Source organism: Schistocerca nitens, chromosome 7, assembly GCF_023898315.1.
Source record: "Schistocerca nitens isolate TAMUIC-IGC-003100 chromosome 7, iqSchNite1.1, whole genome shotgun sequence".
NCBI classification, from domain to species: Eukaryota; Metazoa; Arthropoda; class Insecta; order Orthoptera; family Acrididae; genus Schistocerca; species Schistocerca nitens.
This window is the reverse complement of record NC_064620.1, coordinates 359,216,095-359,360,273: the sequence shown is the minus strand read 5'-3', so window position 1 is coordinate 359,360,273 and position 144,179 is coordinate 359,216,095. Positions and strand designations below refer to the sequence as shown.

Below are 144,179 nucleotides of genomic sequence, written 5' to 3'. Positions count from 1 at the left end.
TTTTACCAGCCACTGCATTCCACAGTGACACATATAGAGTCAATCAAAAAAGTCTTCGATCAGTAGCGAGGAAGTACCCACATAATCCGATATTAGTTCGAGGCGATTTTAAACTACCAATTATAGTCTGCGACGCTTTTGAATTCAATGCTGGGAGTACGGACAGGGGGTCGCTAAGCGGGTCTAAGACTTCCATCCAGTCACTCGTTGAGCAGTCTGGTGTCGTAGTTGAAACAGCAAAACGAAAGCCGAGGTTATGAATTCGCATTTAAAAACTCGATCACGCAGGGGAATCATACACACATACAATCGTTTGACTATCGTAGACAGCCCCGTAGGATGGACACAGTAATAGGCATGCCTGGCGCAGAGAAACAAGTGAAAAATGTTGAAAACAATTACGTCGTCAGGTAGGGATAGAATCCCAAATCGGTTTTGGAAAGAGTACTCTACTGCATTGTCCCCTATTGTATTGTATTGTATTGTGTGTTAACCGGGGGCCTAGAAACGACGGAGAGTCTCCGCCACAAACCCCACGACGACTACCGCAGTCCACTTCACCCCTCCGCTGCCCGACACCGAACCCAGGGTTATTGTGCGGTTACACAGACGAGTGTAACCCCTATGTTTGCGTGGTAGAGTAATGGTGGTGTACGCGTACGTGGAGAACTTGTCTGCGCAGCAATCGTCGACATAGTGTAGCTCAGGCGGTATAAGGGGAACCAGCCCTCATTCGCCGAGGCAGATGGAAAACCGCCTAAAGACCATCCACAGACTGGCTGGCTCACCAGACCTCGACACACGTCCACCGGGCGGATTCGTGCCGGGGACCCGGCGCTCCTTCCCGCCCGGAAAGCCATGCGTTAGACGCACGGCTAACCGGGCGGGCTTTGTACCCTAACTTAGCATGCATTTATCGCCAATCTCTCGCCCAGAGAAAAGTCCCAAGCAAATGGAAAAGAGTGCGGGTGAATAATGTATCTAAGAATGGTGAAATAAAGTAGCCCTAAAATTACAGACTATTGTCCTTAACATCGGTTTCCTGCAGAAATATCTGAACATATTCTCAGATGGAGTGTAACAAACTTCACCGCGCCGTCTACGGCACCTTGCCAGGTTTCGCGCGGCTCCCTGTGTCGGAGGTTCGAGTCCTCCCCCGGTCATGGGTGTGTGTGTGTTGTCCTTAGCGTAAGTTGGATTAAGTAGTGTGTAAGCCTAAAGACCGATGGCCTCAGCAGTTTGGTCCCACAAGAACTTACCACAAATTTATAACAACTTCCTTGAGACGGAAAACCTTCGGACTATGAATCAGCACTTTAGGAAGCCTCGTCCCTGCAAGACCAGCTTGCCTTTTTTTCACACGATATACTGCGGTTTGAGGATGAAGAGCAACAGGCAGATTTCATATTCCTGGGTTTCCTCGAAGCGTTTCGTACCGCCACCGCCCGATCCGGACATCGTTTCAAGTATACTTACGGTGTACACAACGAATATGACGAAAAGAATGTAGGAGGATCATATCGCCTAGCTTTACTGATATTTACGCCCGGTAAGAGCGTGAATAGAGCACTTATTTGGCGGAGTGGACACAAGAAAAAATCATGATAATATGTGAGACCGGAGGCTACACTTCGTAAACTAGTTCTCTGAGCGCGCGGCTCACCACCTTGTTAATATAGGAGTGCGTGAGGCGCTTTTGTTAAAATTAATGTCTACGTGGAGCGTTTATAGTAGTAACAAAAAAAAAGTAAATATAATCTCGAGTATTAAATTTCTTGCTATCACATTAAAATATTGCTGTAGCATATATTTACTGTTGCAAAATTTAATTAATAGAAACCTTTGAATTAATGAAATTATTTCCTTTTTTAAACGGAATAATCTTTGTTTTGCTGAGAAGCGGCCAATGTCTGTACTGAATTGAAAATTGAATGTTCTTAGTTTTTACATTAATATGAAATAAATTAAAGTGTTCATATATTTTCTTTAATACTTAGATGCGAGTCTTTTAAAGCGTCCGTTGATGACGGAGCGCAATGAGATTCTAATGAAATTATTCCTAGGCAAGACGTCTGCCTAGAATAGTCGATTGTTCGACCGTTCTTGTTGTTTATCCCGCATGCTGGAAACCTTACAAATAATATTTTTACTTCTGCATGAAAGTCACTATGCACATGAAAGAAAAATGTACAGTCAGCATAAATTACCATATATTATTCAAAATTTACATCTTACAATGCGAAATGACCGGCGTAGCGAGCGTTGGCTTCGACACTAGAACACAGAGTAAGTACCAACTGTGGTCTTTTTAGTTTTTTGCGCCAGCGAGTAAAAGAACAATTAATTACCACATAGATTCTATACGTATACCTTATAGAGTCTGTTTGTACCATTATTTCTTTATAAATTATCGTTATGACAGCAAATTGCACTCTCAATTTCAGAGTTCTACAATTTTCATTTTACTTCGTTTTGTGTCCGACTTGTCGTCGCACGATTTAATGCTTTGCACCGCGTATCGGCACAAGGGCCTCCTAGTATGGTTGGGACAAAAACACTTGTGGTTTGCGAACAGTCATACCACCTTTATAATAACACATGTTACATCTCACACGTGTATTTTTAGACACAAGTCACTTTATGTCTCTTTTGTTTTTTTACACATATGCGTATAGATATACAGTATATCACTTTACAGTCGTTGGTAATTTACATTCATTTTCTTGCAAAGAACATTTACCTTTTTACGAGGTTCATCTATTTCGACTATGGGCATTGTTCTATCTTTCGCCCTTACACTACGTGACGAGTGAGAACACTCTGGTATGCTTCAACAATCCCGGTAAACAATAGCTTTACTGCCCTATTTAGGTTACGGACGACAGGATGAAACCGGGGTTAAAAAAAAAAAAACCGCCCGACGTCTTCAAACTGTTCACAGTCCCGTTTCTATCATGTATTGGTTGTGGAAATTTTTGGAAATTTGTGGAAAGTTCCTATGGGACCAAACTGCTAAGATCATCGGTCCCTAGACTTACACACTACTTAATCTAACTTAAACTAACTTACGCTAAGAACAACACACACACTAATGTCTGAGGGAGGACTTTAACCTGCGACAGGGGCAGCGGCGCGAACCGTGCCAAGGCGCCCAAGACCGCACGACTACCCCGCGAGGCTATTGGTTGTGGATTATGTTATCATTTGAATACCTTGATCTGAAGATGATCATTTTTAACGGAAACAGTGTTACACAATAATTACAAGTTACATATTTGATTCATTTTATTGGGCATACAATATGAAAATATGCAGTTGATGGTTAATTTTACAAAGTTCGTTCACTCAATATACGTCCACTTTACGAATATAACATAGTTTTTAGGAGATACATACAACAAAAAAACCTTTTCATTCGTGTCTGTCGCAGTCAGTACTGCAGAATGTATCAATAATTTTGGGTTACAGTATTTTACGTAGTTTTTACAAGAAATTATGACGATGCTCTCGTCGGTTAACTTTGTTGTTCGGTTCGCTGGAATGCTGGACAAACAGCCAGGAACTCGCCTCCTGCCGCCGATAATTGAACGCCGGACAGCTGCTCATCGTTGTCGTAGAGCGAGTCCCGCCCACCGCGTGCTTATCAGATGTTGGACTGCAGGCCGGCTCTGTCATCGCGCCACCCAAAAGCAAGCATTAAACGAGTCCACACGGGTCACTGACTTGTTGTTTGTGTATGTATTTTGTTTTGAACGTCACTAGTCCAGCATTTCACAACATTTAGGATTAGGCTTCTACTGTCTCACTGGTTAATAAAATGCACAGCTCATAGATTGTCAACACCTCCCGTGACACACGCACTGCATTCCCACTTCCTTGAGCGTTCATACAGTCGTCGTGTTCCGTTAGGATTTTCTGTTGTATGGTGGTCCACCTGTCACTTTAAGCATTCAGATGTTCCTTGTTTTCACGTTACTCACTGCAGTATGCGGATTCCGCAGTTTGACAGTACATCTAACACTTTTATGCATGCGATATTTCAACAGTTTTGTACACTTCATATAACTATTTTGTACGTGAAACTTCACATTAACGTTTAGACATTTCCACACGCTACAGACTTTGGCCATTAATTTACATTCTTTTTTTTTTTTGTTAAAAAATTTTGACCTTTCACTGTCGCTACTTTAGCAACCAGATTGTTCGACACTTAAAATGCACTTTTCACACACAGTTTGCACATTGTAAGTGTGAAGAGTCCATTATAAGCACTATAACTTTTACTTTATTTAGCACACATTGTACATATGCGTGAGACAGAGATGCAGTTTTTCTTTCCAACTGTTCAATCTGTACATCGATAAAGTATTGACCGATGTAAAAGATAGGTTAAGGAGTGCGATTAAAATTCACGGTGAAAGAATATCAATGACATGATTAGCTGATAAAATTCCTACCCTCCGTAAACGTGGGATTTCTGCTGTGGGTTGAATCTTGATCTGTAGAAAAACCAGAAAAGAAGAGAATCGAAATGTTTTCGATATGGTGCTACAGAAGGCTTTTGAAAATTACGTGGACTTATGAGGAATGAAGAAGTACTCTTCAAAATCGGAGAGGAGAGAAATATGTGGAAAACAATGACAAGAAGTGACAGGATCGCAGGACATGTTTCAAGATATCAGAGAAGAATGGTATTTTCACTCTGCAGCAGAGTGTGCGCTGATATGAAACTCCCTAGCAGATTAAAACTGTGTGCCGAACCGAGACTCGAACTCTGGACCTTTGCCTTTCGCGGGCAAGTGCTCTACAAGCTTAGCTACCCAAGCACGACTCACGCCCCTCAGTCACAGCTTTACTTCTGCCAGCATCTCGTCTCCTATCTTCCAAACTTTACAGAAGCTCTCCTGCGAACCATGCAGGACTATCACTCCTGAAAGAAAGGATATTGAGGAGACGTGGCTTAGGTACAGCCTTGGTGATGTTTCCAGAATGGCATTTTCACTCTGCAGTTGAGTTCTGCATGGTTCGCAAGAGAGCTTCTGTAAAGTTTGGAAGGTAGGAGACGAGATACTGGCAGAAGTAAAGCTGTGAGGAGGGGCTGTGAGTCGTGCTTGGGTAGCTCAGTTGGTAGAGCACTTGCCCGGGAAAGGCAAAGGTCCAGAGTTCGAGTCTCGGTCCAGCCCACAGTTTTAATCTGCCAGGAAGTTTCAACAGAGAAGAACTTTTATGGTACGAGACGTAGCTGAATACGCTGAAAACCAGAGTGAAAGTAGAAATTGGAAATAATTGAAGGCGTTGGGTATGAGTGCTACTCTGAGTTTAATAAGTTGACATAGCAGAGAAAGTGAAAGGACCGACGCTAAATAAATGTCGGGAAAAATAGCTTCACCGAAATATTAACATGTTTCAGATACTTTAAAAATTACTTCCTTATTTGGAAAGTATGAAGTGAAAAGATCAAATGTCGATGCAGTCCAAGCAAATTTCGAAAAATGTGAATAAATAAAATGAGATTAAGTACACTCTGTTAATTTTCATCGTCAAATACGAATAAAATACCAACTTTCTGCGATAGTGTCCATCACCTTTCTCAAGGGTATCATCTGATTGTCGTGAACTAGTGACGGTGAGAGTTCGGAGCAGTTAGTCTTTGCGCTTGAAGACGATGATGGTGTTAACCGTTGGAAGCTTGGGATTGTATTTCAATTTCTCAGGGCAACGCAACGCAGCACTTGGGATCCAGGGAGTTCCAAACCAGTATGGAGCAACTGCAGGTTGAACCTTGGAGCACATTTACACAGTCTTCACGCCTGACAGAGCTGTTAGCAGAGGTCAGGCTGGTCGCAGCCCCAGCTGGCCATCCAGGCCACCTGATCTGCCAGTGTGCGATTGCTTCACGTGGGGAGCCCTCAAGTCTAAGGTGTATCGCAACAACCCTCATGGTCTTTGAGAACTGCAGAAGGATATTTCGGATGAGACTGCAGTAATTCCAGCAGTCTAGCTTCGATCCGCTTTCAGCAAGTTGCTGACCAGGGCCCAAAAGTGCCAAGAGGTGAATGGTGGTCACTTTTAACATTTGCCATAGTGAGGTTAGTACTGCACTTTCTTTCCTCTGTTGTGCTCCTATGTAGCCTGGAACTCTGTTCTCCGAGCCACTTTTATTTGCCACCCCCTTTACTTCCGTATATCATGTCTCTAGCTAGTTGCATCTAGGCTGTACCTTGTGCGTCTCCCACTTGCTTTCGAAAAACTTGGTGCAGGCAGCTGCATAGTTAACCAAATGAATAGGCCAAAGAATTATTAGAATCTTTGGAACCACGGGTTGAAGCTAAACAGTAATTATGAATAGTTTTCAAATTCACCGACTGCAGCCGATATATCATACATTAAGATTAGGAAGACTTGTTTGGGTGGCCCAATTCTTCAGTAATCGTAGCAACTTTCTTTTTCTTTACGTGTACTGAAAACTGAAAAGCTCAATTGCTGGATAGCAGCTGCCTATGCGTCATTATAACTCTTACTTAATCTTTGATAGAGTTAAAGCTACTACACTCTATGTTGATTGCATCGACACACCGTGACCCAACAAACTACACAGGCACCTCATCATGGTTGATAAGCAAATTATCTACACTGTCTATTGTTCGTTTATCTGAATGTAAATTCCTGATGGAACTAAATCTCTTTGTCAAGAATTATTGCTGAAAGGCTTAATACTAAATGTAGCTTTAGTGATAGATAAACGAAGTCCTTGGATAACAGATGAGATACTGAATTGCTTTGACAGGGCTCTGAATCACATAAGTCGAAACAAGGCATTTGGAGTAGAAGACATTCTCTCAAAATTATTGAAATCCTATGGAGGAAATACCATGACAAAACTATTCCATTTGATATGCAACGTACATGCCATAGGAAAAATACGCTCTGACCTAAAGAAAAACACAATAATACCAATGACAAACGTGGCAGTTGCTGACAGATGAGACTGTTATCGAGCTATCGACCTAATAAGTCATGGTTGCAAAATATTAACTTAAATAATTCATAGACGCATCAAAGAAAATAACTAGAGAAAGCCAGGCTCAGGAAAGATCAAATTGGATTCCGGAGAAATGTAGGAACTCATGAGGCAATAATGACCTATCTTAGAAAGTAGCCTGAAGAAATGTAAATTTACGTTTGTAACATTGATCGATTTTATGAAAACATATGACAATGTCGACTGGAGGACACACTGATATTCTGAAGGCGGCATGGACAATACACAGGTAGTCTACGGTTATTTACAACTTGTATGAAAACTGGGCCTTGGTTGAAGAACATGGAGGCTAGCAGTCGTTGAGAAGGCTGTGAGAGAGTGCTGCAGTCTGATCGCAATGTTATTCAGTCTGTGTTTCGAGCAAACAGTCATGGATGCCGAGGGTAAATTTTAATGGAAATTATGTTCGAAGAAAAAAATAAAACTTTGATTTTTGATGGTGACATTGTAATTCTTTCCCTAATGGAAAAAGCCTTTAAGAAACAGCTGAATGGTAGTATAGCGTCGTGAAAAGACATGATATGATCAATATCAACAGAAGTAGATAAAGCATAATTAAATGTAGTCGATTTGAACCATGCGATGCTGAGGAAATTAGTTTAGGATATGAGGCAATAGAAGTAGCAGATAAGTTTTGTTATTTAGGCAGCAAAATAACTGTAGATGCTGAAAGATGGAGGATAGAAAATGCATGTTGCAATAGCAAGAAAAGCATTTCTGAAAATGAGGAAATAGTTTACATCCAATATAAATTTAAATGTTGGGACATATTTTCGGAAGGTATATGTCTGAAGTGCTATCTTGAATGGAACTGAAACATGATTCGGGTAAGAAGGGAAAGAAACTTTTCAAATGTGGTGCTTCAGAAGAATACTGAAATTTAGAGGGGTACATTAGACAGTGAGGACGTACTGAATCGATTTGGGAAGGAAATATATTAACTTCGCAACTTGACTAAAAGTAGGAATCATTTTGCAGGACACGTCCTGCGGCATCAAGGAATCGCGATTTGGCAGTTGATGGAGGCGTGTGCACGGAGCGGGACGAGGAGGCGGAAAAACGAATGAGTGAGACCACGGTTTAAATACGGTAAGAAGGTCCAAGTGACAGCAGGTGGGAGCAGCTATGTAGAGGTAATGGACTTGTATTAACGTAGAGAACTACATCAAACCAGTCTTCGGAATAAAGACCACAACTGCGTCAATAGCAGGGTGAGTCACCTAACGTTACCGCTGGATATATTTCGTAAACCACATCAAATACTGACGAATCGATTCCACAGACCGAACGTGAGTAGAGGGGCTAGTGTAATTGGTTAATACAAACCATAAAAAAATGCACGGAAGTCTGTTTTTTAACACAAACCTACGTTTTTTTAAATGGAACCCCGTTAGTTTTGTTAGCACATCTGAACATATAAACAAATACGTAATCAGTGCCGTTTGTTGCATTGTAAAATGTTAATTACATCCGGAGATATTGTAACCTAAAGTTGACGCTTGAGTACCACTCCTCCGCTGTTCGATCGTGTGTATCGGAGAGCACCGAATTACGTAGGGATCCAAAGGGAACGGTGATGGACCTTAGGTACAGAAGAGACTGGAACAGCACATTACGTCCACATGCTAACACCTTTTTATTGGTCTTTTTCACTGACGCACATGTACATTATCATGAGGGGTGAGGTACACGTTCGACGGGCGTTTCATAGGACGTGGAGGACGCATAAATTGGCCAGCCCGTTCTCCTGATCTTACACCTCTGGACTTCTTTCTGTGGGGTATGTTAAAGGCGAATGTGTACCGTGATGTGCCTACAACCCCAGAGGATATGAAACAACGTATTGTGGCAGCCTGCGGCGACATTACACCAAATGCACTGCGGCGTGTACGACATTCATTACGCCAGAGATTGCAATTGTGTGCAGCAAATGATGGCCACCACATTGAACATCTATTGGCCTGACATGTCGGGACACACTCTATTCCACTCCGTAATTAAAAACGGAAACCACATGTGTACGTGTACCTCACCCCTCATGGTAATGTACATGTGCGTCAGTGAAAAAGACCAATAAAAAGGTGTTAGCATGTGGACGTAATGTGCTGTTCCAGTCTCTTCTGTACTTAAGGTCCATCACCGTTCCCTTTGGATCCCTAAGTAATTCGGTGCTCTCCGATACACACGATCGAACAGCGGAGGAGTGGTACTCAAACGTCAACTTTAGGTTACAATATCTCCGGATGTAATTAACATTTTACAATGCAACAAACGGCACTGATTACGTATTTGTTTATATGTTCAGATGTGCTAACAAAAGTAACGGGGTTCCATTTAAAAAAACGTTGGTTTGTGTCAAAAAAACAGACTTCCGTGCATTTTTTATGGTTTGTATTAACCAATTACACTAGCCCCTCTGCTCACGTTCGGTCTGTGGAATCGATTCGTCAGTATTTGATGTGGTTTACGAAATACATCCAGCGGTAACGTTAGGTGACTCACCATGTATATATAAATATATATAAATGACCTAGTAGATAGTGTCGGAAGTTCCATGTGGCTTTTCGCGGATGATGCTGTAGTATACAGAGAAGTTGCAGCATTAGAAAATTGTAGCGAAATGCAGGAAGATCTCCAGCGGATATGCACTTGGTGCAATGAGTGGCAACTGACCCTTAACATAGACAAATGTAATGTATTGCGAATACATAGTAAGAAGGATCCTTTATTGTATGATTACATGATAGCGGAACAAACACTGGTACAATTTACTTCTGTAAAATATCTGGGAGTATGCGTGCGGAACGATTTGAAGTGGAATGATCATATAAAATTAATTGTTGGTAAGGCGGGTACCAGGTTGAGATTCATTGGGAGAGTCCTTAGAAAATGTAGTCCATCAACAAAGGAGGTGGCTTACAAAACACTCGTTCGACCTATACTTGAGTATTGCTCATTAGTATGGGATCCGTACCAGATCGGGTTGACGGAAGAGATAGAGAAGATCCAAAGAGGAGCGGCGCGTTTCGTCACAGGGTTATTTGGTAACCGTGATAGCGTTACGGAGATGTTTAGCAAACTCAAGTGGCAGACTCTGCAAGAGAGGCGCTCTGCATCGCGGTGTAGCTTACTGTCCAGGTTTCGAGACGGTGCGTTTCTGGATGAGGTATCGAATATATTGCTTCCCCGTACTTATACGTCCCGAGGAGATCACGAATGTAAAATAAGAGAGATTCGAGCGCGCACAGAGGCCTTCTGACAGTCGTTCTTCCCGCGAACCATACGCGACTGGAACAGAAAAGGGAGGTAATGACAGTGGCACGTAAAGTGCCCTCCGACACACACCATCGGGTGGCTTGCGGAGTATAAATGTAGATGTAGATGTAGAACATGTACAGTCATGCTCAAAGGTATCCGAACGACCTGAATTGCATTTCGCCTGATTCGCATGCAACCCACATAATGCAGCTGTCTAGCAGGTCCTCTAACCGTTCCTTGGTACAGTCGTTATGACTATTGAAAATTGTTCCAACAGGTCACCACTAGAAAACACTCCCCTGTATCGCTAAAACTCAAGATGTAAAGTAATACCACAACACTATCAATATCAGAGAACACCTTATCACAGATAAGACTGTCATTAAGGCTTGTAAGCTCACATTTATTGTAATAAATGACATACCTGAAATGTTACCACTCTTATTATTACGTCGGATAGGTAATGCACGTAATACGTTCGTTGCATTCATGATTTCCTCTTCAAAGTAACATACCGTACTTGTTATTTAACACAAAATGACATTAAAAATTTAAGTTATCCACGAGCAGCTAGTTGAGAATATGTATGAACTTCAAATGACACACGCCGGCCGAAGTGGCCGTGCGGTTAAAGGCGCTGCAGTCTGGAACCGCGAGACCGCTACGGTCGCAGGTTCGAATCCTGCCTCGGGCATGGATGTTTGTGATGTCCTTAGGTTAGTTAGGTTTAACTAGTTCTAAGTTCTAGGGGACTAATGACCTCAGCAGTTGAGTCCCATAGTGCTCAGAGCCATTTTTCAAATGACACGACGAACCGTCTCGTTCTGCATATGGCTTCAAACCCAGGTCATGCAGACTAAGCTAAGATTTCGTGACTGACGGAAACTAACAGTCATTCCTAACTAGGCATACAGAGAGTGACATACCTCGATTTTAGGCAGTATCAGTTAGCGAAAATCAACTTTAAATTACATAACGTAAACATTTTTATTGAACGGAAATTCCTACGCAGCACCTATTGACCCTGTTAACGAACTACGAGAGATGTTAAATATTGCTTCTTTGCTTACTTACTTGAAATGTCGTGAGGTAAAGCTTTGTGTTGGACAGGGATTCGAACCCAGAACCTAATCGGATTGTTATCGAAGCACAATCAACTGTGACATACCGGATTTTCTAGACAGTAGCTAGATGTTTTAACTGAAATGACGAGAAGAAACATAAATTTTTTCTTTCTCAGGACTCCAACCCGGCATCTATCGCTGTTATATTCTAGAGAAAACTAACGTTAAATGTGGGTTTGTTACACCAGCAGCGACATGTGAGCATGTTTGAACTAGAGATAATATGACGAAGAGTTCAATGCTGAATGGGAATCAAACCCCACACATATCGTTTCTACACACAAACAGACGTCAGCTACCGAATTTTTCTCCACAAGCAGATCGGAATAACATCCTTGAACTTACAGTGATCTCGCAAATAGTTATATGACTCACTGGGAGTCAAAAACGTCAGATATCGTTATTGTTGACAACGAATGAAGATGCATTAAAAATCAAAAATATTATCCACCAGCAGATATGTGTTCTCATGCTAGAGCGTGAGAATTCATAATGAAAACCATAGTGCTGGGCCAGGATTCGAACCCATTCACGCCCAATATGTGGAGATGTTGAGGAATCTGCAGTTTTGAACAAACAGCCAATTGTAGTCGAGCTGTATTGTCACGAAGGGATCAAATTCCGCGTTAAGGGCGGTCTGCATTCCCAGTTCAGAACCAATTTTATCGGCATACAGAAGCTGAAATGAAAGATGTAATAAGTGTCCTGTGACTCTACATAGCATTTGTTTCGTCACTAGAAATAAATAACTAGTATAAGAAAGTTTCCACATGTCGCCACTCCTGACTTTATTGTGGTTCTACCCATCGTCTACCTGGTAGAGAAGGAATGTCATGCTTAATGTGAATTTCAGACCACAATGCCATTATACCTTCTTCATTTGGCGTAGCCAGAAGCTAATAGAATCTGTTTTCCCTATCAAAAACCATCAGCAGAAGTTGCAATCGACCCTAGATCGTCAGCATATCAACCCAGCATCAATCCAACAGACCACCAAATCATCTCTGAATTTTTTTTTTTCTATCGCAACACAGATGCGGCACACTCGATGAGCATTCTGACACACAGGCTCCCTGTAGTGATTTGCTGCATGTTCACTACATTCATTTACTTGGTTAACCGAATCGCCATGAACTAACTGCCTCGGCTAACCACCCAATGCATACATTCAACTCTATTTTGTAAACACCAAAATAACTCACATAACTGCCACCTATACAGAACTGCTAACTGTGTAGGATGCATATATTTAAATAGAAAGTGTTCCTTTCCACTTGAGCTACTCTATTGCACTACCTGTTTGTTGATACCGTCGTGCAGTGGAAAGAAAGCTGTAACTGTCTGTCTCTCAGAAGTCTAGATCCGGCCGTATGTATTATCTCACAGCACTGTGGAATGCGGAAGTTCTGGAGCAACTGTTGACTTCTGGAGCAGCTGTAGCTACGTGACAGCTAGTAGCATAACAGTAAGCATTGCGCACTCTAGATAAGATGTCGCGAGTTCTATTACAGTTGCTGCTGCAGTTTTTAAAACACAATTCTGCTGTCTGCTGTAGTTATCAATTTAATGGAACTTTAAACATAATTCCTTTCACTTCTCAACCCAAAATAGTCGCATGTGGAAAAAGCGCCAACTTCTGCGATGTTTTGTTCTTTTCAGGTTTAATAGAGGGCCAGGCAGCAGATGCATCTCGAAGCTTTCGTGTTATGTATGGGACGAGCCCGTCGTGCCAAAATAGTCAGAAAAGTATTTTCTGCATTGGCTCTAGTCTAGTAGTGGCATTTTATTCATCTTCAAACCTTATTTGACAGCTTTAAGTCAGAACAAGTTTTCTACATGCATGTAATCAATAAAGTGCATGTGCATTGTCAGACTGTTGTAGATAACATCAGAGAATTCGAATATATCATTGATGATTAATTTCTCTCTCATGTTTAGTATTGTTTAAAGAACACTAAAAGAAACCTTCGAAATATTGTGCACTGTATTATAAGAAATGAAATAAAACTACCCACTATAACCTTAAGACGAAAGTCTGTTTTAATAAAACTGAGTATCTGTACACAAGCGTGCCTCTATCGGCACGAATTTGTAAAAAACTACTCACTTAGATTTAGATTGGGTCTGTCTTTAATTGATATGCTGTATCATACTCAACAGGTATGCAAATGTGGCATTTCATAAATAAAGTTATGTGTTCCTAGAAACCCAAAATTAGCTTGTCAGCAGCGGAAAGTGGCGTTACGTGTTGTGCAGCATTCTAAGTTTTTCACCATTGTACTATGAGCTGAAAGTATTTTCCTACGATTTGCTTATCGATGTTGTATCTGACTGCTTGCAGCTCTTTCACGGAAGGGATAAAAACATTACACTCAGCGAGACTGGAACCGCGAACCATAACAGACGTTTTCCACAGGTCAGCACATCACCACAGAGCTAGCAAAGAGGTGTGTGTGGGGTCTTCGTCTTACAACGGTAATAGTGGCTAGAACTCGTAAACCGCTATTTAGAGGACGAGATTAGTTGCGATTTCCACGTGCAACTCATTTCCTGGGCTGAAAATCGTAAGTTTACAATCTTCTGTTACACCTCAAGTGATAATAACTTTGATTATTCTATAGAAATGTCAGGTAAAATCAGGTGAATTTTGAGGCTTAATTCCGTTCACACCAGGAAGTAACTCGCCGATCACAGTTTTGCCAGACATACGTTGCCTTTTTGCCAAATCTCAGTTACAGTACCAGCAGGAAGAAGACGAACCGATGTGATCCTACAGCTGGCTGGGAAGTGACCATAGCTGGCGTCTCAAAGACGTGGCTGCTACGGCCTGGAATACATAGTGCGTCTGATTCGCATTTCTGTAACTAGGTTTAGGGACTGGAGAGTAGTTACTAATAATACTCAAACCTGACTGCTAATTAAGCATCATAAATCAGTAACTCTCATAATTTTTATTTTTTCATATTTCTTTCGTAACTGTAATCAAAACTAAGAAACTCGTTCACGGACGTTTTCGTGCCTCGCCGATAGTCGAGCACCACAAACAAACAAAAATAAAAAGAGTATGTGTGTGAGACAGAGAGAGAGAGAGAGAGAGAGAGAGAGAGAGAGAGAGCGAGAAAGAGCGAGAGGGAGAGAGATAAAAACAAAAAAGAATGAGAGAGAGGGTTAAAAATTGGAAAAATTGTTGTAAAGAAATTGAATACTGATATGTAAAGAAATCTTTCATTAAAATGACTCGTTCCACATAATTACGAAATGTCGTATTCATGACCTATGGAACAAGTGTTAATCTAATCTAATCTAATCATATCATATTGACTAGTCATGAAGAGTCATGAATTACCGAAATTTTTTGTAATAAACTGGGACTCCTATCAAGACCCATTCATCCCTGTTAACTTAACACGAAAGATGTCTGATGTACCTCAATTCAGAAGTAACAAAGTGTGCATCCATTTAAAGACGAAGCGCATGATGTGAAGTTCTGTGACGGAGATACGAACCCAACACGTAATCGGATTGTTAACTAAGTAAAATCAAATGTTACGTATCGGTTTTTCTTACCAGCTGCTAGGTGTTTCAATCTAAAATATGGATACAAATTTTTGTGCCTGAGTGACAATTGAATCGCACACCTATCGTTCTTCTTTATCGTCCACGAATATAGCTTAAGTATCAACTGCTTACTCACTAACAGTAAGATGTGAGCGTGTTTGACCAGAAATTGTTGGCAACACATGAACAGACATTAAAAATGCACGTTAATTTTCACCAGCAGGCCGGTGTGCACGTGATAGGGCTTGAAATGAAATTATGAATATTTTTGTACTGGATCAGGATTCAGACCCACATACTTACCTTTGGAGGAGACCTACAGAAGATTGCAGTCTTGGGAAAAGGAACGAAATGATTGAACTATACTGTTCCGAGAGATTCAGATCCCCGAAAGAGGAGATACGAATTCGAATCACAGTCCAGCACCAAATTTTGCAACGTCTCTGGTTCAATAAAGTACAAGTAAAATAAGAGCCCTTTTCCTTTAAATGGCTATCGGTTCGTCAAATAAAATAAAATTTTCTAATGTAAGTAAATTACTGGCGACAGTATTTCTGTTTACTAATACCTCCCCCTATGTCATTTCCCAACGTAAACCGGCTCTGCCCAGTTGGGAATGAAGGAACGTGATGTTTAGAGCTGATTCTGGATTATAACATATTTCTCTTGAGGTTACCTGAGGTAAAGTAAACCTGTTTGTGCCACTTAAAAGTAAATGCCTGAACCCACGCATTGAACTTGTGATAGTTCGTTTCACCCGACCATTGTGGCCACATTCCCCAGCCCCAGGAGTGTGCTGTAACGCATGATGTGCTTAGCTTACAAAATTAGTTACTGTGGAAAAAATGCGAGTCTATTAAATGGTTAAGTAGAAGAAGCTTCTGAAGTGGAGATTATGCTACTCTCATGTCAGCAGAATGTAAAGACTCTTCTGGGCATCATAGCCTCGATGTGAAGCCATTTTGAAATTTTTTACTAATTCAGGAAATTTCTTAGTTCGAGAAAATCCACTGTGAAGTGTGAAGTTTCCGAAGAATTAGATTATTACCGTCATTATTACTATAATTTTCATCATACCGGCCGGCCGGTGTGGCCGTGCGGTTCTGGCGCTTCAGTCTGGAACCTCGTGACCGCTCCGGTCGCAGGTTCGAATCCTGCCTTGGGCATGGATGTGTGTGATGTCCTTAGGTTAGTTAGGTTTAAGTAGTTCTAAGTTCTAGGGAACTGATGACCACAGATGTTAAGTCCCATAGTGCTCAGAGCCATTTGAACCATTTTTTGCAAAACCCGCATCCGACTCATTGTCCTTACACTTATCCGCTGATCATAAATTCTAGCTCAGACTGACACTAGTTTAAGTAACCTAAGGTAGCGAAGACTGTTTTCCAGTGCTCTTTCTCACCGGAAAATATCCAATTCACTCATTGGGCTCCATAAGTCCACTGTAACAGTAATTTCTGTTTGTATGCAATGCATACGGATTGTAGAATTTAGTGGCGCTCTCTCTTCCACTTCTGTATACAAAATGCCTGACCTAAACGGGCCCTTTATCATTACAGGCCCTTGGCGGTGCAACATCATATTGACAACAGTAATGTGCTTATATTGACAACCTCACTGTTCGTTCTGCCTGATTTTGTAATCATTTAAATAAAACAACATGACCTTCCAGTGGGAGACATTTCGTCGCCCTTTTCCTTCTGTGAAATTTGTCAGTAAGCTTTTTGCCTTCCAACCTGCGAGACGCGGCAGAGTACGTCCTATAAACGATTAACAAACCACGATTTATTGCCGTTAAGACGATTTCTTTAAACATTGGCGTAGCTGCAGGAATTTAGTTTCTTCTTAAATCGTCTTACGCAGCAACGTTCACAGATATCTCAAATAGGAAAAGCTGCTTCACAATACAAGCGTCTCTGAAGAAATTCGAATCGACCGTCAACGATACGAAATTCAATATTGTTCTTCACTTAAGACTCATGTGCCAGGGTGATACGTATGAAGGAAATGAACTGATAAGCAAATCGCAAGAAAATACTTTCAGTTCACAGTGCAATGGTGAACAAGTTACAATGCTGCACAACAGGTAACGCCACTTTCCGCTGCTGACAAGCTAATTCTGGGTTTCTAGGAGTACATAACATTATTTATGAAATGCCACATTTGCATACCTGTTGAGCATGACACAGCACACCAATTAAACACAGACCCAATCTAAATCAAAGTGAGTAGTTTTTTTACAAATTCGTGCCGATAGAGGCACGCTTATGTACAGATACTCAGTTTTATTGATACAGACTTTAGTCGTATGGTTATCATGGGTACTTTTATTTCATTTCTTATAATACAGTGCACAATTTTCGAAGGATTCTTTTAGTGTCTTTAAAACGATACTAAACATGAGAGAGAAATTAATCATCAATGATACATGCAAATTCTCTGATGTTATCTATAACAGTCTGACAATGCACATGCACTTTATTGATTACATGCATGTAGAATACTTGTTCTGTGCGCAATGCTTACTGTTATGCTACTAGCTGTCACTTAGCTACAGCTGCTCCAGAAGTCAACAGTTGCTCCAGAACTTCCACATTCCACAGTGCTGTGAGATAATACATACGGCCGGATCTAGACTTCTGAGAGACAGACAGTTACAGCTTTCTTTGCACTCCACGGCGGTATCAACAAACAGGTAGTGCAATAGAGTAGCTCAAGTGGAAAGGAACACTTTCTATTTAAATATATGCATCCTACACTGTTAGCAGTTCTGTGTAAGTGGCAGTTATGTGACTTCATTTTGGTAATTACAAAATAGAGTTGAATGTATGCATTGGGTGGTTAGCCGAGGCAGTTAGTTCATGGCGATTCGGTCAACCAAGTAAATGAATGTGCTGAACATGCAGCAAACCACTACAGGGAGCCTGTGTGTCAGAATGCTCATCCAGTGTGGCGCAACGGCGTTATGATAGGAAAATGAGTCACAGAGAAAAGGATTTGGTGGTCTGTTGGTTTGATGATAGGTTGATATTCTTATGGTGTGGGTCGATTCCATCTTCTACCCAAGATTTTTGATAGGGGGACACAGATTCTATTCTTTTCTGGCTACGCCAAGTGAAGAACGTATAGTGGCATTATGGTCTGAAATTCACATTAAACATGACATTCCTTCTCTACCAGGTAGACGATAGATTGAACCACAATAAAGTCAGGAGTGGCGACGTGTAGAAACTTTCTTATACTAGTTATGTATTTCTAGTGACGAAACAAATGTCATGTAGAGTCACAGGACACTTATTACATCTTTCATTTCAGCTTCTGTATGCCGATAAAATTGGTTCTGAACTGGGAATGCAGACCGCCCTTAACGCGGAATTTGATCCCTTCGTGACAATACAGCTCGACTACAATTGGCTGTTTGTTCAAAACTGCAGATTCCTCAACATCTCCACATATTGGGCGTGAATGGGTTCGAATCCTGGCCCAGCACTAAGGTTTTCATTATGAATTCTCACGCTCTAGCATGAGAACACATATCTGCTGGTGGATAATATTTTTGATTTTTAATGCATCTTCATTCGTTGTCAACAATAACGATATCTGACGTTTTTGACTCCCAGTGAGTCATATAACTATTTGCGAGATCACTGTAAGTTTAAGGATGTTATTCCGATCTGCTTGTGGAGAAAAATTCGGTAGCTGACGTCTGTTTGTGTGTAGAAACGATATGTGTGGGGTTTTATTCCCATTCAGCATTGAACTCTTCGTCATATTATCTCTAGTTCAAACATGCTCACATGTCGCTGCTGGTGTAACAAACCCACATTTAACGTTAGTTTTCTCTAGAATATAACAGCGATAGATGCCGGGTTGGAGTCCTGAGAAAGAAAAAATTTATGTTTCTTCTCGTCATTTCAGTTAAAACATCTAGCTACTGTCTAGAAAATCCGGTATGTCACAGTTGATTGTGCTTCGATAACAATCCGATTAGGTTCTGGGTTCGAATCCCTGTCCAACACAAAGCTTTACCTCACGACATTTCAAGTAAGTAAGCAAAGAAGCAATATTTAACATCTCTCGTAGTTCGTTAACAGGGTCAATAGGTGCTGCGTAGGAATTTCCGTTCAATAAAAATGTTTACGTTATGTAATTTAAAGTTGATTTTCGCTAACTGATACTGCCTAAAATCGAGGTATGTCACTCTCTGTATGCCTAGTTAGGAATGACTGTTAGTTTCCGTCAGTCACGAAATCTTAGCTTAGTCTGCATGACCTGGGTTTGAAGCCATATGCAGAACGAGACGGTTCGTCGTGTCATTTGAAGTTCATACATATTCTCAACTAGCTGCTCGTGGATAACTTAAATTTTTAATGTCATTTTGTGTTAAATAACAAGTACGGTATGTTACTTTGAAGAGGAAATCATGAATGCGACGAACTTATTCCGTGCATTAGCTATCTGACGAAATAATGAGAGTCATAACATTTCAGGTATGTCATTTATTACAATAAATGTGAGCTTACAAGCCTTAATGACAGTCTTATCTGTGATAAGGTGTTCCCCGATATTTCTAGTATCGTGGTATTACTTTACATCTTGAGTTTTTGCGATACAGAGGAGTGTTTTCTAGTGGTGACTTGTTGGAACAATTTTCAATAGTCATACGACTGTACCAAGGAGCGATTAGAGGACCTGCTAGACAGCTGCGTTATGTGGGTTGCATGCGATTCAGGTGAAATCAATTCAGGTCGTTCGGATACTTTTGAGCACGACTGTACATGATTCGCTTTTTGTGATTTGTTTCCTCCAGTCTCCTGAATGATTTGCTGCTTCTCGTCATGACTTCCTCTTGTGTGGTAACCTCCTTATTTTCACTAACCTTTTTCAGTTATGTGATGCATGTATTTCAATATTTGTCTTCCCCTACAGCTTTTGCCCTCTACGGCTCTCTCTAATATCATGAATGTTTTCTCCTACTGTCTTAACACTTGTTCTGTCTCCATCTTCTAGTTAATATTTTTCATGTACGCCTTTCGTCGTCGTTTCTGCAGCTTAACTCCACATTTCTTACCTTATCAATTTTCATCATTCTTGTATAAAACCACACTTCAACCAAATCGACTCTTCTTTTCCGGTTTCCAAATTAAAACATAATTGTGTCACGAAAACTGTCAGAGGTGAAAATTCCTGGATAAGAGTTTCAGAATAATCCATTCCAATATTTAGAATACATTAGGCGTTGTCTAGTATGATAAACAGTTGAGGAGCAGACAGCATCTCGGATTTCGGCAATTGTTTCGAGCTTTTGTAAAGAGGCGCTAAATTGTGAAGTCGATGTAGTGAATCGAAATTGAGGTGTTGACGGAAATGAGTCTACAAAACTGTATTACACTCTTGGGAACTTTCATTCAGAACGTACCAACTTCCTGTAGAACTCTATACACTGAAAAATAGGTAGCAGTGAACTCCTTCTTTATCAAATTGTAACACACAGAACATGTGTTGTGTCCATTAATTCACTTGTGTGCCAGACGATAAGATTTGTTATGCAAATTGGCTACGGAATTAACACGGGTGGTTTCAGGCTCAAGAGACCCAAGCCAAGGTGAGAGGGGAGCCAGACGCACCACAACAGTGAGAATTATATACAGGACTAAACAATCAGTAGCGACCACTTGCGCCGTCCCTGGCTACCAATGCAGGATTTCTGTACTGTGGATGTAGCAATGCGTAGCGAAAATTGACACGGATCAGAATGCACGAGGGAAAAAGCTGGAGAAGGAGGCGCTTGTGTAGAAGATTTTCACGAACCGGCCACGGAATTAACACAGTAACCGTAGTAAACAACGAATTACGTTAGTAAGCAATAAGTTGCTAAGAAGAGATGGTCCCGTACAACAGTGAATAATTTGGCGCCTGACTGCAATCAGTTCTTATTGTCAGCTCATACAACACGGTCTCTGAGCTTTAATAAAGCAGGGAACACCACTTTCAGAGCAGCTCGGACTCATTCTGTATGTCACCAGAAGATGAAACGAAATTAAAATTAGGGTCACCGACTGAGGCACATTCAGCCACAAGTGAAGTACTACTTGACGTAGAAGTCCGTTTTAACACTTACACTATTTTATTTCTGATACGGAGTTTCTGATACCCTAGAGGCTTCGCTAGTATGAAAAGTGAGGAAGTAATGGCAAAGCAAGCATCGTCAGTTACGAAGCGCTGTGAGGAAACTTCACCCAAAACTCAGACTGTTGGACCTCTTACCGATACGAGTTTTGGTTTCCGTCCGCCTGAAGTGCACTGCATGTTGACACGGCCATTTATCAGACGCATTTCGCACTCACTGATAAAGCAGTATTAGTGATTGTACATTTATTAATAAAAGTACATGATATTATTCGTTATTTTCATTATTGCGAGAGAACGGCAATTTCGCTTAATGAAGATGTATTTCAGGCAAAAAGGACAATGCTGTGAGAGTTTTATGTTTCTTTTTAACTGTGTTTATGGCAGCTGCTTCTTCCTTCGTGTTACCAGAAGTACTCTTACAGTAAGCGACACTAGTTTTACTTTCTTAGGTCGCTTTCATATGTAGCGACTGCAGGGCGCCTCTGTTGTTGAAACAGATGCCAGCTGCGATGGACACATCTCTGGCGTGCAGGTATTTACACAAAACATCTTGTTTGTGCTTCTAGATCTATAAGGTTATATTTGAGGACTCACACTAGTGTATTCTTCCGTTTTTTTTTAATGATGAAGTTAATGCGCAATGGTTCAAATCCCCATCTGACTATCCTGATTCCTTATGAGTGTGCAGGTTTTCCGTTTTTATCAACAAAAAAAAAGACTTTTTGTTCATTTTTTGGTCGTTTGTCCATCTGTTCGTCTGTTAAGACCTCTTTTTCTCAGTAACAGGTAGAGATATCGAGCTGAAATTTATTTCAAATACTGATGCCTACGGTCCCTTGGCGATGTAAAAAAATTACGATTCTAGTTTGATGCAGTCAAAAGATATGGCCATTTGCAAAGATCCCTCTTTCTCAAGAAATGGATACAAGTATCAAGTTGAAATTAATGTCAAATACTAAGGTCTGCGTTACGTTGGGGTGTAAATTTCAGCACCTGAGTCAATGCAATCAAAAGATATAGCGATATACGTCAAAAAATTTGACACTCGCAACTCACGCATCAATTATTGTAAATGAGCAACCTATACCCCTGTTGATTTTGGTGATATAGGACTAGAGGCAAGGCGCGTGGATAGTAAACCGAGAGGTCGTAGGGTGGATTCTCTTTCGAATTACCGATTTTTGAGACTGCGTTTTAGCCTAGCCTTCACCTCTCAACGTCAATTTACAACTGGGATTTGGAACATACATTGTATTCCAACATATGAATTACTTCGCAGAGAACGGTCTCTTGACACAAAGTCAACACGGATTTAGAAAACATCATTCTTGTGAAACACAGCTACCTTTACTTACACGACGTGTTGAGTGTTATCGACAAGGGACTTCAAATTCATTCCGTGTTTCTAGATTTCCAGAAGGCTATTGACACTATACCTCACAAGAGGATTGTAATCAGATTACGTGCTTATGGAATATTGACTCAGATTATGCGCTTGGATTTGTGATTTCCTGTCAGAGAGGTTGCTGTTCGCAGTAACTGCTGGGAAGCCATCGAGTAAACAAGGAGTGATTTCTGGCGCTCCCCATGGCAGTGTCATAGGCCCTCTGCTGTTCCTTATCTATATAAACGATTTAGGAGACAATCTGGGCAGCCATCTTAGGTTGTTTTCAGATTATGCTGCCGTGTATCAGAACATCAGAAAAATTTGCAAAACGGTTTAGAAAATACGTCTGTATTGTGCAGAAATTGGCTGTTGACCATAAATAATGAAAAGTATGATCTCATTAACGTGAGTGCTAAGAGGAATCAGTCAAATCTAAAGCCTGTAAATTCAGCTAAATACCTAGGAATCACAATTGCGAACAATTTTTATTGGAAATCACGCGTAGAAAACGTTGCGGGGAAGGCGAACAAAAGACTGAATTTTATTGGCAGAACAGTTAGAAAATGCAACAGATCTACTAAAGAGACTGCCTACACAACGGCTGCCCGTCCTCTTTTGGAGCACTGCTGCGCGGTGCTGGACCCTTACCCGATAGGATTGACGGAGTACATCGATAAAGTTAAAATAAGAGCAGGGCTTTTTGTATTACCGAGAAATAGGTGACACAATGTCATGGACATGATACAGGATGTGAGATTGACATCTTTAAAACAGAGACATTTCTCGTTGCAGCGAGATCTTTTCACGAAATTTTACCGGCCGGGGTGGCCGAGCGGTTCTAGGCGCTATAGTCTGGAACCGCGCGACCGCTACAGTAGCAGGTTCGAATCCGTAGCTCTAAGTTGTAGGGGACTAATGACCTCAGAAGTTAAGTCCCATAGTGCTCAGAGCCATTTGAACAACGAAATTTCAATTACCAACTTTCTCTTCCGAATGCGAAAATATTCTGCTGACGCCGATCTACATAGGGAGAAACGATCACCATAGTACAATATGGGAAATCAGAACTTGCACGGAAAAATATAGGAGTTCATTTTTTCCCCGTTCTGTCCAAGAGTGAAATAACAGAGAAATATTGCGAAGATGTTTCTAAGAACGCTCTGCCAGCTACTTAAGTGCGATTTGCAGAATATACATGTAGATGTACTTGTAGATATATAGATGTGAGGGGTTCACGTTAAACTGAAGGTCCGCTGTGTCCATCTGGATAATATAAAGACTTGCGCTAGGCCATTGGTCCTCACGAAAAAATAATAATAACAACATTTATTATTATTCTCTATGAACATAACTAAGTCCTGACGCGCTTCTCTGCTTTTTTAGATAAACTCTGTTCTTGAGGGTCACATACATCATTACTCTCAACACAATTTGCTGCATGAGGAAAGGTCGCTGCTCCCTTACCTACGTAACTGTGCCAGACGAAATGTGGTTTAAAAGCGTAAAGATGAGAATGTGCTCGATAACTAACCTTAGCGTTTACACTGCGCTATATTTACGAGTGGGGTATACAGGGTTGTCCATTGATCGAGACCGGGCCAAATATCTCACGAAATAAGCGTCAAACGAAAAAACTACAAAGAACGAAACTTGTCTAACTTGAAGGGGGAAACCAGATGGCGCTATGGTTGGCCCGCTAGATAGCGCTGCCATACATCAAACGGATATCAACTGCGTTTCTTTAAATTTTTTATTACACATTCGTGTAGAACCTAAAGAAATGTGAATGTTTTAGTTGGACCACTTTTTTCGCTTTGTGATAGATGGCGCTTAAATAGTCAAAAACGTATGCCTCACAATTTTAGACGAGTAGTTGGTAACAGGAAGGTTTTTTTAAATTAAAATACAGAACGTAGGTACGTTTGAACATTTTATTTCGGTTGTTCCAGTGTGATACATGTATCTTTGTGAACTTATCATTTCTGAGAACGCATGCTGCTACAGCGTGATTACCTGTAAATACCACATTAATGCAATAAATGCTGAAAATGATGTCCGTCAACCCCAATGCATTTGGCAATACGTGTAACAACATTCCTCTCAACAGCGAGTAGTTCGCCTTGCGCAATGTTCGCACATGCATTGACAATGCGCTGACGCATGTTGTCAGGAGTTGTCGGTGGATCACGATAGCAAATATCCTTCAACTTTCACCACAGAAAGAAATCCGGCAACGTCAGATCCGGTGAACGTGCGGGCTTCGACGACCAATCCACCTGTCATGAAATATGCTATTCAATAGCGCTTCAACCGCACGCGAGCTATGTGCCGGACACCCATCATGTTGGAAGTACATCGCCATTCTGTCATGCAATGAAACATCTTGTAGTAACATCGGTAGAACATTACGTAGGAAATCAGCATACATTGCACCATTGAGATTGCCTTCGGTAAAATGCCGGTTTACGTTAACGCTGTTGGTGAATAACACTTCATCGCTAAATAGAACGCGTGCCAAAAATCTGTAATCGTCCCGTAATTTCTCTTGTGCCCAGTGGAAGAACTGTACACGACGTTCGAAGTCGTCGCCATGCAAATCCTGGTGCAAAGAAATATGGTACTGGTGCAATCGATGTTGATGTGGCATTCTCAACCCCGACGTTTTTGAGATTGCCGATACTGGCGCAATTTGTCTGCTACTGATGTGCGGATTAGCCGCAACAGCAGCTAAGACACCTCTTAGGCATCATCATTTGTTGCAGGTCGTGGTTGACATTTCACATGTGGCTGAACACTTCCTTTTTCCTTAAATAACGTAACTATCCGGCGAACGGCCGGACACTTGGATGATGTCGTCCACGATACCGAGCTGCATACATAGCACACTCCCGTTGGGCATTTTTGCCACAATAGCCATACATCAACATGATATCGACCATTTCCGCAATAGGTAAACGGTCCATTTTAACACGGGTAATGTGTCACGAAGCAAATACCGTCCTCACTGGCGGAATGTTACGTGATACCATGTACTTATACGTTTGTGACTATTACAGCGCCATATACTACAAAGCGAAAAAAGTGGTCCTACTAAAACATTCATATTTCTTTACGTACTACACGAATATGGAATAAAAAATGGGGGTTCTTATTTTTAAAAAAATGCAGTTGATATCCGTTTGACCTATGGCAGCGCCATCTAGCGGGCCAACCATAGCGCCATCTGGTTTCCCCCTTCAAGCTAGACGAGTTTCGTTCTTTGTAGTTTTTTCGTTTGATGCTTGTTTCGTGAGATATTCGGTCCGGTCACTATGAATGGACCACCCTGTAAGTGGAAAGCAAAACTTTCAACAGAAATTTCGGCATGTTTTTGTGCTGCCAATTTGTGAAGCAGGCTGTTGCGTGATTTATTTTAGTGATTAAGAAATGAAGTCAAAAACGCGCATTGCGTAGACAGCTAATGTATATCTATGTGAACGAACGCGAAAATGAGTGCCTCGAGCAGCTTGTAGTCAACCTCCAGAGAATGTGGAGCATCCTTCTTTGCGACACGGTCATGACACTCGTTGGTGTAGGTTTGTGGTGTATTGCAATGATCTTAATTTCGTAAACCTAAGGTCTGGGTTCGATTAACATATCAGGTAACCAATTTTAACAAAAGGTTGCGAATACCACTACAGTTGTAAAGTACTTTTATTATCACACGACCGGTTTCGGGCTCTTATACGCCCATCTTCAGCTGTCGTAACTTGGTGCTGTGACCCCCGAGCGCCGCAGTGCACGTGTACAAGGCGCGATGTGCTACCTACGAGCGCAGAACAGGGGGTCCCGAAACCGGTCGTGTGATAATAAAAGAACTTTACAACTGTAGCGTTATTTTCAATCTCTGGTATAATGCTCAGTTGCGAATGTTCCTCTAACAGCATTATTTGCATTTTTAACAAGCACATAACGACCCTTTTTTCGTCTGCAAACCCAAGTTTAACAATGCAGGGCTGACCCATGGTTCTAAAGCCGCATTATACTTGCTGTCCCTTCGGTACCTACTTTTGGAGAGTCGGTGAATGACACACGTGGTAATTACGGCTACAAACTATATCACGAGTTTGCTTTCTAACACGCTTTTTCTTTTCTAATATGAGCGAATCGCCATGTAAGGTCAACGTCCTCTTATTTCTTATTGTATCTGAATTTGAGATATTGAAAATATTGATGCTGGACTGGGATCGAACTCAGATCTCTCCTTTCGCTGTGTTTGACGGCTTTGAGACGACGCAGTTCCATCATTTCACTGTTTCCTCAATATTCCCAACCCTTCAAGGTTTCCATGAAGCGTGTGTCTCAGTTGAATCCAGATTAGGAACAAAAGTTTGCATCGTGTCATTTCAACTTGCAGCATGCGCACGCCATATTAAAAGTGCGAGCTTTCAAATAACTACGCACCCTCTGACTCAGAGTTGCAATATTAAAAGTTTTGGCTGGTTTCGTTGTCTAGGGGCTGGGATACGTAGTTGCCGCGTTACAGGCAAAATACTGCTGAGTCTACAGTATACTATAAGAATACACACATGAATCGAATGGTCGAAGGTTTCTATCACTCGGCAATTCCGAATTATGAAAGTAACATCTAAATTTATAAATGAAAGATTGCAATTACACTACTGGCCATTAAAATTGCGAAATTTAACCGACAGGAAGAAGATGCTGTGATATGCAAATTATTAGCTTTTCAGAGCATTCACACAAGGTTGGCGCCGGTGGCGACACCTACAACGTGCTGACATGAGGACAGTTTCCAACCGATTTCTCATGCACAAACAGCAGTTGACCGGCGTTGCCTGATGAAACGTTGTTATGATGCAGCGTGTAAGGAGGAGAAACGCGTACCATCACGTTTCCGACTTTGATAAAGGTCGGATTGTAGCCTATCGAGATTGACCTCCAATAACTCATGTACTATTTAAGTTACAGGCATCTAATTGATACCAAGTTAGGTTTACACTAATACCTTTCTAAAGACACTTAGATCGACAAAATCAGATGAACTGTTTAGATTTTGGAAATTCGTTGCTGGGTGTTACTTGCAGAATTTATCGTCAGATACTGAACCTTAAACTAATAAACATATTGAAAGTCTGATTACACCATCAGAATCGTCGTGCAAATAGTGGTAATATACATCTTTCTTTTTTAGGTATCATGATTCATCTGGCTACTATTAATTTCTATACGAACTGTGAAATGTCTGCCATTAAGGTTTCACGAAGTCCGCCATCTTTGGCGCTCTCGGCGTACAAGTCTCTTTCATTGACACAAAGCACCGTCCTCGTCACAGCGGAATTCTCAGCCACGCGGCTGGACCATGCATGGGGCTACCCCTCTCGTCCGGCTAACGTTTGCCATCACGTGTTTGCTGCCGGGCCCCGGCTGATCGAGCGGCCGCCCCAATTCCGAACATATAATATTTCCAGGGCGCCACAACTCGCCCGTTACCTCACACACGTGACAAATGGTTATGATTTTTAATACCTCTCGGTTCGTTTTCAACAGTATCGGTTGGTACTGGTTTCGACGCCCAGTCAGATACAGAACTTTCCGTCGTATCATTTCATGTTCAAACACGTCACTCTTAGATAGTGGTGAGAAAGAATACGATATCAACTTCTGTTCGTGGGTAGTCAACGACGATGATAAGTCCACAGTCAGACACCAGTCAGCACAGTACTATAAGCCATGTTCAGACAAGTGCACCGATTTTTAATGTCTATTCGTGATTAGAAGTCAATGACGATAACTACTGGGTTCGAATCCCAGTCGGTGAAAACTAATTCGTAAGGTGATTTCAGTTTCAGTCAGCTCATATTGGTAAAAAATTACGATTTCCAACATTTGATTGTGCTTAGTTAACGATCCGATTATGTGCTGAGTTCGAATCCCCTGCCCAACACAAAACTTTATGCCTTGTCATTTCAAGTTTAAGCCTGTGCACGCTTTGTTGCTTACGATCCAAACGAGATTGAAGATCTTTAGTTGTCAATTAATAGGAACAACAGTTATTAGACTAGACTGGCGGGTCCCTGTCCAGGGTGAAAATGTTCCTAACGTTACTTCAAGTCAAAACTTACTTTTTGAAATGTCTTTTACGGTGATAATTTGATTTTACAAGCGTGATGTTGTGTCATTTCTAATATAATGTGTTCGATAATATTTGCATTTCCGTGATATTAATTTACATCCGGATTGAAGGCATACAGAGCAGTTATATCGGGTAGTCTCTCGAAGTATCTATTTTGCGTCGTCTGTACCGAAAAGAGAGCAGAGGACCTGCAAGACAGTTACGTAATGTTAGTTGCATACAACTAAGGCGAAACGCAATACTTTTGAGCATGACAGTGCATCTACATCCAGCTGTCAGTACCGACTGCAATATTAGAGGAAAAAGATACCAGAAAACAACTAAATTCCGAACAAAGTGACACACCTCAGAATATGTCGCGAAGTAAACTGAAAATTTCAGGATTTTGAAAGAATACCCCAATGGAAAAGCGTCTGAGGGAAGAAAGCAGCTGAATAAAAAAGAGAAAAATCAAAGAAAGTTCAAAAAGAGGAAAGCATAACCGACCTCACCGGGTGATATATTCCATAAATTCCGGGGTAGATGGCAACTCAGGAGGTATCACAGATGGTGGCGTACCAAGTCAGCGCCCCTTCAGATGGACTAATGAAGTGGCGATATAACATCATGAATGTCCACTGCATGAGGTAATAACTGTGTAGTTTCTTTAAAGACATGTTAAATAATAGTTCCGTAGCAGTACAGTCGTCATCACATGGGATACTATGAACCATGATAATCGAAAAATGTACTTAGAACCGTCTTTAATTCATCGCTATTACTGCTGTCTTACCATCAGACAATACCAACCGTTGCAGACAAACATACTGCATAACAACACTAAACATCTGCAGGACAAGAAGATAAAGCGAAATAAAATTTGTACAGGAATTTTTATAGTGGCGGCTGATATAGCGCTAGTGCAAGGTGCGAATCTAGGAGACTAGGTAACGTAAATGGATACAATACAAAATTGAAGGAACGGCTGCACCACTGCAACTGTTATAATGATAAAAAAGGATATCTTGAGAATCGACTAGATAAAATGCTTATAGTGGTCGCGGTATATATTCTATAATATCAGTGCCACCTTATGTGGAAGATATTTTGTGTAGAAGCAGGGACACACATCGTTAATGTATGCGGGTCATCCGGAAATCAAAATAGGAAAGTTTGGAAACATCTCTATAAAACTGAAATACTCAGCTCAGTGGCGTCTAGCCACGACTACCTTGTTATAGAAGAAGATTTTAACTTTGTTTCGTCGCCGAACTGTTACCGTAGCGAAGAACTTGGCTACCTCCTTAACAATCTAAGTGATATGAAGAATACCTGGGAGAGATATCAAGATGTCACAACGGTATCCACCCGTTCTCCCCCCCCCCCCCCCCCCCCCACTCGCTTTCCCTCAACGGCTGCAAGTTCTTGAAGGGCTCATAAGCGAGGAATGAAGGAATATTGGGTTTCACGTCTCGTCGACACCGAGGTAATTAGAGACGGGGCACTAGTTCGGATTGTGTCAAGGAAACACCCCAGTATTCGTCCGGAACGATTTAGTAAAATCACAGGAAACCTAAATCGGCATGGTCGGACGCGGGTTTGTACCTTCGTCCTCCAGAGTGCGGTCATCAGCAGGCAGGTAAGACCTCATGCAGTTACATACCTTACAATACACTGTCTACTCTAACTGGAACAGATATTCGGCCTTTCTGTCTTACAGGCAGCAGTGCTTACCACAGCAAAACAAATCTACGTTGCCAGAATGTTTATAGAGGTCGAAGCGTGTGCAAACTGATCGCATCGATCTTTTCTTAAAAAAACTGTCGTAAATGGGAACAATACAGAAGAACGTTATTGCATTCGGCTGTAACTATTATAGAAGTCTAAAACAGCATAACAGAATTTCTGTTAGACGTCCTGACAGATTTGTACAACACTGACAGAGTGTTCATAAACAGTCTGAAGAGATTATAGAGTGTTTCAGAGGAGGTTGTAGTGATAAATAACTGTTAAGAAAAAAGATCAAAATGGTTCAAATGGCTCTGAGCACTATGGGACTTAACAGCTGTGGTCATCAGTCCCCTAGAACTTAGAACTACTTAAACCTAACTAACCTAAGGACATCACACACATCCATGCCCGAGGCAGGATTAGAACCTGCGACCGTAGCAGTCGCGCGGTTCCGGACTGCGCGCCTAGAACCGCGAGACCACCGCGGCCGGGCAGAAAAAAGATCGATACGTTGCGCTGTTTCCCAGTTAATTAGAATCGAAGTTAGCCAATCAGGCCGCTCCCTGCACAGAATCAAGCGGCCCGCCAGACATATTGAGTGTCAGTTGTTTTTACAGCGTAGGTGATAGTCCACGATCCACGAGACTGCTCAGCCCTTGACTCGGGTCCGATCTTTCCTACCATCCCAAGTCAATCGTTTGTATTGCTCTCTTATCTGATTTTAGGAAACAAACCGAAGAACACGTATCTGGCGGGCCGCTGGAATTTGAGCGCCGAACGCCCTGACTGACTAACTTCAATGCTAATTAACTCAGAATCAATGCAATTTATCGAATTTTTTTCTTAAATATTATTTCTCAGTACGTCCTAACCTGCAACAATCCTACAAGTTTTTCAGATTGCTTCTGACCACTCTTCACAACTATGTACTCTACACATATTATGAAAATAAACTTGGAAACAAAACCTATGTGGCATCTAATCCAAGAAATGCATGCATGACACGAAGAGAAACTTAGTATCCGAAAGTAACTGGTGGGAGAAGTATCAGCGTCCAGCGATAAATACTGGCGATAATGGAAGAACATCTGTCCCAGTATTACACAGAAGAACCGACACCCAAAAACGAAGCTGAAAATTCGATAAAATGTCTTCAAGTAGATGTCAGTGAAGAGAAAAGTGTATCATTGACGGAGCAAATCACAAAGCATGAACTGTTTGACATCAGTAAATAGCGGCCCAAGAACAAGGCAGGCTCCGATGACCAACCCCTACAGTTTTACGCGGAATATTGGTAACAGCTGTAAAATCCACTTACGAAAATGTGTAATGAGATGTTGAAAACGAGTCGTGTACTCTCTGAAATTCGACGACTGTCTGCCATAATCTCCAAAGAAACTGAAATGAAAAATATTACAAAACTTATCCCACTAACTGGAATTAATTGTGATTTCAAGATATTGGCAAATTTTTAGGCAAATATCGGACGCACGTAGAGAACGGAAGATCTCTCTGACAAGCGTCATAGATCAGGGAGCATTTTCATACGTTAAATCAGTAATTCTCTCGCTTGATTTTCGCAAAGCATTTGATTGTTTGCCTCATTATTATGCAAATAAGATTTTGCAACGTAAACGATGTGGTAATACATGAAGCTTTGTCAAGAATTTAGATAAACGGAATCACAAGGAAACGATCTCAGCCGTTCTGTCAGGCAGAGCTGTAAGGTGTCAGTGATATTGTTCGCTTGTGCATTAGAGGCATTACCTGCACCTAATCACCGAGGAAGTAATGTTTCTTAATGGACAGTTATTGCAAGGCCTCTAATGCAACAAAGACATAAATATCTAAACTTATGAACATATGTCAAAACGCAAATTCCATTACATCTGACTGGATGGAAGTGTCTGATACTATGAAAATATTAGACCTCCATTTCATAGCCGGCCGAAGTGGCCGTGCGGTTAAAGGCGCTGCAGTCTGGAACCGCAAGACCGCTACGGTCGCAGGTTCGAATCCTGCCTCGGGCATGGATGTTTGTGATGTCCTTAGGTTAGTTAGGTTTAACTAGTTCTAAGTTCTAGGGGACTAATGACCTCAGCAGTTGAGTCCCATAGTGCTCAGAGCCATTTTTCCATTTCATAAAACATCTACAGCTAGCTAGTGCAATCAACTGGAGAAAAGCACAAGAGGTGTACGATACTGCTTGCCTGTGTTGTTCAGAAGTACGATGAAAAGTCCCTTCGGACATGGATGCATGTCCGAAGGAATAGACACTGCGGTGACTACAGCCATTATGAAAAACGTGAGATATGTTTCCAGTTGCGAATATGCATACCCATGAGCTGTATAATAAAATGAGGACAACGAAAATTTGCGCCGGACCAGGGCCCACGGAGAGCATATCAAACATCTCATGTGGGAAAGAGTTGCATGTGGTATGCTGGTGCGTTCTGTTTGAGTGTGTTTTGAATGGTTATTAAGTGGCAGAAAATGAATTGTAACATGGAAACAAAGTTTTTACAGACCCATGTTCATGTAACATAATTTAATAGTCTACGTGTGAGGAATATGTCCTGAAATTTGTGCCGCACGTTTTTGCTAAACCATGTTCAATCGGCTGCGCGGTCTAGGGGGCCTTACCACGGTTCGCGCATCTACCCCCGTCGGAGGTTCGAGTCCTCCGTCGGGCATGAGTGTGTGTGTGTGTGTTGTCCTTCGCGTAAGTTACTTTAAGTTAGGTTCAGTAACGTGTAAGCCTAGGGACCGATCAGCTCAACAGTTTGGTCCCACAGGAACTTACCACAAATTTCCAATTTCCAGTAGAATCAGCGAGATGGAACCACCTGATGTTAGCCGCATCAGTCTCCATCTTAAAACACTAGGCACATTCTTCGTAGATTACCATTACATTGAAAAATCAACTGAACGAAATCCAACAAGTGGGAAAATAACAATGCAATACGTCAACAATTGAGAATAATCGCTACGGCTGGAGAAATACCTATGATAAAATATTCACAACACACTGATTATTTCAGATGCACCATCTCTGTAGCGCAGGCTATCTACCAAAATAATAGAACAAACAGCAAACTAAGTAAAACAGGGCTTAGGCCCCCGCTAATGTGTACTCGCTGTAACGTAAAGGATACCGTGCAATACCACCTACAATGTGTCAAGAAATCTGAAATTTGCAGCGAACGAGAAAGAAGCTTGCCATCATAACGAGATCTTCGCCATTCATATACAGACATTCTATTCCAAGATAAGCCCTTTTATCCAAAAATGTACAACAACGTATTTCTGTTGCTGTTAGCTACTTGCACTTACTAGTCATTTAGTAAGAAAAAAGAAGTCAGTCTCGAAGATTACTTGCATTAGCTGACAGTGAAGCACATCAAACTGGTACGATGTACGAAATACAAAAATAGTTTTACCCGATTTTTGATCGCTGTACTATCACACTGACTCGTACTGTGGAACAGAATGGTACTGATTGTACACGGACTTGATGAAAATCGGTAGTGCTACCCACTGAATGTACGTTTAATGAGCTTCTACGTTCAAGGACATAATTTAACTAATAATTTAAGAGAAGGGCCTGTCTGTTTTGAAGACGAGACTCACCTTTCTAAAATAGAATTTATAGTTCTATTTGTTCCAGGAGAGTAGTGTGTATGTTTTACAAGAAATGATTTGTGTGATTTAGAAGAATAGCTTCGTTAGTGTTAAAATAGCGGCATGTATTTTTTTAAAAGAGAAGCCTTAATTTGTTTGTAGAAGAGGAGTTTGTTTGTTTGTTCTCGAAGAGAAGATTGTTTTAAGAGACCCTCGTAGTCTTAAGAGAGAAGTCTTGCTTGTTCTAGAAGAGAAACCTTGATTCCCTTGGATGAGGTGCTTTGAGTGTGTAGAGGAGAAGCTCTAGTTTAAAAGAGAAGCCAGATATGTTTTATGGATGGAGCAGTATTTGTTCTAAAAGAAGGAAGTATCTGTTCCAGGAGACGAATCTTGCGTACTTTAGAGGACGAGATTTAATTGCTTTAGAAGAGGAACAGAGGAATCCCGTTTATTTTTGAATAAGTATCATGTTTGTGTTTTCAAAATGAGTTCCTTTTTTTGTTGATTCGAAGAGGAACAGAGGTTGTTATGTAACGTTGAACTGTGAGGAGTATTATTGCACGTTACGCTTTAACGAAAGTTGAGGAATGTAGCGCGAGAAACTATCAATAGAACGTATTTTTGGGGAGAGGCTGGATGGGCTATAAGGAGGGATTGTAAGTAAGCTGTTTATGTTTTCTTATTGCCAACGTTACGTAGCGCTCTGTATGAAAATCACTGGCTGTGCTGTGTGCAGTCTGTGGCTAGTTTGCATTGTTGTCTGCCATTGTAATGTTGGGCAGCGGCAGCTGGATGTGAACAGCGCGTAGCGTTGCGCAATTGGAGGTGAGCCGCCAGCAGTGGTGGATGTGGGAAGAGAAATGGCGGAGTTTGGAAATTTTTAAGACTGGATGTCATGAACTCCTATGTATATTATGATTTTTCAACACTATTAAGGTAAATACGTTGTTTGTTCTCTATTAAAATCTTCCATTTGCTAACTATGCCTATCAGTAGTTAGTGCCTTCCGTAGTTTGAATCTTTTATTTAGCTGGCAGTAGTGGCGCTCGCTGTATTGCAGTAGTTCCAGTAACCAAGATTTTTGTGAGGTAAGTGATTTGTGAAAGGTATAGGTTAATGTTAGTCAGGGCCATTCTTTCGTAGGGATGTTTTGAAAATCAGATTGCGTTGCGCTAAAAATATTGTGTGTCAGTTTAAGCACAGTCTTGTATAAATGTTCAAAGGGGACGTTTCATATGGCGACCCTGCCAGGATACATCACTGGAATCTTCTGATTTTTTCTTGTAGTTTGTGTAATTAGTGTAGATTTTGTTTATTGCTAGCATGTAACTGTAGAGAGAATCTCCTTTGTAGTAGCAGTCTCTCATTGTTGTTGTGGCATGCATCTAGATTTGCACCATGTATTTCGCAGCTGCGCTTGCAATTAACTAGATAGTATTTTCAGCGCTGTGTTAATGTGTTCTCTTATTTTCTGTGTTGTCGTGTGAAATATTGTGACAATAATGGCGTGTGAAAAACGTAACACTAGGCTCCAAAGTAAACTGAGAAATAATAGTGACGACGAGCGTAGCTTACCAGCACCGCTGTGTAATGAATTAACAGACATTCAAAGTAGTAATTTGGTAATAGTGCATAGGGAAATGGAGCGGGCGGCAAATAATGGTGTAGACAGAGAAACAAGTAGTGAACAGGGAAGCATTATCGATCGATCGGTCGGCAACAGCTCACCTCAGGAATCCGAAATGACAGAACACAATATTACAACTACTGTAGACTCAGGTTTTGGGTCCCCACCGGTTTCTCAAATAAGTCAAGACACATTTTCTGCTCGTCAAAATGTAAATGTTGCCGGTGCAAATGCACTGCCGAAAAGCATAGAGGAACAGATTCCAGACACTAATACATTACTGTTGCAATTAATGCAGCAAATGAAACAAAATCAGAGACAAACACAACAACAGTTAGACACAATGGAACAAAATCTTCAAAAGTTAGACACAGTGGAACAAAATCTTAAAAAGTTAGACATCACGCTTGAACAAACACGTGAAGATTTAACTACTGAGTTACATAACATCGAATCGAAATGTCAAAAAGTCTGTAATGACGTAAAAACACAAATTTGTGAGCATTTCCAACCTATTTTTTCGCGTCATGAAAATGCATTACAGAATCACGAAGCAGCCATAAGAGAACTGCAAACTATTTTTCATGAAAATCACGACACCTTGCAAGTTAAAATTGACTCAGTTGCATCTACCGATTCGGTTACGCAACTTGCAAAAACTCAGGAAAACTTAAAGGATACAGTAGATACGATTTCAACACAAATGGACACTCTGAAACTTGGTTCAGAAAAACACACTGAGGAAATAAGTACACTATCGGAGAAAGTAGCCGAACTTTCGGATCAGTTCACTAACTTATCTGCAAAGGTAGATGATGATCTGAATGACACATGACCTGTAGCCATCACTGACACAGAAGAGTATGAACAAATTAAGAAATTCAAACAAAATCAGAATCAAATTAATACGCAATACAAAAGAGAAATCCGGGAAGTACAAGATCAGTTGGCACAAGTAATACAAAAAAATTCATATTTCAGAGGACACTCGCGCTCCAACACGGGAAGAGGAACTTAGAAATACGGAAAAGCCACAAAATAATAACGCAGGGCATTTCGGAAATTATGAAAGAAATTGGCAAGGTGCACCGAATTTTGAGATGGAACCGCCGACACGACGTAACAATGACCGGTATGCTACTCGCCGACACGATGATTTTGACTATAAGCTGTTCATTACTACACGTAAATTCAAAACGTTTAAGAATTCTGCCAACGACATTCATCCACAAGCGTGGCTCCATCAATTCCCTCATTCTTTTCCTCCCAACTGGTCATTGGAGCATAGGTTAGAATTTATGTGTGGCTACTTGGAGAATGAACCAGCTGTAAGAATGTGATCGGTCATTCACGATTGTCACAGTGAAGGAGAATTTTATCATGCCTTCCTCTCAGCATATTGGTCTCAAGCTACACAAGACCGAGTAAAACATAGCATCATAATGATGAAACATTTCGAACAATCTGAATTTTCCAGTCTTGTGAAATATTTTGAAGACATGTTGCACAAGAATCAGTACCTGTCAAACCCATACAGCCCCTCAGAACTCATCCGCATTTGCTTAATCAAATTGCCTGAAAATTTACGACATATTATTTTGGCAGGACGTTGCAAAGACGACACTGAAGCTTTTCAGGGACTGTTACAAGAACTGGAAATTGACACTGACAATCGCGGAACGCGAAAACAGGAGCACAACAATTACAGGTCACATCTGTCACAATTCCGCGTTGACAGAAATAATACACGACAAGGCTATTCTTACAACGTAAATCGTGACCAAAACAGACACCACCCGTATGACAACCACTGGCAGAGTAATAGTTACAGAGAAAGATCGCATTTCCGTAGTAATGAATATGATAGAGATAACCATGGAAACAGACAATATGGGTACCAAAACAATTATCATCAAGGGAGACATAATAACTTCAGGCGCAACAGTTCGGCGCACAGTTACGATTCAGGGTGAAATTCTCCACCATGTGACGGACAAGGAAGAAACTATGGAATCTACCGACATTACGACAGACGATATATTCGTAACGACAGACCTGAATTCCATCAGAACTGGCGGGATTCAAACAGAGCAGGGCCCTCTCGTCAAAATGAATTTCTAGAAGTTAGGTCTCCTAATCCTAATAACGACGCGCGCCAACAAAGAGACAGACAATGACTCGCACAGCAGGCAGCCGCGTGCGCCAGCTGGCTCAGAGAAAAATAACATAGATGCTAACCTTGAGAAAAATTCCAGTATTCTTTACCGACATATACCACACGATGATTCCGTTGACGCCGGAGATCTGCATAGTAGTAAGAGTAAAGGCTTGCACAACATTTCACATGTAAAACCGTTTATTAAACGATAGTATGTTTTTTAACTTAGTCTTTGCCATAAAACTTTTCACTTCACACTACTAGTACAATTTGTCACACTGAGAAACTGTTAACATGCAACAATGTTTTGAAGTTAACTATCCTGTCTAGAACCTAGGGAACATTTTTAAACAGAAATTACGAATGCATTGTTATAGTGAACAGATGGCACAGTGTTATTGTATGTGTACATTCTTGCTTTTTAGTTGCACGATTATTTAACGACTATAAGGCTTACATACTTAGAACATATACTGTTTATGAGATTTTAATGCAACATTTTGGTTTACTTGAAAAGATACTCTTTATTTGAAGTAGTTTTTGTGAGATTAAATGTGACTTAGTATTTGGTTTCTTTGACAGCTACACGATTATATCACGACGCTACTAATGTGTGACAATTTACATTGCTGCTTTTGCGGTGTATCTCTTTTATTTCTGCACAGTTTTTATGTATTCTGGAAAGTAAAACATGTTGTAGTAGTAACTTTTGTGGTATAGCTACAATGAGACAGCCTTTTCCGTAGCACAACAATACATTACAGTACAGTACTTTCTTCATCACGGCAATAAGCGTAATAACTAAGATATCTGTACGCAAAGCATTTCACTTTTGTTTATCATGAGGTAAGTACATTGACTTCTGTAGAACTTAGCTTTCGGAGGAAGATAACTACGACACTTCCACAGAGATTATCTTACAACAAGACGCACAGTTTAGCGCTACAGTACACGTATTTGAGTGATTAATTTTGTACTTAAAACATTTATTTTTAAAGATTTTTGAATTATAATGATACAAAGGTTTTCTGTGAGACACTTCATTCCATTGCTGTAATCTGTAACACCTGAGGGTATAATTACATTAATCCTCAGGGGGGTACACGCTTACTTTGTGTACCATGTGTTTGGCAAGCACAAGGAGCCCTAGCTAATATGGTATTTGGTTACACAACTTTACACATCGGTACCATATTTCTCTAACACAGAATTACACAGCTATCTGATCATTTAACAGAGAAAGAATTTTTTTTTTTTACAACATCAGTGGCAGATATTTACGTAATTACACAGTTGGATAACTTCACACTTATGAAATTGTATTTTGTCTGTACTTTATGAAATGCTCATATTTTTCCGGGACCATTGTGATACTATGAGAGCTTTGAGTGATATATTTGATATGGGATCATGATTTTTATAGTACATTTGAGGTGGATGACACTATTTAAATGAGCAGAGAATTTTTTTAGATTTTGAAGTTATTGCAGAAAGCTACGACGTTTTTGAGATTTGACTGAGGTGTTATGATGTTATTTTTACGATGACGATGTGTATTATTCTGCTGAGGTATGTTTATGGTCAATAAGCTGATGCTATATGAGGAATTTGATTATGCTACGTATCTGTTATGATGAAGTATTGAAGTGTCGACGAATATTTATATGTGTAATAAGGTAAGGAGTAATGAGTAGTGGTTAGGGACTCTGGTTTGTGAAAAAGGTTGTTGGAAACCAAGAATCGTACTTTAAGAGTTATGAAATGTATGTAAATGCGTGAATGTATTACAATGCCGACGAAAATTTTTTGGACTCTGTTATATCAATAGGATTTTGTTTTTACACACTTGTAACGCAAATTCTTGACCTGTGAAATATTTTTATATGAGACTGTCACTGTAGCGTAAACTGCTGTTGTAAATATTTCCGTAAGAAAGTTAAGTGACCACCTGCACGTAATGCGTCGTGGGCACCCAGATGGGCGACAGTCGCCTGGAAAGAAGTCATTAGTGAGTGCCTTTCAGATGCACAGGTGAAAAAAAAAAGGAGGCCATTATCCTCGCTATTGACATTTCTTTGTCGAAAGCATCGCAAATACGACATGCTCAAACTTGAAAACATATGATAACACTGTGGCGCTCTTAATTTATTATATTTACTGAAAAGTCTAATGAAATGACCAGAAATATTTTATGTCTATACACCTGATTATGACTACTGTCTTTCTAGTTGAGAGATTTTCTGTACTACCTTATGAAATGCCATATGGCTAATGAATGATGTTTCATGCCATCCTTGGTACATATTTGCTCATTTTCTTTAATATCTAGTTTCTAGCTGCACAGCAGCATTGGTTAAAATAAAATTTAATAATGTGCTAATATAAATATTTTCTGTCTATAGATCGAGTAAATAATAATTTTTTCAAAAAAATGAGGGAGCACAAAAAGACATTTACCTTCACAGGAACTGCATTCATAATTTTCTTTTCAAGTACTTGGTAATTTATTTTGTAGAAAAAGTTGTGGTGCACCACTTTAATGACATAGATATTAAGGTGTGAATAAACATTTCCCTTATCTGCATTGTTGTCTTTACTGTAATATTTTTCTGCTTGAGCTTTGTCATGTTTAGATATAATTTATTGCATTTGCTTCTGCTGTTTGCCGGGGATAGTACTACTAAATTTCACTTTACATTACTCTGTTAAGCCAGTTTTACTACTGATTTATTTTTCTTGTTTGCTGCTCATTGCGTAATATTAGTTGTAATATTGCTACTTGCTTGGCCAATTTGAATATTTTGTCATTGCTGTTTGTGTTAATTGTTCTGTACTGCTGCATTGCCTCGTCCCTTAGTTTAGCATCTGAGCTCAGTAGATTTAAGTTAGCTTAAGAGGGGGTAGACTATATAAGAGAATGAGTTGCGATGAATTGGAAGAAATGCATTGAGAAGTTATACGAAAAAAGTACAGAAAGCAGGTACAGATAGGACTTTTTGGGAATAATGAAGAACGAAGGGAGATCTCCGAGAAGTAAAGAAAGTTTTGTTTGCAAAATACTGCAGTAAAAGAAACCCTGTCCTTTCCTTGTGTTATCCCACTATGTGTTTGTGTTCCCTTGTGTATTTCTGTTTTTCCTGTCTTTATGTGTTTAGCTGATGAGAGCTATGTTGCAGAATTTTTCTAATACTATGTTATTTACTTTGTAAAGATGTTTAGACATTATTTATTCTGTTTTAATGCTCACGTGTGAAGTTGATGTTTCGAAAGTTATTCTGATCTTTTATGTATGTACTCATGTCATAATTCCTGTAACACTGATTTATATGTTATTTCGATTCTTTTGTAAAGCCTGTACTACAAATGTTATCAGTATTGTTATGTTTTTTAATGATGTATTTTGTACCTCTGTAATTGTATTCTTATGTTCTAAAATTGTAATTGACACCAGTTCATCATATTATTAACTTGTAAGTTACATTTCACTGCACACGTTTCTGTTGGTCATAGTATATGGACAATATGTGACAAGTAGGGACTGTTAGTGTTTGCACGTGTGTTAATAATTCAGCAAGGGACTGGATAACAGCATTGCTGGTTCTAAAGACATTTCAAAAAAAATTTTTGTGAGTGCACAAGTGGTGGTTTATGGAGTTGTTATATTATCCGCAAGACTCTTCAATGGTGATTGTGCACCTGCATAGTCACAACAGATGGCTGCTGGCCATTTCTACAAGGCTACAGTGGGTCTACACCTTTGCTGACTCACCAATACCATTATTTCTACAAGGACTGCAGTGGGTCTGCACCTCTGGTGGCCCACCAATACCGTAATCTCTACCAGGACTACAGTGGGTCTGCTCTGTGATGACCTACCTACCAATACTCTTCAAAATTTCGACTGACTCTGCTGTGGGTTTGCTCTGTTGTGGACCAATACCTGTCTGCATGTCAAGAGTCAGCACTGTCTTTCCGTTGAAAGGACAACACTACTTCTTCAAGATTGCATGGAAATCCACTACTTCCGTATGCATTTTCTTTTACTGCTCAGACTTTGAGAAAAACACTGCAATGTTACTCTGATGAATGATCAGGACTGTCTTTATGGACTGTGAGAAAATTTTAGCTTTTGACTAACATTGTATCAATAAGTGTGTGCCTTTGATTTCTTTGTTATTGTAATCATGAAAAATTTTATCAAATCATTATTGGCCACTGCCCAAAACTATTTGTAAAATTATTTGTGGGGAGCATGGGGGCTATTTAAGTAGGCTGTTTATGTTTTCTTATTGCCAACGTTACGTAGCGCTCTGTATGAAAATCACTGGCTGTGCTGTGTGCAGTCTGTGGCTAGTTTGCATTGTTGTCTGCCATTGTAGTGTTGGGCAGCGGCAGCTGGATGTGAACAGCGCGTAGCGTTGCGCAGTTGGAGGTGAGCCGCCAGCAGTGGTGGATGTGGGGAGAGAAATGGCGGAGTTTGGAAATTTTTAAGACTGGATGTCATGAACTCCTATGTATATTATGATTTTTCAACACTATTAAGGTAAATACATTGTTTGTTCTCTATTAAAATCTTTCATTTGCTAACTATGCCTATCAGTAGTTAGTGCCTTCCGTAGTTTGAATCTTTTATTTAGCTGGCAGTAGTGGCGCTCGCTGAATTGCAGTAGTTCCAGTAACGAAGATTTTTGTGAGGTAAGTGATTTGTGAAAGGTATAGGTTAATGTTAGTCAGGGCCATTCTTTCGTAGGGATTTTTTGAAAGTCAGATTGCGTTGCGCTAAAAATATTGTGTGTCAGTTTAAGCACAGTCTTGTATAAATGTTCAAAGGGGACGTTTCAGGATGAGAGATAAAAAACACGAAAAAGGTCGAAAGAGCACTTGGCTGTGAAAGACAAAGCTACTAGCTTGGACTCCAAATGCGACAGACAGTTTTAGTCTGCCAGGAAGTTTCAAATCGGCGCACACTCTGCTGCAGGATGACAATTCGTTATGGAAATACGAAAGCACACCTGCAAAGTTTCCACTGTGGAGATATTAAGTTCAATAATTCACCAAGAGAAGACTCGTTTTCGTATCTAATGTGTGAGTAGTAGCAAGGATTCGGTTCTTGTTTTTTAGGTTCTGGGCACTTTATTTGTGATTTCTGAAATAGAATTTCTTCTTACTTGAATATTTTCCCATGATGTTGGATTTCTTGCAGTCGGGAAAGGCTGCGCATTTGCATTCGTTATTTTACTGAGTGCGCATTACAATTTCAATTTTACACATTCGTTTAGGACTCTGTTACACAATAGACAAACGTTAGACAAGATAGTAAAAATATTACACTAACATAATTCGTTGCCAACGGCATTGCCGCAATGGTAACACCGGTTCCAGTCAGATCACCTACGTTAAGAGCTCTCGGGCTTCGCCAGTGCTGTTGGCATGCGGGGTGCACTCAGCCCTTGTGAGGCGAGTAGAAGAGTTACTTGAGTGAGAAGTGGCGGCTCCGTTCACGAAAAGTGACAACGGCCGGAAGAGCGGTGTACTGACTAGGTGCCCTCTATATCCGCATCCAGTGATGTTTATCAGCTGAGGATGATACGACGGTCGGTCGTTGCCTTAGGGTCTTCCGATGCCTCTCCGGACGGAAATTTTTTAATGCAAGTCATTAAGTTTCGTTCAGAGTATCTCCAGTTAAATCTCAAATTCGCTGTCTTACCTAATTTATAACGAAGAAATATTTTTCTCCTTTAATGTGACAGCATCGTTTCATATTGCCGTGTTTACACTGACAGATCCCAGAAACTAGTATCATACTTAGGATGTGTATCTTAAAAACTGAAGTGAAGCTCTTCTCTGTTGTTACGAAGTGAATAATGTTACTATCAGTTGGCATGGTTGGTGATAATACATACGAGAGAGAGTAACTTGGCTGGCTGTTTTAAAGTATAGGGAACCCGTCCCATGGGTGATGCTAGTGTGAGAATTCAAGGGCAGAGTTTTGAGACTTACGCCGACTGATTTCCGATCTTCAGATTCCTTATAAAGGCAGTAATTAACCTTTGGAAGACAGAAACACCCGTTACGTCTAACAGAAGGAAATGGAAGAAGAAGTGAACAGAAGTGGAAAATATCTCCTCTGACGAATATTCCGGAGTCTAATTAAGTAACGGGTCTCCAGGCTGAGGAAACGTTTACGAAGTAAACCACCTCTCTGACACTGACTGCGCTTACCTCCAAAGACCGACGGACAAAGAATGGCGGTTATAACCTTAGAATATTAATAGAAGAGTTAATAACGGGGCAAATACTACGGCGAGGCTTCGTTACTTATGCAAAGGACCAGAGGCAAGGCTCTCAATTTTTCCGAGATTGCCACAGAATGCACCTCTCGTAATACGAAAATAACTGTTGGGCATTCAAAGTTTATGGACCACGATGATTAATACACGTTGAAATCACGCAAAGAAAGCAAACATCTGCACGCACCAGAGATCTTAAATTTGACGGAGGAGCACTCTTTGTAACAGTTGCATCTCCAGGTAAATCGTCGACAGTCGTAGTACTTCGTAGAAAGAGACTCGGTAAGATTCTCCAATATTTTTTTTAGATTAAATGTCAATTTAAAATTAGTTTGAGCATGGAAGATGGCATGGCAAGCAACGGTACTACAGCAAGAGGACTGCGTGAATTTTAACGTAGAAAACGTCTGCACCGATACACGTGTTGCGTTTGAAGTGTGATAGTCTAAGCAAACCTTTGCATTGATTCCTGTGACGCTAGCAACTTTACGTGCGCTCCATGTCTATATACTGGATAACATTTAAGGGAACAAATAGGAAATCATATCGTATAGGGTGAGTTTTATTTCCTGGGTCGAGTTGTGTTACATATTAACATTATGAAAGAATTATTTTCTGAAATACGAAAGCTTTTGGTGTTGCCAGTCGACAACTTAGTTTTTGGCTGCATATTGGCATATTTCATAGTTTCATTTTACAATATAACGAACAACGCAGTGAATTGTTACCTGATGTATTCTTACGCATACTTGATAGTTTAAAGGCCTCAGAAATGTGACACTCACTTCTAATTATTTGAATTATTGAATCTAGAAATCAGTTCTGATATTTATACACCAACAACATTACAGATTTTGTGATTTTTACTGATGTTAAAAAAGTTATTAAACTTCTTTCGTGATGACCACAACAGTAACTCCTTCCTTCTGTATTATACTACATTGTCTTAAGTAATTCAGATGTTGCTTACATTGATGGCAACTACATCATGGCAGGTAATTCTGGATAACCGGAAGAGTAAGGAGGGGAATTGTTTTCCCGTATGTAAGATAGACAATGTCCTTTGGCATTCTTCACTGACCAGTAAGAAATTGTATAGTTGTGTACAGAAAATTGTTATTGTTTTTAATCTCTCCCTCGTTGTAGGCAACGGCATCTGGGAGGCACCAAATCGTATTGTATTTTATAATATTTTATTTCACAGACTTCCTCAGGTCGCATTTATTGTTCTGGATTATTCATACCACATACGTGATTGATTTCGAAACGTGTCGACGTATCTGGGAAATCAATCACATCTATATAATTTAAATTGAAATACGTCCACTCATGGATAGCCACTAGCCACTAGCTATGCATCACCACATCGCGTTAAAGTTATGCGAAAATAGTTATTTTTATTTTACGACGTATACGATACGTAAACTGACAGTACAGCGCACCAGTCAAACGCTGGCAGTTTCGCTTTCGTGTGTGTCATAAAATGAAAATAAAAGTTTCACGTAACTTTACATTTTAAAGTCAGTCGCAGCATACTGGCTGTAAAAATCTATCCATGCATAAAGAATTTTATTTAATCGGTATGTACGTGGCTAGTTTCCCAGATATATCTGACGACGGAATGAGTGACCTGAAATGTGTGTTCTGTGATTAATCAAATATCGTTAACGGGAAAACTGGAGAAGTCTGTAATTTTTGCATAGAAAGACCTTTACAGTTGTTTACAATATCTAAAAAAAAAATTTGAAACCTCACTACTCCTAATTCCAGTGATCGGGGTCTAACTGAGGGAATACTGCTTCAGTCTCTGTGTTAAGGCATGAAGCAACATGTGGATGCCATATCAGCCAGCCAGTCGTTAATGTGTGCTTCCACGAACCGGAAGCGCTACATCGTGTGCCGCAATTTTTCTGACGAGGCTGTGAGGTCTGATTCCCGTCAGTGCTACAAAGAGAAAAATACAACATGTGTTACTGTGAGGTACTAAGCGAAGTGTGGTTCTAATGGAAGCGGTGGCGCTCTTCTTCCGAACTGTGAGTCGGATCACCCTGCCATTTAATACGGAGGGGTATGGAGTGTACAAATAATCATTTAAATGCTCAGTCTCCGCGAGACACACTTTCCCGTATTCTAGTCCCAGTCTTGTATGTTTTTTAACTTATTATATGTCGGGTGCGTCAAAATGGTGCGGTCATATTTTCCGGATTCATTCTGGACACACTCGTAAAACAAGAAAATAATTTCATAATCTACTAGCAGTCGTTCAAGTAAAATCGATCACTACCACAAGCAAGACTCTTTCACACTGACCTACATCGATATTGACTGGCTGCTGATTCCATTTATACCACAATATTCTTCTGAATTTTATTAAATTTTTGTAAGGTTTCAAGCGGGTAGCGCATATTTAGAATGTTGGAATCAAATTCATCACCCCATATTCTGTTACTATTAACTGAGAATCTATAATAAAGATGTGAATAGGATAATAGGTTCATGAAAGAACTATTCATTTGGCTTATCCCAAAACTGTGTCAGGTATCGAGTATTAATACAGTTGTGCCTAAACGCATCAGCTGAATTATTATTAATAGAATATTAGTGACAGTTTTAAATACTAAATATTATAGACTTTCAAAATCTAAGACCAGTTTTGGAATCAGCTCAAAAATTCCTTTAAGATGAGATATGTTACACATCATTTCATTGTGGTTTTAATTTTCATAAAAAGTATATGTAATTTATTTTGTTAAGATGGCAGAACGATTTGTGGAAGGAATAAATTACTCAAATATTGTTACTGCCACATTAATATACAGTACGATTAACTTAATGTACAAAATACAAACTCATTTCCGCACGAACCAATACAAATTAAAATACTGTTAGCCATGAAGTAACCTAGTTCTACCATGAAATACTTGTTTATACTTCGTTTTTCTGAGCTCAGATAGCTTAGGGTGGGGAGGCAAATGCTCATATATAGATTTTGATGAGGTGGCAGAGGCTGTACAGTTTAAGTTGGTATTGAGGTAGGTCACTGCAACGGGCAATACCTGTAGGTTTGGAAGCCTATCGAAATTAGGTTGGCACTCGTGTAAAACCATCGCCGACGCTGTTTGACAAATGTTATTATACAAAGGCCGGTTTTGGTTTATTGCCTGGCACATGGAACTCAGTGCCAACACAAGTGAACACTTGCACCAAACTCCTGAAATGGATTGCACCTACATTAATTAATTTACACCGTTGTGACAGCCAAAAGCTGGGTTTGAAGCGTAGTCTGTGGGGGCTGAGACTTTAAACTGTTTATTGAACTCGAGTTCAGAAGATGTCACAATAACGACCTGGAATCTTTTTATTTCCACGTAACAATTAATTTTCCACTACTGGAGACACTATATGCATCTCTTTCTTACATCAGAAAACTAAAATGCCGTCCTTTAATATTAATTCAGCAGTAACCCGCCGTCAGTGTGAATCCTAGATACGGTGAGGTACTCCTGGAAACTGTGTGTGGTTTCGCAGCCTCCAAAACTATGGGCACCAAGTCGCCTAGCATTTCATACATTGTTGAATGAACTATTGGCGGGAGTGTATCCTCATAACAAAAACAGCTGCTGGCAGTGCGCGCATACTAGTGTGACTCTATTTTTAAATTTGATTTTTCCTTTGTTTCGATGTTCAGTTTCAATGTGATGCAGGAAAATGTGAGAGTTATGAATAATTTCAGCTACACGAGACCAAAATTAATAAAGGTGCAATTCACTTCAACAGTACAATCTCTACACTATTATTATTAAGTTTATGAGGTACATATGCTGAAATTTCCCTTTTCTATAAAAATCACAATTTTTGACCAAATGTCTTTCGTATAGTCTGAAAATGTACGGTAATATGAAGAAACAACTTGAAATGTATTCGAATTTCGTTTCTCATTTTATTTATTTTTATTTTGTAACTAGCGTAATTGGCAGTGTTTCAGAATTGCTTAATATACTCATGCTCATATATTAAGGATAATGCTGATACATGGTGAAACAACGCTCTGGCGGGCGGTTTACGGGTTTAAATCACCTCGGGGTATGACCATGCGGTGCGTTTGACTTGCGGTCGTCGCACGGTGGCGCTGGCAGCAGTCCACATACGCAGAGGTGTGTTGGTGCATGTCAGAGTACAGTGCAGCGAGTAAGTGTGCAAATGTTTTCAGACGTGCTAATTGTGACTGTGTGTTGAAAATGGCTCAAAGAACACATATTAATGACTTTATGAGGGGTAGAATACTAGGGCGACTGGAGGCTGGTCAAACACAGCAGGTCGTAGCACGGGCGCCCCGTGTGCCACAAAGTGTGATCTCAAGATTATGGCAACGATTCCAGCAGACAGGAAACGTGTCCAGGCGCTACAGTACGGGACGTCCACAGTGTACAACACCACAAGAAGACCGTTATCTCACCATCAGTGCCCGCTGACGGCCACGGAGTACTGCAGGTAGCCTTGCTCGGGACCTTACCGCAGCCACTAGAAGAGTTGTCTCCAGACACACAGTCTACAGACGACTGAACAGACATGGTTTACTCGCCGGGAGACCTGCCAGGTACATTCCACTGATCGCTGGTCACAGCAGAGCCCGTAAAGCCTCGTGTCAAGAACACGGTACATGGTCATTGGAACAGTGGTCCCAGGTTGTGCTCATGGACGAGTCCAGGTATAGTCTGAACAGTGTTTCTCGCCGGGTTTTCATCTGGCGTGAACCAGGAACCAGATACCAATCCCTTAATGTCCTAGAAAGGGAACTGTATGGAGGTCGTGGTTTGATGGTGTGGGGTGGGATTATGATTGGTGCACGTACTCACCTGCATGTCTTTGACAAAGGAACTGTAACAGGTCAGGTGTATCGGGACGTCATTTTGCACCACTATGTCCGCCTTCTCAAGGGTGCAGTGGGTCCCACCTTCCTCCTGATGGATGACAACGCACGGCCCCACCGAGCTGCCATCGTAGAGGAGTATCTTGAAACAGAAGATATCAGGCGAGTGGAGTGGCCTCCCTGTTCTCCAGACCTAAACCCCATCGAGCACGTCTGGGATACTCTCGGTCGACGTATCGCTCCACGTCTTCAAACCCCTACGACACTTCAGGAGCTCCGATAGGCACTGGTGCAAGAATGGGAGGCTGTACCCCAGCAACTGCTCGATCACTTGATCCAGAGTATGCCAACCCGTTGTGCGGCCTGAGTACGTGTGCATGGTGATCATATCCCATATTGATGTCGCGGTACATGCGCAGGAAACAGTGGCGTTTTGTAGCGCATGTGTTTCGCGACTGTTTTCTCAATTTATCACCAATACCGCGGACTTCTGTGTCGTGTGTGTTCCCTATGTGCGTATGCTATTAGCGCCAGTTTTGTGTAGTGCCACGTTGTGTGGCACCACATTCTGCAGTTATCCTTAATTTATGAGCACGAGTGTATATATGGGCATTGGATGCTTGTACTAATCTCCTTCTCCCACCCCTCTCTCTCCCTCACCCCTCTCTCTAACTATCTCCTTCTCATCCCCCCTATCTCTGTCCACCATTTTCCTCTGCTCCTGTACGTCTTTCATGCCACTCTCTCTCTATCCATGTTCTCCTCCCTCATCTCTCTGCCCGTATCCTTCTTACCCTAATTTATATCCATTTCCTGCCCCCTTCTCTGGCCGTTTCCTTCTCCCCCTTTCTCGAATCTTGATTGGGAACAGAAGTCAAAATGAATGCGTAAATCGGTTGATATCATTAGCACACGGGATATTAGATAGATCTTTCCAGCTGCTGGACCTGTCAGAAAAGTAGCTACATTGAAAGTATTTCGCATGCTTTTAATTTACGAACAGGTAGGATTACAAAAGTTAGCTATAAACACAGTGCTTCGATCGAGGTTCTTCGCCATAAAGCAATGATGTCAGTGGCTCTGGCGCTTGTGTCAGTTGCGGTAATATGACCTTCCCGCTGGCAAAACATAATCCTAGCGGTTCGTGTCGAAATCTCAAAGCATTACATTGAAGACAAACATTGTTCATGGTACCGAGGCCGACCAACACATCCGTGGCGTAATGGACTGTTGGATCGTATGTGAATGCCACATGTCCAGTTAGAGTTGTCACATTTGGTCGTCTGTTTTGTCGACGTTCAAATTGTTTTTCGCATAAGCTTCAACTGAGCGAGTCGAACTCAACAGTATCCGTTGTTCCGGAGTCATAATGGATCGGTCTTCAGAAATTCTTCTTCGATTTGCCTACAAACACTGTCTTTGCTCTCCGTCAGTCTCGTTGTCTGGACAATCATGCGGTTGGTTTGCGTTGTGCGTACGTCGACCGGTATTTCAACGCTTCGCTGGCGGCATTTTCCCGAAGAAATAAACCACGAACTGAAATCAATTGACTATTTGCAACACACCAGAGATATGATCACCACCGATAACACACTGAAATATCTCTTTCTATTGCATTCTCTTTCTCAAAATATCAGTATTCACTGTTGTGAAAACATGCGACAGTTGAATTGTCAAACTGAACGTATTTTTTTTTTAAAGAAAAAAACATGAGACAACAGAAATTTTAAACCAACCGTCACATTTTCATCCAAAAATAGCATCCCAATCACCAACGTTTCCGGTGGATTTTCCACAAATATTCTTTCATACAAACATTGGCCTGACTGTTATGGACGCAAGAAGAAACACATCAACCAAATCGATCGAGCTGTTCTCAAGTGATGGTCTTACTTACATGTGGCGACTAATTTTTATTTATAATGCTTGCTAACTAACTTGCAGCAGTTCTTCAAAGCTTGACGCCACTCCCTGACAGATAATTTAAAACGTTTTTTATTAATTAGGTATATATATGTAATTAAATTCTCACTTTCAAGCACCTGCGATTTACTGCCACAAGGACCTCGTCACTCAACACATACCTGGCAGAAAAGCCTTGTTTTATTAGAAATAAATAGTTCCATCAGGTTACGTATATATTTTCTGAGATTTGATGAAACCAGTTGAACTCTTTTAGTGTCATCATCTGATGCTTCTGCCTGAGAATACTATACATTGTCCTTTTCCAGTTTCGATTCAAAAAACTAATTAGGAGTAAAGAATCCCAAGGTAATAGATTTTAGAAGGGAGGTACCATAAATCATTTTTCGTTTTTTGTAAAACCGTGTGTGAAATATAAGCGGCGTTCAAAGAGAAACGAGCCGGAGTCTGGTATGCGCAAACCGGTGACAGGAGGGTGATATCGTGGCGTGTGTAGCTACGTTTGGCTCCGACCAGAGCGTGGAAGTTCACAGCCCGTCGCTAGGGGGCAAACGTGCACGTCATGTGACTATATAGAGCTAGCAGCAGCACGCATCAGTCATCCAACGCTGCCAGTTGCATTGCAAACAGTGACATTGTGGCGTCAACAGAAGAGCAAAGAGGTGTTGTTGGTCTTCTGGCAGCGGAAGGAGTAGGAGGAACGGACGTTCACCGACGAACGCTTCTTGTTCCTTGCAAAGGTCTAGGTGTGGCACAAGCGCTTCAGGGAAGGAGGGGTGTCGTTAGCCGATGACGCACGGTCTGGAGCATCACACTGCACTACCGATGACATCGTCCAGTTGGTGGATGCACTTGTTACCCAGGACCGCCCAGTGACAGTGAAAGCCATTGCCACCGTGGTCGGATTGAGCATCGGAAATGTTCACACGATCATGAGGGAACGTCTGCACATGCGCAAAGTGTGTGCCCAATGGGTGCCCCACATTCATCAACCATACCAGGAAGCATGTCGAATGGCCCACTGTCTTGCTCATCTGCAGCACTGTACTCGGGAAGGGAATGCGTTCCTGGCACGAATGGTGGCTGGAGATGGGTCATGGTGTCATCGCTTCGAACCAGAATCAAAACGACGAAGTCTCCAGTGAAAACATCCAGGGTCACCACCACCAAAAAAGGCCAAGGAGTTATGTTGACGTTCTTCTTTGACAAGATGCCGCCCTTCTGATTCACTTCCTGCAGCACAGCACAACAGTGAATGCCCAGCGATACTCGCAAACTTTACCACCCTTCGCCAAGCGATCAAATCAAAACGACCAGGCAGTCTCGCCCGTGGGGTCATTCTGCTCCACGACAATACAAAGCCTCATACGGTCAACACAGTCGCGGCACTCTAGCAGAATTCCAATGGGAGGTTCTCGGCCACCCTCCATACAGTCCGGACCTCTCTCCATGTGATTACGCCATTTCTGGTCCCCTTAAAAAGGTTCTGAGGGGCAAACGATTCACCTCGGGCGACGACGTCCAACTGTACGAGCGGAACTGGTTAACATCGCAGCCCCGGGAATTTTATGAGACAGTTATTCACCGCCTTGTGTCACAGTGGGATAAGTGTCTCAACAGCCAGGGTCAATACTTCTAACATACAGGTACTGGTTTCTGTAATTATGCCTCCGGCTCATTTTTCTTTGAACGCCCCTTATATCACGACCGACAACTTAATATTTATGACATTTTAAAAGAATGGTAAAATTCTAATATGGCGCTTTGTGTGCAGAAGAGCACAGAAACGCTTATCACAATATTAGGAATAGAATTATTTGCTGGTGGCGATAATTTAATGTCAAAAAGCAACGTAAACGTTTTCTAGCAATAAACAGCTTTCGCCCTCCTCGTTGCATGACAAGCAGCCTATAAATGAAATGATCGTAGGGCATGGTTGACCGGGATGTCCCATTCGGGTTCGGCCGCCAAGTTTGCAAGTCTTATTTCAGTCGGCACCACATTGAGCGACTTGTGGCCGATGATAAGTACAGCACAACACCTAGTCCCCGAGCAGAGAAAATGTCTAACCCAGCCGGGAATCGAAACCGGGCCCAGTGCACGGGTGGCAAGTACGTACCACCCAGCTATGCAGGACACAACCAGCCTTTGTGACACGGAAACATACTCCAGGCGATGCTGCGTCACAAGAAACAGTTGATTGTAAGAATTCACCATGAAATTGCAGTTGCCTTTACTATTGGTACATAACTTCCAACTTGGTACGCAATTTTAGCTCATGTATTGGAATGAGTGCTTCTTCCCAATAAAATTTCATTTCTTGCACAACTACTGAGACACTTTGATGCACAGCTAATTTTGTACACCAGCAAATATCGAAACGGCTCACGTTTGTTTGACAGATGATACGAGGGTTGTCCAGAAAGTAGGTTCCGATCGATCGTGAAATGGACACCACAGTGAAAACCCGAATGCCTAGGACAACGATGGCTCCCGCCAAGTAGGAGGGCCCGCTGTGAGGCTTCGCCTTAATGAATGCAGCCCACCTAACACAACTGCCACACACTTCCTTCTTCGTGGCAATTCGCAGCCGCACTCTACAGGGGCAGTGAAGACGCTCCTGGAGCCTTTTCATTGGGAAGTGTTCGATCACCCACAACACAGTCCTAATTGGCTGGTCCTGAGTATCATCTCTGTTTACATGAAACGCTGGATACGAAGACAACACTTGGGCGCAGGCTACGCGCTATAGACCAGTGTAGAGAATTATCGGAAGGCACAGGCGGCTGCCTTCTATGTTGATGTTGTTGGAAATTTGGTATAACTCTCCAGCAAATGTCTGAGTCGTAGCGGCGACTATGTACAGAAATATCTGGGAAGTGTAGCTAACTCTTGCAAATAAAATGTTTCTGATTTTCGCTGTGGTTTCCATTTAGCGAACGATCGGAAATTAGTTTCTTGGCAACCCTTGCAGTTTTCTTTCAGTTATTTCATTTGAGTAATAACCAGGTATATATATTTTCTTACGTTGCCCTACTGAAGACTATGGCATTGTATTTGCCTCCATAGATGCCTTCCATCCAAAAAGAAGGGCGACTGGGATGTACGGTTCGTATAAAAACGAACGTCTCGGCTTCCCTTTCCCATCTTTATACCTTACTAAGGTTCACTCGTCCGTCATGTTACCTCACGATTGCCATCTGTGACATGAGATTGCACTCAGTTAAGGTTAGCAAACAACCAGCCGATGTTATGAAATTGTCGTGCAGAGATAAAATTATGTGAAGTTAATGATTTTCCTTTGTTTTCTGGATTTTGCGATTTTTAAATCACAGGAGCACGAGTTTCCCTGAGACAAAGTTTCACGAAGCTTATTTTTACGTGGAATGTATCGACACTGTGAGGCGTAGCCGCGGATGATGTACTAACAATTAAAAGGAGATATGAGATCAAAGCCGCTCTACTGCATGCATTGTACATTGTGTGTGATAAACATTGCTAGTACTTGTAGCAGCTGCTTGTCCTCCGCCAACACTAGGGAAGTCGTCAACTTCCGGAAGACCTAAGCACAATGCTCATCCGTACAGGCATTCCACACTCCCAGACACTGGGCTCATTTGATGTGTGGATTGCCACACGGTGATGACCGCTCTTCAGCGTTTCTCCCAGCTGACGTTTCCGGAACGAAGGTACCCGCAGGGCGTTGTATGTGACATGAGACGCTTAATGCTACTGCCTGAGACCGGGGACACTAGAAAATTTAAAAATTTTATATGCCATATTACAGTCAATTAAAAAACTAAAGATAGCACATGGTGGAACATTTAAAAAAATGTTAATTGTAACAAACATTATATTTCTTTCATTGTTCAACAACAATGTCCATTCCACTCACTGACGCGTCATATGGTAAATCTCGCAAGTGACAATCTATGCCGCCAGTGTTCCAACAACATCACTTTTAAATTAAGAGAGGTTGGTTTATATTCGTCAACACATATTTTTGATAGGAATGCCGGAAGTGAGGGAGTAACCTTGCTCTCAAATTATGCACGTCATATTCCGGTAATATATGTTTAATCCACCCCACTTCTTCCAGGCCCTTCACGAAGACACATGGCTCGCGTGGAATAACTGAGCATATAACCATTCGGTGCTGTCCCCAGTGACACAACAGTTGAGACAATGGTGTGATGTACATGATTTTCCGCTAACTATTTTGCAGAAGCTATATCCAACTCGTAGTAGGTGTTGTTCACCGCAGAATGAGACTATCAGAAGGAACTATGCTACTTTAAACACCACCTAACATTTGAAATGCAAGTTCCTTCGGAGCAAATCGATTGTCTGTCGTATGTAATCATTCGCAGTCAAAGAGGACATCGTACGAGGGCAGTTCAATAAGTAATGCAACACATTTTTTTTCTGAAACAGGGGTTGTTTTATTCAGCATTGAAATACACCTTTTAGCTACACAACACTATTTTTCAACGTAATCTCCATTCAATGCTACGGCCTTACGCCACCTTGAAATGAGGGCCTGTATGCCTGCACGGTACCATTCCACTGGTCGATGTCGGAGCCAACGTCGTACTGCATCAATAACTTCTTCATCATCCGCGTAGTGCGTCCCACGGATTGCGTCCTTCATTGGGCCAAACGTATGGAAATCCGACGGTGCGAGATCGGGGCTGTAGGGTGCATGAGGAAGAACAGTCCACTGAAGTTTTCTGAGCTCCTCTCGGGTGCGAAGACTTGTGTGAGGTCTTGCGTTGTCATGAAGAAGGAGAAGTTCGTTCAGATTTTTGTGCCTACGAACACGCTGAAGTCGTTTCTTCAATTTCTGAAGAGTAGCACAATACACTTCAGAGTTGATCGTTTGACCATGGGGAAGGACATCGAACAGAATAACCCCTTCAGCGTCCCAGAAGACTGTAACCATGACTTTACCGGCTTTAAACTTTTTCTTGGTAGGGGAGTGGGTGTGGCGCCACTCCATTGACTGCCGTTTTGTTTCAGGTTCGAAGTGATGAACCCATGTTTCATCGCCTGTAACAATCTTTGACAAGAAATTGTCACCCTCAGCCACATGACGAGCAAGCAGTTCCGCACAGATGGTTCTCCTTTGCTCTTTATGGTGTTCGGTTAGACGAGGGACCCAGCGGGAACAAACCTTTGAATATCCCAACTGGTGAACAATTGTGACAGCACTACCAACAGAGATGTCAAGTTGAGCATTGAGTTGTTTGATGGTGATCCGTCGATCATCTCGAACGAGTGTGTTCGCACGCTCCGCCATTGCAGGAGTCACAGCTGCGCACGGCCGGCCCGCACGCGGGAGATCAGACAGTCTTGCTTGACCTTGCGGCGATGATGACACACGCTTTGCCCAACGATTCACCGTGCTTTTGTCCACTGCCAGATCACCGTAGACATTCTGCAAGCGCCTATGAATATCTGAGATGCCCTGGTTTTCCGCCAAAAGAAACTCGATCACTGCCCGTTGTTTGCAACGCACACCCGTTACAGACGCCATTTTAACAGCTCCGTACAGCGCTGCCACCTGTCGGAAGTCAATGAAACTATACGAGACGAAGCGGGAATGTCTGAAAACATTCCACAAGAAATTTCCGGTTTTTTCAACCAAAATTGGCCGAGAAAAAAAATGTGTTGCATTACTTATTGAACTGCCCTCGTATATGGTCGTGGAGAAAAGAAAACATAGCAATGAGAGGGCTCGCACAACAAAACAAAACAAAACAAGACAAAAAAGCCGCTTGGTTTCTTGAATCATAACATGTAGTAGAGAAGTATAAGACAGCTTTTCTTAATATTAGTACTACACTCCTGGAAATGGAAAAAAGAACACATTGACACCGGTGTGTCAGACCCACCATACTTGCTCCGGACACTGCGAGAGGGCTGTACAAGCAATGATCACACGCACGGCACAGCGGACACACCAGGAACCGCGGTGTTGGCCGTCGAATGGCGCTAGCTGCGCAGCATTTGTGCACCGCCGCCGTCAGTGTCAGCCAGTTTGCCGTGGCATACGGAGCTCCATCGCAGTCTTTAACACTGGTAGCATGCCGCGACAGCGTGGACGTGAACCGTATGTGCAGTTGACGGACTTTGAGCGAGGGCGTATAGTGGGCATGCGGGAGGCCGGGTGGACGTACCGCCGAATTGCTCAACACGTGGGGCGTGAGGTCTCCACAGTACATCGATGTTGTCGCCAGTGGTCGGCGGAAGGTGCACGTGCCCGTCGACCTGGGACCGGACCGCAGCGACGCACGGATGCACGCCAAGACCGTAGGATCCTACGCAGTGCTGTAGGGGACCGCACCGCCACTTCCCAGCAAATTAGGGACACTGTTGCTCCTGGGGTATCGGCGAGGACCATTCGCAACCGTCTCCATGAAGCTGGGCTACGGTCCCGCACACCGTTAGGCCGTCTTCCGCTCACGCCCCAACATCGTGCAGCCCGCCTCCAGTGGTGTCGCGACAGGCGTGAATGGAGGGACGAATGGAGACGTGTCGTCTTCAGCGATGAGAGTCGCTTCTGCCTTGGTGCCAATGATGGTCGTATGCGTGTTTGGCGCCGTGCAGGTGAGCGCCACAATCAGGACTGCATACGACCGAGGCACACAGGGCCAACACCCGGCATCATGGTGTGGGGAGCGATCTCCTACACTGGCCGTACACCACTGGTGATCGTCGAAGGGACACTGAATAGTGCACGGTACATCCAAACCGTCATCGAACCCATCGTTCTACCATTCCTAGACCGGCAAGGTAACTTGCTGTTCCAACAGGACAATGCACGTCCGCATGTATCCCGTGCCACCCAACGTGCTCTAGAAGGTGTAAGTCAACTACCCTGGCCAGCAAGATCTCCGGATCTGTCCCCCATTGAGCATGTTTGGGGCTGGATGAAGCGTCGTCTCACGCGGTCTGCACGTCCAGCACGAACGCTGGTCCAACTGAGGCGCCAGGTGGAAATGGCATGGCAAGCCGTTCCACAGGGCTACATCCAGCATCTCTACGATCGTCTCCATGGGAGAATAGCAGCCTGCATTGCTGCGAAAGGTGGAGATACACTGTACTAGTGCCGACATTGTGCATGCTCTGTTGCCTGTGTCTATGTGCCTGTGGTTCTGTCAGTGTGATCATGTGATGTATCTGACCCCAGGAATGTGTCAATAAAGTTTCCCCTTCCTGGGACAATGAATTCACGGTGTTCTTATTTCAATTTCCAGGAGTGTATTAGTAGCTCATAATAGACTTTATTTTTTCTAATTATGTAATGCACACACAGAAGAAAGCAGTGGCAGCAAGACACGAATGACTGATCAGTGACTCCCTCCTACTAGGTAATTTCCTGCTGAGGCAGCCACTGCCAATTTGTTCTGATCTCCTACAGTGTCGTATTATTCCTATTAGACGTCACAGCAAGACAAGACTTGCTGCAGCAAGGAAAACGCTCTGTTGACGAGTTCAGTCTTCCCGCTGCCTAATCGACGTTTGAGCGACATTCGCTAACCATAAAGTAAAACGCCAGGAAACAAAATGAAATTATATGTAGACACATCAGTCATTATTTCATTAACTACATCCATAGTATGATTGTTGATTATAGTAACTAATGGAGTATTAATGAAACATCCAACAAACGGTTCGAAGAACTTCTGAACATGCTGTAAAATTCAGATACCTTTTTAACATGACAGCTTGTGTGCTGCAGCGCAACGATGGGACTCAGCATATCTCCCAGTGTGCCACCGTGTAAAACCTGAGATTTGCATCTGTGGTCTGTCATTTGAAACATGCTGCACGCTCGCCTTCAACAGTCTTTTGTGTAGAGCGCGACTGCTGAAAGTTTTTTCTCAAGAGCATCTTTGTATGTCTTCGAGTCCATAACGTACCATTTTGAAATACAAACAATATCTTCTGCATTTGTCCCTTAAATTGCGTGGTGCTCGGACTCACATCAGTCTTCTGCAGCAAATTTTTGTAGCTCGCACTTACTGGAGCTACAAATGGCAGACTTATAGATGAAAAAATACAACGCACACGCGAACTAATAACCTTAAAATCACTTCAAAACAACAAAATACACAATAAAATCCAGACCATTAGCTGCTTATAGGCGTTGATAAATATCAACGGTGACATTTGAAAATATGTGCTCAGACGAGGACTCAAATCCGGGACCTCCTACTTACATGGCGGACGCTCTGAGCCATAGAGGACACAGACAATAGTATGAATGAAGGAGTTATCTCTGGCACGCTTCCTGTGAGACCCACATTTCCAGCTTACTGTCGACACACTACACTTGTAGTGCCCCTGCCCACATTACACATGGCAGCCAATCTACCGGTTCCCGTAAGAGTTTGAGCAATGTGTGTGCATCTGCACTGGAGAAGATCATTTGCCGGTAAGCCTTTATCTATATGAAGAGGGTGTCTGTTCTTTTGGATATGTCCGATAGAACAGATACCATTGGTGACCTTGCAGCTGTCTAAGAATGAAATTATATTGAAATCCAGACAATTAGCTGCTTACGGCGGTGGCTCAGTCGGATAGAGCGTCTGCCATGTAAGCAGGAGATCCCATATTCGAGTTACGGTTGGGGCACACATTTTTAACTTTCTTTGGGCCTTGTCCCGCTCCAACGCAGGGTCGGCCTTGTTATTAGGGATTCGGCAGTATTAGCTGCGGAGGGTGGCCGGATGCCCTTCATGCCGCCACTCCGAACCCTCCAGGATGTAAGTAGTGTACCCCAGCTGTACGCATCTAGTGTAAGCCATGAAATAGTGCGAACGTGTTCAAATGTCTGTGAGTCGTGTAAATGAGGTGGGACGTGGGGACCAGCCCGGTATTCACCTAGCAGGATGTGGGAAACCGCCTTAAAACCACATCCAGGCTGGCTGGCATACTGGCCCTCGTCGTTAATCTGCCGGGCGGATTCGATCCGGGGCCGGCGCGCCTACCCGAGTCCAGGAAGCAGCGTACTAGCGCTCTCGGCTACCGTGGCGGGTTCATTTTCAACTGTGCCCGTTGACATTTATCTACGCCTGTAAGCAGCTAATGGTCTGGATTTTGTTGTAATTTCATTCTTAGAGAGCTGCAAAATCACTAATGACAGCTGTTCTTTCGGACATGTCCGTAAGAATAGATACCATCTTCATATATACAAAATACGCAGGTTATCGCATTGTCTCTGGAAAACTGCGCAAGAGAGTTTGTCAAATTCACAGCACCGTGTCAACAATGCGGCTTCTTGCAGCACCAAGACTGAACAATTTTTTCTCTCGATATTTTGTTTAGACTGTTCACACATACACAGAATGTTTCACTAATTCGATATTATCTTCGTTTCCATTCGTGGAATATCTTTAAACATTTGGATTTGATGACAAGGTGCAACATTTGCAACATAAATGATATACGAGAAAACAGCAAGGCGTGGTCTATTGTTAGCTGGATCGGACGACAGCTCTTACCTCACTTAATGAGCAAATTATGCAGTGTTATGTAAAAAACTAAATTGTTCACATATAAACGTTATGTATTGCATGCTGGAATGTACATTTTGCCAGATTCTGTCACCAAGTGACCATGGAATAATTTTCATCAGGGCACAAGGAGCTATTAGAGTCTGTGAATACGAGAGAGAGTTGTGCTGGGATACTCATTGGTTGTTGACCTGATAAATTTTGCGCATCATGCAGCCTATTTCGCACAGTTTAAGCCGTATCACGACGCCCTGTGGCTGCACGAAAAGTATTATTCAAAATGGTGGCGCTACTGTCAGAGTTCCTCTGAGCTATAATCCGAGGTAGCGGTCATCCACTGCAGTAGTATCCTTTGGGCGGCCTGAGCGAAGCATGTCATCGACAGTTCCTGTCTCTCTGTATCTCCTCCATGTCCGAACAACATCGCTTTGGTTCACTCCGAGACGCCTGGACACTTCCCTTGCTGAGAGCCCTTCCTCGCACAAAGTAACAATGCGGACGCGATCGAACCGCAGTATTGGCCGTCTAGGCATGACTGAACTACAGACAACACGAGCCATATACCTCCTTCCTGGTGGAATGACTGGAACTGATCGGCTGTCGGACCACCTCCGTCTAATAGGCGTTCTTCATGCATGGGCCGACCAAAGTGGCCGTGCGGTTAAAGGCGCTGCAGTCTGGAACCGCGTGGCCGCTACGGTCGCAGGTTCGAATCCTGCCTCGGGCATGGATGTTTGTGATGTCCTTAGGTTAGTTAGGTTTAACTAGTTCTAAGTTCTAGGGGACTAATGACCTCAGCAGTTGAGTCCCATAGTGCTCAGAGCCATTTTTTTTTTTTTCATGCATGGTTGTTTACATATTTGGACAGGTTTAGTGACATCTCTGAACAGTCAAAGGGACAGTGCCTGTGATACCAATATCCACAGTCAACGTCTACCTCCAGGAGCACTGGGAACCGTGGTGATGCAAACCTGTTTTCGATGTATATATAAAATTCTCGGTTATTCTCCTTTAGGAGAGCGTGTGAACTTCAGACAAACACGGCTTCACTTCCTTTACTTCTTTTCTTTTCTTTCTAAAATCATTTCATTAATACTCTGTGTTTTTCCTTTCTTCCTCTGCCAGTTTTTCCCTGTTGTTTCTTTCATTGATACTTGTTCAAGTTTCTTCTGAGTTATATTTTTCCTCAATTTCTTCTTCAGAAATTTTCAGTTGTTACAGTTCTCGTGTCTCTTTTATCAAATTGGTCTTTAATTTGTTTGCATTGAATATGTTAAAAATTTTCTTTGTGTGTCTGTTTACCTACATAGGTTTCTGTAGAACTGTAGGCGTCTTTTCCTACATTTATCTGTAATGTTGTGGGTGTTTCTTTGTAGGTCGTGTCGGTCATTATCTTTGTCATCCCTTTAATAACTGTGGTTTCTGCCGATTAGAAGGCTTCTGGTAAAGGACCGTGTCGTAGTGCTGTAGTTTTGCATTGCAAGATATTGCTCTTTTGTTGTTGTGATTCCATGTCCGTTTGCACGCATTTTGCAGTCTGAATATTCTTTCCGAGTGTTGAGTCCTCTGGGTTGGATGATTTCTCCTAAGTAGTTGAAGTGAATGACTCGTAAGATTTTTCCATGCTGTTTTATGCAGAAGTTTTCCGGTGTCCATATACTGATATTTTTCTTAGGAAATTTGGAGATTTCATGTATCTCATCTAGCGCTAGTTTGGATTCATTGTTGTTGTTTGTTAATACAGCCAGGTCATCAACAAATACCAGCATTTCACAGGGACTCTTTCTCCTTTCTCTTTTCCGTTTCGGATAACTTTGACATGCTTCCCCTATTGTCTGATTATTTTTTTCAGTACTTCGTTGAACAAGAGTGGTGATAAGATGTCTCCTTGTCGGACTCCTATGTGAATATCGAATTAGTTAGAGATTTTACCCATGAATTTACCTTTTAAGATGGTTTCTGATAAGATTTCCTGCATTACAGCTCTGGTCTATCTATCGACTCCTAATTTTTCTAGGCTATTAAGCAGCATTTGCCTGTGAACAGAATCCTAAACTTTTTTGAAATCCACAAATGTGACTTTAGGGCTCGCCATCGTCTGACGTGTAGTATGGTTCTGAGGTTCCATATCTGTTCAATACAGAACCTCTCTTTCCTGATTCCCGTTTGATACTCGCCAATCTGTGGATACGTTTGCGCCTCAAGTCGGTTCAGCAATGTGTGTGTGTGTGTGTGTGTGTGTGTGTGTGTGTGTGTGTGTGTGTGTTTATTTGCGATGGGTATAAAATACAAGTAAGACAGACAAAGCTAAGCTGACTAAGACTGGAAAAATGCCAAACGAGCTGTTACTGTAGGTTTACCAATTAAACAGATTAAGTAAGCTGCTGAAAATTTTGGAATACCTTTCAGTACACCACAAACCAGATTAAAGTCTGGAAGTGAATCAGGCCTGAACTTAGGAAGGAAGCATGCACAACATCTAAATCACTTATAGTTACATTATGTTTGAAGATGCGACTCAAGGGGAACGTGTTCCTATCAGAGGGTGTATTCCTGTCAGACACGTTTCGAAACAGAGTGATAGAATATATAAAATGCCAATATTTATACAGTTAAATGACCAAGATATTAAAAATTGAGACATTATTCTCAGTTTCAGACCCCAATCCAGCTCTGCCTAACGTTCGGGACCAAAAAATCACACCATGTTTTGTCCTCGACGAAATTTATACAAAAAACTGCTGTTGCTGAAGAAAATAGAAGCTGAAGCTGAAGCTGAGGCCTTAAGAACCATTTAAATCCGTTTCTCAGCCACTACAGAGACTGGGACAGTTGTTCCAAAAGGAGGAGACAGACCAAGATGAAGACCGCACGTAAATTGAAAGTTGAGGGAGGAGGGAGGGGATAATGGGAAGGGAAAGGATTGCTGATGTCATTGCATCGGTACATTACGTGGAATCAGTTGCTACGAGTGAAAATGCCTGCCTAGTGAGCAGGAGACACGAGTTCGAATCCCAGTCTGGTACACATTTTCATTCGTCGCCGCTGATCCCGCGTGATGTCCCGATTCAACTGACATCAGTGATCCCTTCTCTTTCCTTTCATTTCTCCTCCCCCCCCCCCCAACCTTCAATTGACATATAATGTGTTACAGTAGCGGATTCCACATAGTGACTGTTCTCTCTGACATGTCTAAAACAGCAGGCGCCACTCATTCATATAATACAGAATGTAGACGTTTAAGCCAAAGGAAACAATGTGTTCATGAAAGCAGAAGGCGGGAATATTGGAGGAGAAGAAGAAAAGGATGATTATAAGGAGGAATATGATAATGAGGAGGAGGAGGACGAGAAGGAAGATGAAGAAAAAGAAGAAGAAGATAAAGAAATAGAAGGAGATGATTACAATGAGGAAAATGACGTTCACAAGTGAAAGAGGCTGTCCATCGAATCAACAGCACATATTAACTACGGCACCTGGAAAGCAAGCAAATCATTCGGTAAAGGAGGTAGTTTTCTTGCTAGCTCCAAAAGCGGCAGGCAGAAATTCACATGATAGTGAAATAATATCTATAAAAGAGGAAGATTGGAAAGCATCGATCATTGCTTGAAGTTTGCGATGTCTGGCAGGAATAAAGAGAATGTTGTTATAAAAATTATGAAATAAAACATGTAACTTTTCCACGACAGTGGCGCACATAGGTGCCGAACCAATGTATTTGACTCTCAGAGTACAAGCATGCCATATAGGCATAGGCCAGTGTAAAGTCACTGTCTACTCATTTTCCAAGGCTCATGTTGTCTTAACTAATTGATTCAATGACATACATTTCAAACCATGTTCACTTGTTGAATAAGCACTTTGCTTGTCAGAACAATTCGGAAATTGCTGCCTCAGCAGTAAATTATGTACAAATATGAGACAATCGTAATGCAAGTACATCATTGACGCCGTTTCTACTGGCGCTGCTGCTACTGGTGCTGCTGCTGCTGCTGTCCTCTGTGTGTGCGTCATTCAGTTGAATGTTATATCCGCTACTAAAAATATTAATAAAATTTGTATTTTGCTTGTCAGTTAATTGTTGTAATTCAAAATTGCAGGCATTCGTCGGCAAGTTATAGAACTTGAAGCATTTGGATGATGGAGGAAAAGTAATATACGTCGAGAGATTTCCAGCATTGAAGAAGGGCAAAAGATACCCAATATTGAGAGTACAACATGACTACACCAAATACGGAGCGCCAGTGCTAGTTTACATGAAGGACTGCCAAATTTATTTACCGTCTAGATTCTCAATTACAGTGAACAAGAGTTTGACTTTCTCAGTAGCGGAGCGATCTGCATGATATATCGTGGAACACTGAACAACATGGACACAATTGATTTCGAAATCAGTAATAGAAACTAACATATTTTTTCACACGTACCTAGTTGAAAACTAGGTATATAAAAATATTAGTTCCTTTTCATAAGGTACACTATGTGATCAAAAGTATCCAGACACGCCCAAAAACATCCTTTTTCGTAATAGGTGCATTGTATTTCCACCGACTGCCAAGTATTCCATATCAGCGACCTCAGCAGTCATTACACATTGTGAGAGAGCAGAATGGGGCTCTCGTGGAACTTACGAACTTCAAACGTGGTCAAGTGACTGGGTGTCACTTGTGTCATACGTCTGTACGCAAGATTTCCATACTCCTAAACATCCCTAGGTCCACTCTTTCAGATGTGATAGTGAAGTGGAAACGTGAAGGGACACGTATAGCACAAAAGTATGCAGACCGACCTCGTCTGTTGACTGACAGACACAGCCGACAGTTGAAGAGGGTCGTAACGTGTAATACGCAGACATTTATCCATACAATGACACAGGAATTCCAAACTGCATCAGGATCCACTGCAAATACTATGACAGTTAGGCGGGAGGTGATAAAACTTGGATTTCATGGTCGAGCGGCTGCTCATAAGCCACACATCACGCCGGTAAATGCCAAACGACGCCTCACTTGGTGTAAGGAGCGTAAACATTGGACGATTGAACAGTGCAAAAACGTTGTGTGGAGTAACGAATCACGGTACACAACGTGGCGATCCGATAGAAGGGTGTGGGTATGGCGAATGCCCGGTGAACGTCATCTACCAGCATGTGTAGTGCCAACGGAAAAAATCGTAAGCGGTGATGTTGTGGTCTGGTCGTCGTGTTTTTCATGGAGGGGGCTTGCACCCCTTGTTGTTTTTCGTTGCGCTATCGCAGTACAGGCCTACAGTGATGTTTTAAGCACCTTCTTGCTTCCCATTGTTGAAGAGCAATTCGGGGATGGCGATTGCATCCTTCAACACGATCGAATGCACGGCCTTTGACGGAGTGATAACACGACAATAACATCCCTGTAATGGACTGGCCCGCTCAGAGTCCTGACCTCAATCCAATAGGACACCTTTGGGATGTTTTGGAATGCCGACTTCGTGCCAGGTGTCACCGACCGACATCGATACCTCTCCTCAGTGCAGCACTCCATGAAGAATGGGTTGTCATAGAGACCTACCAGCATCTGACTGACCGTATGCCTGCGAGAGTGGAAGATGTCATCAAGGCTAAGGGTGGGCCAACACCATACTGAATTCCAGAATTACCGATGGAGGGTGCCACGAACTTGTAAGTCATTTTCAGCCAAGTGTCCGGATACTTTTGATCACTTAGTGTATCAAATAAAGAGACTATAAGAGATGTGAATGTTTAGCCGGCCCTGGTGGCCAAGCGGTTAAAGGCGCTACAGTCTGGAACCGCGCGGCCGCTACGGTCGCAGGTTCGAATCCTGCGTCGGGCATGGATGTGTGTGATGTCCTTAGGTTAGTTAGGTTTAAGTAGTTCTAAGTTATAGGGGACTGATGACCTTAGAAGTTAAGTCCCATAGTGCTTAGAGCCATTTGTGAATGTTTACTCTCTAAAAGAATATTGTTGAAGCTCTGTGTTTAATTCTCAAGTATGTTTGGTTCTCAAACAAAATCATTGGTTTTGATTACAATCCAGAAAGTAATGCTAATAATAATAATAATAATAATAATAATAATAATACAGTCACTAAAAAGGGATGTTTTACAGATTCTAAACACTTCATTGTTTTTGAAGTGTATGATAGGTATGATTGCCTTTATTTAACTGTAGCGTTTATGTTTAAGTGTAACAAAATGGTTGGTTGTTATATTAAGGATATGTCATTCACATGGTATACATTTTGCTCGCAAAATACAATTGAATGTCATTTCGATGTTATAAAGGCAGATACAGCTATCAAGACTTGCATGGCTAGTGGAGACATCTCATATTCTACAAGGTGTTGAAGATAAAGTAAAATTTGTATTAAACTGGTATATTTTCACTGTGCACGATAGTATAAAAGGAGATTCTTCTTCAGTGTAACAAACCAGTTGAATATATGGCAAGGACTGTACGGTGTTTCTTTAGTCTGAAAAAATGTAAAAAGATGAAATGCGTGAAAAATGTAAAAAGTGTTAAATGTAAAAAAAATCGTGCAACTTAAACTCTAAATATGTTTTGTTGTATGTAAAAGGGCGCAGTTAACCAAGTACCTTTTTTTTGTTTCTCAGTACATTCGTAATATTTCGATTTTTTATAAGTTTACCACCACTTACCATCTTTAATTTTTAAGTTTATTGTCATCTTTTACTTATAAAGTTGCCAACATTTTCAGTTTTTATATTTGCAGCTATCTTTAATTTTCGAAACTTTGTTTCCATATTTAATTCTTAAATTTATCACCACCTTCACTTTTAAACTGTCGGAAATCCGCCATATTTAGCTTTTCAAATTCCCTAACGTGTGCGATCTTGATGACGTCAATGAAAAAGTTGTTGGGCTTTTGATGTCACAATGATGACATCATATATATAAGGAGATGTGACTTGTGGCATCATGTTAGGTCACTGACCTTCTGTCATGACTTCATGAATTTGAACAAAAGTGGGCTCAGGGTACCACGCCTATGCTACTAAGTCATACTTGAACTATTAGAAACAGCACATTTTTACAAATAAAGAAGAAATGGTACGCTGCTGTACTATCAGTTAGGACCTTCCTGTGGACTGTACAGAAACGAAAGGACGTAAAAAGGAGCACAAAATCGGACTGGACAATGACGAGGTAAGAGATTGAATGTGTGCTTTTGTTGCCTTAACAGAAATATGGATACCATAGAAAATCTTAAAACGGGTGGCTGCAAGGGGGTTTGAACACCGCTCCTCCATGTAGCGTCATATGACCTCGATGTGGTTGTTCAGTCGCGTAATTGGAAAGTGTGTTTTACAACTTTAGTGTAAATTAGTCAAGTGAATTCGTGTAGATAGTAGTGCCCGTACTGCAGATGGTAAAAGTAGAAACTGAAACACTGCAGAAGTACATGGCCTTCTCGTGGAGTAGCATCAAGGGGGCCACTGAACTTAATATCTGCATCCACTGAACAGTTTGCCATCAGCGGTGCCACATAACCTCATCCCGTAATACGCCAGCGGGAGGTTCGGAGTTCTATCTTGGACACTGATGTGTAGCCGGCTGACCAAGATGCACGCCTCCTCCTTTTTCTCCGAATGGAGCTGTACTGACAAAAGTTCCTTGGACCACCAGAATTAAGGATGATTAAATCTGGATGAAGTGGTGCCACAGAAATGTTCTTAACGACTTCGTCTGTACTAGCTTACGTAATAGTAGATTATGTAGTTTTCGCAGATAGTATTCGAGTCAACATCCCAGTAACGTCAACCGATTTGTTACCTTTTACAAATGTGATACAACACAGTACGAATAACAGTTTTCCTTGTTTACATCCTGTTCTTCCGCCCAAATATTGGAGATCTGCAACAATAGTACGGAGCTTTATCCGATGTGTGAGCTCTGGGATTGGCCGTTTAATATCTTATTTCCATAAACAATAGTACACTTTCATTAAATAAATACAGTCATTTAGGTAGGAAATGTGCACCAGTTATCTGCCAAACTATTAAGAACACTAAAATTCGTAAGCCAAAATGAACAACAGCACATAATGTGAAAACGCTGCCATTTTTATACAATGACACATTTTCGTAGCTAAAGACATGATAACGGCCTAAAAAGCTGCTACTTATTGCGGACCGACGAAAAATTTAAATAAAGACAGTGTAAGTAAAAAAAATGTTACATTCATTTAATGAATGTGTGGCTGCGGTAAACGCAATGAAGAAGTATAGTTTTAGCTAAGAATTATATCCCCTTTTTTAAACTATTATCAACAAGAAGCCATTTGTACCCTGTTATGTATAGTGGACCACATAAGGGAACTGGCCTAGGGCTCTATTTGTAGCAGAAACAACAATATTTGATAGACTCAGTCAAGGGAGTACTCAATACATAGATATTCTTACAATAACCGATACACATACTATTGTTTTTGAAAGAACATAAATTTATGTATTAAAATTATAATGTATTATTTTATTTATATTCAAATATAAAAATTTATATTCAGACAATGAATCCGATATAAATATTCTTAACTTAATTATTTTTCAAATTACATAATTATTTACATTTTTGACTTAATTCAAAACTGTAATTTCTTTAGAAATTATTTTCAGTATTGTTATTTACATAATTTATTCTAGGTATTGATTTGAAAAAAAAATTGTGAAGAAAACAATTAATCATATACAAATGTATCTAAATTTAAAGAAGTCGATGATCTGTAAGACCGCTGTGTTGCGAGTTTTGCATCTCTATTCTTCCTGACCTAGGAATAGAAATCGGTTCTGTTCTGTTGGAAGATGAAGCTGGAGTATGAACTTCGCGGGAGAGTGAGTGGTTGTTGTTAGCAAATATTGCCGTATTGAACAGTTGTAACTTCATGATACTGGACTAACGTCCGCCCCCGGTAGCTGAGTGGTCAGCGCGACAGAATATCAATCCTAAGGGGCCGGGTTCGGTTATCGTTTGGGTCGGAGATTTTCTCCGCCCAGGGACTGGGTGTTGTGTTGTCATAATCATCAACATTTCATCCCCATCGACGCGCAAGTCACCGAAGTAGCGTCAAATCGAAAGACTTGCACCCGACGGACGGTCTACCCGACGGGAGGCCCTAGTCATACGACATTCATTCATTCACTGGAGTAATAAAAATATTATGCGTGAAATAAAGGAAATAAACAGAAGGATCGATACAATTTATGTGAAAGACAAAAACCGGATCATACAACCTAGACATCATCATCACATTATTGTAAAAGCGCGCCTAATTTCCGATGAGGCATAAGAAGGAGAGGACGAAAAGTGATCATTATTGAATGATCTTCTTTCTCAGATATTTATCTACACTGTAATGGCGTTGCAGTTACTAGAAAACTGGAGTAGATTTGACATTTTTAGAATTCAAGCATTTGCAATGGTTCTTACCGTCGGGTGGGTCATCGCATCCTCCATCACTGTTAAATGCACCATAAATTGCCTTTTCAAGGCGCTGCTGTAGGTTCCGATCTGGTGTAAATTTTCTGTGTGGGCCAGAATTCACCCTAGACTAACCACTTTGTATCGTTAACCGTACACCTAAAATTGTGCGCCGACATTTCTGCTCCCTCAGAAATTTCACAGCATCGTGATTGGACCATGAATGGATGAAGGTATTCCAAAATGAGAATGGACCGTGAATGGATGAAGTAATGTCATCATAGTCATTTCGCATGAGTTTACAGATTGATTCTCATCGTACGTTGTCTGGAGAGAAAGTGATACTCGCTACTATCATTGGACCACTGTCCAAAGAAACCGGTTTGGTAGTATTCAGACACTGGTATAAGAACACGCTGAAATGATACATGGACCCTCACGTCATCTTTGCGGGTTTGAGGAATACAATTAACGTTCAGATGAACGTAAGTGAGGTGCTGCAGCTGCATGTCCGACTAGTCAGATGTGCAACTACTCAAACTTCCTGTTCATGGACGTTGGATAAGGTGGCAGCCAGTCAAGGAATATTTAAGGGAATTGGTTTAGAAAATTTTATTTTAATGGCCCCAGCCCAGTTTTTACAAGTTTTTGCCCAGAGCAATTTCGGCTGCGCCTACGTGACTCAAGTTGCCTGCCTTTCAGAACCGAGGCAGTTCTGACTGGTCTAAGCTTCTGACATGAGACGCGCTCGGCCCTCTGCTGATGTTTGGTAACAGATTCACACATTCGGTTGAGTCAATAAGAGCGTAGGAGGCAGGTCACTTGTGTGGACGGTTCTGCGGAGCAGAACACAGTTGCTTTCCTCGCTTGTGAACGAGCCCTAAGGTAGAAGAGACATCTTTCTGGAGAGTCAAATCCTTGGCTCCGCACCCCATGACCAACAAATCTTAACACGAGTTGACACCTGTTCCGTCATTCACTGTATTTATTTTAGTCGACCTTCTAGAGTGGCCTCCACTTGGTAACTTCCGACTCCAGGTGCGACACATCTATCTCGCAGACTGAAATATATTCTCTTTATTTACTTCTGTATCATGTAACGTCATCCCTGGACGCCCACCTGATAAGTCCTTGCCGCTCGACCTCCTATAAGTTGTCGCCAGAAGCGGGATGCAACGACCCACTCTTCCAGCACCTGTACAACGTTATTGCACTGCTACCTTTAGGTACTTAAGCAGGAAAATTTAGAAGGTGGGGAAAATAGAAGTGACCAAGAGAACAGAGTTCCAGGATACAAAGAAATACAGTAGAGGAAAATTACTATAGCAGATGTTGAAAGTGCGGGCTTTCAAATAACTACGCACCCTCCGACTCAGAGTTGTAATGTTAAAAGTTTTGGCTGGTTTCGTTGTCTAGGGGGCTGGGATAAGTGGATGCCGCATTATAGGCCAAATACTGCTAAGTCTACAGTATACGATAAGAGTACACACATGAATGGAATGGTCGAAGGTTTCTATTACTCGGCAATTGCGAATTATGAATGTAACACATAAATTTATAAATGAAAGATTGAAATTAAATAAAATTTGCAGGTACTATCGAAACGACTTTAAATGATGAGTACGATAGTAGAAGTACTTTTGAGAATGCGCTATATTTTTGCCAAACATTTATTGGCGTCGATGGTCCAGCAATTAAATAAAATATAAGTTTAATAACAGGGAAACAAAAGATTCGTACTTCACGTAATTTGTTATGAACGACAACATAGCTCGCGAGATATTCACTTCAAAACCTGTACTACGTCTTCACTGTAGAAACCACGGAAATCTCACAACTTCACAAGTCGGCATTCCAAAGTATTTCTATCTCTCGCGACCACGCGCAAACCGCTCCACTCTCCAAGTCCTTCCGCCGACTCCGCGTCCATCGCGCCGTCGCGTCCAGCGCTTCCCGTGTCCAAAAATGGTTCAAATGGCTCTGAGCACTATGGGACTTAACAGCTGAGGTCATCAGTCCCGTAGAACTTAGAACTGCTTAAACCTAACTAACCTAAGGACATCACACACATCCATGCCCGAGGCAGGATTCAAATCTGCGACCGTAGCAGTCGCGCGGTTCCGAACTGAAGCGCCTAGAACCGCTCGGTCACCGCGGCCGGCTTCCCGTGTCCTCTCCGGTACTCCCAAACGTGCGCCCTGCCAGAACTTCGGTAGTCGCCTCCCTTAGTAACGAGCGCTGTGACTGGCTACAGCACTCTCTCCGCATCTCCAAGCTAACGTACACTCACAAACATAAAACGCATTCGAAATACTGGATTTATATTTAAATAACTTGAAATTAAATAAATATTCCTACGGCTGGACCATAAAACGCTCTAACACACATTATTATTAGATACATAAACAAATTAAATAAACATATAACAAAGGAATAGAACAAAAGGTCGGCCAGTAGTCTAATGTCTGTGCTTTCTAAAACACAGTAATTATTTGACCAATTTCTTCATGAATGGTATATATCGGATATAAACAAAGACATAGATGAATGAATATATTTATAAGCATGCTGCTACCGTTTTTTCGACTAACTGTGGAGTACTTATGGCCTGACGCGATCGATAGTAATCGGCCACTTTCACCTCCAGTCATTCATGTACTATTCAAGTTACAAGCCTTTAATTTATGTCAATTTAGGTTTATACTATTAGCTTTCTAAAGACACGTCGATCGACGAAATCGGACGAAGCGTTTAAATTTTGGAAATTCGTTGCTGGGTGTTACTTGTATAATTTACCGTCAGATACTGAACTTTAAACTAATAAAGATATTGAAAATCTGATTACACCATCAGAATCGTCGTGCAAATAATGGTAATGTTCATGCTTCTTTTTGAGGTGTCATGATTCATCTGGCTACTATTAATTTCTCTACGAACTGTGAAATGTCTGCCATTAAGGTTCCACAAAGTCTGCCATCATTGGCGGTCCCGGCGCACAACGTCACCAAGGAATTCCCAGCCACGTGGTCGATGGACCACGTGCTCCTGCCGTTGTGAGGCACCACGCGGATGCTGACGAGCTCAGCCCTGTCGCGCGGCCCCAGCGGTGGCCGCCAACTCTGAACTTACAATATTTCCAGGGCGCCGCAACTCGCCCGTTACCTCACAAAAGTGACCACCATTCATATCTTGGCACTTTTGGGCCATGGTCAGCAAGTTACTGATGACGAGTCGAAGCTGGACCACTGGAATTCCTGCAGTCTCATCCAAACTGTTCTGCTGCAGTTGTCGAGGACTATTAGGGCTGTGGCGATACACCTTAAACTCACTGGTAGATGTGGCGACGTGGGTAGCCAGCAAGGGCAGCGACCAGACTGAGCCCTACTAACAATTCTGTCAGATGTGAAGATTGTGTAAATGTGCTCCAATGGTCAGCTGGCTGTATGCGCAGTTGATCCATCCTGATAGAAGTAACTGTAGGTCTTTCCCACCGCCGTTAATGCTGCCGCAAATTGTTTAAAAATGTAGGCACTATAACTGGCTGAAATTAGCATCTGATGAAAGAACGTGATACCAGTAATGCGCCATGCAGACACTACCTGCAAAACCCCAAACATATGCAGTGGCGTTTCGTGGAAGTTATGCAGATTCTCCACTGCCAAAACCTGTGATTCTGTGAGTTGGCATAACCACTCATGTAAAAACACTCTTCATCAAAAAAAAGAACAGATCCTTATCTAAGTCATTCATTGTTAACTCAGTGAACAGCAACTCAGAAAACTGGAGGCACTGAGAAACATTTGCTGGTTTTAATGCATGAACAACAGACACTCGGTAGGGATTAATGTGCAGGTCCATGTAACATCCACGAGATAAATTTTAGCTACAGTGCGACGAGAGAAAATTATGCCTCTAACAGTTATAAACATTATCTATTCGACATATGAAAACTAGTGAAAACGATGATAAATATTAATTATTTATATAATATTTTATGATGTAATTGGACATATCGATGTGTATCATACAAAGACAATGATAATTTTAAATTCCTTTTATGATCTGCGTTTGTCTTCCTTTGTTTTTACCTTTTGTTGGTTGGCTTTTGTAGGTTCAGGACGCAAGACGCATATCAAACTGAGGTCTGTTAAGAAATTGTAATTATTTGTTAATTATTACTTGAGAATAGAGTCCATTATTATTATAAATATGAGTGAATAATTATTTGTAACTTTAATTCCTCTCTCAGTAAGCATTATCTGTGTTAATTATTTCTTTCCGCTGCATGGAGCGCAGCCATTGATGATAGCGATTTGTATCGCGTTTTTTTGTATGTGTTTTCCTTAGAAAAAAATCAAATATTTGCTTGATGAAGTCTAAATAGTGCACAATACGAAAGTAAAGTTCAATAAGCATTTCAAATACTGATCCTATTTGCTCTAACAACAGAAAGTTTCTATCAATTGTCTGCCGCCATCTTAACAATTATCTCAGTGGCAAATTCAAATTACGCAACTCTGCAGACATAAGTGCCGAAGGTAATAAAAATGTGTAAAAATAAATGTGCACCGGTGGACCCGAACTCATTTTAATGAAAATAATTCGAATCAGATTGGTTCTTTAAATACAGTGCTTATAGCACGATCGTTATAACAAACTTTTCTAGCTGATGTATGGAGCCGAAATTAATTAATCACGAGTTGCGAAGAATATTGTTTCAGGTAACATACGTCAGTGTTGTGCGCGACTGATATTCTGCAGTTTTAATTATCATTTTGCTGAAGTTAACTGTTTCCATCACAATCAATATTTGTATAGAATCTGTTGTATGAACTGTGATTTAGTGACACTTACACGACTTACAGACAACACTTTAACACGATGTTAACTTGGAGTTCTTTAGCAACTTGACCAAATCTTTAGCCGGGAGAAAAATTATTTAGTAATTACTCAATGTAATAAAATAGGACTGTCATTTTCATTTACAAATTAATAAAATACCAAACCACCGAATAACGAAGCGAACGCCACATCCACGTGGAGTATTCGTCCACATGATCGACTTGATATGCCAGTCTCTTGCGACAGGCACCAGGTTGACCTGGTAGGACTCTGAAGCATTTTCTGGTGAACTGCAGCCACATTTTCTGGGCCGAGCGCACATTAAATTTCTCGGCAAACAATCTTGACACAGCGTTTCTACGAATTTGCTGACACGTAACTTTCCACAACAAACATCGGCTGCTCCACTGTGAGTACATCGTCCCATTTCGACTGCTCCATTCACACTGACACAACCCGCATTGGATCACATGGCGGAAGTGCACGTCGTGTGCGAGTCACGGTGTGTGGTTATAAGCAAGCATTCGCGTCCAATCGTATCCACTCGTCCGGGCCACTTTTATTTGCCCCTGCCTTAACAACGTATTAAATCGTACTTTGTCTGTAGACCATTATTCCTGACTGATCCCTAGTCTAAAAAGTGCCAATCACTGCTGTATGCGTAGGGACTGGTCGACATGACAGCAGATCGTCCATCGGATTCGACAGCGGGGGCAGCAGAGGCGGCCAGCGACCTGGGCTACCTGCTGGCGCCCCTCCATTGGACGGCCATTATGAGGCACCCGCGCAGCGTCGCCGGCTCAGCTCTCCTCTTCCGGCTGTGTACCCTCGTCTTGGCGGCCATCTCCCTGTCCTTCTTCTGCTCCGAGATCGCCGTGGTTTGCCGCCAAGGAACCGCGGACCTGGACGTCTTCACGCTGACGCTCAGCGTCTCGGACACCACCGGTACCTGGCTCGTCCGCCTGGTGCACATCGCAATCCGTGAGCACGACTTCCACCGGCTCGCTCTTCAGGTCAGTATCGGAAGCGAGTGAGGCCAAGTCCAGCCAAACTGGGCACATTGAAAGCTGACGCTGTGCTCTTTGAATTTATTTTGACCCCTTTTGTCATAGTCAGGTCGCGCTCACAGCGCCATGTTCGCCACTCTGTGTGCCAATTACATGAGTCAAGCAGCGTAATCGGATCAATAATGATGATGATGATGTTTGGTTTGTAGGACGCTCTACTGCGCGGTCGTCACTGCCTGTACACATTCCTAATCTGAACACAATCCAATCTCGCTACATTTCATGAATGATCATGGAATGAATAGGGCCGGACAGTGTGGCCGAGCGGTTCTAGGCGTTTCAGTCTGGAACCGCGCTGCTGCTACGGTCGCAGGTTCTAATCCTGCCTCGGATATGGATGTGTGTGATGTCCTTAGATTAGTTAGGTTTAAGTAATTCTAAGTCTAGGGGACTAATGACCTCAGATGTTAAGTCCCATAGTGCTCAGAGCCATTTGAAACATTTTTTTAACCATTTGAATGAATAGGACAACACACACACCCAGTCCCCAGACAGAGAAAATCCCCAAACCGGCCGGGAATCGAACTCGGGGACCCCGTGACCCAGTGGTAGCATTGCTAGCCACTAGACCAAGGGGGAAACGGATTCCAACAAAGAGACTCATGGCAAACCTATTAGGTTGGTACCAAAGTTTGTAGAGTATTTGATTTGTATGTTAGTATTGCGATCGCTCTGGGTTTATTTTTGTACTGTCACTTTTTATTTGTAGTTCACTGTTGCTATTTGAGTTTTCGCATTTTCATTTTGTCATTTTGAGATAGCGAGTGGATCTGTGGACGCTAGAAAGTGGAGTTTCAAGTGGTGAAATCGAAACATTTCCGACGTATTCTTCTGCTTGAGTTCACTAGAGGGATGACAGCAGCGGAGGCAGTCAGAAAAATTTGCGCAGTGTATGGGGTTAATGCCACCGAACAGAGCAGGATAAGAAAACAGTTTTCTAGTTTTAAGGAGGATCGCTTTGACATTAGTGATCCTCCATGTTCAGGAAGACCTCTGGGGTTTGATGAAGATCGGTTAAACGCATTAATCCATAATCATCAACTCAGTGTACTCGATAACTGACAGATGTGATGAACTGTGATCATTCTACCATAGTACGACATTTACTTGCAATGGGGAAGATTAAAAGATTGGGCGTGTGGGTACCGCATGCTCTTAGTCAAAATAAAATATTCAGCGGGTGGTCATATGTGCATTTTTGCTTGTTCGTCATTGACTGAGTGGCGAACAACACCGACCATTGCTATCCTGTATCGTTACTGGTGAGGAGAAATGGTGTCTTCACGCTAACTTTAGGAAAAGAAAAGAATATTTGAACCCAAACAAAACAGCAACTCACCATACAAAGAGCTTCGCACATCCACAAAAGATAATGTTACGCATCTGGTGCAACACCGACGTGTGGTGTGCTAAGAATTCCCTCCCCGACGTGCAACAATCACTGCTTAACATTTATTGTCTACATAAGGCATCTTACAGACACAATCCACGAACTACGACCAGGAAGACTGCGTGGAGTGATGTTACTGCACGATGACGCAATTTGCTAGGCTGACATAAGACATCATACCGGACATCTGTTGGGAAGTCATTCCGCACCCACCTTATTCACCTGCCCTCAGATTTTCACCTTCTCCGCTGTCTACCCAACAACATTCAAGCAACTTCCTTTCCGGATGAAATTACTCTTATAATATAGATCTACCAGTTCTTTCCGGAAAACCACGTGATTTCTACAGTTGTGGAATCGAAAATGTGCCCCAGCTTTGGCAGACTTTGGAAATAGTGAACGGGATAAGTAAATAACTACCACTGTATTGTATTGTATTGTGTGTTAACCGGGGACCTAGAAACGACGGAGAGGCTCCGTCCCCGCTGCAGCCGCAGTGGTCCACAACACCACGACGACTACCGCAGTCCACTTCACCCCTCCACCGCCTCACACCGAACCCAGGGTTATTACAGGGTTCGGCCCCCGGTGGACCCCCCAGGCAACTTCTCACACCAGACGAGTGTAACCCCTATGTTTGCGTGGTAGAGTAATGGTGGTGTATGCGTACGTGGAGAACTTGTTTGCTCAGCAATCGCCGACATAGTGTACCTGAGGCGGAATAAGGGGAACCAGCCCGCATTTTCAGAGGCAGATGGAAAACCGCCTAAAAACCATTCACAGACTGGCCGGATCACCGGACCTCGACACAAATCCGCCGGGCGGATTCATGCCGGGGACCAGGCGCTCCTTCCCGCCCGGAAAGCCGTGCGTTGGACCGCACGGCCAACCGCGTGGGCCAAATAACTACCATAGGGATACGGACTTCACGATTTGCCTACAGGAGATATGGAAAATAACGTCGTAAACAGTGAAATATGTTCTGCAGCTTCATTAGCTTCATTCATGCAAGGTCCAGCTTGTTTATAATACTCGATATATTCAAAGCTCACTTTCATTTTTTTCCAAAGTATCTGGATGGAGAAGCTATCATAAAGTGATGGCTTATGATTAGTCACCTGAAAATCTACTGACAGCGAAATTAATGTAGCCCTTAGCGTCAAAATGGAAACTCTTACAGGATATAGTTTCACACAAGAGGTTATAGAAGTAGTATAAAATATCGCGCTATGGATGATCGCTTAACTCAAAATGAGTCACGTAAAGTAAGGAAATACAAAGGGTAAAATAATCAAATACAGTCCACCACATGAGGATTGAAAGATCATAAAAGGAACCAGAGGAGGTACACTTCTGGATCAATCGTGCGCTAATGTGTGCAGGATCTCATGCACAAGCTGGCTAAAGCCTGCAAGACACTACTGCACTACGGGTAAATATAAACATAGCATTTGAACCGAATCTAATGCAGATCGCCTCCCTCCAGCTCAAATGTATTCAGTAAAGTGCACGACAAGCGTGGGCGAGGGCCTTGCTATGACCCAGTACCGGACATAGCCCACATGCAAACCAGTATGCGAATTAATGGAAAATATTTATTGGGAGGGATGTTTCAATTTCTGTCCGCCCCGACAGCTGAGTTGTCAGCGAGGCGGTCTGCCACGCCGAGGGGCCCGGGTTCGATTCCCGGCTGCGTCGGAGATTTTCTTCGCTCAGGGACTGGATGTTGTGTTGTCCTCATTAACATTTCATCATCATCAGTGTAAGGCATCAGGAAACCACCGCTGGAATCATTTCCCTAGACGCTCATGCGGTAGACCTCTCTCACGAGGCTTCCCCCATGACAAGACCTGCCGTAAGGCAGAATCAAAAGTTTAGTTTAATCTCTGCAGTCATGACGTAAGACTCATTTGCATAGCAAAACCCGTATCGTTAAAACACAAAAAAAGGAAAACAACTCTATCTCTTGATTAAGTGACTAGTATTCGTAATAAGAAATGAAACTGAAAGGCTGGCTCCAGCCTGGCGCGTTTCAAGGTTAGGTTGGCATCATGGAGCTATGGCTTTTAGAAAAGCTCTGAATTCTGAAGTGGGACTTTAGGTCACAATGACAAGAAATAATTATCTGGCCCTGAAGGACAATTTATCTACGCATTTCTCCATTTAACTACTTTTATTTTCTCAATCAAATGTCATTAAATTAAATTATCCAAAATAGTGTACAGATATATTCAACTCAACCGTGAGGGCGCCAGGGAAAAACGTGCTGTCACGTATTAAGAAAGAGGTACGAGTAGTCTTTGAATAACATAGATGTGCCTCTGAGCTGAGATCTTCTTGTTGTGGTTGCTAAGGGCAGGCAGACGTCACGGACTGTCGGTCGTGAGTTGTCATTTAGCGGGGTAGTATGCAGATGGGAGACAATGTCACTTGTATTGTGCGTAATTCCAGTTGTGCGTCCTGCCATAAAGTTGATGTTACAAGTGCGTAATTCCATGAAATGAAATAATAAGTGAGTTACAGAAGATAAAAATGTGTATCAAAAATTATTTCAAGTTGTGTCCCGAAAGAGCCTTACGGAAAAAGAATCTGCAACAAGGAAATGAAGCCCATATAACTGCACGGCGACCAAACTTCTACACAGAATCCGAAGAACAGTTCATACGTCATCGCCTCTTAGACAAAATAAGAGTACAAGGTACTATCATAATTTACTATCAAAACTTATAACTTCTGTAGGAAGCAAGTTTAATCACGCTGCGATTCAAAACTAAATGACAGTATTGTAGAAGCTTCTAAGGGAAAGCAGAAAGGTGGAAGGAGTATATAGAGCGCCTAAACAAGGGCGACGTACTTGAGGGCGAGATTCTGGAAATGGAAGAGATGTCGATGAAGATGAAATGGGGGAATACTGCGTAAAGAGTTTGACAGAGCACTGAAAGACCTGAGTCGAAACAAGGCCCCAGGAGTAGACAACATTCCATTAGAACTACTGACAGCCTTGGGAGAGCCAGTCCTGACAAAACTCTACCACCTGGTAAGCAAGATGCATGAGACCGGTGAAATACTCTCAGACTTCAAGAAGAATATAATAATTCCAATCCCAAAGAAAGCAGGTGTTGACAGATGTGAAAATTACCGAACTATCAGTTTAACAAGCCACGGCTGCAAAATACTAACGCGGATTCTTTACAGACGAATGGGAAAACTGGTAGAAGCCGACCTCGGGGAAGATGAGTTTGGATTCCGCAGAAATGTTGGAACACGTGAGGCAATACTGACCCTAAGACTTATCTTAGAAGAAAGATTAAGGAAAGGCAAACCTACGTTTCTAGCATTTGTAGACTTAGAGAAAGGTTTCGACAATGTTAACTGGAATACTCCCTTTCAAATTCCGAAGGTGGCAGGGGTAAAATACAGGGAGCCAAAGGCTATTTACAATTTGTACAGAAACCAGATGGCAGTTATAAGAGTCGAGGGACATGAAAGGGAATGAGTGGTTGGGAAGGGTGTGAGACAGGGTTGTAGCCTATCCCCAATGTTATTCAATCTGTATATTGAGCAAGCAGTAAAGGAAACAAAAGAAAAATTCGGAGTAGGTATTAAAATCCATGGCGAAGAAATAAGAACTTTGAGGTTCACCGATGACATTGTAATTCTTGACACTTGTCTTGAAATGAGAATATAAAATGAACATCAACAAAAGCAAAAAAGGATAATGGAATGAAGTCGAATTAAGTCGGGTGATGCTGAGGAAATTAGATTAGGAAATGAGACCCTTAGGCCGGCCGGAGTGGCCGTGCGGTTCTAGGCGCTACAGTTTGGAGCCGAGCGACCGCTACGGTCGGAGGTTCGAATCCTGCCTCGGGCATGGATGTGTGTGATGTCCTTAGGTTAGTTAGGTTTAATTAGTTCTAAGTTCTAGGCGACTGATGACCTCAGAAGTTAAGTCGTATAGTGCTCAGAGCCATTTGAACCATTTAAGACACTTAAAGTAGTAAAGGAGTTTTGCTATTTGGGCAGCAAAATAACTGATGATGGTCGAAGTAGAGAGGATATAAAATGTAGACAGGCAATGGCAAGGAAAGTGTTTCTGAGGAAGAGAAATTGGTTAACATCGAATATAGATTTAAGTGTCAGGAAGTCGTTCCTGAAAGTAAATGTATGGAGTGTAGCCATGTATGGAAGTGAAACATGGATCATAAATAGTTTCGACAAGAAGAGAATAGAAGCTTTCGAAATGTGGTGCTACAGAAGAATGCTGAAGATTAGATGGGTAGATCACATAACTAATGCGGAGGTATTGAACAGAATTGGGGAGAAGAGGAGTTTGTGGCAAAACTTGACTAGAAGAAGGGATCGGTTGGTAGGACATGTTCTGAGTCATCAAGGGCTCTCCAATTTAGTATTGGAGGGCAGTGTGGAAGGTAGAAATCGTAGAGGGAGACCAAGAGATGAATACACTAAGCAGATTCAGAAGGATGTAGGTTGCAGTAGGTACTGGGAGATGAAGAAGCTTGCACAGAATAGAGTAGCATGGAGAGCTGCATCAAACCAATCTCAGGACTGAAGACCAAAACAACAACACCTCCAAATGTACATAAATCCAGCCCAGTCGGTTCTCTTAATCTGTTGTCATAACTCTTATTTTAAATAATGACAATTTAATTTCAAACATCCCACAGGGAACACTTATATCTCTGTCAACCTGTTCCAGCATTGTCCTTGCTAATATCCTCGTTTGTGATCTATCTCAACTAAATTTCGGAAAAACTCCACCAAGCGAACTGACTTTTGTCTTTAAAATATTTAATCATCTCTAGCCATATGCCGTTGCCTTGAATATAAGTACTCGTATGTTCTTGACGTGAATATTCTCATATACCTAATACTAACATTCTCATTAAAAAAACTGAAAGAGATATCCACTCATAACTATAGTCGTAACTGAAATTAAGAAACATCATAACTAACATTTCCTTAATAAAACTAAAAATTATTTTGCTGAAACAAACCATATAGATTAACATAATCACTATGAATCATCTCTTATGCAATTCTATTGAATCATCACACGTTTATCTGAAATTATAAAAAAAACCTTGCTTATATTATTCTTAATTAAAATTATTTTCTTTCTCTGTCATTCCTTCGTTTCTTCAGGAATGAAACTTTTTAAAATCACGATGGGATATAATCCCTTTAAATTTCTTGTTTCAGGATGTCCTAATTTATATGCTCCTCGATTTGGTATCCTCATTATCTCAAATGGTCCTTCATACATTAATCTACCTTCCTTTTTCTTGTCTTTTTGGTGAGAGTTATTAATGCTGTTATAATCTTATTTTGCCAGTGGGTTTCTTCTCGAGGTATCTCCGGAGTTTTATCCGTCCATTCATTTCTTTCCATTCATTCAAAATTAGTTCAGCCGATGTATAGTTGTGGACATATGAGGTAAATTGTTCATGATTTCCTCAAAGGTATAGATATATTCTATCCATCTTGTTTGTTTCGCATGGCAATAAGTTCTCATAAATCTGCTTAATTCACGAAAAACCCTCACAATCGGGTTCGCGTCCAGACTGTATTTGGAAGTCAAGATTTGTGTTATATTTGCTCTAGCTAATGCTTGCCTCCACCTATGTGAGGTAAAATCTGTCGCATTGTCGGTCGGATAAAACTGAGTTCGGCTTCCCAACACGCGGAATGTATAGTCACTGAATAGACGATTCAGAATTAATGCTGCTGTAGCAGTTTTCATTGGACAGAATTTTACATATTTGATAAATACGTCCAAAAAAGCTACAATATATTTACAGCCTGGTTCGGCCATCGGTAACGGTCCGCAGATATCGACCGATAAAACAGCTTGCGGTCTTTCAGGAATGATCGAATCGTAACAGGCCTTTACTATCTTTGTTTTTCGGTTCTGTATTCTGATATATTACACATTTTCTCCGTACCCTCCATATTTTCCTACGTAAGTCTGGGAAGGAACAGTACATTCTCAGTTGTTTGCCCATTTCACAACACCAAAATGTCCCCAACTGGTGTGAGTATACGTTATTAAACTCTCCTCATATTCTTCAGTTATACAGCACACACACCAATTCTGATTCATATTTCTCCGACGATGAAACAGTATATCATTCACTACCTTATAGTACTGGCTTATTTTATATTCTTTTGGAGCTTCTAATTTCTGTCGAATGTTTATCCATCTTGGATCACTTTGTTCGAGTCTCGTCATATCTCCACGTAACTCTAAATAGTGTCTTCGGTTTACCTGATCTCTCATCAATAATATTAGAAACTCGTCTTCATTTTCATTCGAGATGATGCGTTCTTCTAATCCTTTTGGAAGACGGGATAACGCATCTGCTAGGATATTCTCCTTTTCTTGGATATATACAATACGCAATTGATATTCCTGAAGAGCAACCGTCCACCTTCCTGATCCCGCATGTAATAGCTTACAGGTTTGTGAAAAGCTAATAGCTTGATGGTCACTATACAGTGTGGTTCTTGCTCCATATTAATAATAATGAAACTTTTTGAACGGCCACAGTGCTGCAAGAGCCTCCTGTTTTGTTGCAGTATAAGATCTCTCGTAACTTTACAGTGTCCTACTAGAGAAAGCTATTGGGAAAAAATGGACTTGCCATTTATTATTCGAATTTTGAACAGACATACATCCAAACCAACAGATGAAGCATTAACCATTAATCCAAATTCAACTGACATAACAGGATGATATAGAATCTTGGCGTTGGACAAAGCTTGCTTGATTGCTTCGAATGCTCGTTGAGATTCCTCAGTCCACTACCAATGAACATTATCCCTTAACAAATTTAATAATGGTTCAGAATTCATCGAATGATCCTCAACGAATTGACAAAAAGACGATCCAAGAGCTAGAAATCCTTTTAAGTGCCTTTTCGTTCTAGGAACAGGATTGCACTGATCTTCTTCTCATCAGGTAAAATACCTCTTGAATTTATCAAATGACCTAAGAATTTTATTTTCTTCAGGCAGAAATGTGACTGTTGTAGATTCGCTATTGTTCCCAGACTAGAAAAGTTCTCTAATATTCGTGTCAGTATATTCACATGTTCTTCCCAGGTATCTATAGCTGTCAGGATGTCACTGACAAATAATGTTAGCTGACTCCTTAGTTCAGGTCCTAAAAAGCATCCAATGCGGATATGAGTACTCCTGCATTGATATTCAAATCAAATGGAAGAACTTTGAAATGATAACTCCTATCAACATATACAAATGCAGTATACTTTCTTGAATCTTCATCTAACTTCACCTGCCAGTATGAAGTACGCAAATCAATTGTTGTAAAATACTTCATTCCACTGAACATTTGAATCAGCTCATTTATATTTTCTGGGTTGAAACGTCCCCTTAGAAAAATTCTGTGAGTCCATACTGGTACAATAATTGTGTTAATTACATGAGCATCGGGTACTAGACGTACTTTTCCACCTTGTTTTGGCACAATGAGAAGCGAACTGGAGTAGGGACTGTTTTAAGGTTCAATCAGATTCCAGTCTACCCATCCTCTGTATTTCTTGGTCCAATGCATTGCGTAGCTTCCAAGGAACAGGACGGAAACTATGGTAGTATGATCTGTGTGGCTTGACGTTCAGAAGACATGTATAACCCTTGATGATACCTGGTTGCTTTTCGAATACTCTCGTATACTTGCATAATAGAGCAGACAATTGTGTCCCTAGCTCTTCTTTAAAGTGCTGTGGCTCACTTAACTTCCGTTGTATCTGCTCAGATACTTCTACTACTTGCATTACTCTAATCGAAATTGTCTTGAATAGGTGCCTCTCTTTAGCAAGTGTACCTGGGCTAGTGCTCTGTTGATCCAAAAAGTTATCTTCCCGATAGAGAAGTCTAATATTTCCTCCTTCTCCCGGATAGTCTCTAATCCAAGAAGATAGTAGACTATTAATTTATCAGCTACTAGGAACGCGCATGTTATCTCTGCATTTCGTAGATTCAGTTTTAGCATTGTCTGCATCCTCACGGGTTGGGATTGCGTGCCAAACGCTCCTAGTATCTTGCAATGTTGTGCAGGAAAAGTCGGTAACAGGGTCTTCTTCATTAATTTATTAAATGGGTTCGTAGATACTGCATTTACCGATGAGCCCGTATCCAGAACTATAGTCACTGGAATACCCTCTGTTATAACTTTAATTGCAAACGTGTGTTCTGATAAGTATTCTCCCGTACATTTGTTTGTGTCAGCACAAAGCTCCTCTCCTATTAACTTCCCCTCGTTATATCTCATCATACGAACTTTCTGCCCATAGCTCCTATGCCTTTCCTCGACCGCTCCTTAGGGACACGATTCGGACTGAATTAGTTTTCCGAGCGCGTCATTTGCATGAATGTCACCCTCTCTCACTTCTGTAATTACTGGTGTATGTTGTCTCCTGTTATTATTCACTGGCACAGAAGACTGCATCTGTTTTCCCAATTTGTAGTATTTGGATTTACATTGTATCCTGGATTGTATCGTCTATCATATCTATTCTGTCTGTTATTGCCATAACAGAAATTACTCCCATTGCCGCTACGCTGATTACGATGTTGGCCGTAATTATTAAAATGCTGCGAGGCGCGACTCGCAATTGTTTCTTGAATCAGCTGATTGCGGGCACGGCAGCCGTAGGCGTTATTTGCTGCGAGTACGAGTTGTATCTATCTGCTCTTTCCTTAATGTCTTCTTGGATCACGTCATTAGAGTCAAAGACTGACATAAATACTTCTAAATTCTCCACTGATGCGTGTATTAATTTTTCTCGCGTTTCAGTCGGAAGTTTCGCTGCAAAATATCCTTATGCGTTATAGAGTGATCCCAGTGTCTTGCTTTGTTCAAATGCTTCTCAAAGTATCGCCGTAAACTCCCAGATTTTGCACAGAAAGGTTCCGGGTTAAATACTTCTTTCCTTAATCGTTCTTGCATGCCACAGCACCAATACTTTGCGAGAAACGCCTTCTCATATTCCTCGTAAGTTTCGCACCTATCCATCGTATCCGTGGCCCATAACGCACCATCACCTTGGATGTAACATGAAACGTAGCTAGTATTTTGCGCTTCAGTCCATGCCCTTGGTAATACTCCACGAAATCCTCGTATGAATACGACCGGGTTTATTGATTTTCGTTCTGGTGAGAACGGCTGAAATTGCCGATTCAACAATTTTTCTTCCATTAGCATTGCAGCGTAAACAGTATTAGCTTGTGGCACTGCATGCATCCCGTTGTAATTTACATTTACCGTAGGCGAAGCATGTCCGTTACCAAAACATGATTCGTGGCTCGAGGCCTGCATTTGCTCTGCTTCACGCAGCTCATTCCTACATCTTTTACTACTCTTCGAATCTGGTCCACATCTTTCGAAATGTTTTCGACAGAATGGACTGTTTCGTCCTTCCATTGTTTGAAATTCACTCCTAATTGTTCTTTTACCTCCTTAATACCTGCCGTAAAATTCTTTGAAATTGTTAATCTTTCAATTCGATCTAATGGTTTGCATTTCTTGGGTAATCTTTTCAATTTCCAAAGGAGACTGCTTTTGCATATTATTTCAAAATTCGGTTATCTCAGTTGAGATTTGTTTTTGCTTGCTAACAATTGCCTGAATTGCAGTTGACATGTCATTTTGTTCTTGACACATGTCTACTTGCTTCTGTGATACAGTTTGCACCACCGCAGATATATCATCATGTTTGTGTGACATATCAGCTTGTTTCTGTGACATATCCTGCACCACTACTGACATACCAGTTTGATTTTGTAATATTGTCGTCATCGACACAGATAAAAATCTCAGCTGTTCCAAAATTAAACTTAAAGAATTTGTCTCCTGTTGAGCGAAACTGCAATCTCCTCTACACTAGGCATTTCACAGATTTCCTGAGCCTCTGAAACTTTGTCTTTATCCATGTTAATTTGTGATAGAGTCTTGACCAAAACCCAATTAGAAACACAGAATACCTAAATTCTCTAGCACCTAATTATACTACTTTACATCAAAAATATCACCTGAAAAGAATACACAGACTAATTTTCTATTATACTTTCTGAAGAAAGTACATAAATGAACCGAAAATATAGCACTATTCTACAAAGTACGGGTTGAGACTGCTCAGATCATAGACCCAGACTGAGACAAGAATGTTGATCGTTGTGTGTGCTTGCCTTATACAGCTTGCTGCGATGTGAAGTTCTGTGGTGGGGATCTGGACTGCTCAGGTCACAGGACCGGACTCCACTAATATTAGTTATTGTACATGAAATACACACAATATATGGATTAGTACATGCATATAATAGTGGAATACAATATGCACAACAATTGCTAATTATTGGACGTCTTTTACTGTATTCTTATTGTTGGTTACTTCATTAAAAATTATTCTTTATTTATTTATTACTATCAATAACGTTATTTATGTGTGCTGTTACTTTAATTATTGGTTTCAGTTGGTTTAACTTAGCTCCTTACTTCCTTTTACCTTTACTCTCCTGTAGACCTGGAAAATATAAATATTTTCGTTTTAAATACTGCAGGAGGGCAAGAGATGTATTCCGCAGCGGCTATCTCGCGGAAATTTGTCGTCGTTATCTGCTCCACCTGAAATCTTTAAACTCTTTACACGCTACGCTGATCGTTCGGGACAACTGTGTGATATATTGTTTGATGAGTCTGGACGATAGGTCCAACAATTTAGCAAGTTAAAGTTTAAAAAACAAATGGAAATGAGGCCCCATTTCGGAGATAGTCTCTCGACAAATTCTGACCGTGGTAAATGCAGGTTCGCACTATCGTTCCAAACTTCCCCTCCGAGCGATCTACGTTTCATAATATCTGTACCGTGATAATTAAGTAATTTCGGTATGGAGATATACACACATTGAATAGGCCTACTTGATGTTAGTTATTGGATTTTATTTTTTGCCAAAAACTATTTGAACATTTGTTTGTACCGTAATAGCGTCTCACAACAATACAATCTCTCTCCTCTCCTCACACGTCCGATCTCTCCATTTCCTTCACCAAAAGTCCCTAAAACACAATATTTGGTTCAGCAATACACAGAGATGCGTTCGTAGCACGGAACGTCCGATTCTCGCAGTCGGTATATGCCGTTCATCACAATATCAATTCGTCGGACCGAAACTACAATTTCACGTGCTTCAAGTTGGATCCCTGAAAGTGTTATTATTTGTACGAGTGCGTTACCATGTCGTATCGTTATAGTTTTTGCACCGCCTAACAGCGTTGGTATATCTATTATTTCGGCGTTGGGGTCTTAGTAGTTATTTCCCCAGGATAGCTGGGAAGTTTTTGGTGTGCGCAGTCCTCTCGTGCCGCGCCCCTGGCCATGTCAGGCGGACCCGCGTCCACCATGGAGAAACTCGCGGAGCCGCCTTCGCGACCCTCCGACTCTTGCACCGCCGCCCTTCGGGGAGAACCGCGTCGGATACGCCGCTCGTCCCGGCCTCCCGTCGCGCATAATGCTCTGCCCACCTCGCAACGGGCGAAGGATCGCTTGAATCGCGCCAACCGCCACAAATTGCCGGTGGACACCACCGGCACTGAAACCGATCATCATGAAGACTGTCCACCGTCGCGTGTCAGGGTCCGTTCATCCGCGTCGTCGTCGTCGTCCGACGACTCACCTGACCGCCTAATAATTGATCTTTCTCGTAGTGAGACGGCGAACACATCGGCTCTGTCTGACCACCACCCGGCTGTACCTGCACCTCTTTCTACGCCGTCCCGCCACCGTGGCGAGTCTTCTGGACACCCTGACCCAGTCGGAAAGTCCTCTGGCCGTCGCTCCAGACGCCCCTCCGCCCACGAGGGCTGTGGTGGCAGCGGATCGTGTTCCGATACCCCCCTGCCGGGGGACGCCGTACAGGATGGTCCTGTAGATGAGGAAATGACTCATGCTCCCGACCCTCCTTCTCAAGAGATCCCGTCAAGCCCTCTGAAGAAAGAGAGGATACCCCCCATTGTGGTATATAATGTCACTAATTACACGAAACTGAACACTGAGCTCCAGCGGCTCATTGTCGGCCAATTGAGAGCTGTTTACCAAAAAGATCATGTGAAATACCTGCTTGACAGTAGGGACGACTATCTTACCATTCTCGATTTCGTAAAATCAAAGGCGATGCCTTACTTTACCCACCAGACGTCGGGTAATCGCCGCACCAAAATCGTCATCAAGGACTTGCCACCAGAGGTTACGGCAGAGGAGGTCAAGGAGGAACTGCTTCGACTCGATTTCGAAGATCCTTTGGTCCACCAGTATAGCAAGAGGAATCCTGAGACCAGGGCATTGATCCCCTGCCCTACCCACGTCGTCTCCCTTTCCTTGAGGGAGGACATAGAGCGTATTTACCAAATCCGGTATCTTCTGTACACGAAAGTCCGGATTGAATCGTACGAGGGCCGCAACGGGCCAGCCATCTGTCGCAAATGCCAACGTTTACGACATACTGGGAATTACTGCTCCCTGCCGTTGCGGTGTGTTAAGTGTGCTGGCCCACATTTAGTGGAGAACTGCACACTCCCTGCCTTGAGAAACCTACCTGTGCCAGATGTTTGGGAACGACGCACGATCCCCACCACATGGAGGGGGTGCCCTGTTTACCAGAAGGCACTGAAGTCTTCTCGTCCACCCAAAAAGAAACCAAGAACAAATCGACCTCTCCCACCGCTACGGGACATGACCAACTACCCTGTTTTGCGGGGCCAGCCTGGTGCACTGTCCTCAGCAGCCACTCTGGTACCAGCCACTCAGGCACCAGATGGTTCGGTGGCTCCTGTGCCTCTTCCTGCCCAGACCCCCACGACATCCTTTGCTGCTGCAGCCCGGTCTCCTCCTCATTGTCTGTCTTCCGTGACGGCTCCCACTGCTCACCAACTACAGGAGCCAGCTGCAGCTCCCTCCAGCCCATCTGTGGCTCTGGCTCAGCCCTCTGCCCCTACCCCCACTCTGTCTACTACTACACCTGCTCCTGCGCGCCGTAGGGGCAAACAGACCACCCGGGACCCTGCCCCAGTGGTGGAGACTGATGCGTCCTTTCGGGCGGACATGCGTGAAATCCTCCAGGTCATCTCCTTTTTCACGAAACCCCACATCCGGGCTGTTATTCGTGACACTGCACAAAAAATCCGTCAGTCGGAGGACGGGCTCTCCAAAGGTCATCGCCCTAGTGGAGGGGCTTAGTCAAATATTGTTGTAATGGCGAATGGACCTCCACACCACCACCAGCCCCCTCGGGATCTTGTCACTTGCATTTTTAATGCCAATGGCATAAAACGTATGAAGACGGAATTGAACACTTTCCTCCATAACTATCGTGTGGATGTTTTACTGGTCACAGAAACACACCTCAAACTGGCAGACGATTTCCGCCTTCGCAACATGGTGTGTTACCGCTCTGACCACCTCGACCGCCGTGGTGGAGGCACAGCTGTATTCCTCAACAAAACTCTTGTCCATACCCAAGAGACTCTCCAGCCAATGGAACACATAGAGGCCACAGCAGTTACCATCTCCACACGCCTTGGTGCCATCACCTTTGCAGCAGCGTATTTGAGCCCAAACAAGCCACTGCTGGAAGCAGACCTCCGCACATTGTCATCCTTTGACAGGCTCATCATTGGGGCAGATCTCAATGCCAAGCACCCAGCTTGGCATTCTCGCGTGTCTAACCCCAAAGGTCGGCTCCTCCTTGACCTGGAGGATACTTTAGCACTATCAGTCTATGGCTCCCACGAACCTACCCATATCCCAGTCCGTAATAACTGCCAGACAGACGTTCTGGATGTGGCCATCTTCAAAAACATCACCGCTCAGTTTTCGCTGGAAGTTCTCCACGAACTGGCCTCTGACCATGAGCCAGTACTCTTGCACCTCACCAATGCTGCCCTTTCATTTGATGCTCGTTCCACTGCGACCCTTACCAATTGGGACAAGTTCACCAGGGTACTTAATAACACCACTCGACACGACCTCGATTTGACAACACCGGCCAATATAGTCCATGCTGTGGAATACCTTACCGCCAAAATACAGAAAGCAGTGAAACTCTCCACCTCCACTGCACCTCGAAATTTAACACCCCTGGACGACTTTCCCCCTCTGTTACGAGAGCTGAAGGTGCAAAAGAACCGCTACCGCCGGAGGTGGAAGCAGTTTCGTGATCCTCAGGACAAACGCCAAATGAGACGCCTCCAACGCGAATTCAGCCACCGGCTCGCCGAATGGAGGTCTGAACAGTGGGAGGACAGGATGTCCACTTTCCTACTCCACCAAAAATCTGACTGGGCTGTCATTCGCACGCTGCAGCGTTCTAAGCCAGCGACTGCCCATCCTATTCGCACAGCAGCGGGCTTGTCATATGATACCCTGCAAATTGTGGAAACGCTGGCAGATGCGTTCGAGGCCCAAAACCGCCCTCTGGTCCAGGACCTTTCTCCGAACGAACTACAGGAAGAACATGAAGTCCTGACAGCTGTTGTTGCTTTCCGCAACCGCCCACCCCAGTCCGCTCCCCTTCTTACGTCCATGGCAGAAATTCAGCGCATCCTTCGACGGAAACGTGGCCGGTCGGCCCCTGGATTGGACGGAATTTTAAATGAACATCTTTGCCACCTTCCCCGCACACCACTCATCTTGTTCACCAAGATTTTAAACTGTTGTCTCACATCTGGCCTTTTCCCCCCTCAGTGGAAACAAGCCAAGCTGATTGCGATCCCCAAGAGGTTCAAAGACCCTACAGTCCCCACCAACAACAGGCCCATCAGCCTCCTAAACACTATGGCGAAGGTCCTTGAATATGTGATCCTTCACCGACTTTCCCAACCTCTTGCAGCCGCTGGGACGATCCGTCCTGAACAGTTTGGATTCACTTCGCACCTCTCTGCTGAACTTCAGGTCCTACGGATCACTGAACACATCAGCAAAGGCTTCAACACTGCCAAGTCGACAGCTGCCGTTTTTCTGGACTTGCAAAACGCCTACGATAAGATCTGGCAAGACAACCTCGTACACAAGATGCTGACACAGACCCCTATACCGGATATTTATGTCAAGATCGTGGATGACTTTCTCCGTGGTAGGACTTTCCTAGTGGCTCAACGGGGAATGCGTTCTGGCATTCGCCAGTTGTCGGCAGGCACTCCGTAAGGATCGGTGCTATCTCCCATCCTTTTTAATATCTATGTCAATGATATGCCGGTCATCCCCGAGTGCCACCTTGCACAATACGCTGACGACACAGCGCTATACACCACTGGCCGCATTACTGACGCCGTCGTCGCCCGCCTCCAGCGACAGGTGGACGCCACTATCACATGGTGCCGGACAAACAAAATAGCTCTCAATGCTGCCAAAACTACGGCAGTTTTCTTCACGAAACGGCGCCCAGTCCTCCGTCGCAATATCTCGATTGCAGGTGTGCAGGTGCCCTGGTCCCCGACAACCACCTATCTCGGGGTCCAGATGGACCACAAGTTGCTCTTCCACTGTCATGCGGAGTATGTCACCAACAAGGGGCAAAAGCTAACCAGGGCTCTGTACCCGCTCTTTCGCAGTAGGGAACTTAACCTGCATACCAAGCTCCGCATTTACCGAACAGTTATCCTGCCTGCCCTCACGTATGGATCTGCTGCATGGGCCACGATTAGTGTCACCAGGATGCGGACATTGCAGCGCCTGCAGAACAAGGTGCTCAGGTGGAGCCTGCACGCCCCGCCACTCACGAGAATTGTCACTCTCCACGAGGAAGCGGATATCGTCCCTCTAAAGACGACCATACGCAACAACGCGCGGCGGCTCTATGAGAAAGTGGATGCCTTGCGGGACACTGTCCATGGGTTACGCCACGTTGGGACCACACTTCCACGCCGCTGGCATCGACATCCGGTTCCCCTAACCATCCTAGAGGAAACGGATTCCGACCATGTCTAACGATAGGTCTGGCACCCCAACCACGGACGCATCCTTTGGCGGGACTAGCCCCCATTCTACGTCCAATACTTTCCAATCATACCTGCCCATGTTAGGCTAAATTTTTCTGCCTGACTCATGTAGTACTGTCACCGTCAGAGGGTGGTACGGGACTACAAGTCCCACCGCCACACCTCCAAAGTGAATTGCAGTGACGCAGTCACTGCCCTGTGGAAATTTACTGCCTCACCAACACAGTTAGACCGCAATAGACCGGTGATGCTGTATTGTAACATATCACAAAAAAAAAAAAAATTACAATTTGTGGTCATTGATTACAATATGAGATACGGCTGAGGCCTTGACGTACCCCTGTTGATATGAGATACGGCTGAAGCCTTGACGTACCCCTGTTGATATAGGAATGATTCACATCGGTTGGACTGGCCAATAGTCGGATCGCCCCCAATGCAGTATGCAGTTGATGAGATGGGTCTCGCAATAACGGGGAACTAACAGGACAAACATGAGGACGTGGATGCTCTGCTTCAAGTCGGATCGCCCCCAATGCAGTATGCAGTTGATGAGATGGGTCTCGCAATAACGGAGAACTAACAGGACAAACATGAGGACGTGGATGCTCTGCTTCACAGAGATGCAAGTAGTTTATTTTGTGATGAAACCGAAGTAGATAGTTCCTGTGAGTTATCATGGGTAGAGATTATGTTTGACAACTGTAGTAAATGTCCGAATCAAATTATTTAGTTGCTGAACATCTCAAAGAAACCTTGAGTCTTATTTTAAATAGGTGCCACACTCATAAAATTTTAATTGATGGTGACTTCAATCTACCTTCGATATGTCGGTGAAAATATGTGTTTAAAACTTGTGATGGGCATAAAACGTCTTCCGAGACAGTTCTGAATGCGTTCTCAGAAAATTATTTTGAATAATTACTTCCGGAGCCCACTTAATGGTTATGAAAACATACTTGACTCCTTCGGAACAAATGATCCTCAGCAAATGGGGAGCATGACGGATTAGTGAATACAAGGTTGTTGTAGCTGGAATAAATTCCGTAACATGTAAACCCACCAAAAATAAACGCAAAATACATCTTTTTCGAAATGTAGATAAAAATTCGCATGATGCCTTCTAACTCCCAGTCTGACGATGAAAGCGTAGACCACATGTGGTTTCGATTCAGAGAAACATTATCGACAGCAATAGAGAGATATATATCAAATAAACTAATGAGGGATGGTGGTGTTGGCCCCATGTGCACACAAAGCATATCAGAACATTGTTGCAAAAGCAACGAAAAAAGCATGAAAAATTTCAAAGAACGCAAAACCCTCAAGATTGGCGAAGTTTTGCAGAAGCTAGCTCGAAATTTAGAGCGAACTTCACAGCGAGATACTTTTAATAGCGTCCACAACTAAACTGTGTTCCAAAATCTGACAGAAGATCCAAACAGATTCTGGTCCTAGATAAAGTACACCAGCGGAAAGACAAATTCAATACTTTCACTGCGCGATAGCAATGGTGATGTGACGGATGGCACTGCCACTAAAGCAGAGTTATTAAAAATAGGTTTCCGAAATTCCTTCACCAAAGATTTACGCCACGCGGGATTAGCCGAGCGGTCTCATCCGCTGCAGTCATGGACTGTGCGGCTAGTCCCGGCGGAGTTTCGGGTCCTCCCTGGGGCATGGGTGTGTGTGTGTTTGTGCTTAGGATAATTTAGATTAAGTAGTGTGTAAGCTTAGGGACTGATGACCGAAGCAGTCAAGTCCCATAAGATTTCACACGCATTTGAACTTTTTTTTCACCATAGAAGACGAAGTAAATATTCCAAAATTCGAACCTAGAACAACTGCCAACATAGTAACTGAGAAGTAGATATCCTTGCTGTAATGCATCAGCTTAAATCACTTAACAATGGCAAGGCCTTCGGTCCAGATGGCATACCAGTCAGGTTCCTCTCAGAGTTGTTGTTGCTGTGGTCTTCAGTCCTGAGACTGGTTTGATGCAGCTCTCCATGCTGCTCGCCAGGTTTCGAGAGGGTGCGTTTCTGGATGAGGTATCGAATATATTGCTTCCCCCTACTTATACCTCCCGAGGAGATCACGAATGTAAAATTAGAGAGATTAGAGCGCGCACGGAGGCTTTCAGACAGTCGTTCTTCCCGCGAACCATACGCGACTGGAACAGGAAAGGGAGGTAATGACAGTGGCACGTAAAGTGCCCTCCGCCACACACCGTTGGGTGGCTTGCGGAGTATAGATGTAGATGTTGATGTAGATGTACTCTATCCTGTGCAAGCTTCTTCATCTCTCAGTACCTACTGCAGCCTACATCCTTCTGAATCTGCTTAGTGTATTCATCTACTGGTCCCCCTCTACGATTTTTACCCTCCACGCCGCCCTCCAGTACCAAATTGGTGATCCCTTGATGCCTCAGAACATGTCCTACCAACCGATCCCTTCTTCTAGTCAAGTTGTGCCACAAACTCCTCTTCTCCCCAATTCTATTCAATACCTCCTCATTAGTTATGTGATCTACCCATCTAATCTTCAGCATTCTTCTGTAACACCACATTTCGATAGCTTCTATTCTCTTCTTGTCCAAACTATTTATGATCCATGTTTCACTTCCATACATCGCTACACTCCATACAAATACTTTCAGAAACGACTTCCTGACACTTAAATCTATACACGATGTTAACAAATTTCTCTTCCTCAGAAACGCTTTCCTTGCCATTGCCAGTCTACATTTTATATCCTCTCTACTTCGACCATGATCAGTTATTTTGCTCCCCAAATAGAAAAACTCCTTTACTACTTTAAGTGTCTCATTTCCTAATCTAATTTCCTCAGCATCACCCGACTTAATTCGACTACATTCCATTATCCTCGTTTTGCTTTTGTTGATGTTCATCTTATATCCTCCTTTCAAGACACTGTCCATTCCGTTCAGCTGCTCTTCCAAGTCCTTTGCTGTCTCTGACAGAATTACAATGTCTGGGTGAACCTCAAAGTTTTTATTTCTTCTCCATAGATTTTAATACCTACTCCGATTTTTTCTTTTTTTCCCTTTACTGCTTGCTCAGTATACAGATTGAATAACATTGGGGATAGCCTACAACCCTATCTCTCGCCCTTTCCAACCACTGGTTCCCTTTCATGTCCCTCGACTCTTATAACTGACCCCTGGTTTCTGTACAAATTGTAAATAGCCTTTGGCTCCCTGTATTTTACCCCTGCCACGTTCAGAATTTGAAAGAGAGTATTCCAGTCAATGATTTTTCTGACGTTTCGCCAGCACGAGTGGCTGGCATTGTCAAAGCTTCACCCTCCATTGCCGGTAGATGAACGTCGGCCGAAGAACCCGAGACAGAAGCCAATAGGCAGTTTGACAACAAGTGGCCACGAAAGCCTTAACAATTTCGTATTCCAATCAACATTGTCAAAAGCTTTCTCTAAGTCTACAAATGCTAGAAACGTAGGTTTGCCTTTCCTTAATCTTTCTTCTAAGATAAGTCTTAGGGTCAGTATTGCCTCACGTGTTCCAGTGTTTCTACGGAATCCAAACTGATCTTCCCCCAGGTCAGCTTCTACCAGTTTTTCCATTCGCCTGTAAAGAATTCGCGTTAGTATTTTGCAGCTGCGACTTATTAAACTGATAGTTCGGCAATTTTCACATCTGTCAACACCTGCTTTCTTTGGGATTGGAATTACTATATTCTTCTTGAAGTCTGAGGGAATTTCGCCTGTCTCATACATCTTGCTCACCAGATGGTAGAGTTTTGTTATGCCTGGCTCTCCCAAGGCTGTCAGTAGTTCTAATGGAATGTTGTCTACTCCCGGGGCCTTGTTTCGACTAAGGTCTTTCAGTGCTCTGTCAAACTCTTCACGCAGTATCATATCTCCCATTTTATCTTCATATAAATCCTCTTCCATTTCTGTAATATTGTCCTCAAATACATCGCCCTTGTATAGACTCTCTATATACTCCTTCCACCTTTCTGCTTTCCCTTCTTTGCTTAGAACTGGGTTTCCATCTGAGCTCTTGATTGATATTCATGCAAGTGCTTCTCTTTTCTCTAAAGGTGTCTTTAATTTTCCTGTAGGCAGTATCTATCTTACCCCTCGTGAGCAGAGTATGCTGATTAAATATCTTCATACTCAGCTATCATATACAACCACTCGTTCGTAGAAAGATCCGTACCTAAAGACTGGAAAGTTGACAATTTATACCACAGTCCAAAAAAGGAAATAGGAGTAATTCGCTGAATTACAGATCCATATCGCTAACGTCTATTTGTAATAAGATTTCTGGAATGTTCAGGCTGAACATTAATCAATCCGACAAATTGCAGGGATGGATTCTTGGCTGGAAGTGGAGGATACTGGGTCTTATGAACAAGTGTCCGGAAACGGACGGTGTACTTGCAAAGACAACAAATCGTCCCAGAACACAGTACAGAGCTGCATTGCGTCCACGTCACAACAAATGTTCAATGTGACCCCGATGGAATTGCAGGTGATTGGGATAGTAGCGGCTATCTGCAGAATTCACATAACTGTATGAATCTACCTAGCAGATTAAAACTGTGTGCCGGACCGAGACTCGAACTCGGGACTTTTGCCTTTCGCGTGCAAGTGCTGTACCATCTGAGCTACCCAAGCACGACTCACGCCCCGTTCTCACAGCTTTACTCTCGCCAGTAACTCGTCTCCTAGCCGGTCGGGGTGACCGAGCGGTTCTAGGCGCTACAGTCTGGAACCGCGCGAGCGCTACAGTCGCAGGTTCGAATCCTGCCTCGGGCATGGATGTGTGTGATGTCCTTAGGTTAGTTAGGTTTAAGTAGTTCTACGTTCTAGGGGACTGATGACCTCAGTAGTTAAGCCCCATAGTGCTCAGAGCCATTTGGACCTCGTCTCCTACCTTCCAAACTTTACAGAATCTCTCATGCGAACCTGAGAGGTTTGGAAGGTAGAAGACGAGGTACTGGCGGGAGTAAAGCAGGAGGACGGGGAGTGAGTCGTGCCTGGGTAGCTCAGATGGTGCCGGCATGGTAGCTCAGCGTGTGTAAGTAGGCTGTTTAGGTTTTTATGTTGGTAACGCCACGTAGCTCTCTATACGAAAATCACTGACTGTGCTGTGTGAAGGCTGTGGTTGGTTTGCATTGTTGGAGTACATGCTATTGTAGTGTTGGGCAGTTGGCTGTTAACAGCGCGTAGCGTTGCGCAGTTGGAGGTGAGCCGCCAGCTGTGGTGGATGTAGGGAGGGAGATGGCAGAATTTTGAGAGTGGTCGATCTGGACGTGTGTCCATCAGAGACAGTAAATTTGTAATACTGGATGTCGTGAACTGATATATGCCTTTTGAACATTATTAATGTAAATATATTGTTTGTTCTCTATCAAAATCTTTCATTTGCTGACTATGCCTAACAGTAGTTACTGCCTTCAGTAGTTTGAATCTTTTATTTAGCTGGCAGTAGTGGCGCTCGCTGTATTGCAGTAGTTCGAGTAACGAAGATTTTTGTGAGGTAAGTGATTCTGAAAGGTATAGGTTATTGTTAGTCAGGGCCATTCTTTTGTAGGGATTTTTGAAAGTCAGATTGCATTGCGCTAAAAAAAATGTGTGTCAGTTTAAGCACTGTCATTTGTAATTTTTCTAAGGGGACGTTTCACGTATCCGGTCAGAGAGTTAGCTACCCTCTGTAATAAAAAAACTGAGTGAACGGATCAACGAAGAACCTGAGCGGGTGTCATCGGACGTCCTTCCCGAACAAATTCAACGAACAATATAGAACAAAATAAGATCAACTAGAAAAAATGTGGTAGAGCACTTGCCCGCGAAAGGCAATGGTCCAGAGTTCGAGTCTCGGTCCGGCACAAATTTTTAATCTGCCAGGAAGTTTCAAATCAGCGCACACTCCGCTCAGAGTGAAAATCTCATTCTGGACACACAACTGTACTTTGGCTTACACCATATTGGCGGCCATTTGCCTGGAGCTTGTACTAGGGTACGGCTCAATATTCTCTAGAACCTGGTATTCCAAAATTGGTGTACGCAAAGTCCGCAGCCTCCCTGCCATGTTCCTCTGTCTGAAAGGACCCATGAACACACAAACGCCCCAAAAGGACAATGCAGTGTGATTTTGTTGGTGTCTGTGAGGGTAAATGTTTTGGTATAGCTGCGCTGCCTCTCGACATTTTCCATCTGCTTGGCCGTCCGCAAACAGAATCTCGGCTTGTTTCCGACATGAATACCGTGTGATTCTACTGCTTACAGTACGTTGCATCAATCACACAGCCTGTGACACATAACAAAAACACGGAACGTGATCAAAGAAACTGTCTTCGTCAGCTCATTCCACGGTTGGAACGATGCATTTCCCGACACATACCCACAGGACCTTTTTTCCTCCATTTCCAGTCAGCAATCCGTCCCTGCAGTTTGTCGGCTTTATTACTGTTCTCCACGTATTGTGTTTGAACATTATGGACCACTTCGAAAAAAGTGATTTATTGACAACAGTCAACACGGATCCACAAAATATCGTTCTTGTAAAACACAACTAACTCTTTTTTTCACGAAGTGCTATCGACAGGGAATGTCAAACTGATTCCATATTTTTAGCTTTCCAGAAGCGTTTCTAATTATATTGCATGCATTTGGGCTGACGTCTCGTTTGTGTGACTGGATTCGTGATTTCCTGTCAGGAAGGTCATAGTAGGTACGTAGTAATCCTCGGCAAGTCATCGAGTAAAGAAGAAGTGATTTCCGGCGTTCCCCAAGGAAGTGTTCCTGATCTACATAAACGTTCTGGGAGACAATCCGACCAGTCTTCTTAGTTTGTTTGCAGATTATGCTGTCATTTACAGTCTTATAAAGTCATCAGACGATGAAAAAAACTTCAAAAAATTATAAAAGGCATCCGTATGGTGCGAAAAGCGGCAATTGACTTTAAATAATGGAAAGTTTGAAGTTATTCACGTGAGTACTAAAAGGAATCCACTAAATTTCGGTTACAAAATAAATCACACAATTCTAAAGGCTGTAAATTGAACTACATACTTACGGATTACAGTTAAGAATAACTTAAATTGGAACGATCACACAGATAATATTGTGGGATAAACAAATCAATGACTGCGATTTTTTGGCAGCACACTTAGAAAATGCCACAGGTCAGATAAAGAGACTGCTTGCAGCGCGCTTCTCCGCCCTCTCCTGGAATATTGCTATACAGTGTGCGATCCATATCAGCTAGGATTGTCTGCGGGCATGGGAAAAGTTTAAAGAAGGGCAACTCGTTTTGTATTATTGCGAAAAAGGGATGAGAATCCCACGTGTAAGATACAGGAATTGCGGTGGAAATCATTAAGACAAAGGCATTTGTCGTTGCTACAGGATCGTCTCAGGAAATTTCAGCCACTTTCTCCCCAGAGTGCGAAAATATTTCGTTGGTTGTCACCTACGTAGGGAGGAATGATCATTATAATAAGGGAAATCAGAGCTCGTACGGAAGGATTTATGTGTCTGTTTTTCCCTTGTGCTGTTCGAGAGTGGAACACTAGAAATGTAGCTCAAAGGTGGTTCGATGAGTCCTCCGCCTACCACTTAATTTTGAATTGCAGAGTAGTTATGCAGATGAAGATAATAAATAGGATGCACACCTATGAAGTGAAACAGTGGCCAACATTAATCTCTGTTTATTACAGAATTCCCAGCTGACACATGAATAACGAATTATTACAAAATCAGTTAGATCACAAGAAATACAGGTAACAAGAATATTATCAAATTTTAACTTGGATCAACACTAATCAAAGAAATGAATAACTTGGCAAAGACGGCATAGTTCAGGTGAATTCGACTAGTTCCTAATATGCCCATGAATTATGGGGAGATTACTCCGCAATGGCTGCCTGAATTTGACAGAAGAGTAGTAGAACATATGCAACTAACATTTCCGATTGAGTCGTAATTCACATGCAGTTGCTCGCAAAAGTATTAGATTCTGAAGCGAGACTAACGTGAACAGCGCACATACAGACACACGTTAATTTTTCCGCGCTGCTCGCAAAAGATGCAATCTCATACCATGTCCCGCACTCATGGTCGTGATGCGTAGTGGGCACCATAATCTGCCGCACGATGTCTCAACACTCCCTCAGCTCTCCACAAAGTCTCCAACTCAAGTGTCTTCCGTACTTAGCGAGCCGGCGCAGTGGATAGCACATGGACACCCCATTCGGGAGGACGACGGTTCAAACCCTCGTCCAGCCATCCAGATTTGGGTGTCCAGTGATTTCCCTAAATCGCTCCAGGGAAATGCCGGAATGGTTCCTTTGAAAGAGCACGGCCGATTTCCTTCCCCACCCTTCACACTATCTGAGCTTGTGCTCCGTCTCGTCGACAGGACGTGAAACCCAATCTCCCATCCCCCGAATCGAAGTGTCTTCTACCAAATCTCTCTGCTGAGGTTTAAACGTAATTGTTTTCTTTACTGATTCTGAAATTGAAGAGTGTTCTCTACTAATGATGTCTTCATTCTCCACTTTACAGTCCGAGCAATTCTCAAGTGTAAATGAAAGAGATTCTGCAATGTGCTGGCCAATGTTCTTTTTGCTAGCACTACAACAATCTCTCCTCCGTACAAAAGTTTTGCAACAGTATCCAGTTGCTACACATCGAGGCCTGCGTTATTTAACTACAGTTCTGAGTTACTCTTCCACTGTTCGGCCAGTTTAGTGTTTTCGCCAATCGATCACCTCCATGTACGCACTTCACAGAAACTGGTGGCCAGACGTCCTTCACTCTGTTATTTGTTTAGTTTAGCCAATAATATGCTCTGTTACAATTTGTTAGGCCAGCAGTTATTCATCTCACATGGAGCAGTGACAGCGTCCCAGTGTTTTAAAAAGCCGAAAAGAATTCCTGTTCACAAAGCAGTCCAGTTACTTCTCACTTTCTGCCCCTCACCTAGCATTCCCGGAGAGGGACTTCTCGATGCAAAATAAAGTTCTACGAAATTTGTTTTCCATGGATGCCCCTGCGTGTAAAAACCTAGAACCTCCACAAGAGCAGATGTTTCTCACGCCAGGTTAATTACTTCTGTGAATGTATCCCTGAACTCACAGCAAGCAGAGTTCGTAGCATTATGTGAAAACAGCAAGAAGTCAACGGGCCATCGGCAGCCCTGAAAAAAGTCGTCCCAGTGTCTGGTACCTGCTCTTAGCGTCGCCTCGCTTTGCGCTTTCCTCTGAAGAAGTAGGCCGCCACCCATATTGAAGTCCACACGAATGTCAGGTCCCTGAAGTCTCCCTATACGACCAGCTAGACTCATCACATATCCAACTGAATGACAGACAAATGTGATACAAAACGACCACTAGGAATATGCAGAAATTAATATAAAGTGGGGGGATTACTCCTGACAATCACTGATGTTATTCATTACAACAGTTAACCCTTTTATTGAATCATGAGAATAAAGATCAGCTAGTAATGATTTTAAATAAAATTACGAATAGCTTATGAGACACATTAGTCCAGCGATGGACTGCTGTGTCAGATGACAGCTCTCTATGAACGTATATAAATGTACGATAATGTCTATGATAAAGATAAAGTACCTGACTGTATTCAACATCGCCGGCCGGAGCGGCCGAGCGGTTCTAGGTGCTACAGTCTGGAACCGCGCGACCGCTACGGTCGCAGGTTCGAATCCTGCCTCTGGCATGGATGTGTGTGATGTCCTTAGGTTAGTTAGGTACAAGTAGTTATAAGTTCTAGGGGACTGATGACCTCAGAAGTTAAGTCCCATAGTGCTCAGAGTCATTTGAACCATTGTATTCAACATCAGTTGCGAACATCATATGTAATTGACTATACTTGAAAAGATATGTTGGTTCACGCTTATACCTAGATTCGAGTTGATGACCTCTTTGCACAGTTGACAGTTCTGTTGCATCATGTCAGTCTTGCTCAGTGTGATGTTTGTGAAAGTTAAAATCAAAATTTTAAGTTGACAAACCAGAATAACTAGAAAAATAAGCTTCATACGAAGAAATGTGTAGAATCCAAAGTTGATTATTTTCGAAAGGGACATCAGCTGGTGCTAATATTAGCCCGCCACCCCAGCCCCTTGGGGGGTGGGCGGGAGGCAGCTTCTAAATTTCAAATGAGAACCCCCATTTTTTATTGCAGAATCAGATTCTACATGAAAAACTACGTACATTTTGTCTTAAACATTTGTTTTGATTCCTGGTAGTTGGCGCTGTAATTCAAGAAAATCCTTGTTCTCATTTTTGCGTGGAAAATGGACGCCAGGGTAGTTTCTGTTTGTCGGCAGAAGGCGGTCAGTGCGTTTCGTTAGGAGGGACGTGGATCCCTGGGCAGTTCGTACAGGAACCGGTTTCGTAGGAAGAAACAAGGACCGCAAAGGCTTGTGATCCGTTACTAAGTAGAATTTTCTGCCATACAAATAGTGGTGGAATTTGGTGACCCCATACACAATTGCCAAAGCCTCTTTTTCAATTTGTGAATAGTTCCATTGAGCTTTGGACAACACTTTAGATGCGAATGGAATAGGTCTGTCTTTATTACCAATTTTGTGCAAAAGTGTTTTGGATTGGCAGGAGAGCCAACCCTTATAGAGGAAGCCGTAAGGCACGCGTTTAAGCTCACGCAGGCTGGCGTGAGGTCTGGAACAGGACAAGGAAATTAGAACTTGGAAAAACGGACGTAGATGGTGGAAATACTTAACTTTAATCCATTAATGTTGAACTTCGCTCTTGTCTGTACATTCTTTACAATATCAACAGCAACTGATAATGGCGCCTTGCTAGGTCGTAGCAAATGACGTAGCTGAAGGCTATGCTAACTATCGTCTCAGCAAATGAGAGCGTATTTTGTCAGTGAACCATCGCTAGCAAAGTCGGTTGTACAACTGGGGCGAGTGCTAGGAAGTCTCTCTAGACCTGCCATGTGGCGGCGCTCGGTCTGCAATCACTGATAGTGGCGACACGCGGGTCCGACATATACTAACGGACCGCGGCCGATTTAAAGGCTACCACCTAGCAAGTGTGGTGTCTGGCGGTGACACCACAAAAAGTACTGCACCAATTCCGTAAGAGGAATCGTCAACTTGCAATAGAACTGGTTTCTCAGGATCAAAGTGAACTAAGCATCGATCACTGAGCAGTGCATCTTTAAGTTTTTGTAAAGCTAGTTGGCACTCATCTGTCCAGACAAAGGGTTCTTGCGACGCTATCGATGCAATGGAGCCGCAGTTCGTGCAGCATGTGGTATGAACAGAATATAATAGTCCATTTTTCCTAAAACTGACTGCAATTCTGTGATATTGAAAGGAACTGGCAAGTCGCGTATGGCTAACAAATGCGACTGCAGAGGACGTACACCTTGACTGTTTATGACATGACCAAGATACTGCAGCTCAGGTTAAAAAAAATCACATTTGTCTATATTCTAGTCCTGGCTCAGATAACACACGTAAATTTGCAATATGTTCTTCAGTTGTACGACCTGCTATTACAATATCGTCCAAATAGTTTGAACAATTTGGCACTAGTGCAGTCAGAAATAGCGTTGAACAATCGCGGGTGAGGAAGCACTGTCCGCAGCTCGTGGTCGTGCGGTAGCGTTCTCGCTTCCCGCGCCCGGGTTCCCGGGTTCGATTCCCGGCGGGGTCAGGGATTTTCTCTGCCTCGTGATGACTGGGTTTTGTGTGACGTCCTTAGGTTAGTTAGGTTTAAGTAGTTCTAAGTTCTATGGGACTGATGACCATAGATGTTAAGTCCCATAGTTCTCAGAGCCGAGGAAGCACTGCCAAAAGGCAGACGCAAATATTTAAACAAACCCAAATAAATTTTTTTTAGACACACTTTTTGAGATTCTTCATCGAGCCGTATTTGAAGACACGTGTCGCGCAAATCAATTTTTGAAAAGTAGCATCCAGGGCCTAATTTGTCCATGAGATCTTCAGGGTGTGGCAATGGATAAGTACCAATTACAGTTTGTGGGTTGACTATAGACTCAAAGTCAACACAGAGGCGAATGCGACCTGAAGTTTGGGGAACAAAACCAGTGGACTTTCCCACTGACTAGCTGATATGGGCGCAATAGCTCCGTTACCTTGCAGGTCTTTAAGTTCAGCCGCAATTTCGCCCCGTAATGCAGTGGGAACAGTTCTGGCCCCTCAAGATTTCTGCTTAGCATTGTATTTGAGCGTAATATGTGTAACAAAATTGTTAGCTTTGCCTAAACCTTCAGAAAAGAGCTCCGGGAATTCTTTGAGCAAGCTACCTACACTGTCTTTTGTATTGAATGCAGACACTGACAACATATTATCCTGAATGTTAAAGCCAAACAAATCAAAAGAGTCAAGTCCAAATATGTTCTCACACTCGCGTGATTGTAGCACCGTAAATGTCACTGTTCGAGTATGTGAGCAATATATGGCAGGCAAAGTACATGTTCCGAGAACGGGGATGTCTTGTCCATTATAAGCCATCAGTTGGGGACTAGTTCGAGACAGGCGTGGGGAGCCTAACATTTCATACGTGTGACGATTTAGCAATGAGACAGAGGCACCCGTGCCCAACTGAAATTTCACACGTTTCCCACAAATAAGTAAATGAACAAAAAGTTTGTTTGACTGACAAATCACTGTAGAAACAGCAAGCTCGCTAGTTGCAGGCTTTGAATACACTGCGTTAATGACATGAGTCTTGTGACGAGAGTTTTGTGTGTGGGCTGAATACTTACGTTTGTTTCGTTGCAAATACACTGCTGGCCACCGTAAATGCAACACCCTGAAGGAAGCATCCGAATGAAGTGAAATTTACACCATGGGTTTGCAGCGATAAGATATGCAACTGATTAGAATTTCAGCGCAGACGCACATCACGCGCGCCTGTGGCGCCACCTCATAGCGCCATTTAAGGCTTGGCGATTTCGACGAGTGTACGTTCGGCATGTGTGTTTACCTTGTGGTTGTTTTACAAGACGATCAGTTATGCCTCGTAGACAACAGCGAACATCGTTTGATCAAGTATCCAAGTTCGACAGAGGAAGGATAGTGGCTTACCGAGATTGTGGATTATCATACAGAGAAATCGCTAGTCGTGTTGGACGAAACCAAACAACTGTAATGCGGATATGTGACCGTTGGATGCAGGAGGTTACGACGGACCAACGTGGTCGATCGCATTCACCTCGGTGCACCACTGCACGTGCTGGTAGGCAAATTGTGCGCATGGCAGTGACGGATCGCTCAGTGACATCCCGAACCATAGCACAGCACATTGCGTCTGTAACGCATCATCCAGTGTCTGTGCGTACCATTCGGCGCCGTTTACAGCAGAGTGGTCTGTCCGCAAGACGTCCATTGCTTCGTCTACCATTGACGCAGAACCACAGACGTCTCCGTCGCCAATGGTGTGATGACAGACGGATGTGGACGGCAGAATGGAATGACGTTGTCTTTACTGACGAGCTACGCTTCTGTCTGCAGCACCACGATGGTCGGATTCGAGTGTGGAGACACCGTGGAGAGAGGATGCTGGACAGCTGCATTATGCACTGCCACACTGGTCTTGCACCGGGTATTATGGTATGGGGCGGTATTGGATATTACTCTCGCACGCCTCTAGTACGCATTGCCGGTACTTTAAATAGCCGGCGCTACATACCCGAGGTGCTGGAGCCAGTTGTCCTTCCTTACCTTCAGGGCTCGGCCACAGCCATATTTCAACAGGATAATGTGCGACCACACGTGGCACGCATTGTCCAAAGGTTCTTCGTCAATAACGAGATTGAATTGCTTCCCTGGCCGGCTCGCTCTCCGGATCTTTCGCCGATAGAAAACATGTGGTCCATGGTTGCTCAACGAGTGACCCGGATTACATCCCCAGCTGCCACACCAGATGATCTTTGGCAACGTGTGGAAGCTGCTTGGGCTGCTGTACCCCAGGAACACATCCAACGTCTCTTTGACTCAATGCCGAGACGTGTGGCAGCGGTGATCTCCAACAATGGCGGCTACTCTGGCTACTGATTCTGGCAGGAACAACATGTCACAGACGTCTGTAAACGTAATCATTTGATACTTGATCAACATGTTATATACAAAATAAATTTTGTTGTGCTACCTCTTGTCTTTCTTGGTGTTGCATTTACGGTGGCCAGCAGTGTATATGGATTGCACTGTCCTTTCCTACCACAAGCCTAACATTGAGCTTGTTAGGAGGGGCAGTCTTGGCGTTTTTGCCATGTATAACAGCGAGGACAAGACTTAATTCTGTTCACCTGTGTAGCCGCCTGTCTAGCGAGCTGCTTACGCGGCATGGAGCGTTGTTTACTCAGTGTAGCTAGCACAAGCCACCGGTGTTGAATTGGGAAAGCACAACTATGGGACTCAAACCGACAAATAGATGTCTGCTCAAATGTATAAGCCGACAAGGCACTGGAATCGTACTTATCTAGCATTTGCACTACCTGTTGAAAGATGGATCGGACTTTCAAAATTTGTTCTCTGATTTTGACATCAGGCACGTTGTACACGATCGCATCACGCATCATAACGTCTGAATTTAAAGAACTGCAAGCACATCTGAATTTGCATTTGCTTGTCATACCCTACAAAATCTGTTACCCACTCACAATATGTTTGTTCTGCTCGTTTTTTGCAACTAAAGAATTGATACCCAGCTGCTACCACATTCACGCGTTGGTCATAATAGTTTGTTAGTGAGTCTATCACTGCGTTGTACGACGGTTCACTCGGAGTGGCGTCAAGATGTAACTTCTGGATAAGTGTGAACACTGCACTTTCTACCGTCGATAATAGATAGGGACGTTTCACACTACGTGCAACACTGTGGGCGAGTAAATATGCCTCAAACTGTTGTAACCACTCGAACCATTCTTCTTCTTGTTCACTAAATTGCCAGAAAGGTGGTACAGCAGCTGTAGTTGGCGGGGCCTATTCTGTCGGGTGCGCAGCAGTGGCGACTAGCTGCTGCACCGTGTTGAGCAGGGTAGAAATCTTGTTCGTCTGAAACTGAAATATCTGCATTAGTTATATGGCATTTAACGCTTGTGGCTGCGGCGCCTGAGCAGGGGGCGGAACAGGGGGGGGTTCCATGTTGGAAGACACATATGTAACAAATAGACAAAAAGATGTACAAAGAAATTTTCTGGACCTCTGACCAGATAACACGAATTAGCAAAACGATAAGAAACTGTTAAAGCAATATGCGCCCCTGCAAAGTAAAGATAAGAGAGATTTAAGGTGCCGGCAAAAAAAAAAAAAAAAAAAAAGGATCTGTGGCCGTCGGCGTGTAGTGCGTTTGAAGACTCATCGCCAGTTCTGGGCTCTTGCTCACTCGTTGCTTTTAGGGTGCCTAAAGAATGCTGCGTTCTCGGAATGCTGTACAACAATTCAAACATATAACGTTAGTAGTTTATTTCTAGGAAATAAACTGACAATACTTAACTTCCTTTACAGAAAATATCGCTAGCGAGAGGAGACATGAAAACAGTAAAACAGTTAAGCTCTTGCTATACTCCAAGTCCTAGTAAGCACTTGATACGGATCACGACAATCTGATAGCGTAGCACTAGTCCCGTTGCAGACTGGATCGATCCGAGCGGCTGAGGCTAACAGGAGTGGCGTTTATATTCCCTTCTTACAAGTGTCACTCTTGGCACGGTGCGGTCCAGTTCCACGCACCGTTGGCCGGCGTTTCCTCACCACCTTCTCTGCTCTTGCGCTCCGCATATTCGTTCCGGCGCTTGTGGTTACGCCAGAACACTTCTTGTTTGTCACATAGGCAACATCACTAAATCCTCCCCTCCATGTTTTTTGTGGGTAGTTGAGAGTTGTGAATGGAGAAGGATGTTTGTGGGATTTTGGATTTTTGGAGAAAGGTACGTGTAACAACTGTCATAGCACAATTCCTGTTCTGAACGGCTCACAACTTGCTTCTTGTAACATACAATTTGAGTTGCCTACTTGACCATAATTTTGTCCTTTTTTGTCTCGTTGACTTTGAATTTACGAGCTATCCAGATGAAGAAACCTTGCTCGGTTTTCTCCTCGGCCTCAGCCTCGGTGGCTGAGCGGTTCAGTTCGGCGCTAGCAGCCGTGCGAAGCGGAGGTCCGATACTTCCGCCTGTGCGGCGTGTGCGAGTGTTTGTTTACTTGTGGACTTAGTCTGCACGCGGGCTAGTAACAACGGTCATGGCGAACAAGTCCAGGAAAACTACATTACGATTCAATTTCTGCAAAGACTACGAACGACCAAAGGCTTTAGCAGTGGAACGATTCATTCGAGAGGACGTCAAGATACCGCCAAACGATATTATCGGAATTCACCTATCCATCGTTAGTCCCACGGTGTATGTTAAGATGGTAAATGACGCGGCGTGTGAGAGAATTCTACAGGCGACAAAAGCAGGTCTCCGATTTTCCCATAGTGACGGGAATGTCGGCACGGTAACTGTAGAACATGCTGGTCTGGGTATACGGACAATACGTGTTTTTGAGCTGCCATTTGAGCTCCCGGCTGACGAAGTTATCGAGGCTTTTAAGCCATATGGCACAGTACATGGTCACACAGCAGAACGCTGGACACAATTCGCCACATACCCCGTTCTTAACGGAGTGCGGCAGATCACTATTGATCTTCAGAAGCATGTACCGTCCTATCTGACAATTGGTGGTTGTCGGGCGGTGGTGATTTACGATGGTCAACCACGTACATGTTCTGGATGTGGCCAGGAGGGACACCTCAGGTCGAACTGTATGCAACGGCGGATTACGCAACTGCCTTCAGATGTGCCGGAGCCGTCGCCGGCGATGACAGTACTACCGATCACCTATGCTAAAGCCCTCACTGCGTCCGCTGATGACCGAAAGGACACAGCCCCGGTGGAAGATCAAGATGGCACTCTCCGAAACCTTGACGCAGACGTCGGGATGACAGAGCATGCTGCTCCGTCGAGCATACAATCTACGGCGACAGCATCAGATGAGGCCGAACTCCCACCAAGCACACCGATAGTACAAGAAGCAGTTCCAGCCACTACGGATGCTGTTCCGTCTGAAACGCACTCTGAGACGACATCATTAGTTTCGACCGAACTCCCGCCAAGTTCAACGATGGGACTCGAAACACTTCCAGTTCCTACGGATGCTTTTCTTTCGGGCAGCCGTGATTCCCTGCAATCTGAGGACACGGACGGAGGATCACGCAAACAGCGTTCCCCGAAAAGGAGGAAACGGCGGCGTCGCACGACATCTCCTCGGGATGACTCCCCTTGCCCCGACGACGATGTGCCTGTGGACCAAGACGACACAACAGCCTCTACGAAACAGGATGAGGCACTGGGAACTGTTCGATCCGACCCACAGCGGTCTGTCACATTGACGGTACCGGTACGTGGTGATGCTGAAGAGAAATCACAGCCAGTTGGCTCCCCAGACGCAGATGCTGTGGCTATGGACACGAATATATCACAGCCTGAAAAGATGTGGTATGAGGATATTGAGGAGGCGCCGGACGTCATACAGACGCAGCCGGCACTCACGAAGACGGACTAATAATTGCTGAAGGTGAAGGGAGAAGGGCGTGAGAACGTCTTCTAACTCAACCCCCGGCGCCGGTGCAGGGAGATGTTTTTGCGCCTCGACAGAGTGGGATTCAACGCCATGCGAACCGTATTGCGACATTAAATATCAATGACGTGCGTTCACCGGCCAAAATACACCTATTGAAGGAAACGGTTTGGGCATCTGATGTGGATATTGCTTTGCTGCAGGAAGTCCACATAGCTGCACTCCCATACATCGCAGGCTACCAATCCTATTCGTCACATGGAGATCACAATGGGAGTGGGGTGGCAGTTTACGTGCGAGATGGCTTCCCAGTGGAAAACGTGTGTTATCTTCCGTCGGCCAGGGGAATGGCTTTCACGACGTTTGGGACACGCATCATCAATCTTTATGCACCGTCGGGAAACAATCTGCGGCGGGAAAGGGCGCGATTTTATGCAGAAGACATTGCTCCACTATTCCATGGACGTTCTGAATGTGTAATAATTGGTGGAGATTTCAACTGTGTTCTCAGCCAGAAAGACCAATGGCCGCAAGCAAACATCAGCCAGGAGTTGCGAATCGTTGTCAACGACCTTGTACTTAGTGACACGTGGGAATTACGACATGGAGCTGCACCGGGATACACCTATGTGACAAGTCATTCGGCGAGCAGATTAGATCGCATTTATATCTCACGGGCTCATGCAAATGATGTCCAGGACGCGGAACGCTGGCCATTGGCATTTTCCGATCACAGCGCTTACATCTGTACGGTGCTTCTTCCCCGTAGAGAGGTGTGGAACAGTAAGGCCCCGTGGAAACTAAACATTCAACATCTACATGATCCTGAATGCTGTCAACGGATCCTTGAGACATGGACGATGTGCGAGCGAAGGGTTGGAAGGTATGCGACGAAGCTTGATTGGTGGCTGACTTGTGCTAAACCGGCACTTCGCCGTACGTTCATCTCATATAGCAGGGAAATGGCAGAATGGCGCCGCCGTACCACCGACTTTTATTTTGCAGCACTGCGCGACGTGTACGATGGCCCGCCGGGACAGGACATCTGGATCGAACGCAAAAGGATAAAAGCTAAACTAGTGGCTTTAGCTCGGAAACATCTTCAGGGAACCATGGTGCGCGCCAGATGTCACGATACGGTAAGGCACGAGATTCCTTCCATGCACCACGTCGTGAATGAACGAAAGCACCGACGACGCGTTTTGGTACGGGAGTTAATCACCCGCGAAGACCGAAGAGTGACGCGTCAAGCGGACATTGTCTCTGCATTCGTCGACCATTACCAACACATCTATCGGGAAGAAGCAGCCTCTTTCGATGACCTCGACCGTATAGCCACGTCCGTCTCCCGTACACTGACGGTGGAAGCCGCGGGAACCTTACTGGAAGCCATTAGCTGTGAGGAAGTACATGATGCGATCGCACAAGGTGCGTTGAATCGGTCCCCAGGCATTGATGGGCTTCCTGCTGAATTCTATCGCGAATTTCGCAACGAAATGGCACCGCGATGGACGGAAATGTACAACGAGATGTTAAATTCCGATGCGCCTATTCCACCGGCTTTTATGGAAGGCCTCCTGGTGCCAGTACATAAACCGAAGCCAGGAATTACGGTCACACATTATCGCCCCATCACCCTGCTTAATGCCGACTATAAGATCTTTGCACGGTTGCTAGCGTCCCGATGTCGTATGTTAATTCGTAGCGTTCTCTCTCCGGAACAGACGACACCGGGTGGATCGGTGAATGTGCAAACAGCTACTGGCGAATGCCGTGATGTGATAGCGCTGGCGGAGGAGTGCCGGCTTAAAGCGGCGATGGTGGCGGTTGATTTTGACAGTGCTTTTGATAAGGTGCGCCACAACTATCTGTATGCGGTACTGGAACAAATGGGTTTTCCAGACCGTTTTACTGGTCTCATTAGAATGATTTACGGGGGCGCACAATCCTTGGTACAGGTTAATGGGCGTATAGCAGGGCCCATTCAAATTCGACGATCCATTCGCCAGGGCTGCCCTCTTTCGATGCTGCTGTTCGCGATAGCGTTGGAACCATTAATTGGGAGGCTCACCAATTCTCTTTCTGGGGTGGAACTACGGGGCTACACCTTCAAATGTCGTGCCTATGCGGACGACCTCCTGCTGCTCGTTCGTTCTGAGGAAGAGGTGAAGACGGTCCTTGAACTGTTGTTGGACCACAGTGTGACGGCGGGTAGTGCAGTGAACATGAACAAATCGGCGGCAATGCCGGTGGGAAGGGGCCTTACGCCGGAAGAAATCAGTCCGTTTCCTTATGTGCAACGATTCCGCTATCTCGGCATAGACTTTACCTCATCTGTAAAACATACTGCAGCAGTTAACTACCGACGTATGTTACAGACAACACGTACCATGGTACGACAACATCTCCTACGGCGCCTTGATCCTTTGCAGCGAGTCGAGTACCTGAACACTTATGTGGTTTCTCGAATGGTGCATATTTCGCAGATCCTGCCCCTACCCCTCACGCTCGGACGTCGACTTCAATCAGCACTAGGCTATTTCGTGATGATTGGATCGCCCCTCAAGGTGCGATACGAAACGCTCACTCTCCCTACGGACAAGGGGGGACTCGGACTTACGAATGTTCACTGCCGTGCGACGGCGCTCCTTCTAGCCACAATGTATAAGCAATGGCGTAGCGGGCGTGATTCCCTTACATCCCGCCTACTGGATCTCCTGGTTCCAGCGTCCCTCACACCTCCGGTGGCGGTGGGCAACATTACGCCACATTTTGCGCATGTCTCAACATTTATCGTGGAACTTAGTTATATCAGAGACGAGCTTCCGCGCACTAGACCGCCATGCGCGAAGGATTTTTATGTTTGGCTGCTACGACGGATAAGTTGTAATGTAATTGAACTGAAACACCCCAGGTTGCATTGGCCGAAGATTTGGAGACATGTGCACCAAAAATTCTTTCCTACCTTCGTTCGGTCACTGTGGTTCTCTGTCGCCTGTGGCAGGTTCAACACCCACCAACGGCTCCATGCAATTGGACTAGTGGACACTCCACTATGCCCGAAATGTCACCAAGTGGATGACGACCATCACCGCTTAACTTGTATCGCGGTGGAGGACGTCTGGCTCCTAGGAAGACAGATGGTGGCTTGCTACCTCCGTGTGACCCCGCAACATATTACACCTGCTTCCTTCTTACATCCGGAGAGTGACCACTTTCCGGCGACTAAATCACAGTCGATCATCTGGATCAAAGGTTGGACGATCGCGTACCTCTATGGGGATACTGCCACGTCGCGACTTGACTTTTGGTATTTCTTGCAGCAAGCCCACAGTGAGGTTCATAGATGGTCCCACTATCGGAAAACCTTTGCCAATTATCATCAGGCAGTCTTCCTTGACCCCCCACGCAGTTGGAATGTGCCGGGTGCAGTCGGTGTGCACATTTGACAGCTGATTATGAACCTCGCGCTTCTCTCACCACTCACTATGTAATGCACATACTATACGATGAAATGGTCTATATGTTCCTTTTAACAGAGTGATCCTTCTTGAAAATAAATAAATAAATAAATAAAAACAACATCCCTGTTCCTTTCAATTTGTGATTTGTTTTAAAATCTTTTGTTTTCTTTCTTTTTGGCAGAGGATAAAAAAAAAGCGGTTCTAGGCGCTTCAGTTCGAAACCGCGTAACTGCTACGGTCGCAGGTTCGAATCCTGCCTCGGGCATGGATGTGTGTGATGTCCTTAGGTTAGTTATGTTTAAGCAGTTCTAATTTCTAGGGGACTGATGACCTCAGAAGTTAAGTCCCATAGTGCTCAGAGCCATTTTTCTCCATAAGGTTTTCAATATAATATTGTAACTCCCCCTCCCCAGTATTAGATCTTTTTGTGTAATTACTAATGAGATTTTAAAGAACTTTGCCCTCAGTCACTTTTATGGGAATAGTACATGTCATAAAGAAAAAATGAAAATCTGTTGCACTCATGTATGATGTAGATTTCAAGATCTCTCAATTGTCCTACAACTTTTTCATTGTTAGGTAATCTACCCAACAAATATATCCTGTTGTATGCCTATGTTGTTGTTCTCACTGTGACGGTATTAATGTGCATAATGCCGGACACAACCAACTGCTCTTTAAAGATAAAGGGGTACACTATCGAGTTCCAGTCTTAGAAATATAGCACCTTGTGGACGAAATTTGTTATCTTTAGAGTCATAGAGTGACAGACTTAGTTTAAGCACACTCCCTCTTCAGGCCACAAGTGGCCCATCGGGACCATCCGACCGCCGTGCCATCAGTTCAGGATGCGGATAGGAGGGGCGTGAGCCAGCACACCATTCTCCCGGTCGTTATGATGTTTTTCTCTGACTGGAGCCGCTACTGTTTGGTCGGCTAGCTCATCAGTTGGCATCACGAGGCTGAGTGCACCACGAAAAATGGCAACAGTGCATGGCGGTCCGGATGGTCACCCATCCAAGTGCCAGCCACGCCCGACAGAGCTTAACTTCGGTGATCTGACGGGCCGTTGCCAGGCTTAGCCTACATCTCTCAGTAACTTCTTTGCAACTAATTTACAGTCTGCCCATAGATAATTCATAGTCGCGTATCTATTTCCTCTGTAGCAGTGGGCTTATGGTCAATCAAATTTTTTCGTTCATTATCATGGTTTAAAACATTAACAATTATTTACAAATTCCTCCTCTGTGGAAGATTTTGTTTGCCTCTGCAATATTAAATTTCAGCTGTCAAATAGGTTTACTTTGTAAACATGGACATTACTCTCACCTTGAAGTTTTACTTCAGTTGTATCAGGTTAGTTTTTACTAACTAAAAACCAACAGGGAAGTCTTTAATGGATTTACTTTTGTTAATGTTATAATACTATCTCTGATTACTAGCCTAGCACTACGACAGAGCTATCTGACAGAAAAGGCACATTAGTATACCGTTTCTCTCAACAAAAATGAACTAGATGCCACACACTATTTTAAAGAGGAGCTTAGGAAATTTCCGACGTATTCTGCAAAATAAGCAAGCCTCACCGGTGTGTTATTGGTGATTGGAGCTGCATGCTACAGTTCTCAGAACTAGTTATCCCAACTCCCCAGCTGGATAGTCACGAGAAGATATCTGCAACCAGCCATGTTCAGAAAGTCTGTGAAATATCCTGCAGTTTTTAGGTGAGTGACTTGTAGTTGCTATTGGCATAGTGAACGAGTGGACCAATGGCCATATCGAAAAACTTATACAATTCTACCGCGCAATAAATTGTTTGTGGAAAGTGACACATAAACATTTCACGAACAAGAATGTAAAAGATGGCTAGCATGAACAGATGGCTAAAACATTTCTAGGCGGTATTCCATCTGTGGACCACAGTCTAAAACAAGTCTAAGCTTCGAAACTGAAATATAGTTGCAGAAAAGATCCAAGGAAAGTGCAGGCTTCTGAAAGAAATGGAGGTGAACGCTGTGGTGAGTGGCAATAAAAATTGCTTGTACTGTGTTCACTGTTGTATTGCTCATAAATGTAGTATGTCCGTAGTTTCACAGGTACTACGGAATACTGTGCTGTACCAAGAACTTACTTGTTCCAGCATATCGAATGTTCACGATTGTTGGAGGAATGGGCGCGAATGCGAGTCAGATCCATAAATCTGGAATGTTGCCTTTCGGCAATCAATTTTTTGATCCATTTTGTGCGCTTTTATCGAGAAATTAGGTGACATACAAATCGCCGGCCACTTTCTTCATAGTATCATCCGTATTTACCACGTGTCGACGACATAAACGAATTTTGCAATCGAAAGATGAATTACAACAAGGTAATGTGTATAAACGTTTCAGTGTGCAACGGCGAGACCCAGTCGCAACTACGGAAATCCGTCGCCTGTGGCGTATGGCCTGTCGAGCACGCACAACAGTCCTGGATCCGCAGATAAACCACGAAAATCGCGGATCTACGACATCCACGAAGGGATCATGAGTCCGAGCAGATCTAAAAAACTAGATCCTACGGTCGGGTTAGTGGTAAAGGACAGACCCGGCATCGGCAGGCTTAATCAGCCAGAAAGCAACCGAACTGGCCCGTCATAGAAATTCTCTCGTGTGTGGCCAGCAATTCGTTTTCTCACCCTTTACTACTCTGCTCTTCTTAATATTTGCGCTTCTTAGATAACATAGTGACAGTTAGGGCACCAGCAACAGCTGCAGTAGTATTTAACCTATGTTGCTGCACGAAGAACAACAATCATGTTCTCACCAACAGACTGAGTGACCGAATACGAATTGTCGTGTGTAAAGTTATTACCCGAAAAACGCTCCAGTCGGAGTACCAATAAGGGGAATATGTTCCTGATTATGAAAAGAATCAGACTGAAAAGTGGGGTACCAGCTGTCACAATCTAGTCTCCTAGGCACCCTTAAAATGTTCCCAAAAAATTTAGCATGCTAACAAATTCGCGCTCTTTTTAACATGCAACTCACATCTTACTAGCCGGCCGAAGTGGCCGTGCGGTTAAAGGCGCTGCAGTCTGGAACCGCAAGACCGCTACGGTCGCAGGTTCGAATCCTGCTTCGGGCATGGATGTTTGTGATGTCCTTAGGTTAGTTAGGTTTAACTAGTTCTAAGTTCTAGGAGACTAATGACCTCAGCAGTTGAGTCCCATAGTGCTCAGACCCATTTGAACCATTTTGAACATCTTACTGCCACTAGCACCTCTAACTGTAGCTGGCTCACACCCACTACTCTATCGCTGGAAGTCGTTCATTGCCATTAGTTCCCACTTGCACATTCTCACTCATTCATTCAGCCCAACTCATTGTCATTACCTTTCTGTGCCCCTCTATCACTGTCCACTGTCTCACAGCCACAATATACTTCGTTCTGCATTACTACTACCGTCTCCTTTCACTGTCACTGTTTCTCTTTTGCTCTCTGTTCTCTTACTGCTACTATCTCATTCTTTGCTTCCCATTGCTGTTGTCTATGTCTCTCTTTACGTTGTTATTGCCATAGATATTGTCTGTCATTATTACTGGCTCTCACTTCCTTCCACTTTCTCCTTCGCACTGGCACTGGCTCCTTCACGCTTTTCCAAGCACTACCAGTGCCCAGTGTCAATTGTGTTCCATTGTCGCCGGCCGGGGTGTCCGAGCGGTTCTAGGCGCTTCAGTCTGAAACCGTACGACCGCTACGGTCGCAGGTTCGAATCCTGCCTCGGGCATGGATGTGTGTGCTGTCCTTAGGTTAGCTAGGTTTAAGTAGTTCTAAGTTCTAGGGGACTGATGACCTCAGATGTTAAGTCCCATAGTACTCAGAGCCATTTGAACAATTTTTTTGTTCCACTGTCCCTCTCTTTCTGTCACACTGCTGCTGTCTCCTTCGCTCTTCCTATACCACAACCACGGTGAACTATCTTCCAGTAATTATTACTTTTACGTTTGTTTCCCGCCGACACTGCTTCCTTCTGTCTCAACATAAAAAAGCGCGAATATGTTTGCGTTACAAAATTTTTGGGATAATTTTTAACGGTGCTGAGGAAAAAAAGAATGAAGCTCCTGGTACCCTTTTTTCAGTCAGAGTCTTTTAATAAAGAGGAACATATTTGTCTTTTTTGTTCTCCGATAACGGCATTTTACCGCTGGTTCCCTTCCTTTTCCTGCTCTATAGTAGGGCATGTCACTCATATGAAAAGAACTTTAGGGGTCAGTAAAATTTACTTATGTGAAATGGAAGTAACGCAGAGCTATACAATTCTACACCTCAGTTCGGATTTTATGTGCACAAACATTTTGCCTGTGCTTCAGTACTACAACAACACGGGGTCCCCGGAACACTTCTGATGGTGAAGGAGACACTTTAGAGCATATTTCACTTTGCTACGTCGTATATAGACAACCTATTCGCCTCGTATCGGATCTTACGTGCGTATTTTCCATGTACAAGTAGGGCAGCTTTGTACCTCTGTAGCTTAGAAACGGATAAAGAGATGAAGAAAATTTTCAAGCGTGATCAAGATCCGGTTGTTATGAATATATTGTAAAAATTACAGCCCATTGCTGTGCGCTGCCATCTTGGAATCCGCTTCTCGATTTTGGTATCCAAAAACCATATTTTTCGAGTTTTCTCAGGGACGTCCATGAACTAAGCCCCTTAAGAGTCACCGTAGACCACATTTAATCCAAAAAGAACCGACCGATTTGCTCCATTTGCCTAAGTTGGACGAAGCGTGTATAATTCAAACTTATGTTCTGTACTGTAAGATAGTTACGGTAAGATGATCCTTCCGTTGGGTATACAAATGGTTCGTAAAGCAAGCCACATGCTGCTCGTGAGCTGCCTTCTGACCATCTCTGATACGAATGTTGTCGGCGCCGTTTGTATTGTAGCCGTCCGCGGTGACCGAGCGGTTCTAGGCGCTTCAGTCCGGAACCGTGCGACTGCTACGGTAGCAGGTTCGAATCCTGCCTCGGGCATGGATATGTGTGATGTCCTTAGGTTAGTTAGGTTTAAGTAGTTCTAAGTTCTAGGGGACTGATGACCTCTGATGTTAAGTTCCGTAGTGCAGGTAACTGTCATCAGTTGTGACCGAGAAGCCCTTACGGTTAGAGTCCACAGCGGCAGCCAAGGACATCTCGCTGGCATCGGCTAAAATTGTACCTTTGCGCCGGCAGGTGGGCCAGGACTTCGCGGAGTTCCTGACTGCGGACGACGTGCCGGTGCTGATGGACCAGGGCCGCGCCGCTCGCCGCTTCACGCTCACCTACATCTGGTTCGGCATAGCCGCCTCCGCCTACTGGCTGGTCTCCCCCGTCAGCCCGGAGGGCCTGCCCTTCATCCTCGCTCTGCCCTACGACGCGACGACGCCCTTGGGCTACGCCGTCTCGTGGCTCTACTGTACGATAGTCACCGTGCACGTCGTCGTGATGACCATGGTGTTCGACGCCTTCAACGTCAGCCTCATCGCTCAGCTACGCATCCAACTCACGTTGCTCAACAGGAAAATTATCTGTATCGCCAAAGAGAACACTTCGAGACCCTTGGACTCATTACAAAGTATCGACCACCGGGACCTTCACTACCGACTAGAGAAATGCGTCCTACATCATCAAGCCATTATCAGGCAAGTTTATAGCAAGGTACCGCAATGGTACGGATACCTGTACGTTTTGAGTGTTCATTTGCTTCTACATGGGTAAAGGCATGGTGTAAAGGGCGATTAGAAAGTTTTCGTTCGAAGGACTTACAGCCCAGAACCCGTACCTCAGTCAGGAAAAATGTCCGCGAGCGTTGAGGTAATCGTCCTACCGAGCACCAAGTTGAAAGTACCCAGTTGGTAAAACAACATGTCCTGCTGTGTGAAGAAGTCCCTAACTGACTGCTGCACATGCTCGTCTGACAGAAGTCGTCTACCCTTCAAGGTCTTTTTTAAGGGACAGAAGGCGTGATATTTGTGAAGAGAGAGATCAGGACTAAGGGCGGGTACTCCAGCGTCTCCCACTTGAGATAGCGCGACTTCTGCGTTACGACGTTTGCGATATGGGGACGTGCGCTGTCATGTAGCAACAGCAGTCCTTGTCTCAGTTTCCGCAGATATTTCGTCTTAACACTTTGCCGTCCGGTGACTCCACAGTGGTGTCGTGAGCCTAGTATCGCGCAGTGGCCGGTGACAGCACTTTAGTATCTTTTTCATTCTGGTGGAGTTTTGTTTAGGTAAAAATAAGTTACACACGTCAACAAGTTTTTTTGTTTCTGTAAATACTTGTGCACTTTCATCGTGGCAGACGAAAGAGACAATAGGATTATTTACGATGAATGCGCGGACGTCTTGTCTGACGTTCCGGACGACTTGACCGATTGGGAAGAAGACAATGGATATCAAAAAAAATGAAAGTTAAGCAGAATCGTCGGAAGATAGCGAAATTCCGGTCGGTGTGGCCGTGCGGTTCTAGGCGCTTCAGTCTGGAACCGCGTGACCGCTACGGTAGCAAGTTCGAATCCTGCCTCGGGCATGGATGTGTATGATGTCCTTAGGTTAGTTAGGTTCAAGTAGTTCTAAGTTTTAGGGGACTGATGACCACAGATGTTAAGTCCCATAGTGCTCAGAGCCATTTGAACCATTTTTTGATAGCGAAATACATCCAAGAAGAATTCGCCGAACGCTACGGTTGCCAACTGATTCGGATGAATCAGACGAAGAAGACAGACTATGATTTACTGAGGTCCAACAATAAATTTGAAGGACCTCCGGGTCCACACGTATTTCCCAAAGATATACAGAGCGTTGTGGATATCGTAGAATTATATATTGGGAACGATCTATTTCAATATATTAGCAACGAAACCAACAGGTATTACAGTCAAAATTGCCATAGAAAGGAAACTGGATTTAAAAAATGCCAAATTTGTCGACGTTACGGGACCCGATCTTAGAAAATCGTTTGGGCTTGCTATCCTTATGGGAATTGTAAAAGAAGCAAGGATCGATGATCACTGGTCAACGAATCCGTTGGTAGCCGCACCGATATTTCGCGAAACGATGTACTGCAACCGATTCAGACAAATATTATCATTTTTACATTTTTCCGACAACAAAAATAAACCGAATAATGCCGACCGGCTTTTCAAAGTGCAATTCGTAATTGATTATTTTTTTAAAAAGTTTAAAGAAACGTTTAATCTAAGTAAAAACATCTCAATTGATGAAGGAATGATGCCGTGGAGTGGACAGCTAAATTTTAAAGTTTACAATCCGTCGAAAATTACGAAATATGGCTTGCCCATTCGGATGCTGTGTGATTCGAGTACGGGATAAATTTCCTCATTCAAGATATATTCAGGGGCTGAACAACCTTTAGCAAAAACAGTGATGGAACTATTGACACCTTCTTAAGGAAAGTGGCATCATCTCAACAGGGATAATTATTATAACAGTGTAGAACTTGCAGAGAAGTTACATGAAAGGAAAATTCGAGTTTGTGGAACGATACGGCGAGACAGAGGATTTCCGGAAAAATTAAAACGCGCAAAAGTCAATGAGTTTGAAGCTTGTCATCAACGGAAAGATGGCAAGCGGCCGGCGACAAGCCAAGTAATCCGAATTAGCGCTGCCGGCACCAAGCGAATGAATTTGTACGAGACGTGCAGACGGCAAAGTGTTAATTGAACCCCGTAATTCCTCCATACACATTCTTCATTCTCCGATCTATTCTTCCGTTGTTTTCCATTCGGTAGCCAAGGAAAGAATAACGACACGTTGGTTCTTTTTGAACGCATTTCGTAGTAACGTAGCCATAGTTCACGCTTCCGCATTTACTGCACGGCGCGTAGGAAAGACACGAATAAGGCACTGAACCCTAACCTATATGTCGGTGCTTATATACCGTATCGAAGTTGCGCTACGTTGCATAAACGCCCCAGCAACGCCCTCAGAGGGAAAATTTTTGAGCGTCCCTTATATATTCAGCAATTGCCCACAAGTTTTAAATTTTTTATTCAATTTACGGACCACGGTCTTATAGAACACGCATTTAATTTCAGCCCATTCCGTCGGTCCAAAAAGTTGTAAGACAGAATTCATAAAAAATAGGAAAAAGGTAAGATTATGGTTTTAAAGCTTTAGGTGTACTACATAGTCTTCCTTAAATAGAGTACAATCCATAGTACGTTCATAGAACTATGTGAAACTCTCAGAAAATATCTTCTTTGGGCTTTTGTTCAACTCGTGAGCACAACTAGCTTGAACGTAGGTTATGTCATCAAAACGTCGACCGTTCATATGAATTTCCACACTTTGCCGTTTCTAGGTAGGTTCGTATTGATAACACCAAGTCTCGCCATCCGTGATGATATTTACCAGATGCGAATTATCCGTGTTTCAATCGTCATAGGAGGCGTCACGCGTCGTTACTTTCGTTCAGGAGTCAAGGTGTGTGGGATAAACTTTGCTCGCGCTTTTCTATTTTCAAAACATTCTAGACAATGTCTTGAGACCTTGAGTTGGAGAAGTTGCTTCATTGAGACATGTCACACAGCAGCGCTGACTCACGTCTACTACTGAACACTACCTGCTCACAGCTGACTACCTGAATCCACATCTGTCGCTTTTAGTTGTCAGTTCAACATGCCGCCGTAGATACCGCGACAGGAATCAAATGTCTTGGAAATTTTTAGTTGGACTACGTATGATCATCATCTCCAAGACCAGAGACAAACGATTTTCAATCACATCCAGCTAAGGTATGTAACTGTGATGTAAACAGAAAATTAACTCCTGTTTCATCAGACTGTGGTCCACAACTGGGATAAAGACATACAGGTGTTCCTGGGCCACTGTAAGTATGACGCAGGTTATCCATCAGTTGCGTTCAATAACATATAACCAACGTTAAATTTCAACAAAATGTTTACTGTTCCTCATTACTTATGGTGTCTCACAATTCATATTATAGGCTTCTAGGATTACAGAGGGAGAATTGGTAAATAATTATGATAAGCAAACTGTGTCCGGAAATGTATTGTTAGGATATAACATAGATATGAAGACACGATCACTTTAAAATGTCCCTCTTCACGGCAACGCATGTACCGAGGTTTTCCGGATAGCCGTAGTCCACCACATAGTACGAGGGTCGTTCAGTAAGTAATGCAACACATTTCTTTTCTGAAATCAGGTTGGTTTTAGTCAGGGTTGATTTGAGCCCACTCTTTTGACTACAAAACACTATTTTTCAACATAATCTCCGTTCAATGTGACGGCCTTACACCACCTGACTGGGAGGGCCTCTACCCCTGCATGGTACCACGCTACTGGTCGACGTCTAAGCCAACGTCTTGCTGCAACCTATCTATTAATAATGTACTGCCACCCGCAAAGTTCATCATTCAATGGGCCCAACAGATGGAAGTCGGAAGGTGCCAGGTCCGGTCTGTTGTGTAGAGGGGGAAGAACAGTCCAATGAAGTTTTGTAGCTCCTCTCGGGAGCGCATACTTGTTGTGAGGCATAGGAAACTAGAAGTTCGTTTGCTTTTATATGTCGATGAGCACACTGAAGTCGTTTCATCAGTTTGCTGAGGGTAGCACAATACACTACAGAGTTGATCATTACAACACGAGAGAGGAAAGCAAGCAAAAAAAACCCTTCAAGGTCTCAGAAGACCATCGCCATGATTTTACAGGCTGAGGGTGGAGCTTTCAGCTTTTGCCTCGTAGGAGAAGTGGCGTGGTACCACCCCATGAATCACCATTTTGTTTACGGTCTGAAGCGATAAACCCATGTTTCATCGTATGAGACGATTTGCGACAAAAAATTCTCACAGTCAGCCAGCTTCGTTAAGTGTAAGCAATTCCGCACGGATGGTCCTTCGTTGCTCTTTATGGTCTTCTGTTAGGCGGCGAGAAAATCAGCGGCCACACTCCTTTCATAACGACGATGTTTGGTTTGTGGGGCGCTCAACTGCGCGGTTATCAGTGCCCGTACAAATTCCCAACCTTTTCTTAGTCCAATCTCGCCACGTGCATGAACGATGAAGAAATGATGAGGACAACACTCCTTTGAGTACCCTAATTAGGGTGTCAGCATTACGAACAGAGACGCCCAGTTTAGCAATGATGTGTTTGACTGTGATTCGTCGATCATCTCGAATGGAAGGGTCCTCACGTTCAAACATTGCAGGAGTCACAGGACACCTGTGCGCGGCCGGACAGCACGCGGAAGATCGGAGAGGTTTGCGCGACTTTATTGCAATGATGACAGATGCCTTCCCCAACGTCTCACCGTGTCCACTGCGAGGTCTCCGTAGACATTCTGCAAGCACCTATGAATAACTGCCATGCTCTGGTTTTCCTTCAAAAGAAACTCGATGACATCTTTATGCTTGGAACACACCTCCGCTACAGAGGCCATTTTGAAGGCTACGTATAGTGGTGCCACCTATTAGGACTTCATGAAACCACAGGGACTGAAGCGGAAATATTCCACTATGTCCCACAGTAAACTCGGCATTTTTTTCAACCGAAATTGGCCTAGAAAAAATATTATGTTGGTTTACTTATTGGACGTCATACATATTTTCGTCTGAGTACTACAAAATGGCTCTGAGCACTATGGGACTTAACATCTATGGTCATCAGTCCCCTAGAACTTAGAACTACTTAAACCTAACCAACCTAAGGACATCACACAGCACCCAGTCATCACGAGGCAGAGAAAATCTCTGACCCCGCCGGGAATCGAACCCGGGAATGAGTACTACAGCTGCTGCCAGAAACTGGTACGATCGCAATAGAAGGGTTGACTGGTGTTCCAAGGACGCGAACTAGAGTTTGTCGACCATGTGGTTGGAAGCAGGCACTGCATACGTGCCTTGTACAGCGAACAGCACTGTCACCCCTTGCAGCAACTCCTGTGGAGCTCGTTGTCTCCGCTGTATGCATGCCGTGAAGCGAGAGATTTGAAAGGGATCTGACCTTTAAACTTATTCCCGGACATGGGTCCGTTATCAAAACTTTGTCTACTAAATTACCTGTACAGCTCCTACAAGCCTGTAGTAGGGGTTGTGAAACACTTTGTCTTACGTCATACAACCCCTCATGTGAAGAGCGTATTAAAAAGAAATCATGGAAGCAAGGAAATATAAAATAATGTCCACATTACTCTAGGCTCGAAGTAAACCTGACATTATACATGGCGATCACAAACTATAGGTACGTGTGTCGTGGGGTCGTATATGACAGAAGACGGAAAAATATTTTCGTACCGATGTATTTCTATAACGTTATGGCAAATGCACAATGGCTAAATTTCCGAACAATACGTTGTATACCACAACAGCATTACTGTTCACATCGCCACAACAGGTATTCAAAGAGGCAATCATGCATCTCCACGTGGAACGCCTGGAAGATGGAGAAGTACGTCGAAGTTACGTGGGTCAACACTACCAACTAGGCCAGCTCTTCGGAGCAAACGTCAGCTTATTGGGTAACGGGTTGCAAATAATGTTGTGACAGGTATCGATACGTTGGATGACATCTGCAACCACCACAGCTACTCTGCAAATCACGACGAAGTGCTTGATAAAGGATACAGTCCACTGTATTATTTATCGGGGTTTCTTCCAGATCCAGTCAGACATGGAGCGCGGAAAGAATGATTGCTTAAACGCTTAGCACACTGGACTCGCATTCGGAAGGAGGACGGTTCAAATCCGAGTTCGGTCATGCAGATTTAGGTAAACTTCGATGGCGCTCGTGTCACTCACGCACACATTGGACTGGAAGAACGAGTTGTACAAGGTTGAGTACGACTACAATATAAGGTTATGCCAAGAGTCCCGCCAGAATGGTGTAACCTGTTGGACTGTGTTATTATCTCTGTCATCTTGTGTGCAGGGATAATCACAATTTTATTTGCAGTTTGAAAGTGCCATCAGTATTCTATGCTTTTTCATGATTTTTCATGATGAACATTCGTTGATTATCACTGCTTGGATAGGTATTGTTATATACATTGATTAGTTGTTATATGAGGACGTTCTAATTGACGAACTTGTAATTCTAACAAAACTCATTGTTTCTTGTACCTGGTGATAGTCAGCCAGGTCACTTAATGAGACATTGTGATTCGCAATTACCGTTTGCCAATATCCTATCACCCTCCATAAAAGATGCATAGGATTAAGTAATCCCCCTGACCACTTTACTTAAATAGCTTTGAATTTTACACTGAAATTTAGAGCCTCGGTCGCACCATACTTATACATGTCCATTTACTCTTTGTCTCTTGTTTCGCTAAAATTGACCGTTCTGAATATTGATATTTGCGAACACTTGCTTGTCTTACGTTCCTCTTGTGGTTCGTAATTTCACAAATGGTATCCATTCAACAAATTCACGTTGACCATCAATGTAAGTGCACTCATAATTTTTCACCTTTAAGCATACGTTGTATTTACCTGCGAAGTCTAACCTCATGACGTCACACCACTCCACAACAGATAACGTGCAATGTAAATGACCTTCGTATATTGTTCACTGTATAAACGGGACTGTGAACCATGTAACTTGCTGACTATCTAGCACCAACTGAATCACCGGGATCTTGTCGTCTTCAGTAACTTCATTCGTTAGAAAATTTGACTCGAGGTTTTGAGAAGCTGATCCAGTGATTAGTTCGGTGTCCTCCTCTTTTGCACTAAGCACAGAAGTCTTACGAGTTCTCAAAGGTGCCTCGAAGCTACGCATCTAATTAACAACTCGCTGACAGAACGAACTAAACTCGGCATTTAAAGAGAAACTGAACAGTAACAAAGGCAGTGGTAAATATTTCTCTCCATTTCGCAGTAACAGGCCGAACTGTCTGCTCCCCGTAAATTCCTAGCACACTTGAGCATTGTAGTTCATATATACCTTTAGAAGGTATTAATCTCTCTGTGTGTGGCCGCAAAGCAGAATGCCGCACCAGTCTTTTGATGAATATGGTGGCAGATACCGATAACTTGTGGATGTTTCGTACCAATACGGTCTTTGTGAACAGCAGTTATATTCCTTAGTTGGCCTACATATTTCCAATGTATAGTGTGTGGGAAATGTGCTTGCACTAAGAGGCACTTACCGTCTCCTTGAATGAAATGTGCCTCGCAGTTCTTGTGCCAAGTGAAGGTCGGATACAGATACTGAATCGATTACATGCTGAGGACGACTTTACCAGTAATTATATTTCCAATGCAGATTTATTGTATTTCTGTGGAATAAATGCAACGTGGTTTGCGTTTTGAGTAATTTGTACTGTGTAAGTCTCCATCAAAGTGAGGATCTCTTGGAATCATTAAACACTAGCAAACATAGCCACGGTATATAGAACCAATGAGCACCTGTAACGCTGTAACTATTGAATATCGCCTCTGTCTGCTAACTTGATGTAATTCGAAAAACATTTTACTTTCTTTATCGACACAACATTTACCAGCTGGTCTCACAATCTTTAAGGCCTGTCGGTCGAATTCTTACAGTGTGTGCCTTTGGTGCTGTGCGTTGACAGGAACGCAGACTTGCTGGAGCGCTGCCTTGGCGGGATGTTGCTTGGCCAGAGCCTCTCCATAGGTGCCGTCGCCTGCTTCCAGATGTTCCAGGTCGCCATGGTGAGTGACAGCATTCAGCCATCTCTTCGATTTGACGTTTCGCCACTTGCACAGGAAACCACTCTTTTCTGGGATCTAAATGACAGCAGTTCCCCCTTTGTGTATTACGAGGATTACACAGCAACATAAAACTTACAAAAACACTTACACAACTGCAATTGCGCCTTGAGAATGGCAGGGTGTGCTCCTGTCGAAATATCGGCGGTGGTCGACGACGTCACCCGGCAGCAAACCCGTAAGTTATTTGAACGCTGTGACAATCTTTTGCGTACCAACGTCAGTCAAACCCCTTAACATGTCTGGGTATGATAATTTTTACGCAAGTTGGCTCTCCTCCGCACACTGCACAGCCAGTGAAGCAGCTGCTACAGAGCCATTTCAGAAACGCTGGAGTTATCAGCCGTCATTTCCATACATCCTTATCTTAATCCATGTGACTTCTGGCTATGGGGTTATCTGAAAGATGTTCCGTTCCCCTGTTTCGAAAGTAGCTCAATTGAAGGTACTCATTGCGCAATGCAATCTGAGCATAATCCCCGAGACACTCCCATCTGTTGTGGTACATGCTGTTTCTCGATTTCAACTTAAGGCAGAAAATTGTGGATAGCATATTGAATATGTCTTGCGCCAGTCCCACGACAGTTAGAAACCGATCTAATTTTGCTTCAATGCAGTTTTTTGCCCCACGCTACAGTCTGGAGCCGGGCGACCGCTACGGTCGCAGGTTCGAATCCTGCCTCGGGCATGGATGTGCGTGATGTCCTTAGGTTAGTTAGGTTTAATTAGTTCTAAGTTCTAGGTGACTGATGACCTCAGAAGTTAAGTCGCATAGTGCTCAGAGCCATTTTTTGCCCCAGGACAATTTAAAACCGATGGCGTTTTGCTTTTCATGCGGTTTTTGGCCTCAGGACAGTTAAAAACCAAATTCTCCCACGGGATGTGGTACGACTTTGCTGCGTGGATGGATTAAGATAAGGATGTATGGAATTGACGGCTGATAACTCCAGCGTTTCCGAAATGGCTCTGTAGCAGCTGCTTCACTGGCTGCAGTAATTAACAGTGCCACGACTGTAGACTACCTAACGAGCGCAGCTATGCACGTTGATCAGTAGGGATGGCGTAATGTGCGATTCAGATCATTACCGTGGTATTGCAATTCATCTGTCATTTCAAGATGATCCCATATACTTTAAGACGCTTACAACGCCATAACTGGTAACATTTTCGCTTTTTTTATTCCGTGACGTTTCTTCCTGTGTCAAAAACATGCGGTCCCAATTTTACGTCATTCTGACCAGTGGTTCTCTTTCTACTGCGTTTCGAAAGTGGAACTTTGATTGTGGACACCTCGTACTTACAACTCTACTCTGACAAACACGGGACCGGCGACCTTCCATGGCTTTATTTATTTATTGCTTATCTAGCCTGACCAGGAGCAACACATACCAAACGTAGACTAGCTTAGTAAATTTGAAGTCATGTTTAGTATTATCAGAACAGGAATGGTTCAAATGGCTCTGAGCACTATGGGACTTAACATCTAAGGTCATCAGTCACCTAGAACTTAGAACTACTTAAACCGAACTAACCTAAGGACATCACACACATCCATGCCCGAGGCAGGATTCGAACCTGCGACCGTAGCGGTCGCGCAGTTCCAGACTGCCGCTCGGCCACAACGGCCGGCAGACCCGAAACCCGAAATGCATAAAGGAAAAGGAGAAGACTGAAATGATACTGAAGGTGGCTGTTAAGAAAGAACATAATATAAATAGAGAACTCTGATGACAAGGCGTAGGGAAAATTTCCGTGGGAGGGGTCTGACGGGAAAGAGCTGCACAGAATTTGGGAGAGATGGTTATTGTAGTAGAATGTGGACCGTTATCTGTCTTTTGAAGTTTAGGAGTAACTTAATTTCTCTGATATTCTTTGAAGAAGATTGTTGCAAAGTCGGGATTGTTATATAGAAAATGATTTAGAAGTGGCAACGCTGTATAATCGTACAGAGAGAATTTTACTTTGTTGAGAACGAGTATTTCATCTGTGCTGTTCAGGTACTGGAGTGAGAGTTGAAGACAAATAAGAGAGAATGCTGTGATTGGGAAGACGATAGAGTGTGATAGCCTCTACGCTTATCGACACGTGGTAATGATAATTGTTCGTAGGCTTGTGTGGTATGGTTTAAAAAGAATACGTCACAAGAGTATCGTACACGAGCACTCATGATCAGTTCAAGCCCATGTGAGTTTTCGTAAGAAAATCCTTGGAGAATGGCATCACCATAGTTAAGAATGGGGGCACATTAGTGTCTCTATGAGCTTGTTCTTAAGCTCGAAAGGAAATACCTTTCTACATTTCTGTAGTGAGATGGTAGGAACGATCCCGGTATCTGCCTGTAGTAATTTAGATAAATCACGGTAAATCTGAATCAAGATATCCGGACGTAGATTCGAGCCTTCACCTTCCAAAATACAAGGCCAGTCTATTTAAAAGAGTCTACTCATTTGGTTCATACCTAGTGTACATTCATTTTCATGTATCAGTTATTTAATAATGTAAACGACTAGTACTACACTGCTCATTCGTTTCTCACTGCCAGTCACTGCACACTGCTAACACTGCATACCCTAATTTCCACTATGTGTACTGCAACATCCCATTTATTAGCCTGCAAGAATGAGTATCACTCTATAAAATGTGATATGTTGAGCTCAGAAAGAGGATAACGTGTTAGTATTATACACAGCGTAGCTTTGGGAGTACGTCCTTACAGAAAATTTAAAAAAAAGAAGGAAAAAATGTAGTGCGAAAATGTTACATGCAATGATATATCGGTAAATGTACTCATATGCTGTATTTAAAATACGCTGTGATTTGAACTCATCTTCACAATGAACTCGACTACTATTTTTGGTTGTGATTCTTGTGGCTCTTTTCTGAAGTTTGAAAACGATATTCAAATTGTATGTATTTATTCCCAGTAAAAGAGTTCCATAGCAAAGAATTGAGTGTACAAATGAATAGTAAGAAAGTAAAAGCCACTGGCTCTAACACAGGACTCTAATAAAAGGATTTTAATGACAGGATGCTAAAGACATAACATTTGCAAGTATCATCGTGTGTTCAAAGCATTTTCCCTCGTCAAACTGAAATGCACGGCATTTGTTATTTTGTTCAATGTCATTTTATTGTATATTGACCAACTGTCAACTCCCATGAGGGTTAAATTTGTCTCCTCTGCAAGGAGTTCCCTTCTTCTCTCAGTGACTATAATAATGCCACAGTCAGCAAAGAGAAATTTTCCTTATGATAAATACTACTGGTACGTCATTGCCCTGAGAAACTCATTAATGTATTTTGGTTCGGGTTAGTGCTTTACTGAGAACTTACACTACCTTGAGGCATCTGTTGTATCCACTCTTTGTAAGCTATCCTACAAGCCTTAGCTCTACATGTCTTATTTCTAATGTTTCTAGCTTATTTAGAGGAATCTTATAACCAAGACTGTCAAGGTTCTTAAGAAGATATAAAACTATGCTTGTGGCACATTCATCTTTGTCAATAGCATCCACTAACACTTTTGTGAATCCTACTACGGCTGTTTCCGTTCTTCTACCACTTCGCAAACTAAACTGCCATACACTTGAAAGGTTGAATTTATTAAAGTAATTCATTAATTTGTCTTTTATACATTATTCTAGTATATTTGAGAATGGTGACCACATTTAATTTGACTTGTAGTTTTCCATGTCTTCTGCATTATCTTCCTTTAGCATTACAACTCTTGCCTGTTGTAAATATTCTGATGTGAATGTTTCATGTGTGTTAATAGAGCTTGCATGCTCTCCATTGTTCGTTTCAACACACACGTTATTAATTAACCCTATCGACTTTTAATTTTTTAGATTTTGTACAGTTTTACTTAGTAATTATTTAGAGGTGATATATAGGAATTTGGGAATTTTCGTTGTAATTTGCCTGCAGTAGCTGAAAAATGCACATTCACCAAGTTTGATAGGTACTATAGATCTTTTATTACTTTATCTTCCTTCCTGATCACTAAATTATTATGCCTTTGTTTGGCTCTCCTTGTTTCCTTTTTAATGATTTCCTATACTGCCTTGATTTTATTCCCTTTATAGCTTATTAACTTGGTGCTAAATGCATTTTTGCAGAAATTTGTACCTTCCTATAAATCTTTTTGCAACTACAATAGAAATTTAAGAACTCTTAGACACTATCATTCCTTTTAATGGAACTGGAGTATTTAAGGATTTGAGAGTACTAATTAATAATTGCAGTTATCTGTTTGTTTTTGTAAGACATCGATACCGATGTGGGCACTTTTGGAAACGTGTTTCCAAAGTTAAGTTTAGATCATGTTCATAATATAAAGAATTTCGCATTTACATTCAATACATATCCCATCTTACTTTGATCGTTCTCCTGAAAGACCATGTATTTTGATTTCTGATAAATATCTTTTGTAGGACTGCAGTATATTGATTTTTTTCAATATTCAATTTCATTGTTATTATTTGGTAGAAATGTTCTGACGGTTCAAGATCCTTTACAGACACATTACACTTATCCCTGTCTGTATTTGTCGCCTCTTGGTCGCTTATTAATGTAGTCATTCTAGTAATTATTGTTGCACTATTGACCAACAACGTTATGCCAAAGGGCCAAAGGTCGGAAAGATATTTAAGAATTTGCTACCAGTTTCATTTATGATACTTGGGTTTGTGTTTAACCCTCCGCACAAAATGACGTTGACTTTCGTACTTGAGACTGTATCTTCTATTTCCGTTAATTTATTGGATAAAGTGTCCAAGTTTCCACTGGATGATTTATACACACATAAATGATTAATTTCTTAGTGACATCAAGTCCTGTTAATTTAACAGCAGATGTTTCAAAGTATTTGTCATCACTTACGGTACTAAGGGCATGTCTTGATGAAAATTTCGTTCCTTTTCTAATATAAGTGCATGATTCTTGAACCTTCGCAGGAGTCATACAATAAGGATCTGTCCTGCCATAAAACGATTATATTACATACACTTGCTCACACAAACTACTTTGAAGTTCAAAGATAGTATCTAAATTTCAAATTACTCCATTTCATTTTTTATTGAATGCTCATTATGATGAACGATTGCCATGTCTGTGAAATATCCATTGTTACTTTTCCAACAGATTCTTTCTCTTTGTGAAATGTAGTATGTGTGTCACTTGGTATGTCAGTGTCAATCTTATCAGTGATCGTTTCAGAATTTTTTAGGCAGTTGAATACTGATGAGGTAGGGAAACCTGCTGTCTTCTTTTATCCTAAAAAGAAACCAACATCTCCTACCAATGGCAACAGATATTTGGCCATGCATGGTCCAATTAAACTCCCTATAATTGATTCCTTTCACTTCCCTAAAGACCGTCATTTATAATGGGATTAATAGAACACAAGGTATGAACGAAATGAACGAAATACTTAGAAACTGGTCCACATTAAGGTAATTTTAAACTAGTGATGGGATTTGATTTGCTGTCTATAGCATTTTGTTATCTGATTCTTAATTGCAGTTCTTTCACAGAGTGCAGACGGTCTGCAACAGATTGGAAAATTTGGCTGCTACTTGTTTGCCATGCTGGCGGAGCTCTTCATATACTGCTGGTTCGGGGACGACCTAATTACAGAAGTAAGTCATTCATCAGTCAATAACTCATATGAAGTACCATACAGTTCTACTTTGTACCATGGTTGTTTTAGTGAAAAATTTGCTTGATAGTGAGAGATAGAAAATGTAACACACGAAACAGATCTCCAATAAGTGTTATCATATCTGTTTCACATGGTAGATTAAAACTCTTTAAATTATGCAGAAGTAAAATTTCAGCATTAAAAATACTTCTTCATACGATTAAATGCCAACTATTTGACGGTAACTGTGAAATGGAGACCAGTTTTGAGACGCCACAACTGTGAATATCGTAGAATATTATATTTGATTTGATGAATTTGGTGGAAATTGAAGTGAAATATTTATTTAACAGCCAGCAGTGAAAATGCTTTATTAAGACGTACTGGAAATTAAAATCTCAGTATGAAATGTCACCCATGTAGGGAGTTTCTCATTGTTGTTGCCCTGTTAATACTTCCAGGTAGAAATTCTGCTTGCCCCTTCCTTAAATGGCTTGATATACTATCTGATTCCCGCCACTGATGATATTGAATTATAAAAGTAAATCTACCTTTCACAGCAATCACAATAAACAGATTCAAACAGAAGTTACATCATCAAAACGTACTGTGATTTATGTATTGTGAAATACTCTTGTTTTAACAGTGTTTGTATCTGCACAGTTTTACAAGTCAGTGCTGTTCATATAAGCGTCATTTTACAACAATTTATTTATAATATATGTTGGTGAAGCGTTAGCAATATAGGTTACAAATACGTTGCCATACTTATTATTTGACAGCTAGTGATCTACTGAAGTTAGATAATTTGTCAAGGTATGTGGTTACCATTCTTAGTAACCTTCCTATTTTATGATTCTTGTTCTACAAATGATATTTAACAATGAGAGTTGGTATCTCGAAACTGGTAATGTCTAAATAAATACCTTCGAATGAAAACAGTTGAATAAACCATTGTTACCGATTTCCAATTCAGATATTCATGTTTAATGGCGCACATCTTGACTAACATGAACACACTAAGTCCAATCCCAAAGGTAGCTAACTCTCAAGACCGTTACAGTGCATATTTATCTGATTTACATCCTCATAATGGCGGTATTAGCGCCACTCTTTACGCGAATGGCGCGAAATTTGAGTAGACGTCATCTTTCAGATGTAAAAACATACCTACGAACTTCCGTTTCTCTCGCACGACTCCTTCTTGGTGACGCGATTTTTTTTCCCGTCAGTGTAGTTTGGGCCAGAGTAACAATCTTGTAAATATGGATGTGATAGCGTTCAGAATGTAATTTTTCTAGTATGGTTATGACCTTGAAACAAAGAATATCACGGCTCCTGGTCAATTTACTTGTTATTAGATACATTTTGTACGATATAGGTCTGCCAGAAATATAGTAACTGATTATGTTTGCTTGCATCGAACTGTTACGTATGTGACCGTCGTCATTAGTGGAGCGGGTGCTGGTGTAGGGTTGCCAGACGTCCGGGTTTTCCGGTTTAATCACGGTTTTGTGATGCCAAAGAAATACTCTCGTGCCGTCTATTGCTTCCCAAATGGTGGAGTGGATTTGTATTTTAACTTTCACTGTTAAGCAAAATAATGATCTTTTTGTTTCATTGCTGCACCTACCAGCCTCTATCAAGGACCTTTACTGAGCGTAACGTTTCTTTCTAATATTTACTCTTGCCTTGGGATTCAGTTCAGTTAAGACGTTGCAGCTACATGGTTCTTTGTCAGAGGGTTATTTTGCTTGTTCATATTTGCGTGTGTCTGAAGTGAGCTCCAAATGCCAAAACTAAATTGTTCCTTTCAAGACGAATATACAGAAGAATGGTCTTTCATCAAACGAGAAAGACATGACATGAAGTGGAATGTGGAATGTGTAAGTCATATGTTTCCATTTAACATGAAGGAAGGGAAGACATGCAGATCATTTAGTCAGCCAAAAGCATAAATCAATCATGTGCTATGCTAGCACTTCCAAAAAACTAGACAGCTTTTTTATTTCAAAGTCATCGAAACAGAGACAATCAGTACCAGCAGCGGAATTAACAATATGGTATCATACCGTTAAACATAATATTCTTTGAAATCTGTAGACTGTACTTCTAGGCTAAGCTCCAATCTTTTTAACGATTCTGTCACAGCGAAGAGTGACGTTGGGCAGAACCAAAACAACAGCACTTTTGAAAAGAGTTTTGGCACCTGACATTGTCAAACAAATATTTGACGACCTTTCACTGGTCCGCTATTATTTTATAGCTACAGATGCGAGTAATCACAAGGCTGAAAAAATATTTCCATTAACTGTCCAATATTTTACACCTCAGAATGGCATTCAAATGAAATTGCGAAGTTAGTTTCGCTGCCAAATGAAACCACCTCTACAATAAGCACCTACTGCATTACTGCATTCGAAGAAAATAAAATTGATTCTGCGATGACAGTGCTAACACTAATTTTGGAGGAGTGCGACGAGCAGGTACAAATAATGTATTTTCTAGACTGAAAAGTGAATTAAAAGAAAATCTTTTAGGAGTTGGCTGCCCTGCTCACATACTACACAATGCCGCCAAGACAGCCGCTGATGTGGTGAGTGTTGACGTAGAAACCTTTATAATTGAACTTTTCAATTACTTCTCCATGTACACAGTTTGAACGGAGTGTCTAAAGGAGTTTTGTGTGTTTGTAGACATTTAGTATCATGCATTGTTGTCACATTCAAAAACAAGGTGTTTCGCTTTGTTTGTTGCTGTAGAGAGAGTACTGAAGTTCTATGATGCTCTTAAATAATTCTTCCTTTACAAGAAAGGATACCTAAATTTCTGACAACTTTATCCCAGATTCCGTTAACGGAAGCATATCTCTGGTTCCTGCATAGTCAGTTGAGCGTGTTTGAGAAAGCAGACAGCTGTGTTATAGAAGTAGCTACTATTGTGGAAAATACTAGCGTAATGATGGAACGCCATAAAGAAGAATGTTTTATTCCACTCAAGGAAATATCTCTCTTGCGGAACAACGAGGTTACATTAACTAGGAAATTCAAAGATTTCATGTTGAAGTAGAACAGTTACATGAAACGTGTTCAGTTCATTAGAAAAATGGTCACCAAATCTCAATGAGTTTTCCGTTTTTAAATGGATGTTGCTGGACACAGAACCTGAGTGGAGCAATTTGACAAGGATAATAACATTTGTACAACGTAGAGGATTGTCAGTTGATTATATTTTATTCTTTGACCAGTTTTCTTTACTCAAGCTTTACACTAAACCATAAATCAACAAAAATAGTTATAAGTGGAGTTGTAAATGATGTCAGGAGAAATAGAGCTATTCCTTTCGATAGATTGGATGCGAAGAACAGTATTCTCAGAAGCCGAATCTGTGTGAATTCGTCTTCGGTATTCCAGGGCATAATGTAAACGAGGAACGAGTATTTTCTCTCGTGAATGTGCAGTGGACTGAGGAACGAAACAGATTACAAGTACCAACGGTCGAAGCAATTATCAAATGTGTTTTTAATTGTCAGATGAGTAGCTCCAAGTTTTATGAATATATCATACAGCGGAAAAACCTTCTCTGCAAAGCTCAGAATTCGGATAAATTATGTGAACTTTGCACTTCAACATACAGTGCTTCAGTAGACAATTTTGTATCTCGTATTAATGTTTCAAAATAAAAAATTCTTGTGTTACCAGTACTAATACTGTAAATGTTATTACCATTTGAATGTCCTCCCTTGGGCTTTATTAAATTAATCGCTGTATAAAGCGTTCATTTATTTATTTATTTCACTAAATCGATTGAATACAGCAGTAATTTGCACAAATATTTCACTTTTTTAACGTTAAGAATAGTGTCCCGAAATATCCCAGTTTATGATTCATAAATTATGGCCGTTTTTAGTTAGGTTTAGAATAACGTCCCGGTTTGCTAGCAACAAATTCTGGCAACCCTATGCTGCTGGGTTGTTGCAGAGCTATGATAGCTCCTGATCCATTTATTTATAATTCGAAACAAGATACAGATTACGTAGTTTCTTCCAGAGATAAAGTAACAGAAGATGTTTACGTGCTTGGAACTGTTGTGTACATAACCGTGCACATTAATGGAGTGGGTGCTGGTGGGCTGTTGCAGAGCGAGAATCTGGCCCTGGCGGCGTACGATGCTGTGACGTCACTGCAGGGATGCCCCCTCTCCATCAAGAAGTCGCTGCTGCTGATCATGCACCGAGCGCAGAGACCTCTGCGGATCACTGCTGGAGGGTTCTTCCCCCTCTCCAGGGAGTCCTTTGTGGCGGTGAGAAAGACCAGAAATAAAATATCTGTAGCACATGCTTGGGGATGTATTTTAGCACTTCCTATATTTTCGAAAACATACTACGTCAGGAACAAAAAATGGTTCAAATGGCTCTGAGCACTATGGGACTTAACATCTGTGGTCATCAGTCCCCTAGAACTTGCAAGGAGACGGCACGAGCGTGGGGTCGGGGATTTGTCCGAAATTTTGTCTGGTGAAAGACTCTTACGCCAGAGGTCTCGGGTTCTGTTCCTCCTCTAGCACTTTTTTCCTTCTGTCATTTTCTTTTGTTATTTCACCAATTATTCAGAAAGTTTCCCAAACCTACATTATCTTTAACAAATTAGTTAGATTATTGAATAAAAATTATTTTCTTTTTGTCCAACAACACAATTCATGGCGGCGGGTTTTCCATTTTTCATTGTAAAGTATATAAGGGGAATCATTGGGTTTTTAATCAGAATAACAAATTAGATTGGGAAACATTCAATTTTTATACATATAATAATTATAAACAAGAACCGTAGTGGTAATTATCGTAAAAACAAACAAAGCAATAATTTTTGCGACATCTTGCGCAACATATAACAGCGGATTTTTTACAATCACAGGGCGTTTGCAATAAATCTGTACAAAATTATGCCCCATTAACATTTACGAAAATGTTTTGAGATTCTGATAATTTTGAGGCAAACCAGGCATATTGAATCATGTCTTGGAATATTGGTGACGATAACTGATGGTGAATTATGGAATGAATTTTTATACAGTCTTCCCGGGAATTAATTTCACGATTCTCCTGTAACAATGCGCTGCAATTTTGCAAGCAACAGAATAAAAAAAAGTGCCGGAGGAGGAATCAAACCCGAGACCTCCGGCGTAAGGGTCCGACCGCTAACCATATAGGCCAGAAGGCGGCTCGGCAGCGGACTAACATTTTATACTCATAAGGCACCTAAGAAACTTTGGATCGATTTTTCTCGGGATTTTCCGAGTAGTGCGTCCTAATATTTTAACCACGTGAGGTGTTAGGGGTCCTCTTTCACCACACAAAATTTCGGACAAATCCCGGACCCCAGGGTCGTGCCGTCTCCTTGTTAGAACTACTTAAACCTAACTAACCTAAGGACATCACACACATCCATGCCCGAGGCAGGATTCGAACCTGCGACCGTAGCGGTCACGCGGTTCCAGATTGAAGCGCCTAGAACAGCACGGCCACACCAGCCGGCCCGTCAGGAACACTTCTAAATTAAGGTTAACGTAAGGAATATGGAAATGTCCATTCATTGTCAAAGAAAACACTATAACATACAACAGCACAAAAGAAAAACACAAAAAAATACAACTTTTGGTTATTAAATTCCTTATTCTAAGTAATTTCAATTGCAGAAGTCTCACGCATATCGTCCTTTATCGTAACGTGCACATTCAGTTCAAAAATCAAATGTGTGTGAAATCTTATGCTAAGGTCATCAGTACCTAAGCTTAGACACTACTTAACCTAAATTGTCATAAGGACAAACACACACACTCATGCCCGAGGGAGGACTCTAACCTCCGCCGGGACCAGCCGCACAGTCCATGACTGCAGCGCCCCAGACCGGTCGGCTAATCCCGCGCGACTCACATTCATGAGTGCCCACATTTCACACGTTACACACATTACCCATTCTTCCCTTGCTTTGTCCTGCAGACATTTACTGAGCAGAAGAGTCAGTTGGCATCTTCATTAGTGGGTTAACTATTGTCTGGAACAATACTGAGTGTGGACGAATCATCACTAAAACATCATCCTCACAATCAGACGATTCTGGGTCTCTGTGGTTTGGGGGCCTCTATTTCTTTGTCTCCGGTTTATATGTTGCTGGCGGCGATACTTCAAGAGATCTGTTGCATGGCGACGAGGTTAAGACTGCTAAAGAACCTGCTTTTCTTCCCTTTGTGCCTGGCCTCTTCTTTATGTAGCGGAAAATGCCCCCCTCCCCCCCCCCCCCCCCGCGACTTAAATAGTAGCCTTTTCATTTTTAGAAGCCGCAGCTCCTACAGATGCTTCATTGTCTGGAACTGATGGCAACTAAATCTGCATCTGCAAAAATATGAGGATTTATACACTCCTGGAAATGGAAAAAAGAACACATTGACACCGGTGTGTCAGACCCTCCATACTTGCTCCGGACACTGCGAGAGGGCTGTACAAGCAATGATCACACGCACGGCACAGCGGACACACCAGGAACCGCGGTGTTGGCCGTCGAATGGCGCTAGCTGCGCCGAATTGCTCAACACGTGGGGCGTGAGGTCTCCACAGTACATCGATGTTGTCGCCAGTGGTCGGCGGAAGGTGCACGTGCCCGTCGACCTGGGACCGGACCGCAGCGACGCACGGATGCACGCCAAGACCGTAGGATCCTACGCAGTGCCGTAGGGGCCGCACCGCCACTTCCCAGCAAATTAGGGACACTGTTGCTCCTGGGGTATCGGCGGGGACCATTCGCAACCGTCTCCATGAAGCTGGGCTACGGTCCCGCACACCGTTAGGCCGTCTTCCGCTCACGCCCCAACATCGTGCAGCCCGCCTCCAGTGGTGTCGCGACAGGCGTGAATGGAGGGACGAATGGAGACGTGTCGTCTTCAGCGATGAGAGTCGCTTCTGCCTTGGTGCCAATGATGGTCGTATGCGTGTTTGGCGCCGTGCAGGTGAGCGCCACAATCAGGACTGCATACGACCGAGGCACACAGGGCCAACACCCGGCATCATGGTGTGGGGAGCGATCTCCTACACTGGCCGTACACCACTGGTGATCGTCGAGGGGACACTGAATAGTGCACGGTACATCCAAACCGTCATCGAACCCATCGTTCTACCATTCCTAGACCGGCAAGGGAACTTGCTGTTCCAACAGGACAATGCACGTCCGCATGTATCCCGTGCCACCCAACGTGCTCTAGAAGGTGTAAGTCAACTACCCTGGCCAGCAAGATCTCCGGATCTGTCCCCCATTGAGCATGTTTGGGACTGGATGAAGCGTCGTCTCACGCGGTCTGCACGTCCAGCACGAACGCTGGTCCAACTGAGGCGCCAGGTGGAAATGGCATGGCAAGCCGTTCCACAGGACTACATCCAGCATCTCTACGATCGTCTCCATGGGAGAATAGCAGCCTGCATTGCTGCGAAAGGTGGATATACACTGTACTAGTGCCGACATTGTGCATGCTCTGTTGCCTGTGTCTATGTGCCTGTGGTTCTGTCAGTGTGATCATGTGATGTATCTGACCCCAGGAATGTGTCAATAAAGTTTCCCCTTCCTGGGACAATGAATTCACGGTGTTCTTATTTCAATTTCCAGGAGTGTATATTCCTCTCACCCTAAATCCATTTACTACTATCTCCTCTGTCTGGCACTTGAGGTAGGTCTTCCCAAACCATTCGGCGATGTCTGTGATTGTTACTGGACATGCGTTTTCCTTCATCCATAAGTATACATGCTCAGAGTAACAGGCCTTCAAAGGACTCGTGAAAGTTCTATCCAGCTGTCGCACCTTGTGGAAGGTATGAGGAAACAGACACAAGATACTGATATGGTTTTCCTGGCCGAGATTTGCAACATCCAGATTTCTGGATTGGCAGTAATTCGCATCCAGAATCAGAAGCATCGGTGATTCTGCTGTTGGCTGCACCTTTCTCAGGAAATGTGGAAACTAATTAGTGAATAGCTGGCTTTGAATCCACCTAGAGGTATGGTATGCAAGAATGGACACTATCTGTTGCTGCGGTTCTTACGAGGGAATATATCATGGGTGGGACAAAATTTCCTGTAACACCCATGCTGGTGAAAGTGGTTACAAATGATACACGATCTGCAGAAGAGATGCCTGCTCCTTGTGGCTTTTCTTTCCGAAGAAGGGAACTTTGCTCTGCACAAGACTTAGACCAGATTCGTCCACAATGTGCATTCTGTCTAATGGAAAGCTGTTTATGTCATGTGAAGCCACAGAAAAATATTGCCACATTTTCTCTTGTGAGTCCTAGAGAACTATTACATGAAGTTACTTTGAACTTTCTAATCAAAATATCCTTTTTGTGGCGCTTTAATAATAGACGTAACCACCCTCTTCGAGCCCAAAAATGCATTCTGGATATTTTGGCCTTTTGCAGACTGAAATGCCATCTGTTGAAGATCGTTTAGGGTAAGTCCAAAAATTTACTTTCGATTCTCATGCTGTATTCAATTAGTTGTGGTTCTTGTTCGGGAGATACGACAGTTTTATGCCCAAGTTTGGTCTTCGTGGCTAAATCAGCTGGTAAATCTGAATTTACTAGCCTAAACAGAGTGGCCATGGGAACTTGGTTAGATTTGGCTGCCTTCAAGATACCCATCTTTTCTTCTGTAACATTTTTAATCGCTGTTTGTGTAGCAGACTCATCCCACTGCTTTCCAGCTCTTGAAGACATTCTGAAGCAATACCTATAAACAAAACAAGTTGTGGATAGGGTACAAATATAGAATAGTAAGGTACAGATATGGATTGCTAGTATTCCATATTAGTGACAGAGCCATCTTGAAATTCTGAAATGTGAATAAAATAAAAAATTAAATTTTTAAAAGGCAACAAACAGTCCTTTTTATAGCTTAATGTATTAACTAAACGTCTGTCTAGAAAATATATTAATAATTTGTGTATTACGACAAGAATGAAACTGAAAACAACCAACCTGCAACAATTATTCTGTATATAGGTTGACTCCTACAGAGAAGCCAGCAGCAACCAGCCGCTTTTTATAATGCTGTTTATTTATTTAATTAGCGCCGTTACCGGTTTCGAACCGACAGGTTCATCATCTGACGACTTATTCACATTAAGATACATTTTACACGTATCTTAACGCCAACAAGCCGTCTGATACAGAACCTGTCGATTCGAATTTGGTAACTGCGCTTTTTAAATAAATAATTAGCATTATAAAAAGTGACTCTGTAAGAGTCAACCCGTATTTTGTACACAGCCACGGACTCAGGACGTCAGTTTTCGACAAAACAGCAACAATTATTCTTCCTAGGCAATTCGTTAAAACAACTTTAGATACCCGTATTGGTTGCCAGCTGTAATATGAACGCATCCCAAAGCATTTTACAGTTGCTAAGGTTTGTTTATAAGCAGCTTACCAGAGTACAGCAGTTAAAGGGCGAGGAATCATACTATTTCTTATTACTACCCCTAAACCACACACCCTGCCTGACATCTTACGGGAATCAGGCACTGAAAGTAAGGGCTTCACGGGTAGTGTCGCTATGTCCGTAATGTGCAACAGGCCGGAAATTTGGGTCGGAATGGAAACGTGCTCGGATGGCCGAGGCAATCAAGGCAACCGCTGACGTAAAATGGGAACTTCGGGTTCGAATCCCGGTCCAGCACAATTTTCACATGTTATCATTGATACATTTCAATACCCAAGTGCGGCTAACGACATCAAAACCTTTGAAGGATTAGTTATATCGCCGCTGGATAGAACAAGCCATCTATATTATTTATATACATTAATTATGCACATGTTGTGATGAAGGGAGTTAGAGAGAAGCGTGCAAAGAAAATAAATTATCTCACAGTTCACAATCGATTAAATACAGTTCATGAAGATGACCAAGTACAATAAAGGGGAAAAAGGTGCAAGGATAAAAAAGTAAACACCATACACAATGTTTTAACCTACTCAAAACTGAAGCCCATTCGGGCTCTGTTTCACATCCCCAGATAGTGGCATACTCCAATTGGAGCAAATATAAATTTGACAGCAGGAAAAGTATGCTGGATGGTCTTGAATTTGCCAGCTGTTAACAAAGATGCCTTAGATAAAGTAAGCATAGCATATTGAAATAACATTTTTCATGTGAACATCTCGATTAAGTCTGGGCTCAATGTCATTTCTAGAATTCGAAGATTGGATATTACGGTAATTTCGAAAGTTCGTAGAAGTGTTGGCCTTTCAAGATAATCATCGATCAAACGCAGCACTGGTAGAGTTAGTGCTTTATAGGTGACTTCTAGGATGCAAGACCTTTTCACAGCTATGTCGATGCTTTGTCCAGTAATACACCCATAAAGTATATAAGGGAAATTCCAAGAACAGCTCTTAACTTCAGACCCCTTATTTAGAGACAAGCAGGTGGTTATGTGGAGCGCGAGGTGTTAAAGAAGTACGTACCTGAAATCTAGGAAGTGGTCTTAGCATTAAGTGGGCGTGCTCTGAATCAGTATGGCTTGCCGCAAAC

The 144,179-nt window shown here is 42.7% G+C and overlaps 1 protein-coding gene across 1 annotated transcript; it reads left to right on the top strand.

Moving 5' to 3' along the window:
- The first annotated feature begins 75,312 nt into the window (after nt 1-75,312).
- LOC126195624 (uncharacterized) lies at nt 75,313-142,102 on the top strand. Its single transcript, XM_049934249.1, has 6 exons — nt 75,313-75,648; nt 119,441-119,719; nt 127,779-127,907; nt 133,499-133,603; nt 137,746-137,907; nt 142,067-142,102. Exons 1-6 carry the CDS (start codon nt 75,313-75,315, stop codon nt 142,100-142,102), a joined length of 1,047 nt encoding a protein of 348 aa, XP_049790206.1.
- The last annotated feature ends 2,077 nt before the right edge of the window (nt 142,103-144,179 follow it).

Excerpts from the sequence above, each read along its gene's own strand:
- LOC126195624 (XM_049934249.1), top strand. The coding sequence starts at position 75,313 with ATGACAGCAGATCGTCCATCGGATTCGACAGCGGGGGCAGCAGAGGCG. Across the intron at positions 75,649-119,440 it reads TCCACCGGCTCGCTCTTCAG|GTGGGCCAGGACTTCGCGGA; the intron begins GTCAGTATCGGA and ends TTGCGCCGGCAG. Across the intron at positions 133,604-137,745 it reads GGGACGACCTAATTACAGAA|AGCGAGAATCTGGCCCTGGC; the intron begins GTAAGTCATTCA and ends GGGCTGTTGCAG.